This window comes from Sylvia atricapilla, chromosome 2 (assembly GCF_009819655.1).
Source record: "Sylvia atricapilla isolate bSylAtr1 chromosome 2, bSylAtr1.pri, whole genome shotgun sequence".
In the NCBI taxonomy this organism is placed as follows: Eukaryota; Metazoa; Chordata; class Aves; order Passeriformes; family Sylviidae; genus Sylvia; species Sylvia atricapilla.
Genome location: NC_089141.1, coordinates 25,216,625 through 25,327,477, shown reverse-complemented (window position 1 = coordinate 25,327,477; position 110,853 = coordinate 25,216,625). Strand labels below are relative to the sequence as shown.

The window sequence follows — 110,853 nt, the reverse complement described above, 5'->3', positions numbered from 1 at the left end:
CTCTATACACAGGCACATGAGCATGTGACACCTATATAAATGTAACTGACAACTATATACATGTACAGTAACCACGTCTGTGCATGTGCTGACTTTTAAATGAATGTGTATGAGTGCACACACTAAGACCAGAGATAGCGTGAACATTTTCAACCTGTTCATATGTGATCAGACTTGTGGAAGCTACTGCCGTTGCCACTGCCCCACCTAAATGCTCAGGTGCATACGCTCCTTTTATGTGTGTGATCACACCCTGGGTGTGCACTGTGGGAAGTGCTTTCCACAGGATGTTGATTGTGGTGAGACCCTAAAGCAGTCATTTGCCTGTTTTCCTTGACTCCAAGTCTTTTTTCCATTTGCACAAACCTGGAGATGGAAACTTCACTCTATCAATCACAAACCAGCTCAGAGGTACTTTTCTGAAAATACACAATATCTGCAGTTTATTTTTCAGTTTGGTATTGGGGGGGCAGGGGTTGTTCAAGCACAGACTTTTTCCTTAGACATGCATTCCATGGACAACTCAGGGCAGAGAGTCTCTAGTCCTTCACCAGCCGGTAGATGTGATGTTGGGCACCATGGTCACTAGTTGATACTTCAAAAACATATGCTATGCACAGCAAGGTCTCCTGTGTGTCCCTGTTTGTCACAACCTAGACAGAAAAGGAGAAGAAGCTGAAATGGCAACTGGTATTAATGGTAACTGCTCTGCTTACATATTCCAACACATTTAACATAAATCAGAAAGTCACTAATAGACAAAGACAGAGAAGTGCAGGATCGATACACAGCTTGGCCCACACACCAAAGCACTTTTGCAGCCTCAGAACCACAACGCAGTGAAGAGAAAGAGAGGTGAGCAGAGTCCACTATGTGGAAAAGTCCACTGTGACCAAGCAGTGATCACATCAGTGGAAGCAGATCCACAAGGTTCTCTACTTCCCTCCCCTGGCGTTGCAGATTTCAGCAGAGGGCAAGTGTTTCACAAAAGAAAGCTCTTTTTGCTCTGTTTGTTGGGTATAGAGAGGCCCCCTCCTATGGCACACCCACTCCTGTTCACACATATATTGATACATCACAACCACAGACAGTTGTTTTCCTTCATCTGTTCCTGCTTGTCAATGGTAGACATAGAACACGAGGATTATAGAGTATAACTCCTTTTACAGGAGACTTACAGATTTGACTTCATTACACCTCCCATTCCATACACTGTAGATGTTGGGAGAAGGATGGCTGCTACACTCATGCATTCTTACAGAAGCTCCTTTTTCCCATTTTTTTTCTGTGGCCCCTCAGGACCTTTAGCGTCTCTACAACGTGACTCTGTCAGCAGCATGGTGAAGGAGCAGTGTTGTCCTAGTTTCTGCAGCATGCACTACATGGCAGAGACAAGAGAAATATCGCTCTCAGAACTCCTAGCTCAGCTTCCCTCTCTGTCACTGCACAACTTTGCATATTGTCACCTGAGTTTGTGCCATAGCTAAAGTTCTCTCCTGCTGGAGGAGGCAGACTTTAATCAGCAGTAGTGCAAATTCAACTGCAGAAGAAAACCATTCCAGCTGGAGGCTTGAACTGTACCAAGGCCCAACTGTTCTTACGAAAACAGGAAGAAAATAGCTGGTTTCGAACTTGCTTATTAATTTTAGCAGTCTGGTTTTGGTCTATTCAGTTTTCTTTTCTTACTTCATGATTGGATTTGCAGTTTTAGTCCTTTCTTCTGCAAGATGTAGTGAGTTGCACACATCCAGGTGTGCTAAGGCACTGGGCCCTCTTTTGAAAAATGGGCTCTGAAATCTTGGGAGTTCTCTTGCACAGTGAAATGTGCAAAGCAAGATAAATGATGCTTGTGGGATTAGGGCTATCTAAGGTCATAGAAGGCTCTAGAAAAAAATATAATTAGACTTGCCTCAAAGGTTGTAGTGGGGACTGAGGACTATCAACATGCCTTACATTATGCATTTTTCAGCTCCCCGGTGGGGAGTGGGAAATTCTCAGGCTGCTGCTCAGGGAGCAGCACTTTCATCTTGCACAGGACTGCAAGGTAGTGTGTGCCAGCACCCACAGGGGACATGCCTTCAGTGCCAGAAGATAAGGGAAGGACACGAGATTTCTCAAAACATAAAGCCACTGAGAAAGTATAACTATGTGACAGCTTTTTTCTTAAAATTTGTAGGAAATGCTGTCCTGACTGAGGAATGACATGCAGAAGACAGCTACAATGTTCCCCAGTATGGATTACAGCACACAGGCTTTCCATATCTCTGTCTCTGCCCCTCTCACGCTTTTGCTCATCTAAAAGAACTCTCAGCATTTATACTCCTCATTTCTTCCAGATGTTTAAGATCTTAATGCAAACATGAAAGAGTAACATTCTTCATGTTCTGTGATGTATATTATTAACCTCGTGTTTTATAGCTGATGTGTCTGAGCCACAGAGCAGTGAAATGAGTTGCCTGCAGTTATGCAAGCTCTTCAGAGAATGGAATGAAAAATCACTTTGATTTCCAGTCTTTCATACAGCCACCAGCATCTCTTCTACTTACCCAGCCTCATGTTCTCTGGGCAAAGATCTGTGATGCCTCTTACAGAGGTGAACACAGAATTCAGTCCATTAGAAAAATCCACCTTTTAAGCTGTCTGCCTTCTTCCCAAATGTAGGCTGCAGCTGAGCCTGGAAAGGCTTCCAGATTAACAAAACACTAATGCAAATCTAATTGCTATAGCCTTGTAATCCTGACCTACCTAGAGGCTGCAGTGATTCAGAAGGTCACAGAACTTCCCCACAACATCCCCCTTCCTTTGTATGTCTCCATATTCTGTACAGGTCCTGGATGGTCCTGAGGAAACTATTTTCTTTCCCCCCTAAGTTGAAGAACTCTTCCCACAGAAAAATTTTCTAGCCACTCAACAGTGCCCTTTGTGGGATTTTTTACCTTGCAAAAAGGGCCAGGGCACAGAAAGGACCTCAATATTTGTGAAATAGTGGAATGAGCATTTCCTTCACTGACTTTTTCATCATTCCCCTTCCTTTGTCTCTCTGCCTCTTGAGCTCTCCCTTTATTTTTCTTTTTATCTCTCTCTTACCCAGGTCTCTTAAATTCTTTTGCTGTTCCTCTGCATGAGTAACTATCTCTAGAGCTCCATAAATGGTCTTGAAGTGCAATACACATGAAAGACATTAAGTTCAATTAGATGCTGAGCTATAAAAGGAAATCTGCTTTGACTCTCAACAGTGAACTCCTGCATGATGCTTACATGTTGCCAAGTTGCAACGAAAACAGCCAAAATTCCCACCTGTAAGATAGTGAAATTCTCCAGCACACTGTTCATCATGTACTTCTCGGGAAGGTGCTTGAGTTTATGGATGAAGTTGATCATGTATTCGCAGAGAGGGGAGCGGTGGATGCGGTAGGAATAGTGTCCGTTTTCATAGCGTGCATACTCTGTCTGCAAAAAAAACACAGAAGGGACACGTGGGCCTACAATGGCACACTGGTGACACTGGCACAAAAAGGGACTCAGAAAAGAAAAATTGCAGTGGCACTTCTAAATAATTTTATGAACAGTGACCACAGTACTCTGCACCAAGGTCAGTCCCCTTGAGTCTTCCAATTTCTTTGGCTTGATTTCTTGTTTTCTTTAGAACAGTGGGTTCCAGCTTCTGAGCAGCAAACCCTCAAGGCACTGTGAAAGGTAATTAAGAGGAACAGACCAATTGACACCTACACTACAGTCTGCATCTCTACTGGAAAAATACTAGGTGTGAATAAACTGAAGAAGTTAATAACTACTCTTTTATCAAAACCAGGAAGTAATGATAATAATACTACACTCAGGATGCCTTATAGCTAAAAAAGACTAAAGCCTTCTGGTACCTATGGGAGAGAACACAGAATTTCTGCCCCTCTATCCCACCTGCAAATACTTAACCTAACTTCAGGCATGCCTATCATGTGACTGGAGATGAGTTTTGGGGAAGGCTGTGCCTTGAACTGACTGTGGACCTGAGAACAGCTGGTGTTCTGCACATAGACACTTCTGCATCTCAAGGTTCCTTGAGAAACAGGGCAGCAGGAGGCATGTCAAAATGAGCTCTCTTAGCAGCTGGAAGTGGCATCAAAAATAATTTCTTCAGTGCCAGTTATAGGCATAACTCAGTTATTTGCTGTTCCCATGTTGCTCAAGCTGTAAGTGTATAGCTCTAGGTCTAATAAAACCATAAGACTATAGTCTGTAAATTATTACAGTCGTATTAATAGCTGTAGTCTGTAAATGATCTGTTTAAAAACACAGATGAGAGCATATGAGCAGATGAGTGCTGCTTATATGTTTTCCTGTTTCTAGACTACAAAACAGATCTGTGTTTCCTAGCTTTCCTTTGCTTCCCAAAAAAAACAGAGAATCACTAGAGCTAAGAGTTGTACATATTTACATCTCCTCAGAAACTGAGATTTAAGGGAAAAGTAGCAAATACTAGCAGATCTTCAGTGAAATCCTAAGACAAGGACATTTTGCAGGCTGAGTGATCTTATATCTATGGCTTCCATCTCCCTGACAAGAAGCATGAAATATATTTTGCCTTGAGATACAAAGGCAGGATACAAATATTTGAAGTGACAGAACAGCAGCCAGAGGGAACCTTGCACCCAGGTGTCTGCTCCTTACCTCTACTTTCTCTACCACCTGCTTTCCAAAGGAACACACTTTGGTGGAACAGGTAATGACCATGTTTTCTGGGCTCTCATACTGGCTGGAAACACCATAGAAAGATCTGGATTCATCTTCAATATTGGTATTCAAATCAGCCTGCCAAAAAATAGAACAAACAAACAAAAAAATCAGATAGTTATCAACAGATGGTTGTGGCATTTTCTCACCATTACCTTGCATAGCCAAGATAGTTAAGTATTGGGAGTGACTCCAGCTCCTTAAGCAGACCAATGTGCATTGAGCAAGCAGGAAAAATCTGAAGAGTATTGAATAAAATCCCACTTCCACTTCAGAAAATGGATTTGCATATACATTGGGGAAATCTGGTGGAATATTCTCCTAACATTAAAAATAGATGACATGGCATGGAGGTACTCACAAAACATGTGGAGAGCAGACTGCAGAGACAGAGCAATGCAACAGACAGGCTAGACTGGGCTGACTCATCAAGGAACAAATAATGGTAAGGCAACAGTAATAAAGTTTTTCCACCCTAGAAATGTAGGTAAGGGAAAAGAGACATAGCTGGAAAAAGGAATGTGTGAGTACACACACACATCAGGCTCAGGTATTACAAATGTAAATAGACAGGATGCAAACGTAAGGAATGTAAGTTACTGATGGATCCAGCCCAGTTACACCTGAATTTAAACCCATCTCCAGTAGCAGCCACAGTTTTCAAACGTGGGTGCCTAAGGATGGCCAACCAAAGCCTCCCGTTGGGATGCAACTCCTAAAATTCCTGGCTGTCTGAAGCTTCCACCAGGGGTCATTCCAACCACAGTCATGAAACAAGTGGCGGTTCCCTTAAGCTCCAGAAACATTTCGGGTGTGTGGGAATGCCCAGCTCAGCTTCCTCCCCTTCAAAACAGAAAGGGCAGAGCTTCTCTGTGCTCCACAAGCCCCAGGCGCTAATTTACGTCAGCATGAAAGCAAGAATTGGTTCTCCAGAGCATTTTATTCTTCCAGCTGAGTCAAGGGAATAGGAAAATAAAGAAAGTGTGTTCCTGCTACAGTGGATACAGATTGACTAGGACAGCATTAGATGCCAGTCTAGCAGGGTGTTCTTAACCCCTGTCAGTGAAGAGGTTTTTTTTTTGAGATCTAGAGCAGCGCTAAGGACAAGCAATGTGGTGGAACTGGACCACCACAATAATGAAAGCCCCTCTTTCTTTGCCATGCAAAATACTTGTCTGTTATCTGCCATGAGATAATAAATACTGCTAGGTTAGTTGTTGTCTTAAGAAGCAACTTCACAAAATGTTTAGGTCAGTCTAGCGAGTGACAGTCAAGTTTTCTCCTCTTCTGTAGGCACTTGAGCTTGCTGCTGCCTTTGTGGCACCACAAAAGATGAGTGGACAAACATTGCCTATTTTATAGCAGCACACTTGGGTTTGCTTGAGTCTCTTGAGAAACTGCACCTCAGAATTGTAGTTTTATGATGCCAGGCTGGTCCTGACCTGAAGAGAGAGCAGCCTCACTCTTCTAGAGCAGTTTTTGCTTCCCCATTCCTGCTGTGCTGACACATATTTCTGTAGCTGTATTACAAGGCTCACTGAGGAATTGCTCAGTTAGTTCTCAGTGGGATCAGTTCCCTGGCCTGATTCAGATACACTTGTGTGTGTTCAAACAAAGAATATGTGTTGGGAGGATGGGCAGCAACAGGGATAACAGAAGGCAGGGCAATTTATTCTAGTGAATTATTATGGCCATGCTGAAAGGTAACTAAGAGGAACAGATCATATTTGCTTGGTATTCAATAACTGTAGTTATGCAGCTACTTTCTTTGTACCACAACTGTACCTGTATTAGAGAATAGTTGTATTACTCCATTCTGGTTTAGGTTTTTATTAAGTTGCTGTAGTACTGTAACTTTAATACTGTAATACTTCCATGTCAATGCAACTAACTGTGTTGTTTATTTCACCCACACTCCAACTCTCTGAATAATGATTAATTTCTTCCCTTGTCCAGAGAGGAACTAGACTAGGAGTCCGTCACAATATTTTTCAGCTATTTCCCTTGGGAGCGATAAACACAATGTATGGACTCGATTCCGTTCTTCCAAAGAAATTGTCCCACTGAGTCAAAAAGAACAAAGGGTCAAGGCTACAGAGGCTTGGTCAGGCCACTGCTACATAAACACAGCAGAGGCTCTCATTGCAGAACCAGACAAACATTGTCAGGGTCTCACTAGTAAAGTTAAGGTTACATTCTCCAAAAGACTCACTGGTAAAATTAAAAAATAAATGCACTCAATACGAGGCAAAGCAGAAAGGTGCTAGTTCCACTTCATGAGAAAAGCTTCACTAGCCCTAAGAAGCCACTCTAGGTGCATCCACAGTTTGATAAGCCTCCCCTCAGAAGGCCAGACTGGAATTTCCCAGCCAATTAACATCTGATTAATCAACATTAACGGCAAACCTATGGTAATACTGTTTGAATTAAGGAGTCATCACCATTCACTGACATTATGTACAATCAGGTTCCTGGAAGCCCTGTTGCAGTGGAATCATGTTGGAATTCCCTCAAATTTACACAGCACTTTTTATTCTAAAGCTTGTCAGGTATTATGGGCTAGGATGATCAGACATGGAGTGATTAGTCCCCAGGAGCTGTGCACCCACCTCCTGTCACCTTTGCAGATCTCATAGACATACCTAGAGGGAATTTCAGCAACACCAGAGAATGACAGTAGCAGTTTGCTGAGGGCTTCATTCATGTTTGCAGGAGAATGGAGCTGGAGCACTCCAGACACTGTTGGCCTTACAGTTACAGCTTTTTCACTTATTTACAGCTGCTAGTTCTCACCTCCTCAAGGAAGGCACTGCCCCTGTACCAGAGATTATTTAGCACACGTGTATCCGCTCTTGAAGTATTTGCAACCTGGTTTATACATGTGAACTGAAAATAGCAATGGTGTACATGAATACAAGACCAAGGAACAACTCAGGAGTGGAACTCCAATCTCAGCTTTCCCTGTTGTCGAGATGATTACCTCCTGAAGGGAGACAAGGCAGAAAATTGAGGAAGAACACTGTAATCTGCCATAGCTAAATTAACTCCTAAATGTCAACTGGACACTGGAGTAATTCATGAAAGGATGTAATTAAACTTCTCAGGACTGCATGAGGACAAGACCATAATGACAAAAACTACTGCATTTAGCTTAACATCTAAAAACACTATGGCCTTCATGCCTAGATTCCTAAGAGCTCCTCACAACACCTAGACCATCTAAAAGAAAATCCTGTGTGAAAGCACATCCAGTGCTGGAGTGAGCACTCGAGGTGAGCAGAGACAGGTCTGATTTACTGTGTCCAGTACATTCCACCCTGAAAAGATGCAAGAGAATAATAGTGACTATGATTCAAAGGAAATTCATCTTCCCAGAACTCCATCAAGCAGGAGGGCTAATCTTCACTTTATAGTTTGGGAATGCATAGAATTTTTTAATATGTAACTGGATGTGACTAGAACCCAGGTGCCTCGACTCCTCTCTGGCAAATGCCCTAGTATGTCCAACAACAAATGAGATGAGTCTTAAATACATTCCTTACCCCTGCCTAGGTAGCCAAAGGAGACATAGGGAGGATTTAGGAAAGTCTCACTGAGGGGGCTGAGCTGCCTGGCCCCCCAGGCTCCTACTTAGCACTGCTAGAACAGGGTGGGACTGCGGGGGCAGCAGCAGCATTCAGGCTGTTGGGTGGTGTCCAGCATTCAAACAGCTGTTCTCACTCTCTTTCACAGGCAATGGTAGAAGAGCAAATAAACAAGGCATATTACAAGCTAAATCTGAGTAAGGAGCCACCAGCTGGACCATACTACTTTATCTGACAAAGTCAGGGTTCTTGCTTTCTGTCCAAGAAGCTCCAGATGCAAAAACCTGTGCACACTCTAGCATAGCAGAAATCTGATGTGTCTGGGATGTGTTCAACTTGCTGGGCAAGCTCAGCACAGATGACATACTTATCCATACCTTGCCTGATGACTTTCAAACATGCTAAAACTTCAATCACTGAGATACCTGTGATATAGCACGTCTCAGATATTCACACACTGCATGCAAAAGTGACTCTGCGTGCTTGGGGGAAGCATCTGGGATTTTCTCCTTTCCAGAGAAGTATGCAGAATATTTAATTTCCTACAAGACAAGATTTCTAGATGGAAGAGAAGGGACTTTTTCTGGGAAGAGCATAGTAGCCCATCACAAGATAATATGCTCCTCTCTCCCCTCCATCTCTGGAAAAGATTCTTTGAAAATTCCTCAGTAATCCAGTCTTTCAATTTGCCTTTTGCTACCAATAATCTCTACACTATTGAACACTGTAGGGGACAACGTACGTGGAAGAACTGCTATTGGCAGAGTCCCCTTACATAAGGCAGCAAGTAGAGGTGGTGCTGGTGAAGGCAGGTGAAATTCATGTGTGCAAAAATCATAAAATTCTCTGTTTCTAACTGCTCTCTTGTTTGCTGCCTCAGGAGTACCAAGAACAGAATGGACATGAAGACCAAATTGCCACTCCTCGCTCTCCAGGCAGTTTTATGATTGAAAGCATCCAGTGGGCAAGGCAGAGTGCTGAGGGCAATTTGCACTGCTGCTGTTTTGACTGGATTTGCTTGTGACAAGAGAGAAGCTAAGTGCAGGACAGAAGTTTTCAGCCCACTCCTTCAGCACTTTCCTACAAAACTATATTCCATTTAGCTGAAAGAAGACACTCAGTGATTTTACTGCCTGTCACCAAGAAGAAATTACTACACACATTCTTCACAGGGCTCCCAAGAAACTCCCCTGATTCATGTCTCTGCAGATGGCTGCTCTGTGCAAAGTACTCCCTGTCTTAAATTCCTGGTTTGTCATTTTCCTTCTGTCTTCCATGTAGAGTCTCACAACTTCTGAAAGCTCCAAGATGCAAGTGCACCATTCTACTAACGTGCAAAGCCCTGAGAACGCCTCTTCCCCAAACTATTAATAACGATCCATACAGGAGGAGTTCACAGGGAGAAGCAAGGAACAGGTGGCAGAGATAATATTAGCCTGGAAAAGAGCAGGGCTGCCACTGCCCATGTGTTGGGAGGCTGATGTCTCACATTCATTGTCGTGTGCTAGAATGCACTTGGAGCACAGAGAAATGTCACACAGATGTCACACACAACTTGCCAAGCCAAGTCCAAAATCAGTTCATTGTACCAAATTTCCAATGCCAAAATCAAGGAAGAATTGCAAACACTGCAACACTGCTTATGTTTCAAACTCATCAACTTTTAACTCTTAGCTATTCCATAGATCATTTAAAGCACCTTTGAACTAACGTGAACAAAGTTTTGTCAGTCACACTAGATCCTCAGTGCTACCACTGAGGTCAAGAAACCTCAACCCTGGTGTTTAGAATTAGGCCTCTGGTACACAACAGCTCATCTGGTATCATCAGTGTTTACTGTAGCAATGGCAGGTTCACGCCTCAGGTTCTTCAAGCCTAAAACTGCAGATACACAACCCCAGCTTACTCATTTCTTGCAGTTTTTTTAAGTCTTTGTCACCTGCAACCACAACTTCAGCTCGAAACCTCTGAAAAAATCAATCATATCTTCATGTCTCAAAACATTCCTTCAAGTATTTAATTCTACTCACCATGATGAGTAGAATGATGCTAAAAATGATGCTATAAATTCAATGGTGTAGTAATTGCTTTATACAATACATCTTTGAATATCAACAGTGTATTTGCATAGCTGTGCAGAGCTATGAGGCAGCAAAATGAAAAAGTACCCTAGCACATACTGCTACAGAAGTAAGAAAATGCAAAGGGATATAAAAATTTCTGCTGAAACCTAATTTTCTTCCTTTTCTGGTTTTTTTTCACTTATCTGTGAAAAGTGTTTGTTTGTTTATTTATTTGCTTCTTAGAAGTCTTAGAAGCTTCCACTTAACTAATGACTTGACTTGTCAACTTTGACTATTTCTAAGTGACAAGCTATAATGTTGCCACTAATAAAACATTGTGTTAACTCCAGATGGGATTCAACAATGCAAGGGTACCAAAAAGAGAATCAGATAGTCAAAGTACTAAACTAAGCCCAGAGATATTTCTGTCCTTGTAAGTATAGAGTTGCAGAGTCCCACAATATTATGCACACATTGGAGTAAAGATGTTTCAAATCCTATGTCACATCTCTTTAATCAAGCCAAATTCCAGTGAGCTGATATCCTCTGAACACCAGACACCTCACATGGGAACAGAAAGAACCCAACTTGATGACATGCCACCATCTAAATCTTTCAAAACCCTGATAGAGGTTGGGCTGACATGGTGCATAGGCTACCTTTGCACTTCTGATACTAAAAATCAAGTTGTCACAATCCCCAAACTGAACCGCAAAAGCAGAAGAGCACACTGTCAATTTCGATAAATAAAATCACAGCTGCACCAGATCACAATTTCATGATTTCTCTCTCTTCAAGTCAAGGAGTTCAAAATGCTTCATTCTCTCTATGTAACATCTCCCTCTAAGCTCTTCCTTTTGGTTCTTGAAACTTCCAAAGCACAAAAGGTAATCAACACCTTTCAAAAGGTGCCCTGTCAAAGGATAAGCTTCTTAGTAAGGTGCTGTTTTCTCTCCCAGCCAGAACAGAGCTGATCTTTCACCTTTTGTTTTGAGCACTCCAGGCAGGCTTTGTTGTACTTTGCCAGGAGCTAATCCCATGAAGGGCCCAGCTCAGTAGCAGAGAGACTCCAGGTAATAAAATTATGTGTCCCCAAAAATCATCAGCAAGCAACACTCTAAGCACAGGCACTTGAGAAGAAGACTCCCAGCCAGCATTCGCCAGCTTATTTCTGGAAAGGCTAGGCTTGGGACAGCTGGGAAGCTGCATCTCAGGGCACTTCACTCTTCCTTCTGAAAGTACCAGTCAGGAGGCTTTCTAGAGCTACTTTGTATGATGGGAATGAGATATAAAAGCTCATTTTTTATCATCTCACTCTGACCTGAGGTTGAATTACGTTGTAAACTCAAGGTGAAAGTTTCCAAATCCCATTAAACATTCCCTCAACCATCTACTGTACAACTGCCTAGAGCTACTGCTACTATTTTTGATTTCATAATTCTTATGATAATATCAATCACCAAAGCTATTTTGTTTGTACCTTGAAGCACAATGGCACAGTTTTTGCAAATTTCAGTTAAATCACAAAAATCCAAATTGAGTGAGCAAGCTTTAGCCAGGCTGATTTCTGCCAGTTTACCAGAAGTCCTTTCAGTAATATATTATAAGCATAATCCAATTTCATTATATGTTTCTCTTATCTTTTGCTCTGCCAGCACTAAGTATGCATCTGTAAATTATTAGTACTTGGATAGCACAAAATGCAGCTACAGAGACAGGAGAAGAGATGGAAAAAGTATTGCTCCTGACTGAGGAGTTACACAACACTGAGAGAAGTGAATTCATGAGAGTATGCAGAGAATAATTTCCTCTGAATTCTTTACTTATACATAGATAAGAAATTCTACAGGGTCCAAGTCACCATTAGCAAATCTGCAGAGAGTATTTAAGAACAACTCTACAGATGGACAATGTGAAAGATACATCTTGCTGCAGGCCAGAAAGTGTGCCTTGTGGGGTCAAGGAAAGATCTTGTGAGGTCAAGAAAGTGATAGTTGTGGCTGTATTAAGTTGCCTACTGGTCTGGTTTTGCACTGACTGAAGAAAGCTGTGGCAAAAATCAATTAGTGACTGGCTTTGAATGTTGACAGCCTGATTAACCAATTAAATATGGGATATACCTCTGGACTACACAGGTTCCATGGCAGACTAAAAGAGATTTCTCTCTCTAAATGAACAGATGGAAGGCTATTTTATAAGTGGTAAACTGACCTAGAGTTCCCAATTTTGTCTCTATATGTTGTCCGTGAGAAGGGGAAGGAAACCTGGGGGGAAGGGGAAGTATTTTGAAGGTTTTATTCTGATTCTTATTAACTTTTTCCCCTCTTATAGTATTGTTAATAAACCTGTCTTTATAGCCTTTTAAGATTTGAGCCTGTTTTGCTTCTCTCCCAATCCTATCTCACAGCAGGAAAAGAGTAAATAATTCTAGTAGGCACTCAAACCACTACACGAATTTTGGGAAACAGAAATTGACGAATGTGAAACCACCACACCTCCACAGGGAAAAGTTTGCCGGGAGGCAGCAGTTTTTAACAGCCAGTGAGGTCACAGATTTTAAAGTAAGAAACTTCATAGCAAAAGGGTACCCTACAAAGGGCCCTCCTCTTACCCAGAATTTAACAAGGAAGAAGGCATTAGCTGGCCCCCTTTCAAAGAGCTCCTTCAGGCCCCCTTTCTTCTCAGGGAACTTGTCATAGATCTGCCGGATATCCACTGCCTCGAGGTAGGGGTCATTGTAGCTGGGGCTTGACTGCCCAATGTGCACAAACAGGTGTTTGTTATACTGCAAAAAGAGGGAAAACATGGAATTAGAAAATTGTTCAGTACATACTGAACATCCATTGTCCTTCGCAGAAGACTACTGGAAGTCAATGAAGATTTGATAGCATTTTCTAAAAGAGCAGAAGAAATCAATAGAAATATCTCTGCTAATACCAGCTCCTGCTGTTCTCTCCTTCCTATCAATACATTCATGCTTCCTCCTTCTCTGAAACACTGTTGTTGGGTTCTTTTCTTCCTCTATTCACTCTTAAATCATTACCTCGGGCTGCTACCATATAGTATAAAATAACCTGAGACACAGTGTTACCTGTGACAGGTTACTCAAGTTACTCAGGAACATCGATGCTCCTGTCCTATGAAGAACCTGAAATCCCACAGCAGATAAATCCCAGGCAAAAAATACTGAACCCAGGCAAATCTTTTCTGAACTTTCCCATTTCAGCCCATCACCAGAGCATATCTCAAGATGCAGAACCAAAAAGTTTAGTGAGAGAGGCAAATCTTACTACTTCCTTTTCAGAGGTGGCACCATGGAAACACCTTGATGCGAATTCATCTCGGTTGCCACCAATTTTAAGTTCTCAGCACACCAGAGAAACACATGGCTTTATGTGATCTTAGCAAATTTTGATTTCAGGTTCTATATTGGAGTCCACCTTACAAGGCTGGACAGGACAACCAGAATAGCCTGGCAAGGGCTTATGACCTCAGTGCCCTGGGCTTTGGTGTATGAATGCCCATGACACTGGGCAGAGGAGCCAGAAGCACATTGCACAGATCTGGTTCTACCACTACTTATCCTCTAAGAGGAGGAGATCTGGTGTTTCCCAAAGATGCCTTTCTATTCTCTGAAGAGCAATGAAGTACTGAAGCAAGTATTTCCACACACATAGAGTAGTATAACACATCCATGATGAGCAAGAGCTGTCCGAAGACATAAAATTAATGAGGAGTGGAAGCAAGGTGTATTTCTTACTGTGTCTTGGTCTTGTTGTTGTTCCAAGAATGCAGAGAACTCTAACATCCAAAGTTTGGAGCTAGCCACCCTTCGTCCTTGCCAAGCTGGTGCTGACGGGGAAGGTGAGAGGCCAGTAGGAGACTCAAACCCTAAGCACACAGGATTTTTATAACAATAATTTAGAAAAAAATGGCAGTAGCTTTCCAGTAGAGCACCTACTGTGAAAGCTGACTCATAATTTTCTTATGGCTTCATTCATCATGCAAAAATATCATTTACAAGGTCCTCAGTCTACCTGTGCTCTAAGTGGCTTGTCAGTCACCCCCTGCTAAGACAGCACTGCCAGGGGTCATGATGTGAAAGACAAACTGCCTGGGTTTGACAACAGAGAAAACATGTTCAGCAATTTTAAGAGGACTTAGACGGAGCCCTAAAGGAGCAGTGAAATAAACTGTTCAGTATCAGAATGAGATATCACCATTAGTCTCTCAAAATGGGGAAGCTGAGAAGGGAAAGACATTTGTTATTCCACTTGATGAGAAATTAGGAATGCAATCCTGTTATGACAGAGAACAGTGTTCTAGGGCATGAAGCATGGTGGAAGACCAGCAGAGATATGTAAACTTTTATTTTCTGCTGACCCAGGAGGAAAAAAACCCCCAACACAACAAATATAAAACAGGAAGAAAATTTTTGTAAAATAAAACAAAATTTAAATGCTTCAACTCTCTCAGTGAAAGGATAAAACAGGTAATAAGAGGAAATCATATAAAAATTGGTTTTGGGTCATTGAAATGTTTCAATAGGTTTTGGTTTTTTTAATTAACTTCCAAGATTTTTAGAGTGTTGGCTGTTTTTGAAGTAGGAATACAATTTCAAAGGAAGGAACTACATTTCCTTACCTACCTGATATTGGAAGTGGAGGCTGTACAGCGTAAGGTTGTTGAGAAAAAGGTTTCACACTACACAAGGACACAAAGAGAGGTAGTTAATATAAAACAACCAAACAAAACAATATTCTTCACCAACTGTTTGCACAGATTAGATCAAGTATTTCTCCTCAGGGAGAAAGTGGCGTAAGTGTCTTTTGGAAATTATCTTTCTGTGTGGGCAAGAGAAGATCATGGGCAAAGACTCAGAAAGCAGTAAGGGGCCAGGACTGGATAAATTAACACCTGCAGGTGTTCAGCAGGTCCTCCCTCCAGACTTGTTTTTCTGAGATCCCTACCAGCCCATTTATTTATCCTTTCCTTTCTACCACAAGTAGTTTTATATCTGTACAAGTGGATATAGGTCTGGGCTGGATGCCTCTCAGACCTTTAAGCCCAAATTCAGAGACATTCAACACCCATAAGTAAACACAGCTTTCAGGAGAGCTCAGCTTTATTTTAACAGTACTGTAAGAAAAATTAAGGTCTTAGCATTTCACAGATCTTGTAATAGCTAATGGTGTTTCTCAGGCAGCAGAGAAAGCAGCAGAAGCACCTGCTTTGGATGCTCACATAAAGAAATACTTACTCCTGAGAAGATCCAGCTTGGCCTGGCAATGGTCCTTGCCAAAACTGCAAGAGAAAAACACATAGGCAGAAGTCACCACTCCTAATTAGGACAGAGATGAAAAGGAAGGCTTGCTCTCTTCTGAGGAAATAAACCGCAAGTTCACAGACCTTTAAAGATGTGAATGAGTTCTCTCTTCTTTCTACATTCCTGGTTTCTTTCTTGTGGAGGTGCTGACTGGTCCTTTTTTTTTTCATTCTACACACTTCTACTACTGACATGCAAGAAACTGACCCGAAAGTGATCTCTAATGTTAAATAATATGTATGCACCTTGTGCCTCTGTCTCCAAAGCTTTTATGATGCTCACTCTCTTGGAAGGACCATTTTCCCCAGGAAAGTTCCACAGGAGTTATTTTGGTGGAAATCAATGCTCAGCAAATGCTCACTAGACCCAATTCATAGGTACAGGGATGCTGACAGACCTTCTCTATCAAGGGCCATCTGATCAAAGTGCTGAGAATAAGCTTGGGAAATAAAAACTTGAGAAAGGGTCAGGATGGCCTAAATAGATTTATTCTAAAAAGATGCTGGATTTAAAAAGTGATACAGACACTTAAAAACATTTCAGACAGATGAAAATCCAAATGAACTGATTGTTCTCTCCCTTGTATCATTATAAAAATATATATACATAGTAGAACTCTATTGTTTTACATCAGTGTGAGCAAAGAATTGGATAAAACTGTTGAAGCCACATGATAGATTTATTTTACAAATACCAATGCCTTTTGGCCCATTCTGTCTCAGTTCTCAGGATTTTCCTGAGCAGGTCCCAACATCCTTTCAAATACTGGAGTGTCCACTCACCCCAGAAACAGCAGGGTAGGCTGGTCGTGGGAGACCAGGCAAGCCCATCTTACTATGGAAGGCAGTTGCAGAGATAATCTGGGCAGATGACATTGTAGCCATACTCTGCATGGCTTTATCTTTAGCTGCCTGATCCTATGAGCAAGAGCAGAAACAGAAAAAACAGGATTATTATAATGATTAACAAGTTGCCAGCTCTAATGCTCTGTAACCAGAATTCTCATCAGCTTCTCTGTCAGGAACAAGCATCTCTGAAATTCTGGGGAGCAAATTCACCAATAACTGTCCTAAGAACTGTTTAAAGCTGTAAGGCTGTCACTCATTACTGTAGCTTAAGATGTGAATAATCATGCTTTCTGAAATACTGGTTTAAAGACTGCTAAGCATTTATCTTTTCTATCTGAGGGCTTTCAACCACACAGCTGAAAAGTTTTGTTGTGGAAAATACAACACCCCTAGCTGATTCTTGTGTTTTAATAATTGCTAAGAGTATTCAATGTGAAAGATACTTGATTACGAAAAAAAATCCTCTGAGGAAAAGGTCACAAAACAAGATCATCATCACTGCAAAAACAACTACCTCCATTTGGGACTGCATTAGTCTCAGGTACAGTTTACCATTTTACCCTATCTTCAGGGAAACTTGAAACTTTCATGATCTCCAGGGCACATTTGCAGGGACATTGCTTTTTGTATTTTAACAGAACTGTAGATTTACACACGTTTACAGGCAACGACAGTGCCCACAATTAGTGGGTCTGAGGTATGTATAAAACAAACAGCATCCTTCATTTCTTCTTTCAAGGAATAAATAGGCAAACAGAAGCACTTCCCCACATTCTGCCTTTCCTCCTACATCCCCCAGAACTAATCTTCATCCTTCAAACATTCCACATTTATCTGTGTCATTATAATTTCCATGGAAATGTCACAGATTAATTCATAGCTTGAAGAAACTGCTGAAAGAAATACAACAGCCCTTGCTGTCTTCTTCAGGAATTCTCACTTCCCACTTGCATTCACTGAACTGCAGGAAGTTCTCACCCTTGAGTTTCTATTCTTTCTAAGCCCTCCAACTTATCTGAAGTTTTCTAAATTTCAAAGCCCAAATATCCTAATGGGTCTAACAATAAAAAGTGGAGGAGGCATCCTCAAAAACCTCAATAATGACTTTTAATGTTCAAGTGGAATGATCAGTAGGAATGGGCAAAACATACACCTCTTCTTTATCAGACCATCTGTGATTCTTGTTAGTACTATTCAAGTGAATGGAAGGGAAACATTTTAAATGCTGAGAAAGTTCCTAATATTCTCCAAAGCTATGGGAAATGTTTTCAGAATCCAGTTTAAATTTTGCCTTAGGGAGTAAGTGAAGGATTGCCTACATTGTTTTAAGGGAAATTATTATTTTCTGATTTTTTCTAATATATATAAGGATTATTTCCCATGTGCCATTGCAGAATTTTTTCCTTTCTTTATTTTCTCACTGGAAAAATTGTATTTGTGTACCTGAGTTTATACATGAGTTTATGGGGAAGATGCATTTACTTGTGGAGGACTTAAAAGAAAATGCAAAATAATTGGGGAAGGAAAGTATTTTACCTATTAACCTCTGCTGTGTTTTTGTTTCGTTTAAATACTTGATGGATCGCTGAGAAGACCATGTTTTTAGAAAAGACATCTCCTTTCTGTTTCAGCTAACATTTCTGTACTCATTTCAAGTGTTTTCCAGTTAAAAAAAAAAAAAAAAAAAAAGCAATAAAAACTTCTACCAAATATTTGTAATGTTTGTATTTTTTCTAATTATTCTTAAAACACATGATAACGATGATGGTGATTATGATAATACCACCACATCACAACTATTTCCTGCTTTTTTCCTTAGGGCAGATGGTATCTATTTGCCACCCAGGATATGGAAAAACTACTGACTTTTGGGAGCAGATTTTTGTTTAAGTTTTACCCTATTTCCAACCTGTCTGTCACAGACACAGTGGACACTTTATAAAGACACCCCACTTTGTGTGGAAACGGCAGCACTGCTGTGACTCCTCTGAAAAGTCACGTAGCTGCTCTCACTAGGTTATAAACACAAAAATGTGCACTTGCTATGGAAAATGAACAGTGATAGGAGAAGACACAGCTGTCAGCAGGACCTTGGAGGAAGGGCAGCAGCCTCTGTGATTTCATTTCCTTGCTCTGTGGACGTGGCCAGCGAAAGCAAAGAAGTAAATGAGTTGATTCAGTGCTCCCGACTTGCCACTGCAGGGGAAAGGAACAGCCCGGTCCTGGGGAAGGGTTCTCTGCAGGCAGCTGGGCAGAGCTCCCAGCATGGCCTGGTGTGTAAAAGGACAGCAGCCAATGGCTCCATGGAGCTCCCCGAGACACCTTCATTCCCTGAGAACAAAACCGGCCAGCTCCTGTGAGCTAAGTGGAAACAGACTCGGCTGACTGGCTTTCCAATCATGCCCAAGCCCAGAGCTGTGACACACGAGGAGCAGAATCGAGGTTACAGGTGTAAGCAGCAGTGAGGCTTTTAACACCCCGGGCAGTTGTTGTTTCCTGCTCGCTCTAACTTGCTTCTCCAGCAGGCCTCCACCTGAATTGACCACTTAACAGCACCACAGGTTTCAAGCTTAAGCAGCCCTACCTGGATGCACTGAATTAGATAGTTGTAATTTGTGCCTCCTTCTCGTTATCAGAGCAGCTGGAAACACAACAGGCTAATAAAAGACACAGCACAGCTTTCTAAAATGGGTCTGGGATGTGTGGGGGGGGGTGCTGTCATGGCTTAGAGGCAATCACTGCTTGCAACAGAGCTGCATGCACGTCAGCACTGGGCAACACTGAGTGCCAGCAGCTCACACACAGGACAGTCCAGTTGCCCTGATGCCCAGCGAGGAGCTGCCCAGGCAGCCAAGAGGAAGCACATGCTACCAGCCATCCCTCAGCAGTCAGGGACGGACTGGGCTGTCACAGTTATTGTCACCTGAAGCACGGAAGATCAGGGAAGCAAACTCTCCTCCTTACAGATTACTTATGGCCATACCAAACAGAAAGGTCACCATTCACCTTCCTTCTCAGGCTGTCTCAGTGAAACATAACAAGGCCCAGACCTCACATCCTGCTCAGCAAGCCCTTTCTGGATGGCTCACATTTTAACAGGGGACAGACACCCTCTTCTGCAATTGTCACATACAAACTTGACCTTCTCAACATTTCTGGCAATTCAGCCTGAGCACATAAACCATTTCCCCACATCAAATCTGAGTGGAAATAAATGTCAAGAGGTTCATTAGGGTGATCTCGGAGCTTTTCCTATGGAAAGGAAAACACAGCTTTTCTCAAGCAAGTATTCCAACCATTTTTCTCTTTCTCGTTAGCTCCAGCCTCTTCAAATCAGGTCTGAATTAATCAAGGAGCAAAGTCTATTTAGTTGGCACCATTTTACCTGAGAAGATGCCAGCTGGCTTTATTGCTTCCTCTCAGTGGACAACTTCACATCACCACCTCTAGTAGAGGTGGAGCTGGTGCTCTAATAAGGTCACCTTTTCCCAAGGCCACCACAAGTGCCTGCTTACAGGTCAGCATTTGTTACCATAAACCCTTCCTTCTCAGGTAAACACTCTCTGCACACTCCTAAGTCTAAGGGTCTTTCAGATTTGAATGACAAAGAGCATAAACCAGAGGTAGAAATAAGACACATGAAATTTGAAAAGTTATTGTTTCTTTATTCTTTAAATAGAATTGCTCCAGACGTCACAGAGCTTCAACAATAATGAATGTTTGCACAACATTTCCTGGGAAGAACCTTTTCCTCTCCAGCTTACTACAGTTCAGTGACTAATCTCAGGCTTTTTTAAGGCTATTCAAAGAGGGAATAGCTGACTTGGGGGGGGGGGGGGGGGGGGGGGGGGGGGGGGCTTGTGTGATAGGCTAAGGGATATCCATCATACCTTGAGCTTGGCTTGGATCTCTCTAGCTTTCCGCCTTGCCAGGACCTGGATGTGACTAGATACCTGCATTGAAAGACAAAATTCCTTGTTCATTCCAGAGGAATACTTGGTAGCCTCTTGTAGAAGTAAATATACTTTAGGTAGTCATTTAGGGGTAGGAAGGATTGAGGGTAACAATGAGCTGCCTTTTTGAACTTAACTCCAGTGCCATGAAATGGGGTGGAGGGCGAGCAAAGATGGGCCATCTAAGGCAGGTCTAGGCTGCTCAGTGCTTCACCCAGCACAGCCTGGATATTCATTCCCAAATTACAAAGATTCCTTTATCATCTAGGTATTTTCAAAATCATCATTGCTGTCTTGTCTGCTTGGGCTGAACAAGGAATCTTCATGCAGAGAACAACTGCTGGTCCCTGAAACACTCATAAGTAGGCCAAGCAAATAAAATTGTGCTATTTAACAGTAGAAAACTTTATGGGTCACAATATGATTGGCAGACATGAGCATTATAATCCTCCTGTAAAATGCCTGGGCTGACTCTTCCTGCCGTTTTTATTTAACCAGCTCAGCACAACAACCTCCTTCCTGCAAAGTCAGAAACTACCAACAAGTGAACAGCAAGAAATTTGTTCTCATTAGCCCTCATAATCTGTAGAGGTCCAAGGAAGCTAATCCTTACAGGGAAAACCATACACTTACCTGTTTCCTTGTGCGTGTTTTCCCTGTTCTCAGCTTAATATAGCGGGCAATCAACTCATTTCGGCCTGGAACAGAGAAATAAGGCAAATACAGGTTTAGAAAGCAATGACTCCAGTGAAAAAGATAGATAATTCCATTGTGTGTCTACAGAGATCAGCAGCAGGATGATTTTGCCACACTCTTTTCCTTTTTAGAAAGGAACTTATTAGTGCACATGGTAAAAGTCAGTTTTAGGAGCAGCCTCCCACGACGTCCCCATAGGCAAAGTGACAAAATTCGGGCTAGGTAATTGCATAAGGGGCTTGATGAAAATTGGCTGAAAGAATGGATGGGGTCCCAGCTGACAATGAGCTGACAGTGAAGCATTAATGCACCCTTATGGCAAATTCCAGTTGCCAAGAGGTCAAGGGAAGTGATCCTTCAGCTCCACTCAGCACAGCTGAGGCAACACGTGGAGTGCTGAGTCCAGTTCTGGCTCCTCGGCATGAGGAAGTTGTGAACATACTGAAGCAAATCCAGCAAGAAGCCAGCAAAAATTATTAAGAAGCTGGAGCATCGTCCTATGAAGAGAGGCTGAGACAACTGGGTCTGTTCAGGCTGGAAAGGACTCAGAGGCAGCTTTTAAACTAAACTAAACTTAACTAAACTAAACTAAAATAAAATAAAATAAATACCTGATGGGTATTTATAGCTAAAGGAAAAAAAGGAGCCACATCCTCTCAATAGTGCCCAGTGATAGAATAATAAGAAACATAAGAATAAGAAACAACTGAGATACATATGAAATTCTGTCTAAAACCAACTTTTTAGACAGAAAAAACCAAAACAAAAAGAAAATTAAAATCCCAACCTTTTTTATGCCAAGGGTGGTTAAACTTGCCCCAATAGGCTGTAGTCTCCATCCTCGGGGGACAGACACAACTTACTGGACACTGCTTGAGCAGCAGGGCCACACTAGGCATTCCGAAGGGATCCCTTCCAACCAAAAGGAACCTGTCATTCTGTGTAACTAAGTCCAAGAAAATAAACAACAGTGGGGAAGCACATGGAAACAGCCATACAGAATTTATCAGGGTGATATGATACAGTGAATTACAAGTGCTTTCAGGCTCCTGCAGGCAGACTATCCAGCTTTATTACACTGGCTCCCGTGTATCACACCTCAGCAGTCACACAGATTTTATTGTCTTTCTGGAGGTGGAGGAATTACGAGCAGACACAGAAAGGCAGCAGTTACGCATCTGAACTCTAGGCTGGTTCAAAGCTGAAAACACAACAGAAAAAGAGCAGGCTCTGCAAAACAATACATTTTTGTGGTGACCACAGTAGTATCAAGATAGTACTGCAATAAAAAGCTGGGAGTAGGAGCAGCAAGGCTGTGAGACATCTTGATAGGGCTGCAAGTGTTTGCAGAATGAAGCAGAAATGAACTGGGAAACAAAGCCACAGCTCTTGTGAAGTTTGTTTATAACAAAATTATAAAACCCCAATGTTGTCTGTGGAAAGTTTGTGGGCAATGAACTTGTATATTAGGATATCACAGACACCAAAAGGAAAGCAGTGAAATCAGTATTAAACTATCAGTATTAACTATTCCAGTAGTTAAATATTCCATTATAAAGCTGTAACTTGTTTTAATTTAAACTCTTATTTCACTCAACCCTGAAATAAAGTGTATGCAAGTAAAGACTCTGCTGAAATTGACCACTCAAGCCTTTAGGGAAGGACTGCCAAAGCCCTTAATTCCATCTGTTTCTGAAACAGAACGATGCAAATGTCCATGACTGCAGTTAGGCCGTGTTCATGAAACACAACCAATGCACACACAGGGATGGGAATGAATTTTCCATATACAGATCTTAATCTTTTCCTAATGGTGTCATTGTAGCAGCTCCCCTTATTCCCCTAGGAGAAGAAACTGGTCTGTAGCTGAGAAATCAGCTCCATCTCCTGTAAACACAAATCAGGAACTGTGTCTGAGCCAGAAACACAATGCCCTGCCATGTAAGCGCTGACCTCTTCAGTTCCCAGTCTCTGCTTTAGCACAGTGATGTGCCCAGGAGAGTTTGGTGGGAGCAGATGCTGTTCTGCCACCTTCCACCTGGCTGTTCTTCCAACCCGTGTAAACCATTTTCACAAAGCTGAGACCAATTACTAGCGACACACATCCACACCACCTTCCTCTAGTGCCAACAATAACATTTATGGCTTCTCAAAGCTCCCATCTGTTTAGACATGGATCCAAGCTGAAAGGTAAGAAACAACTGAAGTGATTCTTCTCAGACAGATGCCAACATATCAGAAATTTCAGGACTGTTTGACACACATCTGAAATGGGAAATGTGCTGAACAAAACAAGACACTCAAACCCTATTATCTATGAAGAAAGAAGGAGGAATATTTTTGTTTCAACAAGAGGATCCTTTGAGAGGCAAGGGGAATGAGTTAATAGAAAAGAGAAGAAAAACTGGCCTTGAGAAGAAGTGGATGTGAAGAATTTCAGGCAAAATTTTAAAGGGCACATATCAGTTTATACTGAAATTTGAATACATGAGAACTCTCCAGACACTGGCTCAGTTATGGTCATCCTTGCAAAACTAATTTCAGTGGATTCTCAACCAGATACAATAAATTTTATGGAGTAAATTTATATGTATAGTGTGGCAAATTAGGTAAAGAAACTACAGAGGCTGAATAGTCTGACAGAACACTATTCTGCTTTAGCAGCAAGGGGTTGCAGGTGTAATCAGTATGAGAGGATGCCATGAACAGCTCTGTGCCAGTCACAGTCAATTCCAGCCACCACCAAACTGGATGAAAATAACCATCAATCCATCAAATCCTCAACCAGTCAGAGGAGCACAAGCTGTCTTTGCTCAAATGTGTTTTGGAAAGGGCAAGATCCAGTAGGGACAGGAGACCCATGAGGAGACACAAAAGGAAACACAAAAAGGAGACATAAGAATGCACAGGAGAAATACAAGATATGTAAAAAGATTAATATTGAGAAAAGGAGATGTGGTAGGAGACATTCCTGCAGATGTGGCTGGAAAAGTAATCTTGGAAAAAGTTGCTCTGTGACAGAAGAACACTTTGAGGCAAATGCAGCACCCATGCCAGAGCAGAGAAAACCCTGAAAGGTCTGCAGCCCATTGAAAACCCATGCAGAGATGAGAAGCAGCTAGAAACAAGGAGCACCAGAGGGGAAACACAACAAAACAAAACAACAACAAAAAAAACCCCAGGAACTGGCAGAAAGAGACCTTTACACAGTGATGCCAACCTCCTGCATCACCCAGCACCTCATCAAAGGAATTAAGAGGGACTGAGTGTTAGAGAGAACAAAACAAGGGAAACAAAGTAGGAAGCAGGGAGGAGAGACAATAAACTGTAGTCAGGCCTGGGAAACTGGGAGGTATTTCTAAAAGTGTGCATTTAACTATCTTTGTTAACAGCAGCAGCAAAAATTGCAAAGTTCTCTCAGGCCATGTACTTCACAGAAAAATGATTAGTGGGAGGGGAAATTGTTGTACAAATTGCAAATATTAGATGTCACTACAGAAATTCCCTAGAAAGAAACTCTACATAGAGAGTATTTAGTTGCGGATCATCAAAATTTTCAGTTTTAGAATTCACTTCCCACTCGCTTATATCTCTGATACAGTCTTCCTATGCTAGAAGTGTGTCCTCACAGTCAGGTTAAAACAGAAAAATGGCAGGTTATATTAGGCTAATAAAGATACCGGTAGCACACACACACACACAAAAAAAAAAAAAAACAAAACACCAATAAACAAACAGATCACTCTACAAAGACATTCAACACAGGCATTACTAAATATAGAACTATGTAAATTGCCAAGCCCAGTAAACTGCAGCAAGGCATTATTTAATTACCATGAATCAAAACTGCAAGAGAAGCAAGTCCTAAATATCATTTGTGTTTCTTATCAGTAGCCAGATGTAAGCAGGTATTATGTGGCTGGAAGTCTGAGAGCTCACAGGCTCTGGAAGGCACCTTCTTTGTTTCACAACCCTGGCTGCAGGGTCAGCAAAGACCAGCACTCCTCACTTGGCTGGAACAGGCAGAGCTGTCATAACCATCAGATGGTTCATTTTTTAGAGCCATGCAAAGTGTCCCTCAGTAGCCTGATCATATGTTGTGTTCTTAGAATAACTCCCGCTGAGGTCTGCCGTGGTCACCAGAACCTGCCAACAGTTGTGACTCCGCTGTCGAAACCGCGCGTTGGGTTTCACGGCACTCCGGCCAACATTCCAGCCGTGGCACAGCACCTTTATCCTCCACACAGCCTTCCCCTCGGGAACATGGCACCAAGAAAGGTAGTAGAGAGATACTCCCTTATGTTCTTTACCTCTCATTCTTAACAGATGAATTTCCAAGGGCAGCAGTTTGGCTCCCATTCTGTCTTACACTAAACTGCAAAATGTTGCCTTCAGTAGTTATGCAGGAAGGAATTGCTAAGAGAAGTGAGTAAGGAGGCTTTTGGATTCTCCGTTCTACAGTTGCACACATTTGAACATAACTGCAGAGAAGAGTCTTCCTGTAAGGAAGAGAGATAATTGAAGGGAATTCCCACCACCACAGAAAGCATTTTCCAGTCCTGCCTCAAACCTTCATGCTGACTATCTGTTGGCAAAGTCATATTCATTTTTCTGCCTCTTGTAAGCAGTATCCCTTCCTCACAAACCTGTTGCCAAAGAAAGTGAGATCAAAGAATTCAGTGATTTCTGCAAAATCCTTTCAGTGGGAAATGTCATAGAAGTACCTGTTTCTTGGCAGATTCTGTATATTTCTGCACCTAAGGCAAACATTTACAACTTATAAGTAGTTCTATAAGAGAAGCAACTATCCAGCTGTATTCAGTGCAAGGATATCAAAGCAAGGTCAAGAAAGCCATCTCAACCCTCAATCTCAATCTCTTTGGGTCCCTTAATGATATCTCCTGGGACATGACTATCTCCTTGAACTTATTGAATTAACTGTTGGTTACAATCAGCATAAACAGAATGAACTGTGTGCCTCAAATAAATCTAGGCAAAAGAGGGAAGCTAAGGACACCTCATCTGTCCACCAAATGTCAATGTTTCTCTGTGCATACAAAGCAAAACTAACTGCCAATCAAGTCTTACCAGAAAGACACATTTTAGACAAAAGCAGTGTGTGGTTGCATGTCCATATGGGACCAACTACCACTGGGGTCTGCCCCATCCACAGCTCCCTGCACAGCCTTATTTCTCATCTCTCATTCCACTGCTTCCTCCTTCCAACTATGCTAAATGCCTTCCTGGACATCAGCTGTTCCAGAAACAGGGCCTACATGTGTCAGAAAACATATTTTTGTCTTTTTGATGGTTATCAAGATGCACAGACATCCAACCTTTACTAATATAATCTAGTTTTAATGCTACCTTTATCAAGACTTTCTTTTCATCATAAACCATGTTTTCTCACCAAAGCCTTGGTGAGAAGATTTTGTTTGTTTCCTCTACTCAGGAGGCAATAATGGAACTTAATACACCACTATGACCATCATGCTGTGATCATTTCCCATGACCATGGAAAACCATATTGCATTTTATGGCACTGACCCATCCTATGAAGACATCTTTGATCCCACCAGAGCAGAACTTCAATAGTCAGGTTCGAGTTTTCATAGCAGACTTACACCAATGAATTTTATATTTAGCTGGGAGAAGAAAATTTCCTCACTCTGATCACTTATTCCCTGCTTGAATTTTCTCAGGATTAACCTTCCACATGAAGATTCTCTGAGCCCATGCAGTCCCTACATTAAGGGGATTTTGAAATAAAGGATCAAAGAAGGATAAGCCAGTACTTCTGAAAAATATCAAACCAGTCAAAGACTGAAAACACAACATCGAAGGGATTAACACCATCACAGTCAGCTCTTCCCCAAAATACCTATTTTCGTCATTTGACCGTGCAATTCTGAGCTCCTCCCTCTTCTGAAATTACAAATTCAAAGCTTTATTTGCTGGACAGAATGCACCAGTCAAGCCCCTCACACGGCAGTCAGGTGATTCATCTGTCTGAGGTCCTAAAACTCAGTTGTCTCATTTACTAACTGGTCTAAACACTGAAACCCTCTCTTGTGTAAAAGGTCTTTTGCTGGAAAGACTCCTTCCCTTTGCCACTGCACAGCCTAAATTCACAGCCAGAAACACTAACAGTGCTACCACCATTTAGAAATTGCTGTTTCTTGATGGTCAGTTTAAGATGCCTCACACAAGGCTGGGAGATAATAACTACAGACCCTGCAGTTTTGGGAAAGCCTCTTATTGGTTCCGAACAAGTACTGGAGATGAATGAAAAGTCAGTCACCATGGGTGTAGTTAGAACAATCTGAAGAGGCTTCCCTCCCCTTAGCTGGCCATTCCTCCTCCTGGAACATTCCATCAACTCCCATGTGCAGGTGTACCAACTAAACTGATGGGAAAAGGGGAAGGGGACAGGGGAGGAAAGGCTGACGTGCACCACTCTAATTACCAATAATTAAAGAATCAAACTCCCCGTCCCCATTTGGATTTTGTTGTTGGGTTTGTTTTGTTTTCCCCCCATCAGCCTATTTTTAATTGGTTGGTGAACTAGTTCGTTCTGTGGTCAAATTAACCACGGCGGTGGCACAGCAAAGAGAACAGAGGAGGAATTGGTGCACAACTTCTTAAACCAGTTTTGCCACCAATGAAACTGTAGCCTGGAACTGTACTCCACCTAACCCTCACACACAAACAGGCTGGTAAAAAAATGGGCATGGCGCTTCCTGTGCTTGCATCATTTGTTTAAAGGCTAAACAGTGTTAAACTGCCTTCTAATTACTGCCCCCAGGGCATGTGGAGTTATTCCTGGTAAAGATGAGCGTTTTCTAAGGTACAACAATGTATGCAAGCAGAAGTCCCTCCCCATCAGCCTAATGGAAAGCTCCAGGCTATGCAGCTCTTCACCACACCTGTCTTTAGTAAAAGTGCTTTTCACTGCATAAATTGAATGTCCTCATCAGCTGTGTTTTGCCACAGTATTGCCTCAGGTCACAGAAATGTAAGTTAATCCATCCAATAAGTACTCTTCCATAGGCTCGTTAGGGGCTGCAAAAGGAGCAGCGCTGGGACTTGCTCTGGTACTTCCCAAGGTTAAGACTGATAAGAATCCGACAGAAAATGTTTAGATTCAGTTTGGCTGGGAAATCCCACAATCACACCAAAGCAGCTGCATATAGTAACATGAGTCCTTCATATTCCAGGGAGTGTATCAGATAACACCTGAAAGAGCCAATAACAATCCTACATGGAAAGGCATGTCAAACTAACAGCTTTCAGTCTCTTGGGACACCTGAGAACGACCTTACTGAGGCACAAAGACACTTTACTCACCAAGTCCTGGGTTCAGAGAAACTTGACTATTGAGGCTACCACTAAAACGAATGTTTAACAGCATCTTCCAGTGACCATCAGTCCAGGTTCTACACTACCGACCTGGACATCTGCTAAATCCTTCCTCAGATCAATAAATATCTGCTCATTTCAGTATATTCTAATACCTGTGGGGCATCTGAAAGCAATTCTCAGTTATGTTGTCTTAAGAAATAGCAAAAACTTTAGCCTTTCTACAGATTTTGTGGTCAGCTGCTCCTGCCAGCACCAACAGTATGGAGTTTCTGGCAGATTTCTGCCCAAGTGCTGATCTTGTGCATGTGCCCAGTGACAGACTGACCAAGCACTCAAAGCTTCAGCTAGCACAGAAATTAGAACTGAAAGGGGTCTGTGAGATCTGTGCAGCCACTTGCTGCATGGACAACCCAGCCCCAGCCAAATGACTGAGAATTACACAGTAGCCTCCTCAAGGAGAGCAAAAGAACCCAGAGACTGTTCTTGCATTATAGGGATAAATGAATACTGATTTTTAAAGTGGAATGGCTGCCACCACTCAGCTTCAGTTCATGGCATGATGATTTACAGCGCAGTCATTGCTTGTAATCACTTTAAGCCATTAAGTTATAGATTCAGCTAAAAGAAAAAAAGCCTGGACACACTTGAAAAACATGGTTGCCTTTCCCCTTCCCTCCCTCTCACCAAACTGTTCCCAGGGGTCAGTTCAACTCTAACGTGGCAGAAATCTGTCCAGCTCATTTTGCCAGCATAGTTTGCTATCAGTTTAGCAATCTAACAAGGAGTCTGCTAGAAACTGAAGTTTGCCCAAAGAACAGGAGCACAAAACTGGAAGCAAAGCAGGGAAGGAAGGAAAGAGGAGTGGCAACTCCCTTTTTTCTTCTGCTGAGAACTGCAAGGTCATCTCACCATTTCTGAAGGGAATTACTCTTGGTCTCAACACAACAGTTCCACCCCATCCCAACATTATCAAGAATAGTCATTAAAGATGTCATACTCTGTAACAGGTGAAAAGAGAGTGTGAACAGAAAAACGTAGCAGAAATACGGATTAAATAATTGCATAGCCACCCAGGGTCTGGTCTGAATTCTAGGTGAACTCTGCCAAGATCATGAAAATTCCTTACAGTGGTTTGTGATATTCCCTTTTCCTTCCCACCATGCTGTCTTTCTTCTAATACCAGCACAATTCTGTTGCAGATCCTTCAAGTACCTGTTTCCTGACTGAGTTTACAGTGTAAGTCTGATAGATAACTGGGCAGGAGACCAAGGCAGGAGAGTGGGAACATGAGGATGACAAAACTATTTAAGGTGCAGAGATACCTAAAAATGCACATGGATCCAGAAGAAAATTTGCACGTATCTAGGTGCTTCAGCTACCTTCTACTATATGAAAGTTTCTATATCCAGATTTATCAAATCACTTTCCCACAACTTTAGCCATAAGGGATCAAAAAATTAACATCTCAAGTACAGCTGGCTTTGCCTCTGGGCCCAGGAGCAGAAGAGATGATTTTTGAAGGTCTTTCCCAGCACCATTTTCTATGATTCAACAACCAAAGACGATGATGCCCGTGTTTATATGCAGGAATGCTCCTAATCCCCTGTCAGGGTTGAAAGGAACACTGAACTGAATGCCACACGTGCTCCTATGTTTCCCTGCAACACTGCCATGCTTAGAAACAGGCTTGTGTCTGCAGCACTTGCAGTCAACAGCCTGGGCACTGCTATTGGGTTACCTCACCAAGGATTGGTTACACTCCTTGCACTCCTGCCCACAGATCCGACCAAAGCTCCTGGAAAGGCATTTGCAACTACTGTACAAACCAAACCCAAGGGGAAAGAAGAGTGATTCTGAAGGCATTTTACATGGAAACAGTGCAATTTCCTGTTCAAGAAGCCAGAGACAGACCATGAACTCTGGCTGGTTTTGCGCATGGAGTGAGACAGAATGTGAAGGAGTACCCAGAGGATGGGTCACAAGTTCAAGGTGACAGCAATGAGCAACAGCTGCTGGCTATGCACCCTTCAGCAGCAGGTGTGCCCAGGCCCCAGAGGTTTCAGTCAGCTCTGCCAGTGACCAACAGATTTACAAGACCATCTGTCTGGGCACAAACTGCACACAGCCTTCCCAGTTTTGCTGCCCAGACCTTCACCACACACAGACAATACAGGGTTTGTTATGGATTAGCTAATGAGCAACTGTTTAAACCAATAGACAGGCCTAGCTCTCCCCTGTGCTCATTAGCTGGATCCTACATGAATGAGAATACTGCTTGTTCTTTTTGCTGTAATACTGGCTTTTCCTGAACGAGCAGCTACCCTTCACCTCGGGCACTAGAAAATGGAAAGGTTATGTTGTTTCACACTGGTTTTGCTCAAGAAAGAGACTTTAAAAGAAAGTTCACGTGATAGGTTTTTCTTACCAGCGCTGAAGAAATAAGGAAATTCCATTTTTCCTTGGCCAGGTCTCTACACAATCTGCAGATTGACTCAGCTCCCTCTTATGTATATGCACACCCTTTCTTGAGAAATGTTGTCATCCTTCTCTACTCAATGTTTGGCTAACTGACAGAAGACAAACTCTGAGAAAGCACTCCTGGAATTTACCTAGAAATCTGCTCTTTTTGTTTCAGACCCAAGGAAGGGCTCCTGCGTCAATCCATTAAATAAACATGCTCATGTCACAAAACCACAAGTAGAATGAATCACAATACTAACAATCTACAAAAAATTGCAGACATTTACGGTGTAAAGCCACCTAACTCACTGTTCTCTTGTTTCCTGTGTAAAACCATAGCACTTCCTATCTGGAATCCTCCCCTCATTCATGTAAAACACAGGTACACATGCGCACTAGCACGCACACCATTCTTTGGGACTAGTTTACAAATACAATCCTTATAGTTTTGTCTGGTACAATTTTTTTAAAAGTCCCCAACAACAGCACGTCCATTGAAGCTCTTCAGAAGAGAGAGATTCCTCAGCACTGAGCACCATGTTGTCCTGAAGCTTTTGCTGATGTCCATCCTATATTCTCTCTTTCTCCCCCATTAATCCTAGTCATGCTCACATGTTCCACATAAAATCCCTCTCCCTCCTAAATGTTAACACCCTTCAAATATTTTTAGCCTGTTATTATGTGTCCCCCCACCCTCCACCTTTCAGTCATCACTTAGCCAAGCTATGTATATTTAGCTACTTTAATCTTTCCTCCTAAATCAGTCCCTTCAACTCCCAGAGCTCAATGTTAAGTCTGGTATGCTTGCTCTTCTCAGAACTCACTCCATGTTTTTGAGATCTTTCTGGTAATGTGTTTGCAGAAACCTGTCCAGAAGATAGCTTTACATGCACTTGTTTCAAAGAGAGAAGTGCCAAGCCACTGGGCATTACTAATTTTCATTTTCCATATCTGCTTTTTGTTCCCAGATTTTGAATTCAATCTGAATTTTTAAGTATTAATGAACATTTGGTAAGAGCAAATCAGCAACTGATAGTATTGAGTCCAACTGTGAAAGAAGGAAGTGGGGTTTTAAAACGTAAAAGAATACTAAGGCTTTTTAAAACTAAACTTTTCAGAAAACCACTGGAAATGTGTAAAGTTATCCAAAAGAGGTGCAGAAGCAAAACAATAACATGCAACAAGGGAAAAAGCTGAAAAATTAAATACAAATAGTCTCTCAGTAAAAAGGTGGGTGAATGGCTACACCTACAAAACATAAAGCTTGGCCTACTCAATCAGAAGTCAATTAAACTGGATGTGTTATCTACAATTTAAAAAAAAAAAAAAGAAAAATCAAACCAAGTGCCTTTCTGACAATATACCACCACAAATCAACTATATCTTGGAGAATTACTAAAAATTTGAAACTTAAAAATGAAAAAGTCAGAGGAAGAGCCATAAGGACAATGCAATGTTGCCAGTGAGGGAAGTGACTTAAACATGAGGAAAACTCTGTGGCTGCAGACATATACAATGGGAAAAACATAGTTCTACACAGCTCACTTGGTTTTAAGCCTGACAGCTATGTATGGAGTTTCAAAGCTGCTAAAAATCAAAAGGAACAGGAAAAATATGTGTCCTTTATTGAACCAACAGAATGAAGTCCCTACAAAAGGACTCACAATAATTTTGATAACATTTAGTACACAATAAGAGAGCTACTATATTTATGTTCAGTACTAAGCATGTTAAGGAAAGATGCCACAGCCAGTACTATTAACTTCAAGAAGATTCCTGGTTGGGTTGGCATTTCAAAAGTGGCAAATTTCTCAATATTCAGGAAATGCTTGGAATTCATGCAAATATTTCTTTTTTATGCTAGCATAGAGAAAACACCAGTCAAACTGACATACAGCTTAACACAAAGAACCATAAACTTGGCTTACACAACGGAGATGGAAAGAAAAGCATGACAAACTCCAGCAGAAGTTTAACCCATTGCTAATGTCTCCATAAGTCTGGCTTTGTCTAGTCAACAACAAAGAACCAGAGCCACACAAAAGCAAAGCTGAAAGATGACTGAGTGAAACAAAACCTCATTATTGAGCAACTCCAAGAACTTTACACCTACCACCAGAGGGGAGGGCAAAGTCTGCATCTGGACCAATTGTCCACAAATCCAAGTTTTGTCTATCCTCTAGTGTTTAAAATACAAGATTCCTTATTTTTTCCAAAATCATGGGATAAAGGTCTGTTCTAGAGTTCACGAGGTCATAAAAATGGAATGGACAGAACTTCAAATTGTCTGTCTGGGGGATATCACAGCTGAAATAGAAATTTTGCAATTACCTGGAACATTCAGTTCAGTGTCAACTGAGCACATTCTCAGCATGTTTCAATAGCTTTGACTGAAACATCATTTGGTAAGATGCTAAATTACAATATACAGGAAAGCTGTCAATTTGAAGACTGTCACCTTGAAGGTTTCCATATTTTAAATAACAGCCATGCTCCTCCCTCCCCTCAAGAAGAAGTGTTTATGAACTGGGATAGGCAGTGTATGCTTTGTGCTTCTTTGGATTTATGCGATTGCTTTTCAGTTCTACTTTTAGTGACTCCTTGAAGTTGGGGAAAACATGAAATGATAACTCATCCCTTTGAGATAAAGGCATTATCCTGTAAAATTACCTATTCATTTCAGAATAGGGGTGGGAGGCACCACCTGTGACCTGGTTGGTAGCTTTTAGCATCAGACTGACCTTTCATCCCATCTTAAGTCATGTCATAAGAGCAAGACTCTGTGGTCCACTGCCTGCCCCAAGTTTTAACTAGTAACATGGCTGACTGTTCTTATTCTCTCACTCAGTCTCTAAGCTTTGGACATCTCTAAGTATTTCCTATCAGCAATTCACAAACAGATGGCACCAGCCTGGGAGATGGATGACTGCCCCCAGCTGTCTGCCCCTCCCTGTCCAGCACAAAAATGGCTGAGCTGTTTGAAAAGCAGCTGCTAAACTACTGACTCCTCCAGAACAGCCATCTAACAAACTGCCACCAATTCTAGCTCCCCTTGCAAAAAGGTGCTCCAAAGTCAGGTGTTCCTGCAGTAGAAGGGAACACTTCTCAGCTAAGATAGTAATTTGTTTTTTCCAAGATCTTATTGTCTCTATTGTAATGTCAAAAAAAGTATCATTTGCAAGCTACTATTTCTTATTTCTCAGCTCTCAGTAATGTTGAGAGATCTGGTCTATTTAGCAGCTCCATGCAAAACTCACTAATGTACTAAGCTTTTTCCCCTGTCCCTTCTCTACATCAGTATCGAAGATGCCAGGAGATACCCAACACCTGATTCTGTGACAGTTCATGCTACAAATATGATTGCTCCCATGGAAAAACATCGTTGGAAAACATAAATAACAGATTTCTAACACTGTGCCCCCACTGTGTTGTAGCAGGCAACACTCATAAAATTATTCTGCAAGACCTTAGTGGTACCAGAAGGCACCAGAGCAGAAAGTGCCCCAGATTCAATGCTCCTAATGTCAACACAATGATTAGGAGAAAGGACAGCATTCCATATCACATGAGACAGCTGCTTGTGCCTTAAGCAGGTGGTGAGCAAAGCCTGCTGGAAAGGCCAGTGGGGCCCTGCACCCACAGCAGGCTGTGGCATGAGCTTAGTCAGGGTGCTGCCTCCATGCAGAAATGGAACATGGCTAGTATGGAAAAAGATAATGAAAGGAAAGGCAGCAAAGGAATCGAGACACAGATTATCAGTGTAGAGAGAAGAGCTTGGCTGACTTTGGTGTGAAGATGGAATCGTGTTCACTCAGCAATCAGCAGTGTTGTCTAAAGAGCTGTAAACTAAGTTTGAAGAGGCGCAGAAACATGAGCACCAGGTCTGTGTAGAGGCTGAAATGCACTTTTCTGTACAATTTTAAATGCATTCAAGTAAAATAGCACAAATTCTTCATATTGCCTCAGTACACTTCAGCTAAAAGCTGCCGGCCTTGAACTGACAACAGGTTGCCTCACAAAAGGTGAGAAGCATATAAATTGCACACAGAAGAGATTCTGAGACCTGGAACATCTTGCCCATAACAGTGGTACCATACAAGTCTCTCCTCAGTGAGAAACACTGAAAGGGTCCCAGGGGAACCTTTTTTGTCAGCGGAAAGGGGCACATACAGCTCTCTGTAACATCTCACCCCTTGGTTCAGAGAGCTCTGTGCAAGTTGGTCACAAGTCAATAACCATCCCTTCAGAGGCAGGGCCAGCTCCACATCGAGCCTGCCCTGCTCCACAAGCTGGCTTGTGAGTACTGAAGATGAAATCAGGGACTATATTTATTCTCCCTGCCCGGTCATATCTTTCTATAGATCCCAGACAGGGCCCCACTTCCTTGGCCTGGATCCTGGAGACGAGTAAGCAAAGGAGGGCATAAATCAGTGCCTGGGTTCTGTCAGGAGCACACTGAACCAACCATCCACACTAGGAACAGGTGCACTGAAGGCAAGCAGGGACACTGTCCCATTTGGAGTAGTGGGGGAGGGCTTGCAGAAAAGCTCTCCCATTTCTTCTCCCTGAGCCTACTCTCACCCTGCAAAAGGGTTATTTACCTCCTGCAGTTCACCGGCCCACTCAGCCAGGTGTGCTCCACTTAACACCAATCCACCCGAAGTCAGGGCCAGCTAAGTCTCATTGGTTTCCGTAGTCTTTGTACTTCACTTTTGCTCCTACTTCTTTTCCTGTTTTTTACTCTCTGCTCTGTCACATTTACTCCAAAGCTGGAATAGTTCAGGGATCATGCAAAATGTTCAGCAAATTAATACAGTCTTAAAACACAACTGTAATTTTTCACCAGTAATTTTAAAAGTCACTCATCATGAAAAGCAGTGCAGACATAGAGCAGCAAGGAGCATGTCACTAGTTTATGCTTAATACCCAGGGCGTGGATTCTCAAGTAATATTTTAATCTGAGCAACATTTTAAGCAAGATTCGGTCCCTAAAGAAGCAGCCTTACTTTAACCTCAGTCATGGCTGCTCATTCCCAATCTCACCATCCTTTCTCTAAATACCTGCACAAGCAGCTGGGCAGTATCTAAATTAAAGTTCACTTTTTTTTCCCTTTCTGCCGGTGTTAGTTTTCAGCTGGATCCGTTCTGCCGCTGGTTCCATAGCACAACCACAAAAACGTCTGCACCAGCACAGAGCAGGAATTGATGTCTGCCTGAGAACACTGGCCCTAGATTAGCCTCAGGGTGATCAGCCTTACCCAACCTGTATTGCTCTTCCCAGGTACAATGATGTGTGTACCCAGTAAAACCATCCACTGTAGATAAGGACGTGTAAACGAGACCCCACCCACGCTCCCACAGTCAGAGCAATCCATTCCCTTGCTCAGGGAACAATGGCCTAATGGGTGGACAGAAACCTGCAGAATGACTTGTGAAGTGCTCCGTAGACAGCTCCAGGGCATGCACAGAGCATCCTATGATGGGGCCTGGGAAGACACTGATTTCAATGTATGGGTGGGAGAATAAAGCAAGCACTGACTGGGTAGAAAGGGGGCTGTCTTCCATAAGATCCTCGCTAGTTTTGAGAAACTGTCCACCTTGGGACTTAAAACCATTTACCGGGTATTCAGCCTTTGCTTTGCATTTTAGTCACAGAAGTATCAGGTAGCTTCTTGCAATACTCAGCTAGAGAATCCAGGCCAGATCAGGTTTTTGCTAACAAAATCAAAAGAAATTTTGACTGTGGAAAAGGTCAAAAAACCCATTTCAAAAGCACGTCTGCCACGTATAAACTTGATTTGCTGCGGCTGCAAGGCAGAGCCTCTCTGTATTTGGGGCTGAATATCTAGTCAGCTAGATCAGAAGAACCCACAGGTGAAAGACACTTGTGCCAGGGCTATGAGAAGGCAAACTACAATGAAAAGGAGTACACAGAAATTTCTGCCCTTAAGATCTGCAAAGTGTAGCTAGTTAACAAAGTGTACGTGTTTGCACAGCAGCAGAGCCATTAAGGGGCTCAGGAGCTGAACTTCTGTCCTGTAGCACCATTACCTGCTCTTATCTCCAACAAGAGCAGTGAAGACAGCAGCAAGAGATACCATAAAAGTAGGCTTTGTCACACCATGAAGCCATTAGATCATACAGATTTAGATATAAAGATTAGTTCGGTAGCATGCTCAGCCCTGAGATCTACCTCACACATAGTCCCCTGCAAAAGATACCTGCAACTCTTTCTGCTTTGTGAATGCCAAAACCTTCACAGCGATTTTCCTACGTACAACAGCTTGAGGCAACCAGCCTGAGAGAGAAGGGAATTGAATTCCCTCAGAGCACCTTTTGGGGCCCAGGGCAGGCTGCTGTTGTGTCACCTCTCGGTCCTTACCATACATCTTGCCCTCATCTGACAGGATGATCTTGCGGCGGCCGCATGGCGGGTAGATGGCTAGCGCTTCCTGGAAGCTCTGCTCGATGTCCGGGCTCCACACGCCCTCGGCGTCATTGTCGATGGGTTTGTCCAAGGCCTCGCTGCCCCCCGAGTCGTTGCTCCCCTCAGGGGAGGTGGGAGAACTCCACTCGTTGGAGGTAATGGTGCCAGCTAGAAACTCCAAGGTGCCACGCGGAGGAGCAGACTCAGAACCTGCAATGGCAAAGCACATCCCGCCGGGACAGTTAGGATCCCTTCTCGCTGGGGAAAAAGCAGATACTAAAGCAAAAAAAAGCTTTAAAAAATCTCAGTTAGGAGGGGGTTTATTTTAAGTCTATCTTAAATGATAACTCGACCACATGTTGGGTTTTTATTTATGTTGAGATGAAAACACATTTTACAAATCCTTCTGATAAACAGCCTGCTCCAATCTCTCCTCGGTTCATTAACTCTGTCACTTCCCAGTTCTCCTCAGAGGATTCTTCTCGTGTTTTCATCTCCTTTATTTCTTTCCCCCTGCCCTGCCATTATCCGTGTAACTGTTATTTAACTTTCTAAAGCACACATAGAGGGATTCAGTCTGTGTGAAGGACTATGCAAAATAAAGCAGTGATGAATTATCCAGTCATCGCTGAGCACTGGGGTTGAAATTTTCTTAGATCCTGTTTCACTGGATCAGAGTTAGTAGTCGGTGTCACTTCTAACACTGACATTTCTTCTCAAGGATCAGCTGTGCTTTTAAAAAGCCATTCCTGGACCCAGACAGTGTAATGCAATGTCTCCCAAATCCCAGCACCGTATCCTGGCAGGAGCAGAAGGCACCATGAGTACAGGGATGACAGCACCAGGTTGCAGGTCAAGAACCAAGGTGCTTAACCTGTTGTTACTGCTCATCTTCAGAACGACTTCGGGCAAATTCCTTCAGTTTCCTCTGCCTCACTGCCCCCTCATCACTTGCTAGTCTCAGGCTATTAGATTTGCCACTGGGCAGGAGCAGAAATTGGTTTCTCATTGAACCTAAGCAGGCAGCTGCCAGCTCTCGAAAACTACAATAAATTACAGTCTCCTTTATAAATGCCTACAGGAGATGCTGAAGCCTTTGAGTGGAGCTGCTGAAATACTCATTGAGAAATTGACTTCAGACCACACAGACACTTCCAGTCAACCAGGCAGGAGACAAATGGCATCTAAAGACACAGATCATTCTTTTGCCTTAATCCCAAAGCTGTTTGTTTATCATTTTAATAGCTTTGTTATCTGGGCTGCAAAGAATGTTCACAAGCCAGCATTTGAGAATCCAGCTAGAGTTCAAAGCTTCCCTCTCTATCACCACAATGAGCTGGGTAGCAAGAAAATCAGAATAAGGACCTTTTTCCAAGGGCAAGAGAATCATCAAATCTGCACTGAACATGAGTAAGGAGAGGGGTCTGACATGACAACTCTCTAGCTCAGAAACATCAAAGTGAAAATGTAAAGGGGAACAGAGGAAAAATTCAGGTGTGTGAAATTAGGAAGAAATTTGTCAAAAACTAGTTATATAAAAAAAAAATACGTGCAGTTATGCCATGCCCTAGTTGATATTAGAGGGAAAGCAGTCCATTCATTCAGCCTCAGAATTCCAAAAATTCAGGGCTCATACCTCCAGAAACTTTTCTGACAAATTTTTTTTGAGTCTTTCTTTAGTTTCTTATCTCTTTGGATTTTGTGTTTTTAAAATCTTCTCCAAGACCATAATGACCAGGGCTTTTTTAAATAAAAGCTGAAATCCCTTAGGAATTTTAACATTTCCAAACCCAAAATTGTAAAGATACAACAGCACTGACTCTCAGAAGATTTGCTGCTCCTTAATGATTTTAGGCAGCAGCAGATACATATTTTACATCTCCAAAGCCCATCAAAAGCTAAGGAAACAAACAAGTAAGACAATACCATGCCTTTGACTTATTTCAATATAGACTATATAAATTATAGACAAATAATTAGACACAGTGTACCACGCACCATTTTAACAAATGGTTCACAAAGACGTTTAGAATATCCAGTACATGACTAATTTCCTGTGAGAGTATCTGAAACACACAAATCACTGGAATGACCTACCACTGCCTATCCATCCACTTCAGCATCCACATGAGATTATTTCAACCCTCTTGATCCATGGTGTACTGTATCAGAGCTTTAATGAACATGGAAAGAAATAATAAAATGGGAGGTGAGAGGGGCAGAAAGGGGAACTCACACTTGGCTTTTATCCACTGGGACAGGCATCCCCACGCACCCTGTGAATGGCACCAAGGCTGGTAATGTGACTTTAACAGACCCTAAAATGAAGGGCAACAGTTGCTTCCCTCGCCAAAATCCCCCTTTCACTGACAGATGCTAACAAAAAATTACATGGGTATTTAAGATTGTCCTGCTGGGGAATCAGTGTAGAGGTGTAAGCTTTCCTCAGGGAGACACTGACAAGGAAAGAGAAGTTACCTGTTCCAAATCTTCCTTTCACATTTCCCCAAGCACCCCTAGTCCCTGGAGGCTCTGCAGAGCCTCCACAGTTAACACACACTAAAACATCCACAAACACAAGGCCCAGGCTGGTTTTAACTTGTGATGACAGGCTGAAAAACGGAGGGTTCAGAACAAAACCCAAGGTGTGACAGCAAGTGCATCCATCATACCGCCTGCACTGGGAGCTGCAAATCTCACACGAGCCAGCAGGCTTCACACCAAGTGAAAACATCTCCAACTGCTCAACTACAGGACTCCCAAAGCCTCAGCCACTGGAAGCTACAGCTCTGCTGTCAAGCCAAATACCCCTAGCAATGCACACAGGCAAAGTCATCTCCGAGGGAATGAAGGACCATCATGACCATAAAAAGCATCTACTTTGAATCCAGTTACTTCCATCTCCTTAGTGTCCGTGCTGACATAGGGGAATACCTAGCAGATGATTTCATCGTGGCACACTGTTAAATTGAAACTAAATAAATATATCTGAAGCATAACTCTCCTGCCCCCACCACACTCACACCCTGGGAGCTGTAGCCTGATCATTTCATATTTTACAAGGCTCAGCACCTGCACTAAGTGCTTTTGGTGACACAGGAAAATCTGGGTCCGTTCTAATCCAAGCTCCAGAAAAACTGGAGGAGAAAACATGTCCTATTCAGTGCAGTGTCAACTCTGCTGACTCTGTCCTCCAAACCTTAAAGAAAAGTTGCATCGACTCAAGTGTCATTTGTACACTAAGAGAAGTCCACAAAGCAAGAGACAGAATATGTGAACTTTCTCTCACATTGGTGCAAATCAAGGGAGATGTGGAACATAATAGCAGTGACAGAAGAAATTATATAATCTTGAAGTGACCAGACATGTTTTTTTAATGCTTCTTACTTTTTGTGCCTTGCCCAGCAATGTTAGCTTTATCTCAAGCTACAGCTAGGTCAGCAATTGTGGTCAATCCCAACTTTTCTACACCTTGGGTCCTGATTTTGCTTTCCCTTCTTGGTACTAAAGCTATTCCTGACGGATGACAAAAAATGGGGAACCATACAGACTATAAATTCAAGGATGTTTGGCAACATCCAGCTAAAACCTCTAATTACTCAGATTACAGAGCACACTAGCAAAAATTTTCCTTCTATATGATAACTTCTGAAGAAATTCCATAGAAATCGCCAAGGAAATCCTTTTAATTCTATGCCTCTATATCACTAAAATGCCAAAGGCTGAAAAGGCCAGCAAAGTTTTCTTAAATAATGTTGCTTAACTAGTAAGCTCCATGGCAGCCCCAGGCAATACTCTGTGCCAGAAGCAAGAGACAGTAATTCAGGGAGCCCTGCTTGAGTGCTATCTGATCTCCTGGTCTCTGCTTTGGCTGAACACTTTCAAGCCTCCTGTTTCCTGCACTGTTGATCTGACCTCAGTGGTGGCCACGATGACCACTCATTAAACTAAGCAAAGCTAACTAAAGAGAAGCTGAGGGCTAAACCCAGCGGTAAATCACTTTATTAGGATGGCAAATGGAAAAACTGGCAGTAGAATCACTTCCCATTGAATAAGCAATCAGGTGAAAAACAGAGGATTTTTCAGAAGCAAGAGAATGTTGAATGTCTTATTTATAAGAGAAGTTTCAACAATATTCATTAGTAACTTCTTTAACAAAATACAAATGTCTGACTTAGCATCTACTGTCCATTTGCTTCTGTTTCCATTCCATAGTAACTACATGCATACAGCCTGGTAATAACTTCAACGATGATTTGTATTACTGAATGTTCTGATATTATACTAAATACTTTAGTACTCATTAAAATTTTCTTTTAAGTTCTGCCTGTGGAAGAGTTTGTAATCACAAAGCTTTCTTCTGATGTGGAGCGAATTTGATTCCAAAAGCACTAAACAGACATCCCAGCCACGCTCAGACAATTCCCTTCCCATCTGAATTCCCTCACCAGGCACAGTTCTTGGGAACACAGTAGTCAGAGGATGTTGTCCCATATTCATAACAACAAGTTTTGCCAGAGGTCACAGGGCTTGGTGTTCGTTCTCTTGGGATTCCCTCAGCCTGAACTTCTGCCCCACTCCTTGGTTTTTGTACTTCTTTGATTGTACCTTACAGTTTACTTTATTCTGATCTCTTATTCTACTGAGAGATGATTAACTCTCTTTCTTTGTAGGGTGCAGTCATGGGTTCTCTCCCAGGTTTAAAGACACAAGGCCCCTCAGAGCACATCCACCTCCTCACCACAGTATCTCTTATCTCCCTTCCTAATGTTTCCCTCTGTACAAATACTGCTTCTTACTCACTCTTGTTCCCTGTTTTTCTTTCTGCCATGGTCATTTCTTAATAAGTCACTCACAAAGCAAAACCGTGGAGAAAACACCAAAATCTTTCAGCTCGAGCAGCTTTGGCTTAAGTGTTGCAATTCTGATAATTTCAACACTAACTCTCTTTCCTTTCTCCCATGGTATCTCATTGAGATTCAGAGATCCTGCAGGGCTAGACAGCTGCCAAGAGCCCTTCAGCAAGATCTCATTGACAGGGAGCACATCTTTAAACAGACTCCACAGTCTGACACATCTGCTTTCCAATATTAATCCCTCAGTCATTACTGTTGGTAACAGCCCTCTCTTAAGTGTTTGTGGCAGCTGCTCGACACAAAATCATACTTTCCTGAGGATCTGAAAAATTGCAGCCAGCTGCCTCCAGTTGTTTTCTTGGAGCTGCTGTGTCCAAGAGACCTCCCCCACCGCACGGCCATCCCGTTTCCGTGGTGGAATGGAGCAGGGGTCCCCATCCATTCCCCGCTGCCAGGCAGGAGCCCCAGCCGGCACAGCCCTGTGCTGACAGGCGCTCCCGCTGCGGAGCCGGCTGCGCCCGGAGACAGCCGCGGTGTGTTACCCAGAACATCCCTTCACCCTCGGCCTCATTCCCTGCAACTGCACGCTGTGGTGGCAGGGATTGCTTCACCTTACAGGTGCTCGCTCCTTGGTGTCATTGAAATGCAAACAAACCCAAACAATTCCGGTATTCACTACCTTGGTAACGTGAGCAAAGCACTGCTGCTGTAGAGGATTCGAACCACAACATTTTCATATCGGATCGGCAGTCAGAGAATTTAAAATTTAAAAAAAGATCAGCTCAGCCTTAACAGATGATATCCTGCTGCTCAAGTTATAGAGTTTATTATATAGAGAGAACAATAAGAAAACCGAGAAACAGGAGCAACCAGCCACTTACTCCCATCTAGAACACCTAGCAAATGAATTTACACAACGCAGTGATACAAGGAAATCTGGGTTTAGGGAAGCAACAGTCAGGAATACTAAGAAACCTACTGCTCAAGGTACAAGATGGAAAACAGCATTCAAACTTACCAGAGGAAGAAGACTGGGAAATTCTATGGGACACTACAAGAAAGTAATTAGTTCCTCTGAAAGAGAAAAATGAGTGCAATCAGTAGATGAGTAGCTCCCAAATGGTGCAACTCAAAGACTGCAGGAAAAACATACTGCAAAGGGAGGGAAAAGGTTAGGAAAAATTATCAATTTATTCATTGATAAATAAGATTTCTTAAAGCTCGCAGACAAAGAGGACAAAAATCATGGACATGTTTACAGACTCTCTACAGAAAAAAATAAAGATGCACCTGGAGCAAGACCAGCTGGCGCTGAAGGTAACAGCACTTTTGCAGCACTAGAGAGCAACCAGCTCCGCAGGGTCCTCAGGAGCTGCACTCCCATTATTAAAGCAACCTGCAGACAGTGGAGATGGGTGGGTTAAGTTCACGGGCTGGAGAGGGGCTTTGCTCAAACACCCCAGAGCAGCTTAGCCAGGGGCTGAGCCTGGCTGTCATCTCACTTTTTGCCCCGGGCCTCCTGCAATCCTGAGTAATGCTGGCTATTCCCTGTGAATAGCCCAATCCAGCCAGGACAGCAGAGTCCTACGGCTGCATAATCCCATGAATAAAACCAGTTAAGGTAAGTGTTACTGGCTGCAGAGGACGTAAAAGCTCTTAACTAGCAGCAGTGCCCGGCAAGGGGGAAAGAACTGAGATTTGCCTCTCTGTGTTGGGTAACACACTCATTATATCCACAGGCTGCACGGTGAGATTTTTGTCTCTGGCTCCGCACTGAATGAGACTGGTTTACAAAGGAACGAACACCACTAGCCTCAGATCATATCCAACAGGAGGCTGGGCTCCAGCTGAATGCTTGTCACACAGCCTAACACAAAATGAAGCTTGGTTTGTTTGCTACACCGAAACTGCCTGCAGCAGCTGCTGTTCAAAACGCACCTGACTTCCCGAGCAAAGCAAAACAACTCTTAAATGATTGCAGTAGCCAGCTCTGGCTGAAACAGAGAGAGGATGTAGCGTCCAGCAGAGTGATATAAATCAAAGCAAGGAGAGAGGAGAACTTCTATCAGTGCAGCCCTGGATAATGCAGTCCAACAGGATGTGATGAGATAAGGCTGTGTGTGGCCTTGCACACCATCCAATCAGTTGCATTTGAGATAAAGGAAACAGAGCACAGAGCCTCGCTGCCCTAAGGAGGGGAGAGGAAAAATCCCCACAAGCCAACAACAAACCCCAAAGGCCAGCTCTGATCCCGCATGTTTAGGGCTGGGTGGCCAGCTTGGGGATCGATCCTGAGCAATGGGCAGCTCCTGCCCAGCTCCCACGTACAGGGCACATCACAAGGCCACCAGCCTGGGACTGACAAAGTGACCACTGATGTATGTCTCAGCTGGGAGAGAAAAACGAGCCAGCAAGGGCAGCAGAGATTGACACTGCCAGGTTGTGCTGGGACTGAGCCACGCACTGGGCTGGCCCCAGCTCTCAAAGGAACAGTGGAATTCCTGGGGAGTCACTGTTATCTCCCATGTGGGAACTGTTCCCAGAGCTCCCATTCTCCCTGACTTTCCAAGACATGTGGCATGTGTTTCACAGCTTCCCAAACAGATGAAGGTTGTGGCAGGGTGAAAATGGTTAGTCACCCCCGTGCTAGCTAGCAGCAGCAGTCATTCTCCCTGGAGCTGGTTAGAAAGCAAGGAACCAGGAGGGAGTCAAATAATCACATCCCTTTTCTATCACTGAAGCACTGTCAGCTAACACAGGAAAATTGTAACTGTTCCTTTATGTACAGACCAGTGTAGATATTGACTGACTAAAATGACTTGAGAATTACCAAACAAGGGCAGAGACAGAAATATATCAAGCTGAGCATTTCCCAAAGAGTATTATTCACTTAATTATTAAAGGATAAGGAACCTTCAATAGAAACCTAACAAAACCTTGCTCCTAAACACGCCAAAACTCAGTAATCCTGAAAATCTCACCAATGGGCTCAAAAGCCCCCATTTTACCTATGGAAAAAAAATAGAGCATGAAGATGTAAGTAAACCATCCAATGGAAAAATCAGAATTGGGTTAAAATCTAGACAAGAACTTCAAGGCAAAAAAAGGTTAACTTTAAAAGTGATTCGCAATTGCAAGTGGTAACTTCAGAGGGGCTCATGTTTAACACTGTCTGGAAACAGCATCTTTTAAGGGTTTGCTAACAAGTAACATGAAGCTGAGACTCATAATGCCCACTTTATGATATCAAAATCAAATCCTTATTTACTAATCCTACCTCCTGCTCATGAGATCTTTCAGTCTCCTGTCTAGGACTCAAAGATAGGTGTTCCAGCAAAGCCTCACAACCATGACATACTTCCCGTGACACTAATGGCAGAACTGAACACGAGCTCAGACAAGAGACAGATGTTTGCAAATTTCATCCGATGCAGTGAAAATGTTTAGCTCCAAAACTATAGTCAGTCCCCAAGAAAAGAAATGGCTGAACCTGGGTTGATAGACTTAAAGAGAATAGACAAGACAGTGATCACACAAGCCATGAATGCAGTCAAATTTCCCCTTCTGTGGTGCTTGCAGGTGGTCTGTGTTGTGGGCATGACCTGTCTGGTCAGGACTAAGCCCTCTATTAAAGGCTCAAGACAAATGCAAATCACTCACAGGCAGAACAGGTATATAAAATGGGACCAGTGCTCAGTGCTCTTTTGACTTTTTCTCCTTCAGTCAAGCAATTACACATGTGCTTTGATTTTAGCAGTAGTCAGGCATGAGCTTAAAGGGGTTTGATGCCTGTCATAAGGCAATGCCCTGGTAAAGAACAGCCACGATGAAAAACCTGCATCACATGAATGAACCCTCCCGTGGCTACCAACCCAGCTGCACTCTCCTGGGGTATTCAGACACCACCCCAGCTCAGTTTTGGATTACACACTCCATCTGGATCATGCCGCAGATCAACATTCACTGCTTACACATTCAGTTCTTAAAGCTGACACTGGGGAAAGTCAACCTTTCTGTAAAACAGTGTGAAATTTCCTAGCAAACACACACCAGGCATTTTTGCCAGATTCCAGTGCACCTACCAGTTTGATACATGAGACAGCAAAACTACACTCAACTCCAGTGTAATTTTGAGTTCAGAACTCTTTCCTCTCTCTGAATGTGGCATTAGCATGCCATCATCTCCAACCTGCTGAACACAGAGCGATTTCACAGAAAGCAAATGAAAATCATGAGAATCTGTAATTACAGCCCCAACCCTCAAACAGGAATCAGTAAAAAAAGTGAAAAACTGAAAAACAAACTTGTCCCCAGATATTACAGGAAAGCATGAACCTTCTGATTTATCTTTTTGCCCTTCCAGACCCTTCTTGCCAGGAAGGTCAGCAGGTTATATACCTTCTGCTGGATTAATCTACAGGAGAACAAGGGCAGCTAGCCAAGCAAAACCAGATTCTTAAAGGGATACAGCCCATCACAGACTCCGCTAGTTTTTAAATCATTTTCTTACAAATAAAACCTTTGACAAACAGCAGTGAAAGAAGATGCTGCTACTCTGTTTTTGGTTCTCACATTTTCTTCTGATCACATAGATCCTTCACAAACCAGGTGGGGGCAGAAAAATAAATAGAATTTTATTTTTATAAAGATAATTCAAAAAGCAGTGAGTGTGCTTGGATATAATCTTCTTAGACCAACCTCTCTTTTACACCTTTTTTTTTTTTTCCCCTAAGCTGACAAGATTTTCAAACCAAAAGATCTGCCTAAGTCCTGCTAGTCTGGTACAAATGAGCTTTATTTCAATGAGCTACAGAGATGTATGATCAGGCAAAATGAACTTAGGGCACATTAGTAGATCCTCCCTTTCCATTTCATTATACACCTGCTCCCAGTTTTCTTGACATTTCCTCTTTAGCTCAAGCACTCCAGGTTACAAGAGATTACACTTTGCCTGGACATCTGTCACTAATGGGTTACCATACTGTTGGAAGGGAGGCACTTTGAGGACTATGCTGATTTATTTTCTCTTTGGCAATAGCAAAGCAGATGTTTCAAAGGCTTGCACCCAGGCTCGAAAATCCACTGGCACTAATGTCTCAGAAATACAGGAGTGTAAAACACCTACCCTTTGGCAACCACATTCTAACAAAGGTAAGAACAAGGTAATTATAAACCTACAAGAGAACAGAAAAACAGAGCCAGTGACTCAGCCAGTAGCACCAGGAACTGGAAAACCTGCCCCTCCCTAGCAGGAAAACGTCTAATTCATACGGTGTTAAAAACAAAGGGGAGTGACTGCATCATCTCTAGAAAAAGGAGGACTCAAGCAGCAGGAACAATAAAACCAAAAAACTGTCAAACCCTCCCCTCATTCCCAAAAAAACCCAGAAACTCAAAACACCATCTCCTACCCCTAAAAAGCTCTCTAATAATCTAGTCTCAGATCTTGTAATGAACTCCATGCATCCCAACTCACAGCTTTTTTACAAGGCTCTACAAAGGAACACGCCGGGCATTTATTTAGCATAGCTGTTGGCTGAAGCTGGAGAGAGAGGAGCATCCCTTACTGTAAACCCTAATAAACTTTATTGCTCCTCAAAGGAAGATAGAAATGCTGTGAAGGTAGAGAATGAAAAGAACACAGTGCACAGTGAAGAAAGTTTAGATTTAAATAGCATTTGTTACTCTCTACGGAAACCACAGCTAAAAATTACTTCAGATTGGCTTTGGAGAGCACTGATGGTATTAGAAATTTAACTAATGGCTTCAAAACTATGCATAATGATATGTATTATATACAAGCAGAACCAAGAGATACTGGATGCCTCTATTGGGTTGGGATCTTTGCTGGTCCAGTTGTTTTTGACGTCTTAATTAAAGATCTCAGCCTGACTCAAGGTAAGGTTAATGAAACTTGCAGGTGATACAGAACGAAATTTACAAACACCAGTTGGTAGAAACAGCTCAAAGAGTGTTAGTGTAAAAAAGAAAATGGAAGAAGCAAGGGAGACAAATAGGATTGTGTGAAAAAGTAAGGCAAAGAAAACCCAGATAGAAAATCAAGGACAAAGCCGTGCCAGAAGCAGGAGCTAAAGGCAGGCAAGAGTGAGAATGCTCAGCAAATGAGAGAGTTGTCAGCCAAGCAAATGCTTCTGCTGCAAAATGACCAATGTGACTTTAATGTGCCTGGGCTCAGGTATCACTTCAGGCAATGAAGAGAGATGAATCACTCCAACTCGTGGAATATTGGATCCCATTCTGACAAGGAAGCACAGATAAACTGAAGAAAGTGAAAAGTATAAAAAACCTCTCATAATTAGATCTAGAAATTTGAAAATTATTATTATTATTATAATATCCTCATTAGTAGCTTGTAAAAACTTAGAAGATGCAAATGCAGAGAGAAATAATAACCAATAATTTCAGAGAAATACACACCAAGGCAAAAACGGCTGCAGCAGAGTAAGAAAACTTTTCTGATGCACATTGGGTGATGAAAAACTTGTCCAAGAAAATTTTTACATAGCACGGGGGAGTGGGAGGGAGAGAAGAACCAAACCAAACCCCAAATCTAACAAATGACCAAAAGACAAACATGAGCTATAGGGAGAGTATAATAGATCTTTTAAAAAGGTTATACAAAATTTTCAGATTCTTAAGATACAGTCGTTGTCAAATAAAACAGAAAATTGCTTTGCTCTAACTGGAGCTACAGTAGACATGGTCCAAGGAACTACTTAAGGTGAGGAAAAATGGCAATGTTGTTTAGAAAATGTCCCAATTCTTCTCCCACCCTTCACCTCCTAGTCATTGCACCCCTGCCTCCGGACACACCAGCACATGATTAACTTATGTTAATCACACCACATATGATTAACTTGACTGGAGAAGAAACAGACGTGGCTGAAAACGAACTAGCTAAAAGTGAGTGTTACTTTTCCTCTGGATCAGCCCCGGGGCAGTGAACAGCAGTGCCAGTGTCGCTGCCAGTGACAAAGCGCAGAGATGTGACAAGTAAGGAAATGGGCACTTTGAGGCCCTGGGGACAGGTCCACAGAAGTGCCAGCCTCAACTCTTGGTGGACCCACCCCTTGGTTTACACTGGGATGGAACCAAGAGCTGAAAGATACAGAAAAGGACACATAATACCAAGGAAGGAAAGCTGTGAATTGCAAAGAGATGAAAGCTGCATCTCTTGGAAACTTCTCAGCAGCCCTCTTAAAACTCTACTTACTCTACTTGAATTCTGTGAAACTAATACCTGAGTAAGAAAACCAACAGCAACTGTGATTTTATGTAAGCCACAGAGAAGAGAAGGGTGCCATGGACCCCTTTTGCTCTTTAAAGCTTAGCAGTAGTATTTTCATACCATTTCCCCACACATGTTCTTTAATACAGCAACATTGAAATGCTTATCACAACAACAATCTAAAATACTTCAAAACCATCGGTAGAATAAATTTAAAAATCCAAAAGAAGTGGCAGGATCCAAGACAGTGGAGAAATTCCTGGTAACCATTCTCATGCACATTTATTTGTTTCCAGGATCACCTCTAACAGGACACAAACAATGAGCTGATAGCCCAGTTTAGAGAGTGATAAGACTGTTGCATGCTCAAGTCTGAGGGAGCCATTCACCCTGGGATTAGGAAAAACCTGAAAAAGGTGACTGCATCCACTGCAAAAAAACCTGTAAAGGTGCCTGGCTGTCCTTCAGTCTGGGCAACCCAAGCTCCAGGGAAAGCCGCAGAGTTCCTCAGCAAGCAGCAGCCCTATTAAAGAAGTGGCTCTGTATTCACAACAGAACGATCCCAGGCTATTCTGTCATGAGAACAAGCCAGCGAAACCAAAAGGTTTAATTGCACAGGTGACTGTAAAGCAGCACCAGCCCAGCCCCAGCACTTGCTGCATACCCACTCTGCTTTCCCCCTTGTTCTGCTCCTCTCGCCCCTCCCCGTTACCCTCTGCCCTGTCCTGCTGCCCACTTCCTCCTGTGGGAGAACAATAAAACCTCTCACATCCACCCAGACAGATGGACAGACAGGTGAACGAGTGCTCTGCTCACTCTGCACACAGACACCGCAGCCAGCTCCTGGGACTGCCGACCTGGCCCCAGTAACAGTCATTTTCAGTTATAAAGAGAAAAATAAAACCAATCCCTAAGTCTCCTTTCCTCCTACTCACCCCTCCGCACTTGAAAAGCATTTTGCGTTGTTTATTTGTAGAGTCGCAGAACCTAACTCTTAAGGTTAGGAAATAACATGCGTGTAACTCCAGGTTAAACAAAAACAAAGTTGGTAATTAATTGAGGTTAGTTCTGAGGTTTTGTTTCTGTTAGCGTTTTTGGTTTTTTTTTTTTTTTTTTTTACCATATGAGATCGTTCATTATAAAATACTTATAAAAAGTCCTTAAAACATGTAGAGTTACACTTCTTCCCTCTTTTACAAAACTAGCCCCATCTTTAGCATCCCATGCAAGAAATTGTTTAAAAGTAATTATCTGCATAAGATAAAAGATTATTCCGGAAAGCTTTCTGTTTGGTTTTTGTGTGTATGCTTGGTTTGTTTGGGGTTTCTTTAATCCTTTCCTGTGGCATGCCACCAAAACTCAACTCTAACTTCAGAATAACTGAACTGGGAAAACATTCCCTCATCTTTTGATAAATGCCCTGCAACAACCTAGGGAACTTTCTCACAGACAGGCTTCCTTATGATTTTTTTGTTGTTGTTGTTCTGTTTTTCCCCCCAAAATCATCTTCCATAATTAACATCAAAATTTACTACATTAAGTACTGCTCCTCCTTTCCACCCTTCCCAAGCGCATCCCTACGAGCCGTACAGAAACCTCGTTTTTAATTTTTTTTTTCGCCCCATTAACGCTGCGGTTTTCAGCCACCGAGTTCCCGAAGTGGCAGCGCCGGCAGCCCCTTCCCGGCGGGGGAAGCCGCCGGAGGCTCCATTGAGGATGTTCCCATCGCTTCCTTTGTACGCCTGTGCCTCGCCTGTCGCACACGAGCGGCTCCGCACCCTCCTCCCAGCCCGTCTCCCGCAGGCACCCGCGCCAGAGCCATCGTGGGACGGCGCGTCCTGACCTGAGCGAGGCGAGAGCGGCTGCTGTTCCGCAGGGGCAGCGGGGACCGGCTTCAAATCCTCCTTCAGCTCCAGGACTTTCTGCCAAGAGAGCGCCGAGCGCTGTTAGTGCGCGCCTGCCCCTCGCTGCCGCCCGCTCCCCACCCCCGAGCCCGCAGGGGTGGGAGCGGGGGCTGGGACAGGGGCGGCGGGCGGGTCAGCCTCCCGCTCGGCATCGTCGCCGCCGCCAAGTCGCAAAGAAAAAAGTTGGCGAGGAGCGGCTCCGGGGTGGGCCCGCGGGGCTCCCCCTCGGCGGTCCGGCGGCGGCGGGGAGAGACGAACAATGCCGGGCCGGGCGGGTGGCCGGGAGGGGATGGAATGGGACGGGATGGGATGGCAGCGGGGGGGCGGCCGGGCCGGCGGGAGCGGAGGCACAAAGCGCACACTCACCTGAGGAGCGCGGCCGGCGGCACGGCGAGCCCGGGCGGCGGCGGGGCGGGGGGGGGGGCGGCCGGCAAGGAGTTTGGGAGGAAAAGGGAGGGTTTTTATTTCCTCTGGAGTTTGAAAGGAGGAAGTGAGGAATGCGAGGAATGAGAGTTGGTATGAAATGAAGGCGGCAGAGGGAGGGAGGGACTGCCGGCTAAGGCAGGGGCTGGGACGGGGCTGGGAGGGGACCGGCGGGGGGCGGGGGGCAGAAGGGCCGAGGCGGAGTTGGGAACAAAACCCGGCGGGGCCGGGCGCTCCCCGGCCGGGGGCCGTGTGTGACCGGGGCGGAGGGAACGCGGGCAATGGCCGGAAGAGGGGCCCGCGGGGGCGGGGGAAGGAAACTCCGGGCGGACGGCCGGGAGCGGGGGAAGGGGGCGGCTCGGCAGCGCTTGGGAGCGGGCGGGACACCGCCTCCAGGAATCGAGAGCAGGCACGGCGCCCGGCGCGGGAGAACTCGGAGTGCGCGGCCCGGACGGGCCGGCTGCGGATGCCCGGTGCTGTCCCTGGGGCGATGGCCAAGCGGCCGTGAGGGGCTCCGGGCCCGGGGACACCCTGCGCCGCCCGGGCACGGACGCCGCGGCTCCCGGGCTCCCCCCTGCGCGCAGGGCGCGGCCCGGCGGCTGGAGCCCCTCGGAGAGCGGCCGTGATTTCCACCCAGCGCCGCGGGGCCGCTGCGAAACGAGAGCCCGACAGGGCAGCAGAGGACTCGCCCGCCCAGCCGCAAAGCGGGGTGGCCGCTTCGGCTTTTGGCTTTGCTCAGTCTCACGTCGGAGCCGCTCCTGTCCTACCTGTTGATGCAGGAATGCCAGGGTGCTGCGCTAGAAAATGCCGATACGAGACCGAGAATCGCACTAGGGTTGGAAAGCCACATCCCCAAAACAAAAGCAGTAGGAAAGTAGCGAGTTAAGTAAATGTAACTACATCGTAGCAGCAGCTCGGGAAATGCAGCTACATCAGCAAACCAAACTTTTCCGCGGCTCCAGAAGGTGATTTTGTCACAGACGGCTGGTGTGCACGTAACTACCTGTGAAGAGTTACAACATGGTTGGCTTTCTTTAAAACTTCACTGTGTTGAAGAAACTGAGGGGTTTTTGTAAGAACCTAAAGCTAAAAAAGTTCCTAACTTTTTCAAATTGCAGAGATCTGGGAACAGGTCCTAAATGTGTCCCAAGGCCTCAGAAACCAGATGGCAAAACCTATCAATTTCATAAAAATAGGGTTTTCTGATACAACTCTAGGAATGAAGGGCATGTACAATATAAAGACGATGTCACAAAATTCAGTGAAACGATTTGGGAGGGGATTGTTGTTTTATATAAAGCCCTGTCATGCCTTAATTTATTCACTGTTTCTATTAAGCTATATGTATTTTTTTTTAAAACCCTGTGTAAATGAAAGGTAAATCACTTGTCATCACATATATTCAGTGGGAATTCTAGGCCAGGTCTCATTAATTGTGACTAACATGTTTTGCTCCCATTTCCTTGCCAAATCAACACAGCTCAAAGAGAAGGAATTGAAACCTATTCCTTCCTGTGAATCATCACACGAATTGTTTGCAGGACTTCAGTCCGTTGCAGATGGAAACTCACTCAAGAGAATACAGGTTTTTTAGTGGCGGGGTGTTAGGGAATTTTTACTGGAGCTAATGCAGAACCAAACAATTCTGCTTAGAACAGAAAGCTGAGAGGGTTGAGGAAACTTATCCGACTGATTCCCCAACCCTATTTGTACTCTATCAGAATTATTTTCTTATGCAGTTTTTAAAATAAAGCCATTTCCCCCCCAGTAAATTAGTATTACTTTCCCTATAATAAATAAAGGGCTCAATTCAATTAAGCTTAAAAACATCCTGTTTTCACCAAAATTTTCAGCTGCTTTGTTGCAAGACAGTGCAATGGGTTGCCTTGTGTGGAGAATTTTAATTGAATCAAATTAAATGATAAAAAATTCCAGCCTCTGGAATATATTCACCTATTTATATATTCTCTAAATTGAATGTTAAATTACCAGAGCAGGTTATGGTTACCATAGATCTTACCTTAAAGCATGTTGGTGAAATTAGTTTGCTTCAGGATTTTTTCTCCCATTCTGGAACAAGAGAAATGACCTCCAGTTTCCAGTGAGGCAAAAATAATTCAATATAGAACACCTCAAAAGATTCAATGAGAAAGCAGAAACTGTAGAGTGTACAGTTCAAAAGATACAAGAGTTACCACTGGTATGGAATCTCTGCCTTCTTCCTTGGCAGGGCTTTCAATCATTAACACCCCACAGTGGGAGCCGGCTGCTTTCCCTGTTAGTGAGGGAGCTCTTACACATCAGAGTTGATTTTCTACTCTTTTTCAAAATTGTACACTGGTCCAAATCTCTTGGCCCTAGGATTACTAAAGGGACTTCCTTAGTTCTGAACTAGTTCTAAACTGCAGTTAGGTACAACAGTTTGATCCTGTGGCAAAGATGAAATTCCTGACTCTGCGAAAGAAGGAATCTATCCATAGCTCAGTTTCACAGGACTACACACAAACCCTTAACGCAGCTTGTAAATCACAGGGAAGGGTTTGCTTGTCTTCTGTACCAGGAACAGGAAACCTAATTCAATGTCAACTGTGAGATTTACAGAGCTGTTAACCCCAGCACGTAAAGGAGCACACTAAGGGAAGGATAATAATTATCCTAACAGCAACAAAACCTTATTCCTACTGCTACCAAATTCAGCAGCAAAACTTCAGTGAGTGAGACTCAGCCCCAAAAGAGCAAGCAATCGTTCACTGTCTTTTATGTTTGTAAGGCCAAGAGCCTATAGCAGCCCAGGAGCCATTTCCATCTGCTAGGCCTGCCTTTAGGATTCCAATTCAACCATTTAATATGATTCTTTTCAAGATCTCTCTGGGATTTCAAGCATGTTACATTTGCATGTATGCAACTAATATTACTGTGTTAAGAACAAATGCCCAGGCATGTTTTCCCACTTAATTTTCTCTCCCCTCTATGACTGTTTTGGCTCAGATGGAAATAGTGGGGAAAACAGAGGTGCTTGAAGAATAGGATTTGCATGTTGAGAGCTGTGCCAGTTTCTGATTATCAGATCCATCTCCTCTTACTGAGGTTCATACATCCCTCAGTGGACATAGGAAAATACAACCTCTTCGACTTGATGTTCTTCCTAGCCTTGTATGACTTCAGCACCTGATTCATAAAAAACATCTTCATGTACTTCCACAGTTGAATGGGCTTAGATGGAAGGCAGGAAAATGCAGTAAGAACCATCTCAAATGCCCTAGCTGGATGCTGGGAAAAACATGGGGCAAAGAAATAGAATTAGCTTAAACAATCAAATAGAAACCAAGAACTGTAGGGTAAGACCTGATAATGGTGGGAGGGTGGTAAAAGTGTTACAGAGACTACCCTTACATTTATTCCCAGATTTCTAAATGTATGAGAAAAATACTCAACAGCACAAAGAAAGAACTGAGAATTACAAAGGAGAAGAGGAAGTAAGATATTCAAGCAGATAGAAAAAAACTGAGGTAATAGATCATTGAGAAAATAAAGTACACCCACAAATGACAGCAAAAAAAAATCCAAATTAAAAACTCTTCAATATATAAATTAGTTTATTTTCATTTAGATATAAAAGTTCTAAGTACAATTAATGTAAAACAGTAACTGATAAAGACCACTGAATCAGTTAATCTGTCTGCGTAATTTGACTGAGAAGCTGTGACAGGATCATTTGATGTCAACAAATAGCTTGAAGAGTCACTGCTGACAAGGCTAATTAAGTAAAAGGATGCTTTCTGGGCACACAGAAAATCATCTCGAATCAGAAATTAGCGTCCTACCTTCAGGTCACCCCAAAATAACATAAGTCAATTTCTTTCACACAGTTCTAGTCACAAAAATAATCAGACAGGTACACAAACTGACTTCCTTTCCTGGATGGGCAGAGTGAATGCTGAACCACCAGCCAAGACTTCAGAAGAGCACAGATGAAAAACACTGCCAGATCTCATCCTCAGCCTGATGAGCAGGAAGGCACAAAACAGATCCATCAGCATTCAAGTTCTCTTCACAGACTGCTTTTCTGATAAGATCATCTCAAGAAAATATCTCAGCAGCTACTAAAAAATGCATATCTGAAAGATACTAAAGCTGGATTTCTCAGTCTCAATTCATATCTTACAGTTAAATACAGTGCTTACTTTGTGATTACCATCATTATTCTTTCTGGCAATATCAGAAAACGTCTTCACAAAGTTTTGTTTATTTGAAAGCACAAGTGATATCTACTGCTGCAAAGACTCCAGAGACCAAAAGCAATGAATCTGCTCTTTGCAGCTTGAAACAGAGTTAATCTGCTGACAAGGACAATATCCAAAGCTGGAGAACACCTAAGTCTTGTCCCAGTAGAGGGACAGATTTCTCCAAACCATCATGAATATGTGTGATAGGCAAGTGCAGGCAAGACAATATTTGTTCTCTGCTTCAGTACACAGAAGATGTGTGCACTGAGGCCTCCAGGCCACACCGTGCTGCAATCCACTCTGGTGAGTTAAGGCCACATGAATCAAGTGTTCCATGCTGTGACAGTCTCCATACTGTACATCCAGTATTAAAAATGGAACATTGGAAGGAGACATTGCAAAGCCTTGTAGTACAATTACATGAAACTTACTGATCCCTTTGAAAATACCTGTAATCTCTTTTTGAGGTAACTCATTATAGTCAGGTTAAGATTATTTATACAAAATCTACTTTAATATGTCATGCCTTGAGATAATCTCACGTTAAAAAAATAAAATTGGTCACAAACTTATACCTAAAAACATAGCAAATTTCATGAACAATGGCAAACTTAAAGAATATTTCTCATCAGTTTACAGTCTAGATTCAACCAATCAGAACAGAAGTGGTACTGCATATTGTTACAATACTATCTTCTGCCAAATTCTATCATCTATTCAGTCTCATTTTTCACATGGTTAGAAGTAACAGAAGTAGCAATGAATATAATATCACTCACTGAAAAGGGAGTATTTGAGATTTGACTGTTTTTCATTTGGTAAAACAACTGTCAAGGGATAGAGATAAATTAGAATACTGAAAGGGAAATGGAGTATCAGTCTTAGCAGACAATCATTCCACAGAGTAAAAGTGTTGTATTACAGCCAATGTCTTATTCCAGCTGTTTCTTTTTTTTCTAAATTCATCTGATCAGGAACTCTGGAGTAGAATTATCTCCCAGGCCTTGTGGAAGCTTCAAGGTAAATGAACATTTAGCCATTATTTTTCTAACCCTAGCTGCAAGGAGTTCCAATAAGTAGGTTTAGCCCACTCTCATGCAGCATTTGTAAACAAGGATTCTAAAAGCAGAATCAACAACAATGACATCACCTAGATTTCCTGTCCTTCCACAATCCATACAGAGGCTGCTCCAAAGGTGGTCTGCTGTCAAATGCCACAAGGCTCTGAAGGCTGGAATTGGTTTTCTAATAAGCCTGCAATAATCTGTCCTCCATTTCCCTTCCAATATGCTCTTCATTGCTACACCTGGAACTCCTACAAGATGCAGGGGTGGGAGTGAGTTCCATGTTTCATGTCTGTTGTCCCTCATTCACAGACCAATTTACTATCAAAGCTGGAGAGTCCAATAGCAAAGGCCTGAAGAGCACAGAGAGGGTAATTATAGTCCAGAGTGAACACATCTTCTGCTACACGACCAAACTGCATCACGATGTAGTCAGCTGGGGAGAAAAGACATTCAGAGATGAACAATTTCACAGTGAAGAAAAAGAAAAAAAAAAATGAACAAACAACAACAAAGCCAAACAAAACCTAACCACAAACCTCACCCCAACATCTGCCAGTCCCAAATACATGTGGTTGGTGTATCCATCCTTTCTCACCAGTGGCCTTGAAATCTGTCCTCTAGAGTGACTGTGCTATTCTAGAGATTCTTTTTCTTCTCAGAACCAAAGCTCAAACCATTCTTTTGCTAGCCTGAAGATGCTGTATTAATCTTTTGCTTTCACTAAAGGAAAGTTTCATTTGCCCCCTCTTTTGCTGCAGTTACAGGCGGCAGAGTCTGCGTCCACCCTAGAAAAGACGCCTTATATAATTTCCCTGTCAGCTCAGAAGTCCACAGTAATCCTGAGCTGGCTTCCTTTTACCCAGTTTCCCTCCTCTAGGAAGGGTGTCCTATTCCTCCCAAGCCTCATGAAATAAATTAGGTTCTCCCTGTTTAAGTAAGTCCCACACACTCTCAACTCTTACGGTCATTGTCATGGACAATCTGGAAGTTCTTCACTGAGGCCTGAGTGACCCTCCCATGGAAGTTCAAAACATAGGATTGAGTATCATCATTCCAGACTGGAGCCTTGTTGTGCAGCTCAATGAGGTTCTCTAAATTTTTGTTTTGCCATTTTGACAGCAGACCTTCATGCTCCTGTTCAGAAGGAAGAAATATGTTTATCAGATTTGGAATGGCTCTGCCTCTGAGTACCACCCCTCATGTGTGTGGCACTCTGTCACTTCATCCCCTTTTGAATGAAACACAATGACATCACTTTAACTCAGTCCTACTGAATGCTTTCTGCAAATACCAGGAAAATACTTCCCTAGATTCCCAGTCCAAGCATTCCTTTTCACTCGATAAAGTAAAAAGTGTGACAGGGAAGGAAGTGTGCATACAGGAAAGGGAGCAATTCAGAGTCCACAGATAATTGCCAACCTACTGCCATGAATCCCATCTGAGTCTCATAATCTTTCTCTGATCCTGTTGCATCCAGTTTCCATTTCTAACATTTTAAACTTTGAAATAAAAGAAAAGAATCTACAATTAACTGCACAGTGTCAGGCCCTGAGGTGCTTCACTAGAAAGTCCAAAGGCTGCAGTAGAATGTAAGGTTAAATGTCATCCTATTGAGTCTAATGAGTGATGCACAGTACAAAAACCAGAGAGAAGGAAAACAAAAAAGATACAAAGATGAAGTAAAACAGCACATTAAATTTGACAAACAATGAATTACAAGGAGATTCAGGCTGTAGTGAAACATGATGTATGATTTAATTTTAAAAGTTCTGCAACAAATAAAATCCAAACTATATATGCTAAAACCCTGAAGGAAAAGAGTCCAAGCTTAAGGTACTAACAGGAGAAAATGCTTAGAAAACAACCTGTTGTGGAGGTCTGATTGATATGGCTACAGTGTGTGCTTCAGTATTGTACAAAGATACCACAGCCGATTTTCGAGGATAACCTAAATAAAACTTCCTGTTCAGTTTAGTTACTTTTAATTTTAACTTTATTTCTTTTTTTAAGATGCAAAACAAACCCCTGAGAACTGGCACCAACTAAGTGCACTTAGATTTAGGGGAGAAAAATAAAGGCAGGGCCATGGAACCATTACTGTACTAATGGAAGAGATGGCAACACCAATTGAAAGACAACGAATAAATGACCACTTCCAGACACAATTTTTCTGACCATTCACAAGGATTAAATCTCTTTTCTGGGCTCTTAATTTCCATTCTTGAAGTTTTTTCTTCGACCTCAGGAAACACATTCTTGTCTTACTTGTATCTACTCACAACATGGCTGCAAATACCATTTTCTAGCTTAAAACATTGACCACACATTTCAGTTGGTACCTCTTCTTTCTGCCTTTTGGTCTTCTGTCACCAAACATAAAACCCACATGAAGGGAACTGAATTTTCATCACACACTTTAACATACCTTCAGATAATGTTCTGTAAGCTTTTAGCTATAACACCTCTCATAACTATGAGAAATCCTCACTAAATAGTCACAACAAAACTCCATCCTTCTCCTCATCCCTCCTTCTCCTTCAAGAATCCTCCTTTTCTGCTCCTCCAAAAAGGCTAACAGCATTCTGATCAAAAATGTATTTATCCTCTTGCTATTGCACCAGCAGTACCTTTTCCGTCTATTGCCTATCTGTTGCAATCCACATCCTGGCTAAGAATAGGAGCTTCTGGAAGAAGGAAGTGTCCTGTGTTCATCCAACCCTCAGCACAACAAGGTCTCACTGTGAGGGCAGCTTGTAGGTGCAACAGCAACAAGGTAGAGATAAGGAAATCATATTTAGGCTGACCAAAGGACCCATAAGGATACAAATGCTATTCAGAAAGCTACAGATTAGGTAGAAGGCAAGAACAAATTAGCCAACACGTTTAGGCAACATTGTATTTACTCTCCAGGAGACTCCCTAAAGCCCTGGCTCCTAAAAACCCTGACTGTGTGTCGCAGCCAGGCCTCTACAGGGAAGTTTTAACCTCTTCCTTCAATCTGAAACATGAGCAAACTTCATAACTCACATTTCGTGGACGGATTGGAATTCGCTTATGATTCATGTTCATTCCTGGAATGATCACAGACATTTTTCTGGGACCCTTAAATCCTAAGATATTAGTTTCCTGAAAGACAAGAAAAGCCATTATTTTCAGTAAATTACATACTTCACCTCAGAGAAGGAAAGACAGCAAAACTGAACTTGGATCACCATTTGTACTAGTTTTTAGAATTTTGCTGGCTACAACTGTAGCAACAGTTATCTAACTGGAACTCTGTTCAATTCTGAGGATTGATTTCTCTCCCTTTCTCGTTTAGGGAACAGTGTTAGGAGATATGCATGCTATTTACTAGTTTTGAATGCATTTCTTAGCCTACTGAAACATTTACAACAAAATTAGACAATTGCACAAAAGTGCAACTTCCAGGCATAAGTTTTTTGCACCTGAGGCAGTAATATGCTGAAATCTTGCTAGTGAACAAGCCTTAAGTATGATAAAAGGCAAAATATTTTTGACCTGACTCTGTGTCGTCTGTATATCATCAGTTAGTCTAAAATGTTTCTGAACACTGAATGACATTTTTCTTCAGGTGCTGTTATTTGTGTATAAGAACACATCTACAATCTTCTCTCAAATTATACCGCTTTATAAATGTTTAAGAACAGACCCAGGAAGGGAAGTATTCAGCAACTATCCAAGCTTCAATCTTAAACAGATTTTTCCAGAGTACTGAAGGAGACTGCTCCAAGTGGATTCAGTACAAAAAGCAAAGGAAAAAAGTCCTGGTATTCTCAAACCATTCATTTAACAGTATCAGCCAAAATCCAAGGGCCCATTTAAAGTATTCTGTAACAATGTCAGTGATAACCTTTAAAATTCTCAAAGACCAATTAAAAGCCAGAATCTTTTAGAAGTACTGAATTGATTGACAAAAGTGATACAGCTTCTCATAACACATTAATGCATTTTGCAGACACAAAGGTCTCTGGAGCTGCAACCTCTATTACTTCACTTCAAAAAATCCAGGGGCATGGATAAGAATGAGGGTACTGATTTTATTAATATTTAAACTTTATTAACTCCTTGTAGATAAAAGTTCAGAATTCTGAAAAGCCGACTTTATATTAACTGCCTGTGCTCATTCTAACACCTTCTGTGGCCAGCTAGGTAGGAAACTGAAGAATACTATATACAAAGATAATATCTAGTGATACTAGTAAACACGCTAGTACTGAAATTATCACATCAATTTTTTCCCCAAGTGCCATTAAGATCAAGAGCAAAAGCAAAATATCAAGCTGCTGCTCCAGTAAGCTAATGTGTCTTTAAGCTTCTCTGAGAAAAGTAAAAACATTTGTGAGAGAAATAAAAATCCTTCCACTTGATGGTGATTGTTTTGTAGAGAACCTCGGAATTTCCTCAAACCATAGGACTGGAATACAAAACAATGTAACATGAGAACTCTCATGTAATTCCATAGTGTCCACAAGTGCCTCCTTACTCTAAATCCTATACTGAGGTGATCCACAAGAGCAGAAGAACATCTCTAAAACAGAGCTAGTGAATCACAACTTACTTTGGAACCACATCCTTACCACCAACAAGCTGGTACTGAAATAATACCAACTCCCTCCTATCCCTCGAAATGCCTTTGGTTCTGCAAAAACTAATTCTGCTTCACAGGGTACTCCCCGTGTTCCTTCTCAGGGTCTACCAGATCCCAGCTGGGCCAGAGGCACTTTATGCTGTGGCTGGCTCCATGTGAAGCATGTGCTTCTTATCTGGCCACACACTGAACAGGCCAGATAAGAAGGTGCTAAGGATTTCTGTTTGGGTGTTTCTCACACTCCTGATATTGATTTTTTTTTTTTTTTTTATTAAACTTGTAAGAATTTATCTATGAGGCCTCTGCCTCTTGTTGTATCTGGTTGAAATTGGTCACTTGGTGCCAAAGTTAAGTGGAGGAGGCTGGCAGCAGCACGATTTTGCAAGCTGTGTTTCCTCGGTAACCAGGCACAAAGGAAGGGGCAAAAAGGGAGAGGCAATACTTACATAACAAATAGCTGCAAGCTCCTGTCTTGTATGAGCCTTTTCCACTAGACTTTGTGCCTTGACTGGGTTGACACCATGGTCATAGACTGTAAATTTGGTTCCCATGAGGTTTGACCTAATGTCAGATTATGGAAAAACACAGAAAGAGAGACATCAGTAGAAAGTTTTGTCATCTTCTGAAAGCATTTGCACAGCACAGCAAAAACATACATCTCCTGCCATCTGAATCTTCCAGCTGCCAGCTCAGTGAGGAGCTTCCATGACATGCCAATGTAAGCCTGTAACCTATCCTGGAAAAGCATCTAGACAGTTTCTTCTCTGAGTAGCTACAGTGAATGGTAATACTGAAGAAGGCTGCCAACCCAACTGAATACAGATTACATTGAGCAGAGCAATGCAAGTTCATTCCCTTTGAATTTATACCAGATTGCCAGTCATAACCACAACTCAATCAAAATTAAAATCCTATCTCAACTGTCTATAGTTTTCATCTGTGGTTCTCACCTGAGTTTTCCAATGAAACTTTCCCCTTTCCGAGATAAATCAGTTGGGTCAACTGATATGAGGTAATTGGATGTTTTGCTCTTCTTTCTTTTTCTCCCTGCAAGAAGGAATGTCTGGAAAAACAAAACTTTGATCAAGATGGCGCTTTGTAAGAATGCAGAGGCATTGTTATCCAAACTGTTCTCTCTCCATCTCCCATATGCATTCCTTTTTTTATTCTGTGCTAATATTACTGGCTCCACAATTTTGTTCTCTTCTGAAGTGCCCAGCCTGAAATCCCATCCCTCCATCAGCTCACTTGGCAGTCTACATTTAATGCAACTGTCCTTTCTAGTCTTCCCTCCTTCTCTTCTGGAGCAACTCAGTCCTCTTGCTATTTTTTAACATTTAACATTTTTATACTTTTTCAATTTCATCTTTCACTGTATTATGGCTCTTAAACCACAATACAATGCTAATTGCATGCTAATTCCTTCCTTAGTACCTTGGCCAATTATAAACTGTCCTCATCTGCACAATGGCTGTCCTCAGCTACTGGTTTCTTACCAAAAGCTCTCCCTTGCACCAAAAATATTCTGTGGTAGGAGTGCAATAGCCAAGATAATGTGTGCTGTTTCCAATACCTTTTTGTTGTCATCCCTTTCCAGATGCATGTAGTAAGTAGGGAAGAGCCCCCGGTCCATTCCCTTTTTATCTCTAGTGATTCGACACTTGACACTGATTCCACGGGGTGCAGGGCGCAACGCAAAATCCTCCAAGTTCTCTACTTCTCCCAGCTGTGCATCTGCCTGAGGGGATGGACTACAGGAAGCACCTGTTTCCTATGGGAAGAAGCATCATATTAGCAAATCAATATCAGATCAGAGACTCTGGTATTCCACAAGAAAATTGTGGTTTGTTGAAACGTAAGATACCATGTCTCCAGAAGATACTGGGGAAAGGAGGATTAAACAAGATAGCACCTGTGTTTCCTCAGAAGAAAGCAGCTGAAGGTTTTACTCTGACAAAAGACTAGGTCTCCAAGGGGAAAAGATAAGTATGCATTAAACAGACATGAGTGATTTGCTAGAAAGGGGGAAATAGGATGAGAAGCTGAAAATATTCTAAGCGAGAACCTCTTTGCTTTTAGAACTTCAAACACTGTGGAAAATAAAACAGTATGATAAAGCAGGACTGATGGACGCTGCAGTAAGACAGGCTGGGATTTTGTGACTGAAATGAGTGCTGAGATTATGTTGGTGCAGAACAGTAGCAGAAATAGAGTAAGCTGCTGGTGGAACCATAACCAACTAAATGTTGGAAGAGCCTTAGAACAATCTGTGTAATCAAACGAATTGGAATTTTAATGGAAATCTGGTACAGGTAATTAAAATAATTTTTTCTTAGAGGTAGCTGAATCCTGTGAATTGCAGCACCCAAGAGATTCTTCTTTGACTGGGTTTCAAGATGAAGTTGCAGTTTTATCCCCATTCCCAGCTATAGCCAGTAGGAAACCTGAGTGAATAGCACAGACACATACATAGATCTGAAATTCACTAGAGAGTCTCACCCCTTCCCCTGCTCCAGCACCCACCACCCTGTATCTCCAGCACTTTGCACCCACAGCCCAGTCTCCCAACAAGCTGACACCCAGACATCTTGCACTACTCCCCTACTAGTGCAGGGCAACATACACACAGTACCTCACAAATACACTCAAGGTGGGGCTCCCACAGCATGGATTTTGAACAGTGTCCAGCATCCATGCTCAAACTCCATGGTCTTTATCTGGTCTGAGTCAGCTCAGACCCTGTGTCTTCCTGATGCTGGTCTCTTCCAACTCACTGGCTAGTCCAGCACACAGTTTGTCAGCATTTGTATATAGGCATATCACACACACACAAACATATCCACACGAAAACAGAAGTGAAGTTTCAAAGAGAGTGGGACATGCTGAAGTAATCAAGGCACAAGGCTTGGGCAGACAATCATACTGTTTTGCAGTTGTTTACACATATCTGATGCCTTTTATTCCCTTTAATCCCTGTCTTCCCATGCTTTCTACTCCCTGATCCACCTTAATGCCCTTCTTTTCCCTCTTAAGTTCCTTCCCCCAAACATCCCATATGATGTTTGTCCAATCCCAATATTCTCCATTCTATTCCAAATTCTGTTAGGGAAGAAGAAATCCCTCCTATGTTTGCATGGCATTTCAGAGCTTCTCTGAGTCATTTTGGTGAATTTTGTAGAGACAATGGCCCAGTCTGTTTCCATTAAGCGTAATAGTGCTGAGTCACTGTGTTCCCTTATTCACTGATAAGGCTCCCTGGGATCCTCCACCCACAATTGTTCCTTTGATCATTGCTAAGCCTTTATGTCTAACTCAGTGTCCCTTCAGTCAGATAACCTGACAATCTTGACCTTCCTCTGCTTTCAGGGAATGATGTTGCTGGCTACTGTACTTGCAGCTACTATATTTTAACCCAGTGCTCCAGGGGTTAGCACTAAAAATCAGGCATGTGTCCAGTGTTTATCAGAAATGGATTTCAAGACACTTACTGCAAAGGACTTCTCGCTGGATGCAGAACTAGGCCTCTCAGATTCAGGGTATGGGGAATGAGATACTGGTCTCTTACCAGCTTCTTCCTCTTCTGTATCCTCCTCATCAAAATTCAAACTGCCTGAAATTCCTGTCAGAATACAGGATTAAGCATGTAATCTCTGAAAGAAGGTGTTACAAATTCATGCCGTCATTAATTCATATATGACTCTTGAATACCTATTCACAGTCTTAATTTCTGTTTTTTCAACTGCTGATTCTTAATTTCTGTTTCAACTGCTGATTTTCTTCATGTGCTCTATCTCTTCCTCAGCCTTGTAATTCAAATTCCTACTTGTATTTTGCAGCAGTCACTGTGTAGATGATTAAGCAGCTGTCAGGCCTTTATTAATATGGATTTACTTGATATTCCATGACATAACATATTGCTTAGTTTATGTTTTCATTGAATTAATTTTGCATATTTTCATGCAAAAAAGTCCTCCATGTCTTAAGAACAACAACAATAAAAGGAAATACAGATCAATATGCTGACATTATCCCATAAATTTGACTCTGTAAAGTTAACATCCTTTACCATTCTCCCTCAGTCTTACACACACTGAAATAGAGTATGTCAATTTTTCAGTAAGAGCCCCTCCTGTTCCTAGATCAGTACCAAAAACTCAGGTCCAGGAATACTAATAGTGACTTGATTTCTAAAACTGAAGCACAGACTGAGAAGGTTCACGACTTACTTAATCTTAACCTAAGCACAGTCATGTAGAGATGACTGTGGGTATATAACTAAAAAAACTTTGCATATACATATTTATAAAGAGTTTCTGTACACTATCTGGTGTGTCCTTCCACTTGGAACTGCATCATGAATTGGTCATTAGGAAGACCTTTTTCAGTGTGAAAAAAACACAGGGTGACTGGGAGTTGGAAAGAGCTGCCCAGGGAGGTGGTGGAGTCACTGTCCCTGGAGGTGTTTAAGGAAAGGCTGGATGTGGCACTTACTGCCATTGTCTAGATGACAAGGTGGTATTAGGTCATAGGTTAAACTCAAAGGTCTTTTCCAACCAAATTGAACCAACAGACAGTGAACACAGCCTGCTTAATTGAATTATTTTCTGAGAACAAATATTATAACAATGCTCTGACATGGCATTGCAGAAAAGAGGCACTGCTGGAAGTCTCAGATAAAACAGAAAAATCCAGTCTTAACAACCTGTCAATAAACTTCCCAAAGGACGTTTGGGAAGAGGAAAGGCGTTGACCCCGGTACTCCAGCCAATTTCAAAATTCACTGTTTATATTCTACCTCCACTAATTTCCCCTGAAGTTACTGGATATTCTCTCCTCTTTCCTTTTCTAATTCTTGTGAAATGTTGCTATCATTTGCAGGTAAGCAGCTGTGCCATCTGACAACTGGATGAGAATACCTCTGAATGATAGTACCTCAACACATGCAGTATACTGGAAACATTCTGGGAGACAAGATCTGCAAAATAAAAACAAGCTGTATACTAAATTAAACACTAGCCACTATTTTGCTGCAAAGTGCTTAGGCTGGATGCAACAAAAAAAGGTTTCCTGTAGTACTGGCAGCAGCTTAAGATACTTGGCAGACAGAGCTTGACACTCCACTAAGAAATTACTCAATGGGATAGAACTACTGAATATATAACCCAAAAAACGCTGACTGTAACAGCCTCTGACTCAGGAAAAAACACCTTTCCTGTTGGTCTCCTAAGGAGTTAAATCATGGCATTTACTGAAGTATCCTGCTGTTGTGAAAATACTCAAGCATCTTATCAAGACATAACATATCTGGAATAAAAACACCCTAGACTTTAGCAAAATGTGGTATAGCATTTTGTCAGCAATTTCCTTGGAAAGACCAGAAATTATACAGCATATTGAGAAATCCTTAAAATATAACTGGTATGGGTTCAAATAATATCAGGAAAAGGAACTGCATAACTGCACTTCCATATGCTGTAGAATCTAGAAGCTCTTTTAAAAGTGGTATCCTAAGACATTTGTTTCATGATTCCTCATTTTAAATGCCACTGAAATAAAGTTGTAAAAGTAGAAGAGCCCCAAAAAAGACATTTACCCATTATTAACTCTTACCTCGTTTCTGTAATATTTCTTGCAGATCTGGCTTGCTTGCTGTGTCTGTTACAGCCTCTCCATCATTTTCCTTATCTCCGTTGTCTTCTGTTTTGTAGACCCAACAGACAGAGTTTGGAGGTTGGTCCCCAAATCCTGCACTTCTGATTTCAAGAAAGCAGCTGGTCCATCAATGCCTGCAGGCCAAAATGAAACAGAATTCCAAAGTCTAATTTTTTATGGCCAAAGATGCATCCCAGAATGGTGGCTCTTTTCATCTTCCTTTTCTCTAGGGTCTCTTTAAAGTACTGAAATATACTTGTTCAATTTTTTTCAGAAAGCTTGGCAGGAGTCTCGCCTGACTCTGGTACAGACTGCCTATTACTTTAAACCTATCAGTTATCAGTTTCTACCTATTTAAATATAGTTTACAATTTTACAAGGGTTTAAGCAGTTAAAACAAGTTGTATTTATCATGCACATTGATAAGTTTCACTTTATTTACAGACACCTCCCTATTTTCTTTTCCTTCATGTTGTTTGTTTGCTCCTGTGCCAGTGAGTACTCTACAGTGAACATCACAAATCAATTTGATAAAAATATCTACAGACACGACAGAAAAAAGCCCTCTATCTTTTGTTAGAATGAAACTTCCATGTTTAAACCATACAACACAGCTGTGCACCACACTTCCCAATCGGTGGAGCATCTTGATATCAGGGTCTGGCACAACACCTAATATGTAGCACACAATATGTAAGTGCAGTTCCAGCTTTGGATTTCTTGTTTTCCCACTGTTTTCCTTCTTAAAGCTTTACTGTATTATCTAGGCATTGTATTTCTGACATGTTTACTGCTGTTATCACTTCTTAACGGGACTTATTTGGACTGAGAAAGCCTCAGAACTATGAAAGGTAGTGAATGAGCAGTTAAGTTCTAATTTGAGTCTTACTGAAGACTCCTACCTTAAGAGCTATATCTACCTTATCTCTCATTCTCTTCTTAACTTGAAAGTGTCTTTTAACAGAAGATTTCTTCCACCTGTTTTTAAACACATAAATGCTACCATAAACAACATCACTTTCCTTCCTCTCCTAAGATCCTGAAAGGCACCTGGAGAACAAGAAAAATCTCAAGAGATAGTTCCAACTGTGATCTTTTAAACACTCCTTGTCAGAGTTTTAAAATTCCTACTGTGCATATTGATTTGCTATCAATACAATGGTTGTATTATCACATCCTGCAATAGCACACATCTCAAGGCCTTAGAATGTTTCCCATTACTTTCTTGATAGGCTGATGGATCCTGGCTCCCATAAACAACTTCCTGACACTTCCACTAGAATGGATTTAATTACTGCTCTTTTTCTCTCTTTATGACATGGGAGTCTTCAGGCTCTCACTACTGCATTTCTTTTCACTCCTAAAATAATGATCACTATTTACTGCAAAAATTTGAGGGCCAACAAGTATTGCCTTTGGCCCTGAAAACACTTTGTGCCTGTTACTTTGTGGACCACTATAACCTGTCATGTTTTCTGTTGTCTCAATGAAGCCCACAGAAAAAAACAGATGAGGTAAAAACCATCAGGAGCCTAACACAGTGTTTGTAACACTTTTTGTTTGCTTTCTCCACTTCAGTCATATGCGATCTTGAGGTGGAGTATGCCATGACACCATAAGAAAACACCATACAAGCAGTTGCTACTGAATTATTTTTTATCTTACAGCTTTAGAAGATTTTTTTTACTTTGGATTTGGCATGTCCTCACCTTTAAAAGCTGCCAGCCCCATTTCTACAGTTCTTTTAGCCTAACCCAAGGGAGAGATTACTCAAGGGCACATGAAGATTTACAGCCATCACAAAAATCAAGGGGAGTTTTTTTTGTTTACTTTCACAGTTTTGTATTGCTCAACCATACTGTACTACAATTCAACCTTTTGTATATAAAAAAGTATGTAATCAATCTTATCACTTGACCCCTACCACAGCAATGTAAGCACCCATTTGTGACATAATGCAGGCCCTGGATTTTGGGGAACCCTGTTGCAATTGTGTTGATTATTTACCATGTAAAACAACATCACTGTGGACAGGGGTAGGTGTTTCCACTAAAGGAGTCTGCTCCGCAGACCCTTTGGGCTTTGACCTGCGCAGTCTTGGCCTCGGGATTTGGCTGCACCATCAACGGATCGAGACGGTTTCTTCCTCTGCTTCTTCTCGAGAAGGGCTCTCTGTGGAATAAAGAAAAACAGGAAACAGAGATGAGTAACCACATCTAGAGAGGCAGAATCCAAGCCTCAGCCACTGGCAATGGACATGTCCCTGATTAGAATCTCAATAAACTTGAAACATTCTTGCAAGTTCTTACAAAATCCTACACACAGATATCACTGTGGTTTAGAGTGGGATCGCGACTTTGATTCTCCATGAGAGGTTGACATGGACACCTGCTTATTTTCTGACCTGTCTTGGGACTACCAGTTAAATCCTTTTACCCAGTCTCAACTGCAGCAATCCTTAATACAAATAGACTAATTTAGCAGTCATCCATAATCCAGTATGAAACAGGGCTTGCAAAGGAAAAGGTTTTAATCTCAAAAATTATCACTTATAGGGAGAACTTAAAGCAAATAGTTCCCAGAAACCAATACCGAGAGATAAGACTTAAAGTGGAGAGACAAATAAATAAATAACAGTAATTAAAATAGGAATGATCCACTAAAAGGAAATTTGATCTACCTTGCAAAATTTTCATATAATTCAGGACTGAAAGGAAAGACTGGTATGTCCAAATACAAATTTAAAACATTATTTCGCCAAGATACACTTGATACTTAAGATTTCCTACACAACAAGAAACAACTTCTAGACTTAAGTCAAGACAAAAGGGACATGGTGCGATTTTAAAGAGAGACATGATTAGTCCTTAAAAACAAAGCATCCAGCAAACAGCACTTCAAGACTGAGACCAATAACCTAATAATTGACCTATGCTCGGCTGTAAATATTCTTAAACAAAAAGGTGATGCATGAAGAAGGAAAAATTATATTCTAATATTCTGCACCATTATGCAAACAATGGCAAGCTCCTTACAGTAGATGCAGTTATCCACAGATGTCTCTTAGGTACCTGAACATCCCTGAAAATTGTTTTTGATGAACAGATACCATTTCTCCATCAATTATTTTCAGTCATCAATGCACCAGCAGACAAACAATTCATCAGTACCAACAATTCAACCCACTTGAGACACAGACATTTTTGGAGTCCTTTCCTCTCCCATTATTCTTTTTCTCCTGTTGGTTTTTTCTCTCCTATTAGTCTTTTTATCTCAAGTAAGATTAGTTTCTCAGGCAACCTCCTCCCTGAGGAATTCCAACACAACTCGGCCCTTGATCCTTTATTCTGTCTGTTTTTTTCACTTATTCTAAAAGAACAAACAAAACCTTTAAAACCAAAAAGCCAACCATCCAAAACCTAAACAAAACCAAACATACAAACCTCAAATACAACAAACAAACCCACCTTGAAAAAACTACTTTTTTAAAATTTAAACTCAAAATCACCCTTTGAAGACTGACTGCAATACAGGTAGTGTTTGCTACCCACAGAATTGTTTTGCAAGGATTATCCTGCAGAGCAAAAATTACACAGAATTCCAGAGATTATCACACCCATCTAGATAAGAAAAGAAACATAAGCAGTAAAGTCAAATTCTTAGAAATGGCTAATTACAGATGTTTTTTCTAAGAAGGTAGTCAGACCTTTCAGAAGAATTTACATCTCTGTTGTTTGTTTCTTTTTTAAATTAAAGCTGAGGAAAAGTTTAAAATGTCATGATAGTTTATAATTTTCCAAAGGAGGAAAGGAAAAACAAAAATACAACCTTATACTCAGAATAAAGATTTGAGAAAATTGGTGTCAAGGCTTCTCTAACTGACAAATAAACAGGCAAGAAAAATTCCAAAAACCCAAAAAAGCAGCAAAACAGACACAACTAAGGCAGTAAGAAAATAAGAAATATACAGCTACTGTTAAAATGTCAAATTGAATTTGGGATCAACAGAGGACATAGTAATTTCAAGAGTTATCTAGTGGATTATTCTATTAGATAAACTTCTTTAAACATTTCACTGCTCACCAGTCTAAATTAAATTTTTATTCTTATACACTGTGTTACATCCAAGGGTTTCTAGGACTCACAAATCCAATAGGATCAGCTTACATAAAAACACTGCCAGTTTGAATGACTTATTATAAAACTACCAGTTTACTGCTGGTAGAAGTGACTGATCTTCTTTCTTGTAAGAAAACACAGGATAATGAAAGTGACAAAACTTGATAGCAACTTAATTTTTTTAAAGGCTTCTCTTACTATTTTGCGTGCTGAGATGGAAAAAAAAATGTGGAAGCCCACTGTTAGGACAGCAAACAGTAGTTCATTTTCTCTCCATACGGTGGCAGAGCAGCCTGCCTTCAGTACCATGTATTCCCAGCTGTATTCTACTAAGGAAGTAGGAAAAGGAAATGAGTATTTGTTTCATTTTGTCTACTAATTAGCCTTTTCCTCCAGCTCTGTGTTACATAAAAAATTCATATAATATTACTACATAAAACGTAGATGGTTCATGAACAGGACACCAGAACACACACCATTAAATAATAACAGATACAATTATCATGATTTGTTTGGGATTTTGTGCACCTCCATGCATTAAAACTTGCAGAAACACCTTAGAAAACCATAAAATCAGAAGATAGGATGACTAGAGGATCACAACCACCAACTGCTGTTCAAACGAGCTTTCATGAAGTCACATAAGAATATCTAGTGTGCTATTAAGACAAGAAGTTTAGTATTCTCAATTTCCAGCCGTGATGGCAGGAAGCAGATACACAGCAAAGTTCCAACCACTCCAGCCTTGAAGGTGCAATCCTGGGCTACTCAGTCCTAACCCTAGCAGACCATGCAGGATGGATCCTAGCCAGGGAACATCCTCTCCTCTTCCAGCTGCCCCTTAGCCCCTGCTGGGGCACCGGTGACAATGGCACTGATGTGGAGTAGTGCAGCACACCAGGTGCATTCAGAAACACACCAGGCTTCGTGCTCCCCCTGCACGGGGAGATGGCAGCATTGCACTTGGGGCTGCAGATGCCTCAGAAAAATCTTCTACTAATGAGGAAATAAGTACTGCCTGAGCAACCACACACCCTTGCCTAAAGGAGAAGGCAGTAGTCCAGGAGGAAAAAGCATCCTGGCAGGCAGGCCGAGCTGGCCCACAGAGGGAACTTGATGTCATGCACTATTATAAATAATATTTTACTGCAATTACAGGGTTTCCAAACCCATCACAAAGATGGATAGACAGCAAGTCTCTGCTATGGCTTATTCCAGATTCTCTGTATGACCAGAAATTCTGTATATGATCCTGCTGGGATTAAAACATTCTGCATTTTAAATTCCAAATCCTGCAACTGTTTATGATAAATTAATCACACAAGGCATCAGCTACACCAGCAGTGACCATCATATTTAGTAGTGAATCTCCTATTGACATTTTTTCCTTCAGAAAGCATAGTACTAGTCATGTAAAAGTAGACCTTAAAACTAATATTCAACCTAATTCTAGAATCCTAAGTTAGAGACTGTTAGCACTTCTCATAAATCTCATTTGCAAAGGGCAGGGTGTTAAAATACCTATAGTAAAATTTTCTAGCTGTTTCTTTTGCGGATGATTGCAACCTCAACCAAATCCAAGAAAGATGGAAACAAATTTGCGAAAGGGAACAAATATTTAAACTGACCTCTTCAGGATGCAATTGACAGCTGCTCTGAGGGAATTCCACCGAGCCCAGCAGTTTTATTTGGGAGAAATAGCCATGCATCCCCACAGCAAGGCCTGACACTAAGCAAACACTGATCACAATACTCAGCACTAGCGACCGTGATTATTACCAGCTCATGACCCAAGACCAGTTCTAAAACAGACCCTGAGGTTCATCACTAGGCAGTCAGACTACCCTTAGCTTTGGAACTTCTTACCAAATGGCATTTGACACCAAATGCTGTTTTATAGATTATTTGAATTAAATCTATTTTAAATAAATTGTTTATTTGGTTTTAAACAAGTGTCCATTTGATAGTCTACAGATAAAGGATTATTGTAGCTTCCACAAATATGGCTAACATATATTTTACCTCTTGACTCTAGAGTGTTTAGATATAGACTTAGATAAGTTAATAATAAATTCAGTGCCTGAAGTCAAAGCCTAGCAAACTCAGACTATAAATAATGACCAGGTTCTGGTAAGAGGATTATTACCTACTGCAACAGTTCCTGAAGACTGTAGTGTCTGGACTTAATAATCCTCAGCTGAGAAAGCACCTTCCTAAAACCATACTTTAATTGAACAAGCAGAGTGTTAATGCAAGACAGTGATCTGTGGTCCATGTGAAATGCTCAGTCAGGGAATCATAAGAGTCTCACATCTTCTAATTATTTATAAGCATTTGAAATTTCACAGAGAAAGAATATTAAGGATGGATACTTCACTGCTTTGAAGAATATGGTTGTGTAAGTGTCCAGCAAACAGCACTTCAAAAACTGAGACCATAACCTAATAATTGACCCATGCTTGGCTGTAAATATCTCACTGTAGGAACAAAAAATGTCAGGAGAGGCTGGAAATCCTTCTCAACAGGAGTGTTAAAGAGATTGTTCTATAGGAGGGTGAAACTGTTCCTTTATGCCTAAAATGGATAATTCCCTGCAGTCTTCCCATCTTTCAATTTTTTCCTGCTCTCTAGCAATTCAATCCCAATGAAATAAGAGAACATATGAAAAAGAAATTTATCAAACACATCAAGCCTACAAGCCATGGCAAGGTTGACTGAACTAATAAAACCATGAAAATCTTCAAAGTTCATTAGACCAGCCATCTTTAGCACTTCACCCATTTCTCAAGTCTCTAGAGGGCTGATTTCCTATGCTTATTTTTACCAGCTTCAGCACTGTAATTTACCTGATTCTGTAGTTTCAGCTGTCGTAGTTTCATGCTTTCATCCTCAAAGATGCTGCAAAAGCAAAATAAACAAATGGTTAATTCTCACTATTAAACAGTTTGCATTACAAGAGCATAGGCTATTCTCAGACAACTTCATCATCAACACTTAAAATGACTGTTAGACATTACTTCCATCTCACATGAAGACCAAGACACAAGGTATTAAAAATGAAACATCATCTTCTGTCATAAATAAGATGGAATTCTGGTTTAGTCCCCTTACTAAACCATTCTGAAAAGATTTTGAAAGCACCAAAGGCTTCATTACTGGTAGATGGATTACAAACCTTTGTTGAGGGGGGGCTAGGAGACAGTTTACACCTGAAGGTTTAACACAGTTCAGATTGATTCAGTAAAGTCCCTGCTCCTTCATAGGATACCTGATTCCACATTAAGTCAGTTTTGTGTTGGAATCAAGCCTACATAATTTTCTCCTCCTGCAAGACATTCCAGAACTACTGGTAATACCTGAGAGAATCTGTGTTTGCAACATCTGACATCAATTCCTAAAGGTAAAAAAAGAATGATTTCCCTATATCAGTATTTTATAGATAATTTCCTAAGAACTCTGATTTTTTGTTCCAAGTTGTGTTCCATGTAGACTTCCCATTTGCTTTCATATGATAATGAATTATTACATAAAATGCAATTTAGAGCAGTCATCCTCACAAAGGGGAAATGTTACTTGACTATTAAGAACATATTCTACCAACCATAGTTGTGTTCTGTCCTTCAACACAGCTTTGACAAAGACCTCTCCAGAGGTAAGAAAGCAACAGGAAAAGATACTTAATGTGGGAAAGAGACCAACATTATATATTTATTAATAGCATCAGAAAAGCAAGGCAAGGCACAATTTCAATTTAAACAGGAAATTCTCTGTCTGGTCTAGGTATCCATAAATGTCCAGTGATGTGAAGTCATAAGCTGGCAGCCAGTGCTGATATAACCCTAACAAGGAAAACCAGAGATGGAGAGAGAAGGAGAGAGCAGAGCTGGGGTTTCTGCAAAACACGTGCCATGGAAATTGGATTACAGCTCTCAGAGCTAAGGAGAGAAGAAAAGTCTGAGTTCCCTCAACCCCTAGCAAACCCATGTTTGACTCAACTTCAGGCAAGCAGACAACAAATCCTTAAAGACAAATTACCCCGGTAAACGCAGATCCTGCCCCGGAAGGCTGAAACCTGCACAAAAGAATTCTGTATCCACATCATATATAACACTTGTATACTCTAGAACTGATACTAATTGTCCAACTAGTGGTATTTTAACAAGTTACAACTGCCATTTCTTTATACTCCACAGTTTCCTTACTTTTATTCTTATTTTTTTCTAATGCATTTGAAGTATCACACAAGAGGTCAAGAACTTGAAAATATCTTGTTTCTAAAAAGTGATGTTACCCCTCACATGCACCTGTAATACATAGTGTCTTGGATTCTACGGGAATGGAGGGCCTGGAAAAATTAGTGTCTTTCTTGATAGGAAAGGAGAGCTTTTGTGTAGCCCCAAGGCACAGTTAGAGTAATACAGTCATCTTCACTTGAAAACAGCCACAGCTTAAGAAAGAAACAAGCAGAAGAACATCTACTAAGTGCAGCACAATATGTAACAGTCGTCACACAAAACTTCAGTACAAAGGTGACATGCTTATTATTTAGAGCATAGATAATGGAAAAGGCCACCTTCAGCAAAGTCTGAAAACAACTGAAAGTTCCACTTAAAATATTCATGACAAAAAATACCCAGCCCCCCCTCAAAAAACAAACAAACAAAATGAAACAAAAAAAACCCCGAACACCACAGAGGGGGAAAAAACCCTAAAAGGGTGAGGGAATAGTCCTTATCTTCTCATACACCTACTGACTTAAGAAATTGATGACAGTTGTTAACTGAGTCAAGAGTTCGCTATAAAGCAATCTAGGTACCTGCAATCAACAGCAGACTTACAGACGTGTTCTGATGGACACAAAGGTGTCCTGTGTAGATACAAGCTGCTATCTGTGCTTTTGTTGCTTTTCCTAGCAGAAAACATACCCCCAAAACAATTTGAGTCTCTTCTTTAGAAAATCAGAAGAAATAAACACTACGACTTTAGGGAATAAGTTTACAAGGTTTCCTTTCTACCTGGAAGATGACAAAGTGCTGAAATAGTAGGACTTGCACATTTGCCTTGTTGAAATCTCCAGTGAAAATTATTTACTTTGTATGTTAAATTATTTTCTACCCAGATTAAAATAGTTACATTATGTAACAGGAGCATACACAGACTACACAGTGCCTCAACTCTGGCCACTTAACTTATGCTTGAACATAAAGATTCTAACAGGTCACAGAGCGTGTTAAAGCAAAAAAGATAACAAAGTGTTCTCTCTTACCGTTTACCTTTAAACACAGACCAAATTGCTGAGTAGCAGGCAAAACAAAATGAAAGCAACCTTCAATGCTTTTCATTTCAAAGTGCAAGGATTCACACAAGCAGTAAAATAAAAAACCTAGACTCATGAGCAATGTAGGATTAGAAAATTAGCTTAAAAACACTCCTTCACAATATTTTTATTATTACTCCTGCAACCTTTCTTCCAGGGCTCGTCATTATGAAAGCATAACATAATAATCAGTCAAAAAAGAGATTCCCACACTTCAAAATTTTTCTACCCCCCACAGCAGAGTTGGTGTTATTACAAACTTTAACGGGAAAACACTGCCAGAGTCACTCCCACAGCTCACCACTAAGGAATGTAAGTGGTGTGCACATCCAGCTGCAGGCTTCAAACAGGAATCCTCCTTCAGCTGCACTGACAACACCAGATCCATGTTCTTTGGCTGTGCCCACACCAAAGCACTGCACCCTTTGCTTTCTGTTTGAAGGGTTTATTGCGCAATAAGAAATAAATATCCATCAGGAAGAGGAAAATAAGCGGAATTTTCATAGCTACAACACCACAGTTAAGAACAGGGGGAAAAAACCCCAAATGCCAAACCAGTTGCCCATTTACCCTTAAGAAATAAAAACTGGAAAATTTCCAGCAGTCTGTATCAATGTCCTCTCCCCAATCACAGCAGCTAACATGAGATCCTGCCCACAGACATCACTGCTACATTTACCAGAATCCACCTGCATGACAGGTAACAGACACATGCCACAGAGAAAGGGAAGATCACCCAGAACATACAAGGAAAGACTAATGATAGTGCAGGATACAGAAAAAAAAGGAGAGTGAGTAAGCAATCTAAATAATATCCAATAAAACACAGAAGAAGATGGCATAATGCAGAGGGATTCACAGATTAACATGGAGCAAAAAAATTTTAACTGGTAGCATCTCAAATTCCTACTGAAATCAGAATCAGCCTGGTTTTCATTTTATAATTGAAATTAAAATGTTGCAATAGAAATATGCAACAAATTTGTTATAAATGTATTTGGTCTTTCCTAACCATTTTCAGAACAGCAAACAACCACACTGAAGACATAACTCATAGATTATTTAACAGATATTCATATATGCAACTGAAGCTTCCTTTTTGTGTGGTTTATTTTCCTTTCTATAAAAAAGGCACACTATATCTATTGACAGTTCTTTCAGAATGGACATATTTTTCAACAACTCTGAAATTGGCATTACAAACTGTGGATAGGCAGAGGTAACACTTGTTTTCATTGCAGCTTGTCTGTGTTCCTGAATATGCTGTACTTGGAAAAAAAACAAACAACCAACCAAAATACTTTTATTGTAGGCACTTGGCAATAATCACCATCGAATCAGCCAAACACAAATTCACAGTATAATCCAACTCCAAGAACAATGAAAAGCCCTGATATTAAAGCAGAATGTAAAAAATAAAAGCAATCCACCAGCCCAAAAATGTTCTTCCATTCTGTCCAAGGTCCACACAAGGGAAAGGACTGAAGAACCAAAGAGAGTTCAGCAGAAAGCTGAACAAATTGACCAAGTACTGGAAAGTGCACCTCTTACCATGATTGCAATGCATCCTACAGTTTATTCAAGAGAAAATCAGTTCCATGGATTTGAGGGTACAGATGACATTGATGAGAGAGAAGACAAAAAAATCCAGACACAAATACTGAAGCTAAATAAATTCAGATTGCAAATAATTTTTTATTTAACACTGTGACTGATGAAACATTAAGATAATTCATGGAGAGCTGTGGATTTTTAAGAGAAAACAACAGGTTTTAATCAAGCTTGAATATCATTATGTTATAAGTTGCTGTTGTAGACCAAGGCTATGGTTTGCCTCCTATTTCAGGTGTGGTTATCCCAGATGGGAGAGCTAAGCATTCTTCTTTCAAGTTATTTCAGTTAAAACCCCTTTGTATGCTGTTGAAGCTAAAAAGGAGGCAAAAACAAAACAAAAAAGGTTGTCTTCATCATGGATCATGGACTAGTTTTGGAAGGAATTGACTGGCTGTAGTTGAGGAGAGGCAATAAGCAGAGAAAGAAAGAAAGGCAACAGGAAAGAGCAGCCTGTAGAGATAAAATGTTCTACATGACTCATTGCTGGAAAGACAGATCTGAAATAAGTTAAACAAAGGAAAATACCACGATAGGTTTCCCTGCATTCAGCAAAATGTACATTCTTCATATTCCACTAAAGAAATACTATACTCAGTTTCTCCTCCTAAACAAACAATGCAGCAAAGCCTTGCAGATTTAAAGGTTTCCCAGTTAGTTAAACCCGCCCTGCAATTCAAGTAGTTAAAGGTTTGGTAAAGAAAAAGTAAGTTTGGCTACCTCTTTTAAGAAGAAGGTCAGATTAGCTGACAGAAGCAGACCCCACTCCAAACTTAAATGAAAATCTGACCCAAGAGAAGGAAAGACAACTTGTTTTGCCTTTGAACTGTTCCTTATAGCACATATAAGTACTGTATATGCACTCAATTCTTGGTGAGAAAAAACTATGGAATTATTACCTATATGTGCATAGCTCTAGGAAAAATATGAAAGTTTCAGATTGTCCATAGTTTGGCCAGAGAGATTCAGAAAAAGTGTTTCAGCAGAAACTTACAGATCATTTTAAAGTGAACTGGATCTTGAGTTTATTGTGCCTTTTTACAAAACAAGCTTGATATTTTTGTATCAGTCTGACACAGAAATCGGTTTCAGAAACACAATATTTAGATACTAGTGGGAACATGAACCTATATACTAATAATCAAGATCCTTAAATTTTCAGTTGTTTCCATTGCTCTACTTCTTTTAAAGGAGCCCCAAGGCACAGCAACACAATTTCGGTCCACAAATCTTCCTACTTTCCCAATATCTTATGTTCCATTTCTCACTCTACAGGACTGCTTCCATCAGGAGTCTTACAAAGCTCATATAACCCCTTTTCCTTTACAGGACAATTTATTAATGTGGTAGCAGCAGTTATGTCTCTGAGCATACTCCCAGAACTTAAAAATCAGGGGATGAGAAGAATGTGGCTTGTGGCCCACATCTTCATCCACTAGATTCTATTTTTAGCTGTAGAAGTGCAAGTAAAAGCAACTTCAGTAAGAAATGTGGAGTCAGGTGGTGTGAAAATGTTTTCACTCTTAACCCTCCAAGAAACTTTGCTGGGGACTATTCTCTTCTGAACTATAGCTATGAAAGAAAACAGAAGCTGTAGAAAAAAACATTAGTTGAAGAAGGATTCTTATATTTCAAAATATAGATTCCAAACAAAATCGCAATACTGTCTCTGGAAACTTAAGGAATAAAATTTATCAGTAATGCACCTTCCAATCCACAAAAGGGTGGAGTCCTGACACAGCCGTAATTGGACATTTTTTTGGAAAATGCATTGCATAGCATCCATAAGAGTGAAGGTTACCAAATTTTTCTGCCTTTCCCAAGGCAGATGACTGGGGGAGTTTTGGCAAAGACAGGATATTCTTTTCTTCATAATTAATTAGCAGTAACTCTGCTTATTAATTACCCATAAAATGCCACATCTATTTTCAAGTGACATGGCTGAAGTTGCATCAACATTTCATTAAATTCTTTTTAAGCAGGTGATGCCCTTATTGAAGTAAGTTTTAGTGCATCTGCCTTTTGTACAGAAATCAGTGAAATCAGTTTGACCTTTGATCCCTCTGCAGCCCAAAACCACTTATGCCAATAGAATACTGTTTTGAGAAAGGGTTCACAAAATTTGTTTGGAAAGTTTTTCACCTACTGAACATATTATGAGAACAATGACATGGAAAGAGTGAACACCTAGTTTTGGAAGCAATTCTGAATGAGTGAATAAAAGACTATCTTGGATGTGCTTTAGTATAGAAATGATGTCCCACACAATAGAGATTGAATAAGATTTATCTCAGAATATTTGAAAGTAAGTATAAAGTGAACCAATAAGAAGAATAAACTCAACTGCCAGACCAGTGTGGATTGAGGGAGCAACTAGAGACAAGCACTGAGATCTGCATATCCTACTTAATTTCAAAGTATACCTGAATCCACTACACATTCCTGACTTGAATATTCCATATTCCAATAACTTGTACCAACTACCTGAACAATTTAGAACTTAAAGATCAATTTACAACTTAAAAAAAATCCTAAAGAACCAAAATGGCAAGATAATCCTTTAAAACTTCTGCTTCTACCTACCTGCAGGCTTAAAATGAATTTTTAATGACAAATTATAAGCTTTTTATTTTGAAAGGCCCACAGATCAGAAGCATGTCAAAAATACCAAAATTAAAACACCCACTATCTGCCCTTCCCTGCCACCCAATCCCCTAAAAAAAAAAACCCCAAAAAACCAAAACCTGAAAAGAATGGTGAACTGAAGAATATAAGTATATTCTTTGTGTGTATCTATGTGGATATGGGTATGTTTCACCTATATTGTGGCAAAACAGCTGCCCCAACAACTCATCGCAACAGGAATACTGTGCTGAAGAAAGGAATTCAAGCAAAAACTAATCCAGAGAGCATGTGGTACAAACATTATTTGCTATAAAACATTAACAGGTTAATAATTATTTTTGTTGGCTAAACCCACAAAAGGAGTGAATTTAATGCAAGCCTATCCTTGCAGCACTACACTTTCCATACTTGCATCGATTTTGGGGTGTTCACATGCCAAACATAACTAAGGTAAATAATGGTGCAGTTTAGTATTGACTGTCCACAGCCAAGTCAATGGAGAGGAAAAAAGGATTTATTGATATAGGACACACAAGCTTCCATTTTCTTTACAGTACTTGTTCCAGTGATTTTGTAAGATAAAATGGAACTGTGTGGGCAAAGGAAAATGACCATTCAAAGATCACACTTTCCTAAAGTTTCAAAATGGTATCTGTGAAAGCACAAAACCCCAGTACAAAATTATCATCTCAGAAGTGCAGTGGGACATTCTCTGCACTATTACACACCAATTCAAATACACCTCCAATAAGGAAGAAATAATATTCAGGTGGATTAAAAGAGGAACCTGCTAGTAAAGTAACAGAATATTGAGAAATGTAAGGGCCATAGGAAAAAAAGCTGAGTTATGGTTAAACAAAGAATAAAGCATGTGCTGTTTGTTGAGATTCATTTTTCAAAAACTGATTCACATTGTTTTGGTGGACAAGAAGTTTATCAGGAGCCAGCAATTCACTCTCTCAAGGCAAAGGTGGCCAACAGCATCCTGGGCTGCATTAGGGAAAGCACTGCCAGCATGTGGAGGGAGTGACACCACCCCTCTGCTGGTGAAGGCTCACACAAGTGCTGCATCCAGTTCTGGGCTTCTGGAGCAAGAAAGAGATGGACATCCTGGAGCAAAACCAGCAAAGGGCCACAAAAGTGCTTAAGGGACCAGAGTATCTTTTGCATGAGGTGAGGCTGAGAGAACTGGGCCTCGAGAAGTTAAGACTCAGGGGGTAACTTATCCATGTGTTGCTTATCCACAGCTGATGGAAGGATGTAAAGCAAATAAAGCCAGCAGTGCCTACTGACAGGACAAGAGGTGATGGACACAAACTAAAGCACATGAAATTCTGCCAACATCAAGAAAAAAAAAATCCAGAGAAAGTGTGAAATACTGGAACAGATTGCTCAGGTAGAGGCTCCATCTTTGGAGATATTCAAAACCCAACTGGACACCATTCTGTGCAATCTGCTCCAGCCAACTCTGCTTAAGCAGCAGGGTTGCTCCAGATCATCTCAAGAAGTCCCTTCCAGCATCTGTGATTCTGCCTGGTTGAGTTCTAGAGATCAGAAGTTTAGATCCCAGGTGTGAGAGCACAAACTAGATGACAATAAAAATTACAGGCCATTGCAAGAAAATGCAACAGGAATAAAAGCATCATGAAAGGGTTACATATTGAGCTCAGAGCTACTCTGACTACTGTATTGCTTGGTGTTTTACACACCATTCAAAAGGTGACTTATCAAGTACAAAAGATTAGCACCTCTTACTCAGAAAAAGAGAACAGAGCAAGGAAAATTAATCAGCACTCTCTGGACAGAAGCTAGTATGACTTCTACTTGGACTACAGAGAAGAGTGCACTCAAAAACCTGTATCATTCCCTACTATATTACACTGGGAGAACAGAAAGGAGATTTCTGTTTTCCTTAGCCAGAAGTCTCAAATAAATTCATTTCTGCAAACCTAAAGCAAAAAGAGTATTCTTCCTCTGGAAGGAAGGCCAAGAGAAGCCAGAAATCCACACAAGCCATTAACCATCAAAGCCATCATCAATGCTGGGAGGGTGGCACAGAGGAACACAGTCTAAGAATAGGCACATAAACTTATAACTTAAGCGTGCAGCCAAACAGGGGGTTTCAACTGGGTTTTTATTACAATTATTTTTTAAAAAAAGACATACAAAGAACCTCCTGTCAGGCATATTCCTTCAAGAGTTCACAGCTGGTGACTCCATGACTCAGGACTTTCCAGCTCCTAACCACCATGACAACTGCAGAGCACTATGCTTCAGGTTTATTCAGTTGAACCTAATGAAACTTAGGTTTCTGCCCAGGAAAAGAAAGAGAAATTTATTCCACAAGCAGAATTCCACTTTTCTATTTAACTACATGCTTCAAATCCCCATGGTCATTTCACTTTCAGAAACACCTCTGCCCAAGGAAAGAGGAAAGCAAAATCCCCAGGGGGTTGAAATTCTGTCTCCTGTGATCTTCTGTTTGTGAATTATTAAACCTTGCCTGTCACTTTTGTTGATGTTGTACCTCATTACAACAGGAAGCCAGTGAAATGTAGAGCAGCCATTATTCTCTCCTAGCCACAAAGGCAGCAGTTAAATAGCACGTGCTATGCTTAACCCACACCAGGTAACAAAACTCAAAATTCCCTGAAAACAAGTGCATTACCCTTGACAAGATGAATTGCACTTATCTAGTAGTATTTCAAACTAAAAATAGGAAAAAGAGCATGAAATTTTCTGAACTGACACTCTAGAACCAATTGTCAACCTTTATTCCCAGTCCAGATTTTTTTTTTTATTTTAGAAAAATTGAAAGGGAAAACCATTAAAGAGACAGAAACAGCAAAATGTCATTTCCATCTCAAACTGGGTGACTTGGCAAGATGTCACTGCTAGATTTTAATTCTTGTTCTTTTTTTGCCTCAGATATCACATAAGAATGCAAAGTCAGAAAGGAATGTAGAAGCACCCAGACTCATAAAGCAAGAACACAGGCAGTTAAGAGTTCAAACATCCCACAGAGTGTGTTTTAAAGAGCACTAAGAGTTGGCGTAAATGTTCTTGCAGCAGTCTAAGGCAACATCTCCAGGCATATCAGCAAATCCACTTAGAAGAGAATTTATCCCATGACCCAATTACAACACAGTTTTATTTTGGAGATCACTCAGCTGTGCCTCAGCAACAAAGCAAGAGTCTGGAGCTATCCCAGTGCAAGCCTGGCTGCAGAAAGTTTTCACACATACAAAGCCATAATTATGTTAGGTCAGTGCATTTGTCCCTCCTACAAATGCCACATCAACAGTGGTTAAGAAAAAGAAAGGGTCACCAGTAACCTAAATTCTAGGTGATAAGAGATGGGAAAAGAGTTAACTAGAAACTAAAGAGATAATTCAAACAAGGTTCAACTTTAGGATACCTCTTTGCAATTACCAAGTGAATCTCAAATTTTATTTGGAAATTGTAGTCACACATTATTGCCTTTTCTCTCCTGGCACTGCTTTCTACATCACAAGAAGTGAGATGATTCCTTCATTCACATTAACAGCAGCAGCATCAAATTGCAAAAGCTTTTCCATTGAATCTGTACTCCAAGGAGTACATGTCAACCACACTTATAAAATATTTACAGGTTTATCTCACTTTGGACAGATTTCTTCATTATAATATTTAGAGCTGAAAGGGGTGACGCAAACAGGATATTAAGCCAATTCTTGTTAATCTGAGAATAAGATTTGCAGAATTTTAAGTCCTAGAATTTAACAAACATTGCTTGGTAATTTCAAGAAGGTCACCCACCGGTGGCTAAATAAAAATACCCAAGGACCATGAGAGATGCTGAGAGGCTTTTAAAAGGAATTTTCAACTTCTCTGTCTTCTCTGGCTTACAGGTACAGCTAAAATAATTAGCAAGGTATTTTGTATTTTTTCTCCTCAAAATCATAATCATGGTGCATTTACAAAATACTCAAGCCTAGCAGGCATGGAGATTCCTGACAACCTCAACCACATTCAGCTTTTTAAAATGTGGAAAGGGCTTTTGACTGGACAACAGCATTACTTTTGAAGTTTTCAACTTCTCTTAATCTGTGGGCTCTAAATGTTTTGAAAATCGAGCTTGTTTGCAACAGACTATTTTCCTTTATTAACTTTGGGAGACACTGAGGAAGTATCCCAGAGTTCCTGAGTTCACAATCTGAAAGCCACTAACAGATTAATGTCTGGACCCCAAGGAAGCATCCAAATGAGGGCAGGACCACTGTAGCTAACACCCAGTTTTTTAATCTCTGCAGACTCAGTCAAAATTTTTGCCTCTTGAAAATTATGCTCCTCTTACATGACACCTGCAAGTCAGAAGCTGAAGCATATTTGGAATGCAGTGTGTGGGAAGCTTTAAGTGTTCCTGTAAGCTGGGTGATTGGTGCGCAAAAAGGCAAAGTCCATTGGTCTCTGAGATTCTAAAACACATACTACCATAAGAAACACATTTCCTTCACAACATTTTAAAAGCTCACAATGATTTAGAATTACTTTTATACCTGAATGTCTCTACAGTAATAACTTCATGGTAAGTCTCCAAACGGACTTTCCCAAATAAGAGAGAAGGACTAGCACTTATCAGAACCCTGAAATGGCAATATCAAGCTTATCATTTTCTAAAGCATTAAGACAGTTATGTCATGTCTACCTGAAAGCCAAACTTTAAAATGAAGTTGAGCAATTTCAGTTGCAGACAGCTCCAGTAGAAGAAAGTTAACACAACACAGCGTTTGCAAGTAACAGCCTGTGGATGGCCTAAATCCAAGATCTCTCCTGACTATCCATCATCATGTATATCACAGCACACTTACAAAACAGTATGCATTAAGTTTTGACTGCTAATATTCGACTATTTCTGTCCATCAGAAATAAAATACTTTCAGTACCTTTATATGTATTTTTCACATGGCTCAAAAGTAAAGGCACTCCACCCCTGGGGGGAAAAATGGCAAAAAAAAACCTGCTGCCAACAAGTTCTCAGGTACAGCTTTGTTGAGCTTTACTCCTAGTGTCTTCACTGCCATGAAGTGCCAGTTTCTACGTATCACATCTAACTTTTCTGTAAAATTCACTGTTTAGGTAACTGGCAACTATTCTACCAGTCATCAGTTCTACTAACCAGATTAGTGACTTCTGGATAATTTACTATTTTTGTCCCAGAAAAAGAAGAATCTTCCTAAGAACACAGACATTTGTCTTCATCGAATTCATTACAATGCTGATGAACACTCCAACTTCAGAGTCAGACTCCTAAAAATAACAAGCCTTCTAGATCTATTTAAAAACTATATACCTTTCTTTAGGTTCTCGTATTCCAGTTTTCTTACCTTAACCATGGGGACTAAGAAAGCTAAAAAATTGGACATTTCTTTAATAAACTGGGATGGGAGGGAAGCAGCTATCCCATGAACTGCCATTATCATTAATCTGTTTCTGTGGGGCGCCCATAAAGTTACCCAAGACAAGTTTCTTCGCAGAAAGAAATTATGCCAGTAGAACTGCTACCAGAAAAGCAGCATTATTTCCTGTAGCATCAACTCTGTCAGACTTAAAGGTCTACTGTGCAGGGAAATTTACACATATCTGGGCATCATTTCCTTAAAAATTGTTTCCAGAACTGCTAGACAACCCGAGGCCTTTCAAGTCGGCATAAAGAAGTAATCTAATATCCCACAGCATATTTGGTGGACCGAGAAACTACAATTAACTCTATTGTTGCTTTTCATCTTCCTTAAATTACAAAATGTAACAATGTATATAATTTAAAAACTGTTTCTCTTCCACACTGTGTTCATTATCATTTAACTATCCAAAGTTTAGGTTTCTCGCTTTACTTCTTCCTATACAGAGGCACAAAGAGTTTTCTGAGTTTTTTGCAATCACACCAATTCTGCCAAAACCCGTTTTCTCTGCTTGCCAGTATACTCACATCTAATTTCAAATAATTTCGGTTTTGAGCTACTTAAGTGCCACAAGCATAAAGCCTTTCCAAATCCGCTTCTCCATAGTTCATAGCTGTTTTTCCTATTACATCAGTTGAGTTCATTTCAGTTGTTCCTCCCTTTTTTCCTTGCAAAGGCACCGCGAGTGATACCAAATACCCACAGAGCTTCATTAGGAGGAGCGGAGGGGCTGAATAACACCGCGAAGCCGCTTCACAGCAGCGCCTAGAAACCAAGAGCGGACCCAGACACAACAAAACCGGTTTAATCTACAAGTATTCAGACGATGCACACCAACGTTGAATAATGAAGCGCATAAAACACACCCGCCCATAAAACAGCGGCACGGCTGCCGCCCGCCTGCGGGACGCGGGCGTTACCGGGGCAGCGCCGACCGCGTGGCCGCTGCCGTGCGGCTCCGCCCGCCCGGGCCCCGCTGCGGCCGCTCATCCCGGCACCGGGAGCTGCTGCCACGCCAGGCGGCCCCCGCCCAGGCCAGTTTGGTCCCGGGGCCGCGGCCGCCAGCCCCGCTCACCTGCGGGCGGCGGGACCGCCCGGCTCCCCCGCTCCGTCCATCGCGGCCCCGCCGTTGCTATGGGCCCCCGCTCGCCGCTGCCCTTAGCAACGGCGCGCGGCACTGAGGCGCGCCGCCATTGGCCGGGGCCGCGAGCACGCCGCCCGCCGATTGGCCCGGGCGCCGCGCAGGCGCAGAGGAACACAACGGCCGCCCCCGTGCCGCCCCGCCGCCTCCGCCGGGAGCTGCGTGGGGCAGCGGGTCCGTCCCACACACAGCGGCCCGAGAGAGCCCCCTGTCGCCATGACCCTCCCCGCGCCCGCCCCGGCGTTTCTCGGAGGCTCTGGCAGGCGCAGTAGAGGGCTTGGCTGAAATCACGTCCCCTCTTCAGCCCCCGAAGCGCCGTGGCCCGTTTGGGCGTGTCCTTGCACGCCGCAGAGTTGCTCCTCCCGCCAGGTCAGGTGTGGGTCTGGCTCCGCGAGAGTTCCATGTTTGCCTTCACCAGGATGTCCGCGGCGCTCAGCTTCCCTTGCTCCCGCAGGTACTTCATTATGTGAGGCCGCCGTCTCCAGGTGACTTTCACTCCATACTCGTGCTCGGGAGTGTCTGTAACCAGTACTGCCGCCGCCTCCCCTCTCCCACAGGGATCAATGCCAAATGCCAGCTCTTTTTCTGGACGCCAGGCATGACTAGTTTGTGATAGAGTGTTGCTGTATCTCCCATTCCTTGGGGAAGGAACCTGTGCAGCCTCTGCATCTGGTGGTGGATTAAGGACTTCTTGCTCCACAGGCTCTCCACAGTTCTCTGGATTCTTCACCTGGATGTTGGCATTTACTGCTGTCCCTTTCTTAGGCTGGTTGTGGGAGCATTGAGCATTCTTTCTCAAGCCTTTTGGATCGTCCAATGGAGGGATTGCACGTCCTTCTGGAGTCTCAAAAGTTAAAGGAGGAAATCTGCAGGCTACAGCTCCTCGCCAAGGTCCTCCTGCTGCATGAAATGAACTGTGGTTGGCATCCTGATTATAGGGCTTGTGAGGACCACGATGCTTCTTCTGGCATGCTTTCAACACCACTGACTTAGTTGTGTCAAATTGTGGGCACACCTCAAGGGAAAGACATAATAATAGGATTATTATTAAGAACCCAACCCTTTTCTCCAGACAAATAATGCCTACATGATTCTACTTCCCCACATTTATTTTTTTCAGTGTGTTCATTGAGTAACCTATTCTGCAGCAAAGCAAATGAGTCACTGACAAAGCTGCTGTGCATGAGGTACCTCTGAACTTCAACATCATGTCCTGCCACTCTTCTCTAGAAAGTCACTGGGGGGCAAGTGAGCTGTTCTCTGACAAATCACAAAGAACTCAAGAAATGAGTTTTAAAGGAAGTCTAAGTGGTGTCTACTCCTGTAACCCCTGCAGATTTAAGAAAGTTCAGAATGGACCCTTTTTCTTTCTGTGTCTTAGCATAACTCAAATACATTCAAAGAACTAAATCCTCAGCCTAGCCAAAAAAAGTAGAGGCTGAAATTGGAGAGCAATACAAAATGATTAAAGAATGCCCACTTAGCTCATCCCCTTACATTATGTTAATATGGTATTCAAAATCTTCCCCCAAAACATCTCTGTTTCAAAACATAGTTAATTTCTGTATTATGGAGGAACAGAACACCCAAAATCCACTTCTACAATCAGCTTTCTATAGAAGAGATGGTCCAAGCTCAACAATCTGTATTTCTTTGAATTATTCTGGATTTGCACTCAAACCCTGGAAATCTTTTTATTACAGCGTTCTTTGTCTTCCTGGTTACCAAGAAAAGAGTCAGACTCTGTTTCAGATTGCAGTTTGCTTTTCCCAAGAGCACACCAAACTGAGTTCTCTACTAACAGATCTCCTTCAGCATTCCTAAGTTGCTATGTAGTTTCCCAAAACACTAAGTGCAGTTCAACAAAGGATGGTGATTGTCTGATGTACAGCTGAACTATTTGAATACAAAGCCTTTGTGCAGGAGAAGAGATGTGATTCTGCAGTAATTGTACGTTGCACATACTTAACAAAGTCCTTGATTTTAAGGATATGGCTTCCTACTCTCAGAGAATATCTAGAGTAGGTTTTACCTATGCAGGAAGCTAACAAAGGAAAAGGTAGATAGTGCCAATAAGAGAGGAGCAGAAAATCAGTTTCCATTGAAACAAGTTGACAGACACTCTCCAGAGAATGCCTCCAGAAGTTACAAACCTACCACAATTGCCAAAATGAAAAATACCTAGCAGCTTCAGTTTCAAACAAGTTTTAGAAGCACCGTATTTTTGCAATCAAAGAGCTACTGGTATGGATGCTTCCACCTCTTCCAAACAAAATGAATGCTTATTCACAGCAGTTATTTTATGTTGCAGCAGCCCTCTTGTTAGAGGGTAGAAATGAGCCAAGACAGACTTCTTGTTCATCACAGCATGAAAAGGGTCCTGGTTTATTCCTCTTTACAGCTCAGCCATCCTGACTCCAGCTGTTCACTGACTCTGGCTGCAGCAAGCTCCTGCTGTAGGTTTCCCTGGCAGCTTCTGACTGCTGGTTATTTCCTGCTAAACCATGACTACATGGATTGGTTTGCAGACTTGGAATACAGGCTTTTACCTGGCTAGACTGTGACTGCAGACCCAAAATGACCTCAGAGCAGGGATTCTCTCTCCCCAGACTCCGGCTTCCATGATTCTCTCCTTTATGCTCATCAAGGTTCTTCCTCCATAATGAGGACCCTCCCCTTACCAGCTCAACCCCTCTTTTATCTCATTCATCCTTATTGGATATAGCTGTTCCTCATCAAGGTTGTATTGGTTAATTAACCAGCTGTTACTTATCAGGGGTGAGGTCACCTGGATACCCCTCTCCTACAATTTTACTTAGTGGTTCAGAAACCATAGAGCTAACTGCCTCAAGCAGATTAAAAAAAAAAAAATAAAGAGGAAAAAATTGAAGATGTTCTACTTCAAGGTGAAGGCATCACAAAAATACCTGCAGTTCAACAGGAACAAAGGAATGTTTCATGCAGGTTTGAAACCACACTTCCTGAGCTTGCTTTGTGATGAGTGGAGTCAAGCAGCAATAATGTTTAAACAGAGCTCCCCTAGGTGATGACTGCTGTTGTGTAGGAACAGTCTGTCTTTGCTGCAACTGTTTGCTTAAAAAAAAAATAAATCTTTACATTACACAATGTAAGGAATATTTTAGGACAGTGCAAACAGTCCCAAGAAAAGGAGCCCATCAGAAGATTGGTATGGAGAGAAAACATTGAAAACACAGAAATGGAAAAGAGGGCAGGTTGGAACAAATTATTCTGAAGTGAAAGCCTATGTTTTCTAAATTTAGCAGTGTCAGATTTAAACAATGCAGCCAGTACTTTAACATGTAACATTCAATTTTTAGCAGTTATTTCAAACACCAAGCCGATAAGAAAAATCTCCTGTAATGTTTATTACATACAGGGTTTTTGGTTGCCAAAGAAATCAGTGTTTTCCTGATGGGAATTATTTTTCTAGAAGACAAATATTCGTTAATCAGTACAGACTGCACACAGTTTATGTCTTCAAATAACCAAGACCTTAGTGCTTATTCTTAGAATGTGAAGCAACTCAAGCACTGATCTATGCTTTAGACTGATAGAGGGAATTCAGGTCTGGGCTACTAATTTTCCATATCTGGAACAGATAACTTTCTGTTAAGATATACAGGAGAAACTTGAAAACTATTGTTGTGGGACAACAGAGGAAAGAGAATTTATACCAACCCAGGCAGCAGAGGTGTTCTGGTCCACAGGTTTTGTAGGCACACGTCTGGGATTCTCAGCCAAACACAGTGGAGTTTCATAACAATGGACGGGTCCTGCCCATGGCCTCTCAAGGAAAATCAGCTCTGCCTTCCTGGCATTGTGGGTGTGCTTCTTCTTTGGAGGCATCAAAAGGTGTGGCAAATCTACTAAGAAACCTCATGATGCTTGTTGGAGCCAATTGAAGAAGGAGGGAAGCACCCCAAGGAGATGCTAAAGGGCTCTCGAATCTGTGGAAGGCAAATAAAGGGTTTGAAGACAGACTTGTTTGGAAATCTCAGATGTAGTTTTTAACAAAGGTGAAACACTTATGCAACAGCCCAGTGTGCACATCTCGAGGCAGACTTTTTCCCAACAGCAGTTCTTGAACCTTTTGTCAATTTTCAGGCAGATTTAGAAATGCACTGCAAGAATGAGAGCAGCTCACCTTCTGATCCAGCTATATCTAATCAGCTATCAAAGGAAAAAAAATTTTAAAACTTATTTCCTTTTTTTTAATTCAATCTGATTTGTAATGCCAAGAAGATATTATAGGGCCAAGATAATCAGAATTCTTTTCCTTTGTTATTACTGACTACGTGTACCTTTTATTTTCAAGAGATTTTAAGTTTTTTACAGAACACAGTTGACATCTCCATCATGTATTCTACAGATCTTGCATAATTTGTTTGTTTTGCCTATGAATAAGCTTGAACTGAAGTAACACTGTGTTTAAATTTCCGTTGGAAAACAGATCAGAGGATCAATTTGGTTGGAAAAGACCTCTGAGAGCATCAAATCCAACCTATGGGCAAACACCGCCATGGCAGCTAGACAATGGCACTAAGTGCTGCATCCAGTTTTTCCTTAAACACCTTCAAGGACAGTGAGTGACTCCACCTCCCTGGGGAGCCCATGACAATGTCTCCTTTCCTGTGAAGAAATTCTTCTACTGGCCAACCTAAACCTCCCCTGGTGCAGCTTAAGACAATATCCCCTTGTTCCATCACTAGATGTCTGACAGAAAAGGCCAGCCCCCGCCTGGCTATACCCTCCTTCCAAGCAGCTGTAGAGAGCAATAAGGTCTCCCTGAGCCTCCTTTTCTCCAGGCTGAACACGGCCAGCTCCCTCAGCCACTCCTCATAGGACTTGTGCTCCAGACCATCTCCGTTGTCCTCCTCCAGACATGCTCCAGCACCTCAATGTCCTTCGTAAAGTGAGGGGCCAGAAGTGGGCATAGCATTCGAGTGCCTCCGCAGTGCCGCGTACAGAGGAACGATCCCTGCCCTGCTCCTGCTGGCCACACCATTGCGGATACAGGCCAGGTGCCATTGGCCACTTGGGCACAGCTGGCTCGTGTTCACCCAACCTGACTCATCACAGACACAGAAATTCGGTAACCCGTCATGAGAAATGGATGAGACTGCAACAGCCTGACTGCTTACCTAAGTCGCAGCGTGCTCAGGGAGTCCTGCGGGCCCCATAGCCCGGGGCAGCCGTGACACACACGTTAAACGGTAAAACTCCGTAGCTCTTCACCAGGAGTCAGCGCAATGCCGGCGGCCCGGGCGCACGGCAGGACTCCCAGCCGCGGGCAGCACGGCTGAAGGAAGGTGCCGGCGCTGCCCCGGGCGGGGCGGGAGCGGCCGCGCCGGGACAGGGACAGGGGCGGGCGGGATAATGCGATCGCGGAGCGGCCCGGCCTCTGTCCCGCCCGCACATCCGTATCCCCCGCGGGCGCCGCCGATTGGCCCGGCCCGCCACGGCCCCGCCCCCTGCGCGCCGATTGGCCCGCCCCGCCACGGCCCCGCCCCCGCCGCCGCTCACTGGCGCAGGCCGGCACGTGGACCGGGCCAGCGCTGCGCCGGGCGCCAAATTCAAACCGGGGCCGCTCCGGGAGCGCCGGGGCCGCCGCCGCCCCGCATCGGCCCTGCCCGGCCGGGCAGCTGGTGAGTGGCGACCTGTGCCCGCCGGGCCCTCCGGCGCCCCTGGCAAACGTCGGCACCCTTCGGAGGGCTGCGCTAAGGCCACCGGGCGGCTGGGAGAGGGCAGCGCCTAGGCCAGGCCCGGGGTGGAGCGCCCCGCGGGAGCAGGTGAACTCGCTGGCGAGGGCGGCCGCGCAGGGGCTGGAGCGGGTGACGAAGGAGCTGGGAGCGCTTTGGCGCTGCCCTCCTTGCCCCCCCTGGGCCGCGCGTACCCAGCGGGGCCCCGGGGCCGTACCGGGGGTAGCAGTTCGAGGCCTCCTTGGGAAGTGACGCAGCCTACGGGAGGCTGGCTCGGGGTTCTTCCTTTGGCACTGTGTTACCGGGATCTCTCCTTGAGGGGGGTGGAGCAGATCGAAAGGGCCATGCTTGTGCCGGGTGGCAGAACACGCGTGCGATGATCGCAGGGCTCTCTGCTCCCTGTACACAGGGCATCAGCTCAGCTTGTTGTCTGCTGGACTCTGCTTTTTATCAATGTAGGAGATTCTTACCGAGAATTTTCTCGTTTACTTGCTGACCCCGTCAAATCTAGTAATGCCAAAGCCTCTTCTTTTTTTGGCATTTGTTTCAATTCTGCTTGCCATCTCTAATGATAAACAATAAGTGAAATTTGGGTATTGTTCCGCTATAGTTTGCGGAAAGGCACAGGCTCCACCGAATTCCTGATGGCATTATTAACAGTATTCTCACAGCATCTTACCCTGGTAGCAGTATCTCTGAATTTATTTTCTCTGCTTCCAGCTTTATAGCCTAAACCACATGTTGTCCAAAAGTTTGACATCTAAATTTTATGCTGCCCGATGATGAATTTACCTGGCTCTTGACAAATCTACAAAAGGAATTAGTAGCGCATTTAATTGGTGTCTATCTTAAATACCTTACTTCTGCTGCATTTAGTGTATTCCTTTGTAGTGTTCAGGATAATCTCTGCTTCCCCGATCTTAAACCACCTGTAAATTTGCTTTTCACGCGGTTGTGTAATCTGCTGCTTAGAGCAATCAGCTATGAGAATCAGCACTGCTATTTCTGTATTCTGCCTTCCCTCCCCTCCAGCTTGCTGGCTGAGGCTGGTCAAGTCATATTATAGCTAAGTCTTTCTGTAAAGCACATACACAATTTCCTCATTATTATGTACTTAATGATGCAAGTCGTCTACTCTGCAAAACACTCTCCCATTCTGCTTACACAAGGTGTGGGTTACGGAGGTGCAGTGTGATTTTTCAGTAGCTTTGTCAGCCTTATTAAATACTTTCAATGTTATTTTCCTTTTGTGTTTCTAGCTTTGTAGCAACTGCTGAGAATGTGTGCTCTGTGGGAGGTCTTGAGACGATTTGCTGCACCCTTTATGCTGTACCTTTTGTTTTGCAGGATTTGTTCCTCTCCCTTTCAATGGAGAGTGACAGTACAGATCAATAATGCGGACCAGCCCTTGCAGGCCCTTAATTCTCAAGAGACGAAAACTGACCCTCCCACAGAATGACGAACCCAGTACTTCAGCAAGAGATGAGAGCAGAGGTCAGGATGAAAAGGCTCCTAAGCAGGAGCAGAGGCAGGAAGACCAGCACAACAGACAGCCCCAAGACAAAAGGGACTGTGGCCTGCAGAAATTCCCAGCGGGAATAAAGATAATTGACCATCCTACAATGCCAAACACACAGGTGGTGGCCATCCCTACAAATGCCGATATCCAGAGCATCATAGAGGCATTGACAGCAAAAGGAAAAGAGTGTGGCAACAATGGACCCAACAAGTTCATTCTCATTAGCAGTGGGGGCACATCCCGTTCAGCAGGCCCAGCACCATCACAGCATCTCCCATCAGAGAAGAAAGCCAGTGCAGCCACCAAGGCTGCAGAGAGTCAAGAAAGAGAGAAGAATGTTGCCCAGACACCTGGTCTTGCAGAAAGTACAAGGCTCTGGCATTCAGGAGCTGATCCTGTGGTTGGACAGGAACAGGAGACCAACAGTATGTACCCTTTACCTGGTTTTTTGTTGGGGTTTTTATGTCCTGACAAAGAGGTGTGAAATGGGCCAAGGACTGCAGCACTTGTATCTTGGTATGCAGTAATTATTGATATTTTGTTAATTACAAAATACCTATGGATTTGATTCTAATAATCTGCATGGCTTTGCATATGTAGTGAAATCTGAAGAATTATAGTGGACATATATTTTTGGTGGAAGACACCTGAGCTTCTGACTTAGGTTTTCTGCTAAGTCTTTCTATTTCTTGAAATACTAGATCAACATTGTCCTGTTTTGGCTGATAGCAATAGTCTGGTTTGAGTGATTGTTTTTAAGGCTGCAGCTTTTTTCATACACATGAATTCAGGAAAGGTGAATTCCTTCCATGATATTAGTGTTACAATAACATCTTTGAGAAGTGTGACTGGTGCCTTCCTTTTGACAGCTGAGATGAAGGAGTAGCAGGATTATTTGTTGGAAAGCAGAGTTAAGATGAGGGGAAGGCTGTGTCTGTAATCCACCTGGGCTTCAGTAAAGCCTTTGACACCGCGTCCCACAGCGCACTCCTGGAAAAGCTGGCAGTCCATGGCTTGGCCAGGTTCACTCTTCACTGGATTAAAACTGCCTGGATGGCCGGGCCCAGAGAGTGGTGCTGATGGTGCTGCATCCAGCTGGTGCTGCATCCAGCTGGTGGGGTTCTCCAGGGCTCAGGATTGGGGTCAGTCCTGTTTACTCTCTATATCAATTATCTAGATGAGGGCATTGAGGGTATTCTCAGTAAGGTCACAGATGACACCAAGCTGGACGAGAGTGTGGATGTGCTGGAGGGCTCTGAGAGGGATCTGGACCAGCTGGATCCATGGGTCAAGGCCAATTGCCTGAAATTCAATAAGACCAGCTATCAGGTCCTGCAGTTGCATTGCAACAACCCCAGGCAGTGCTACAAGCTGGAGGAAGAGTGTCCGGAAAAGTCCCCAACAGGAAAGAACCTGGGGGTACTGGTCAACAGCAGATGAACATGAGCCAGCGTGCACCTGAGTGGCCAAGAAGGCCAATGGCATCCTGGGCTGGATCAGCAATAGTGTGACTGGCAGGAGGAGGGCAGGGATTGTCCCCCTGTGCTCAGCACTGCTGAGGCCACACCTTGAGTTCTGTTTTCAGTTTTAGGCCACTCATGACAGGAAAGGTGTCATTGAGGTGCTGGAGCATGTCTGGGGAAGGACAACAGAGCTGGTGAAGGGTCTGGAGCATAAGTCTGATGAGGAAGAGCTGAGGGAGCTGTGAATGTTCAGCTTGGAGCAAAGGAGGCTCAGGGAGCCTCTAAACTCTCTACAACTGCCTGAAAGAAGGCTGTAGAGCAGTCGGCATTGCCTTCTTCTCCTAGGCAACAAATGACAGGACAAAAGGGCACAGCCTCAAGCTGTGCCAAAGAAAGTTCAGATTGGACATCAGGAAGACTTTCTTCCCTAAAAGGGTTGTCAAGCATTGGAACAGACTGCCCAAGGAGGTTTGGAGTCACCATCCCTAAGATGGTTGTTCAAGAAACAACTGGATGCTGCACTCAGTGCCATAGTGTCATTGATAAGGTGGTGTTAGGTCACAGGTTGGACTTCAAGGTCCTGCAGGACTTTTTTAACCTAAATGGTTCTGTGATTATTACGTGGGCTTGTTATCCCAACAGGCAGTGGCGAGACATTGAGCTCTGTGTTGGACAACAGCCTCACCAACATCCAGTGGCTGGGGAAGATGAGATCTGATGGGCTAAATCCCTCTTCTGTGAAAGAAGACACAGAGAAAGAGAATCAGATGCCTCTGCGGCAAAGAGTCAAGGTAAGTAGGAGAATACAAGAGTGTGTGCTAAAATTTTTGATAAGGAAGTAATCTGTGTGGATCAGAAAACTTGCAAGAATTAGGCATCACTATCTCTAAATAACATGAGTTTAACCTTTACTGATATGAATAGCAGAACCCAGAGGATCCAGGGATGTCTATGAGCCTTCTTGTCAGCTTCATGAACGTTCATGTATCACCCCTTCTGTCTTTCAGACTGAAGAGGAGGCTGCTGCTGCTGCAATTCCTACTGCTGCTGTGTCCTCCTCATGGCAGGATTCAGTGTCAGAACGACCTCCTTACTCCTACATGGCCATGATCCAGTTTGCCATCAACAGCACGGAGAAGAAGCGCATGACCCTGAAGGACATCTATACGTGGATTGAGGATCATTTCCCTTATTTTAAACATGTAGCTAAGCCAGGTTGGAAGGTAACAAGCAGGCCCTCAGGTTGCTGTGGGTGATGTTACATGCCTTCTGGAACAAAATGAAAAGTTGTTCCCCAGCCTGCAAAGCAAGATGGAAGCTCATTTAAACATTCCATCCCAAACACACGGTCATTCCAGATGTTCACTGTACCACTTCTTGTACCTCTTGCCTCATCCTACTTAAACAAGATGATGGGATGTTTGATCGCTGGAGTGAGAATAGGGATCTCAAGAGTACATAGAATAAGAAACTGATGACAGGGTTGGCTGGGTACGCTGTGAATATGAAAGGAATGTAATCCCTCTGTTAGGGCAGCCATGTTTGAAGTAGGCCTTGCTGTGCTGGTAACAAAACTACTGCTTTTCAACCTCCCCGTTGCTCCTTTCTCTCCAGAACTCCATTCGGCACAACCTGTCCCTTCACGATATGTTTGTCCGTGAGACGCCTGCCAATGGTAAAATCTCCTTCTGGACTATTCACCCTGATGCAAACCGTCGCCTAACATTGGACCAGGTATATAAGGTGAGTTGCCTTGTGCAAAGAAAATACAGGCTATGCAGTTCTTAAATGCCACACCAGCCTGATGCACCTTATTATAACAGTAAGGTCAAGCTGCTTTGACATCTGACACTTTGTAGAAGCTGGATTCAGTCACTTCACTTGTCAAATAGACAAGCTCTGAATTTGAAAGAAAAGGTGCTGTGGCTTTGCTTTTGATCTGGAGCTTCTGTGGGATATATTTATTCTTCACATACCATGCCAAATATAATAGTCAGGTTGTTCAACTTCTTTCTATGGGCCTGATTCAAATTCCTAATGAGAAGCTGTCCACTGCAGCAAACCAGGTGTTCCTACACTGTTTGATAAGTCAGTCATAGAATGGAATTGTCCTAGCCCAGCTAGATATTTTAGGAAGATTTTGTCAGGGAAATAGAGCTTGGGAATCTGGTATAGGTGTGTTTAGACTTTTGTGTTTTCAGCAGTGGGTGGGTAGAATTAACTTTTGTTTGCTCAGATTGTACAAGTTTAAAATGTCCCATTTGTGTCCCTATTGGTTGATAACTTCATCCTAATTTTTTTCCTGCTCAATGTCTTCTGCTACCAGCCGCTGGACTTGGGGTCACCAACATCGCCTGAGTACTCTGAATCAGTAAGAATTGCCACCTGGCTCGGGGCTTGGTCTTCCATTCTCTTCTTACCAGTCACTGAAGGAAAGGACAACAGGCTTGGGGAGGGGGCCTGGGTCACTGCTGCATCTACTCATACAGCTCCATGCACACCCTTTGTGGGGAGCGGGGTCTAGCCAAAGGTTGATTGCCTTCAGATGGCACAGTCTCTCTAGCTGGTAAAGCTGCGTATCTTTGAGCAGCTTGGAAGCCTACTGCTGAAGTAGGCTGCAATGGACACCAATAGGTTTCAAAGAACAAGCCCAAACAGATTTCTGGTAAAATAATCTCCATGACAACAGTTCCAATATGTTCTGGGGCTCAGATCCAGAGAGAATGGGATCTCTCTCTGCTCCTTTTTCATTTTGGAACTCACTGTATTGTGACTCTTGGAAGGATGAACCTGTTTGCTGTTGCTCTTGCATTCAGCAGTTTTAAGCGATGGATTTGCAAGCATCCAGTCAAACACTTTTTTGTCACAGCTACAGCCTTGGCCTCCTTTTCATCTGCTCAGAATTCTGATCCCATTGTGGCCTCTGCTATTCCATTTAACATCTATCTGGTCTATGGTTTGTATAAACATCCAGTATACAATAAAGCCGTCCTATTCATTGTTCCTCAGGCACTGAGCGTGCCAAAACCAGCTCACTTCTGCAGTAGAGCCTGCAGCTGGAGCTGCTCTCATGTCATCTCTTTTCCTACACAGCTTTTGGTGGGCAGCTGGCTTTGGGATGACATGGCTGCAAGCCAGCAAGGGGCACAGACTGGCCTGAGTGCTGGGTGCTGACAGCTGCTCTCTCTGCATTAGTGCAGCACAGACCTCTGGTGTCACAGTTCTCAATGAGGCAGCCGAATAAATGTGGACTCTTTTCTTTTAATATCTCTTTTCTCCTTCTCCTCTTACCTATTTCACAATGACTGCAGCAACAAAAGAGTCGTCTTCCAGCTCCTCTGAAGAACATGGGAAGCAAAACTGAACCTCAGAATTCACGTAAGTGTCCACATCAGCCTAGGCCAAAGGGAATCAATCCAGTAAATCTGGGGCACTCTCACAGATTTCTTTAGGAACACAAGCAGAATGTGTATTGCCAGCTTTTATGCTCCTTACTGTCAGGTTTGAAGTGGAAAGCAGTGTTGTTGTGTCTGAGAGGATAATGATAGTGAGATGGTGGGCACTGGGCACTCAAATGGAGTGAGAGCCCCAGCTTGAGGGGTAGGATCTGTATCAAAGGTTATTTTCTTCTTCATGAGACTTTTGGCTTGGTATTTAATTCTTAAAATTAGCAGAGAAGGCAAGTGAGCTGATAAAATGTTTCTTTTGGGATGTCTAAAAGGACTTTCTGTAAAGTGCATGGATTTCAAGAGGTAGCAGTAGAGAGCAGGCAAAAGTGAGTCCCTTCTTTTCCCTTCCAGGTCGAAAGATGAAGCCTTTGCTTCCTCGTGTCAACTCCTACCTGGTTCCAATCCAGTTTCCTTTGAGTCAGCCTCTTGTCTTGCAGCCTTCCATGAAGGTTCCTCTGTCCGTGGCACAGGGAGCATCCCTTAACAGCTCAGAGAATTTGCAGAGCAATAAGCGTGTGTGCATTGCTCCAAAGGTTGGTTCCTTGTTTTCTGAGGCGTTTTCAGGGGGTTAGTGTGGTTCTCTTTTTTCCTCTTGGTTTTTTTTTTGTTTTTGTTTTTTTGTTTTTTTTTTTAAAGAGGTTCGAGGAGGGGACTAGGGAGGTTGTCAGGATTTTTTAAGGAGGAGTGTGTTTGTTAGGATCTTTTGTGTACTTTTTTTCCTATATCTCTTGTCTTCAATGAACCTTTTCTTCATATGGTTCCTTTGTGCATCTTTACTAGGTGCTCTAAAACTCCAAGCTCCTATCTAGGAGTTAGCCAGTGATAATCCTTGCTATCCTTTACTGTCTCTAGGCTGACTGTCTCCTAGTTTATTTGCTCTAAGGATGTTTCTATAATTCACTAGAGGAAGGGGCTCTATGGCTTGGTCAACACAATTTTTCTTTACTGCTGGGATGTGAAGAAAGAAGAATGTGAGGAATGGCTTTGTTCTGATCCTAAAACATTCATATTTTTGATAGCTCTATGGACAAGTAACAATAAGGAGCTTCTGAAAGAGAATATATTTCAGGTAGTCTCTTCCCAGAGGATTTCCATGTCTGCTGTTTGCTAATTCTGTGAAGATCACAGTTTTCTGGGCTCAAGAAAAACCAGATATTAAACAGATCCTTTTCTTGGCATCTCACTGACTGCTCTTGTATGCTTAGACATTGTAAAGCTTTAGCTTCTTCCATCCTGTCTAACCATAATCCTATTTTCCTTTGTATGCCTGCTGCTTTATGTTCTCTCCAGCTATGATTTATCTTTCTCCTGTGCTCTTTTTCATTTGATAACCTCATTCTTTTCCTCTTCCTTTTCTGTGGTTTCTGGGAAAGCTGTCCTCATTCATTTTGTTATTCCCATTTAGATAATGTAAGAAAAAAAATCAAAAAGGTTATATTTTTTCCAGAAATATTCAGCTCTCCTTCTGCCTGTACGCCCAGAAGCTCCTCAGAGGAGGAATGCTCTGAAGGGTATGACTTTCAGTCACTTAGCTAGAATCCTTCCCATGTGATCCTTAGGTTTTTTTCTATCAACTTCACAGAGATCAATCTAGGGCTCTTATAGTTACTGCTTCCTGAATAGCTTCCTCTCACCCTTTCTGCTGACCTTAAATGCCAGTCTTTCTTTTCTTTCCACTGTTATTTGGGTTTTTGAGTAGCTTAGATCCTTGCTTACTCACTGCATGCCACCTGTTTCATTGTAGATGTCACTGTCTGCAGAGGAGTCACCCTCTTTACCCACAGCTGCTGTCAAGGAGGAGGGTCAATGTGATGAAGATTTATTTTCCCTAACCCATCCTGTACAGGAGAACAGCTCCCAGCCTGGTGAGGAATTGTCTCCTTTCCCTGAGGGTGCCTGTAAAAAGGAGGAAGAAGGCTCTCAACTGGATCCCTGGCTGTCCCCGTTTGCCTCAACCGTAACGGTCAAGGAAGAGCCAAGTTTGTTCCTCCCAGACTCATCCACAGAGGGGAGGAAGCACTTCACCACACTGAAGTCCCCACCTAAGGCAGTTTCTGACTCTTTGGTTATAAAGAGGAGGGAAAGGCGGGAAGTGGGCAGATCCAGAAGGAAACAGCGCCTAGCACTGCCTTGTTCAGAAGAGCCTGTCCTTGTTTTGCCAGAAAGCAGCAGCTTTGACCCTTTCCGGTCAGGGGCAGAGCATCCCTTTCCCCAGGAAAACCAGCCCCTTGAGAACATATCACAGCTCAACTGCTCACAGGGAGAAGAAGGGGCCTTTAAAACACCAGTCAAGGACATCTTCAGCAAACTGCCCATTTCTTCCACTCCCAGCAAAGTCTCAACCACTACCACCCCTTCACTAGAGGTCCTTGACCCCTTAGCCAAGGGAAGCCATGAGCTAGACTTCAGTCCAGTGAAAACCCTTCAGTTGCCATTCACACCCCTCCGGGACAACCAGGACTTGCTGGGTTTTAACAGCACACCCCTTAAAAACCCCCTCTTTGATTCTCCTCGGGAGCTGCTCAATACAGAGTCCAGTGACATGGTCCATGTACCTCTCACAAGTTCTCCAGCATTTCTTCGTGACACTTCCAAGCAGTCTTCTGTTGAACTGTCAGCCTCTGGCTTTACTGAAAACCGGTCATTCATGGAGGGCCTTATCCTGGACACTGCAAACGACTGCATGAGTCTCAGCAAAATCCTTCTAGATATCAGCTTTCCTGGTCTTGAGGATGAAAATTTAGGAACAGACATTAGTTGGTCTCAGCTCATACCAGATCTGAAATGATCTGGCCTGAGGACTGAATTGGACTTGTTCTGATGTTACAGAAAGCACTCCACTCTTCTGAGATTCATTCAAGTAATCTAATGCTTTTCACTAATTCCCACATCCATGGGAATAGAGGCTGTTATTATCTCCTGCTAAGCTGGGAGACTGCGCCATCAGCTGCTATGGGTTTCCTTTATTAGATGCTGTAGACTTTGAGTGGAACAAGATGATAGAACCTCTCTAGCCTTGTGCTAGAGATAGCCTCTCTCCAGGGATTCTTATCATGACAACATCTAGGTAGGCCCTGAGTGGCATTTGCTACTCAAGATATCAGAAGAAACAAACACTCTTCACTATCATAGGAAAGAGCCTAGGAACCTCCTCCTAGCTCTGTCCTTATCCCCCTTTACTTTGTTCCCCTATTACTTAGTATCTTCTGTCTAGTTTTAATGGCTGTAAATACTGTACATTCCTTAAATTAGCCCTTAATTATAATAATAAATTTATTATTGTAGGGTTATGGAAATATTTGGCCTGGTAAAGGTTTGACCTAGAATGTGTTGTCCATATGTTCACATATCTTGTATTCCTCTATCCTAGTTAAAAGCCCAATTCCCCCCCCCCCCCCCCCGCCCCCCCAAAAAAAAAAACCACATGGTCTAGGTTGTTCTAAAGATCTGAGCAATTGTCTACATGTGACCCAAGTCACATGAACTGAAACTGAAACAGGTTATCTGGATTGCAGCATAAAATCATGGCTTGGCTTCCTTTTCCCAGGCTGGAATAGAGAAGATCTTGGATCAAGCCATATAGCTCTTCTGATTCCAGAGGTCTATTATGACCTAGAGGACATGTTGCAGTAAGATAGACCTCAACTGAATGGTTAAAGCTGCCCTCATTACAGTCAGCAGTTGAAAATGTAAAAAAGAACCTATAAAGGGACTTCTGATATTTCCACTGAAAACTGACCTCTGGAAACACAAGGTATGTATCTCTTGGTGCAATAGAACAACTCCCAATTCTCTAGAATTTATGTCATAGAAGATATTGCCATGGCAAAGATCCAATCCTTCTGCTTGCAGACAAGTGGTGACTCCTGTATCCAAATACTCAATAAAGCTTCTGTGGGAACACAGCTGAGTGTTATCTGTACCACCCCCAGCAGCCTGCCAGGGTTGGCCCATAGAGTGAGCAGCCCCTTCTTATCTCCTGTGTGCTTTGTGATCCCTGAGTGACCATTAGGACATTCTCAGGCCTTGCTGGCCAAACCACATTAGATTTAATTACTCAACCCACTGCTTCATATAACACTTTTTCCTGCTGCTTATGGGTAAATCCTGACTAAACAAGTAAGAAGCATACAAACATTACACCACCACCACACTAATTTCTGTATCTTCTAAGTGCAAAACAACTGTTGCTTGAAACTTTCTACTTTCCCCTATAAACATAAAACCAGTTGTAGATGTGTGTGGTTTTCAGAACTACAGTTCTGTGTATTTGTTAGAGATTATTTGCCCTCATAAAGTGTTTCCAAACTTTGGCTTAATGGTTATTATTTCAGTTTTTCTGGCGTTACAAGGCTGCAGCAGGGGCCTAGTTTTGCACACTTTCTACTAGTACTTCTAACACTCAACCTCCATTTCATCTCACTTGCTCCTAAGAGGATGTGTGCACACAGCTGCCACCTGGGAGCCAGCTAACTAAGATCAGGCCTCCAGCAAATACTGAAATTTTCTTGTCCTTGGTGTCAATTCCAGGCAGGTGCTCCCCTGCTGTCCCTGTCAGTTCAGGTGCTCTCACAGCCACCTCACATTTTTATTTTGAACATAGTAGTGCCATAATTTTGTTTCCCCTCTTGTTACGTATTCCAGTGAGAGCAGTGCTCAAGGGCAATTATATCAAAGAAGGTGGGGGGGAACAACAGAAAAAATTCCATTAAGCAATTCTACCTCTTGCTCCCAGAAGAGATGTCCCAATGTTTTGGCCAAACTAGTTCAAAGCACCAGGTGGTGATTCTTAACCACAAAATATGACTCTTTCTCTCCATTTACATTTGCCTGATATTCCCTCTGCAGGCTCAGTATTTGGGTTATAGTGTAGAGGCATGATCTTGTCAGGCACTGGATCCCCCTGTCCACCCTCCTGCAGTAAGAGCTGAGCCATACTTCATGTCTTTTCCTGAGCCTTAGAGCTCAGCTCTTTGCACAGCACTCCCAGGGCTCCTCTGAGTAATGTGCAGGAGCATCCCAGGACTGTCCTTGAGTTCTGATAATAGACAAAGCTGTTTAACACCTTCTAGCCTGTAAAAGCAAACACTACTTAACATAAAAAATGTAAGAGATCTGGGACACACAAATCTACAGGGAGCCAGCAAGTGCTGTGGATGCTCTGCTCCATACCTGGAGTGTGACAGACACAAAGGAGAAGGTAATTCCCTTTCACTGGTTGAATGGGGTTCCTTCCACTATGTTTTGTCATCTGTAAAGGACTGGATGCCCCCTGAGATTAGGTAAGCAAGGACAATTGCCACATTTTCACTTTTGCAACTTGGCTGGTATAAGAAAAACTTGATCACTTTCCCCTATGGAAGAACAGAGACCCTGTTTTACATTGCAGAAATCTTTTTATGAGGATGTCAGACCTTCATTTCTCCCAGAGAGCAGTCTAGCTCTTAACAAAGGTGATTTTTTTTTTTTTTAAGTAAAATACCTGACTTTCTCTTTAAAACACGCTATAGGCTCAGAGAGAAAAACGACAGGCTTGAAAAATGTAGGCTGGTTCCTGAACAGAAATAGTTTCCCTTCCCACTTCCCTTTTTTCCAGAGTAGGTGAGCTACAACTGGATAAAAAGATATTCAGAGCATAACAAAGTATTAGCTGCCTAGGATGAAGAAGAAAATGTCCTGCTCCACTACTCATCTCAGACTGGCTTCTTTGCTTTGAAACAGAGTAATGTCAAAACCATGAATCTGAGCTGCTGGTGCAGGTCAAATGATACATTTGTCCTTGTGTTTCAGTTACATTTCTTGGAAAAATAAACATAATAAATACCAGTTACAGTTTATAGGCAATACAGGCAAAAGATTATACAAAGCTGATTCTCTTCCACATCTCAAAATTTGTGGGAAGCCATAGAGCACACTGATGAACTGTTTGCATACAAATATATAATCAGAATTATTTATCTTCTGTTCCAGCAGTGCTCTTGTTAGAGGGTAGAAATGAGCTGAGACACTTATCACAGCATGAAAAGGGTCCTGGTTTATTCCTCTTTACAGCTCAGCCGTCCTGACTCCGGCTATTCACTGACTCTGGCTGCAGCAAGCTCCTGCTGTAGGTTTCCCTGGCAGCTTCTGACTGCTGGTTATTTCCTGCTAAGCCATGACTGCATGTATTGGTTTGCAGACTTGGAATACAGGCTTTTACCTGGCTAGACTGTGACTGCAGACCCAGAATGTCCTCACAGCAAGGCTTCTCTCCCCAGGATCCTTCTTCATGCTTCTCTCATTCCCTCTTCTTCAAGGCTCTTTTTCCTTCATGATCCTCCCCTCACCAGCTAACTCACTCCCTTTTATCACACTTGCCTTTATTGGCTATATCTGTGACTCATCAGGGGCAAGGCTGTATGGGGTAATCAACACAGCTATTACCTGTCAGGGGTGAGGTCATTTGTATTCCCTTCTACAATCTTCTACATCTGCTTTTTTGTTTTGTTTGGGTTTTTTTCACCAAATTTAAAACCAGAAATAGCTAATGATGTTAATGACTTAAGAAAGTCAAGGAAAACAGCTGGCACAAATTATTATTGAGCTACAGTCAGGCGTGGATTTATGCTCCAATGCTTCCTGTTGGTCTCTATTACCTTCTCATGGATGTACAGGACGTTGCTGCCAATAGGGCCTCCGTTTATTTAGCTGTGTGATTTGTAGAAGGTTGATTTTCTGTACTCATTTGTGGTCACAAACAAGAGACTGCCTCATTAGAATCCTGATTGTGTAAAGGATGGACCAATTTTCCAATAGGACAAAAAAACCTCGTCATCTTCACTGGACTTCGGAAGAACTTCTTAATATTGTTGATGTTTTCTACAGAATAATGTTTTTCACTACCAGTACAGTATCTTGTCTTGGTGCACTATATTCTTTCACATTTTATGTGTTTTTCTATAAATTTTAATAAAGACAATGTTTTCGATCATATCATTATGCAACAAACAGGTCAGACCATTCCATCTCAACTTTATACTTTTCTCATGAAGTAACATGTTTAAATTATTTATGTGTTTTGGTATATTTTTGTTCTGAATTCTGAGATTGTATGTTTGTGTATGCACAAAACTATTTTGGATTTAAGCATTTCAGCTTAAATTTCTGTTGTGGATAATGCATGTATATTGCAAAGCCCTGAAACACTTGATTTAGGTGTATTTATTTATATGAGTGGTGGTCTAATCTGTCCTGAGTTATCGATATATACATGTATTTTCCACTTTAAGCTTCACTTTAGGGAACCTTCTGTTGAAGCAGTTTTGACTGCTCTCATGGTAGCCCTAAAGTTTTGGACAATTTGATATATTTAGCATCCAATCCAATTCCTCCATGAGAGAAAGAAAAGTAAGGAATGCAGCAGAACTGACATCATAAAGCATCCCTTGGAACTTGTGGGATCACTGACAATGCCTTCAGCATCAATGTGGTTTTCCAAGTATTTGCAAGTAATGATGTCAATGACACAGAATGGTCTGATCTGAGGAGCTCCACGCTGTAGCTAATTAGTTCCAGACAGTCTGCACTCTGCTATGCATACCCATGGGACTGGCATGCTACAGTGATAAGAGCTGTTTTGCTGTTTCCCATGGCTGACTCTCGGGTTTTATTTATTTGCTGTTTTTATTCAAATCTTGGAGTCAGGAGACCATGAGATAATCTCAGTTGTCATTTAAATCATGCCAAGGCCTTGCCATCAAGAACGTAACAAACAACTGGTGCACATACAAATGCAGCCTAAAGGCTAGGAAACCAAAGGAGTCCAGTATTTAAAATCAAAAATAAAATTACATTGTTACAGCAGCATTGTTTTCCATCAAATCCCTGGGGTGATAACACATCCCTCTGCCACTGTATGTGCATCGTGTACACAAAGCTGTTTCTGCACTACAAGTACTACTGTGCTGGTGATTCCATCATAAAACCCTGAATTGTCTGAGCAGAAAATAGCCATGCTGAAAATCAGCCTCAGGTAGAGTTATTCTGCTGGGGAGAGGAGGGGCAGGGAACACAGGGAATGCAGTTCAAGCAGCCCAATTGCTTCTATAAATGAGACCTCAAAAATATTTTGCTCAGATTAAAAAACCCTTTGTAGCAAACCTTTTCAAGAAAAGACCTAGTGTCTCCCTGCTTTGTATGGATTTTTGTCAGGGTGTCCTTGGCTTTGACGTTTCCCTTTTTATGAGCTGAGTGAAAATTTTCCAGGTTTTGGCTGTTACAAACATTCTTTTAAAAATCTATTTCACATCCTTAGCAGAGTCAGCTGGCAACTAAAATCTGAGAAGCGATTTATTCAGTACAGAGTGTGCCCCAGCACAGACTTGCTGGAGTGTGTGGAGAGTTCTTCCTGACCTTGTTCTTTATGATTTCCAGTAGCTGAACATGGCAACATGAGCTCTCTTGTGTCCAAGGGACTTTTGCTGGCTGTAGTGAGTGGGTGATACAAGGGAAGATCTTGGTAAGAGGAAGATGTCTCAAAGAGTCAAATGGAGATAGGGTTAAGAAGACAAAGAATCATCTCGGTTGTAAAATACCTTAGGATCATCAAGCCCAACCATTAACCTGATACAGCCAAGCACACAACAAATCCATGTTCCTGAGTGTCACAATCTACACATTTCAAAAGCCTCCAGGGATGGTGACTCAACCACTTGCCCAGAAAGCCTTTTTCCAATGCTTGATAAACCTGTCAATAAGCAAATTTTTCCTAATATTCATTTCAAACCTCTGCTGGCACAACTTGAGGTTGTTTGAGAGCAAGAAGAGTCAAAGGTTGGATGAGGACCACAGATTCAAGAGTCCTCAGGTTTAAGACTGAGGCATAATGATTAGGTACCACACAAAAGCATTAGAGATGTGAAATACTTATTTTTGGTCTTGGGTTTGCCTCTCCTACAAGGGTTGGGCCAAGTGCCTTGCACGTAGCAGCAAGGAGAAAATACACTGTGAAAAAGGTGCCAATTCACGAAGCAGGACTGAGGTGTTGTTCCTGAAAAGCGAATCACAACAGGAGCATGACTTGAAAGATTCACTCTGTGAACTCCAATGCTTGAATTACTGCATTTTGAAATAAAAGTCTGCCTGAACAAGAGAACAGGAGGTGGGCTGCAACACCCTTTACAGTGCCTGACTCCCCCACTGGTTAAATTAATTTCAGCAAGTTATACTGCTGACGATGAACAACTTGACTGATCTCAACTGCTTTAAGGTGCAAAAGAAGCCATTTACAAACAAATAAACCAGGAAATATCAGAATACACCTGGCAACTGCTGATAGGGAAGTTTTCCACAGCATCTGATGGGAGACTCTGAAAGTAAAACCTGTCCCCAAAGGAAATTACACTGGAGGCATAAACAGCCATCAGAGACATTCTTACCTTCCAAGGACTATATCTGGGCTTCATTTTGAGCAAGATGAGATCTGCTCCGATTCTACTGTTAGCTGGGCACAGCCAAAAGGTGTATAAGTGATTGTCTTTTTTCTTTCCTCTTGTTCTTTTAAATGGGGAAAAAAAAAAAAGTTGTTATAGAAGCCCATAAACAGCCATTCAAAGTACCTTGCCAAGACTCTGTAGGTGGTTTTAGTAATAAACCCACACATATGCATACCAAATTAGGCTTTACCAGGCAACTCTAACTCTGGCTTTTATTGTTCAAGTATTCAGCTTCAGGGACATTCTCTGGAAGGAGCCTTAATGGTGTAAAGGCTTCATTATTATTTTTATGGCATTATGTAGAGACTTAGAAAAAAGTGCCTGTGTTAGTGTCAAGTGCATTCTTAGCCTCAAGCTAAGTGGATAATGGAAATATTGTTCTCCCTATGGGTGGGAAGTGGAGGGACAGTGAAATGAAACAACTACACAGAGACACACAGAAGAGAGACATCTTTGTGACTACACATTTTCAAGTACTGTGCTATCAGCCTTAAATGCATAACTATCCTTCATCTCAGGCTCTTGCACACTTCTGTGAGTAAGCATATTCCTACCAGGAATTATTCTCTACTTTAAACCTCATGCTGAGCACAGAGAAGCTCTAGCAGGAGTAAGACAATTGCCATTGCTATGTGCATCAGTGGAAATGCACATCAGTGAAGATTCTTTCCCCTCCTGAAAACAAAGCCAAAGTCTTCTAGAGTGATTTGTGTAGCTGTGTAATGGAAGGGGAAATTTTGTATTGCCTGCTGCATGATCAGCAATTGTTCTGTGACAACAATAACTCAATACAGAGAGGACACAAATAATTTTATTTATAATGATATTATGTTCATAATTATATTTATAATGATCAAGAAATATTTATACAGCAGAGGAGTTTCATGCTGGGCAACCCTGTTCCAAGTTTGCCATAGTGCAACCATAAATCTATCCCATAGGGCAGATCCATACAGAGACTTGACCCTAAATTACCTAACGAAGCAAACTATTCCACTTTCTGACTGACCTTGCTGGCAGGACACACTTTGCTGTCCAGCAGCCGAGCTAAACATTATGTACATCTGAGATGACATTTATCCCAAGGAAACTTGCCAGACATACTCACAGATACAAATACTGCAACCTTTTACTTACTATCTCAAGAATACAAAGGTATTTTATTATACAAACAGACCAACTGGAGGGAATTCAAAGCAGTGGAACCTTTTCTTTTTCAAAGAATCTTTTCCAGAGATGGAAGAGAGAGAGAAGCATGCATGGTTTGCCTGAGTAAGGTTTGTCCTCTCATTCCTCCTCTGCACCATCTGTGCATGCACAGACTGCTCAGGCTGTGAGAATGGAGGAGGATGAGCAGAAAGTTGCCTCATTGTTATCCTGCAGTATCCACCACAAGGAATCTCCTGGCTTTGACATAGTTGCTACACCCAGGGTCACTTTTACACCCACTTGAAGCTTACACTACTACTAAGAGGGTGCACTGGAAAGTGGTGTACCATAAAAACAACCTCTGTGCTGGTTACATTATGTCGGGGCTAT

At 42.3% G+C, this 110,853-nt stretch overlaps 4 protein-coding genes across 4 annotated transcripts; 1 reads left to right on the top strand and 3 right to left on the bottom strand.

Annotated features, from left to right (window-relative positions):
* Positions 1 to 426: 426 nt before the first annotated feature.
* TEAD4 (TEA domain transcription factor 4) lies at positions 427 to 55,074 on the bottom strand. The gene is made up of 15 exons (XM_066338444.1): positions 54,978 to 55,074; positions 52,650 to 52,712; positions 51,541 to 52,532; positions 51,399 to 51,498; positions 37,406 to 37,660; positions 21,139 to 21,203; positions 20,443 to 20,505; positions 16,487 to 16,621; positions 15,639 to 15,682; positions 15,027 to 15,082; positions 14,139 to 14,269; positions 12,990 to 13,163; positions 4,669 to 4,809; positions 3,298 to 3,450; positions 427 to 653 (listed from the first exon to the last, which is right to left on the bottom strand). The coding sequence occupies exons 1-15, from the start codon at positions 55,072 to 55,074 to the stop codon at positions 540 to 542; spliced, it is 2,583 nt and encodes an 860-aa protein (XP_066194541.1). The 3' UTR covers positions 427 to 539.
* A 398-nt stretch (positions 55,075 to 55,472) lies between these two features.
* On the bottom strand, positions 55,473 to 87,798 carry TULP3 (TUB like protein 3). Its single transcript, XM_066341047.1, is given in 14 exon segments — positions 55,473 to 57,608; positions 58,138 to 58,309; positions 60,203 to 60,301; positions 62,231 to 62,345; positions 62,735 to 62,847; positions 63,358 to 63,555; positions 65,273 to 65,403; positions 67,395 to 67,490; positions 67,493 to 67,570; positions 69,444 to 69,531; positions 69,533 to 69,574; positions 69,576 to 69,608; positions 74,402 to 74,453; positions 87,625 to 87,798. Coding segments are annotated over 14 exon segments (1,392 nt in total). The 5' UTR covers positions 87,666 to 87,798; the 3' UTR covers positions 55,473 to 57,474.
* A 102-nt stretch (positions 87,799 to 87,900) lies between these two features.
* Positions 87,901 to 93,074, bottom strand: RHNO1 (RAD9-HUS1-RAD1 interacting nuclear orphan 1). The gene is made up of 3 exons (XM_066341046.1): positions 92,853 to 93,074; positions 91,390 to 91,658; positions 87,901 to 88,705 (listed from the first exon to the last, which is right to left on the bottom strand). Exons 2-3 carry the CDS (start codon positions 91,555 to 91,557, stop codon positions 88,061 to 88,063), a joined length of 813 nt encoding a protein of 270 aa, XP_066197143.1. The 5' UTR covers positions 91,558 to 91,658; positions 92,853 to 93,074; the 3' UTR covers positions 87,901 to 88,060.
* Positions 93,075 to 94,768: 1,694 nt separating this feature from the next.
* Positions 94,769 to 103,223, top strand: FOXM1 (forkhead box M1). The gene is made up of 8 exons (XM_066341045.1): positions 94,769 to 95,354; positions 97,035 to 97,183; positions 97,400 to 97,615; positions 98,007 to 98,135; positions 98,719 to 98,763; positions 99,704 to 99,770; positions 100,193 to 100,374; positions 101,586 to 103,223. Exons 1-8 carry the CDS (start codon positions 94,805 to 94,807, stop codon positions 102,627 to 102,629), a joined length of 2,382 nt encoding a protein of 793 aa, XP_066197142.1. The 5' UTR covers positions 94,769 to 94,804; the 3' UTR covers positions 102,630 to 103,223.
* Positions 103,224 to 110,853: the final 7,630 nt, after the last annotated feature.

Bases quoted from the DNA above. Each gene is read 5' to 3' on its own strand.
- TEAD4 (XM_066338444.1), bottom strand. From the start codon at position 55,074: ATGAAGATGTTTTTTATGAATCAGGTGCTGAAGTCATACAAGGCTAGG. The intron at 51,499-51,540 runs GTGGGGAGCGGG...GCGCACTAACAG, and splicing joins CCACCCCTGCGGGCTCGGGG to CGCTCGGCGCTCTCTTGGCA. The intron at 3,451-4,668 runs GTAAGGAGCAGA...TTTTTTTTGCAG, and splicing joins AGGTGGTAGAGAAAGTAGAG to ACAGAGTATGCACGCTATGA.
- RHNO1 (XM_066341046.1), bottom strand. From the start codon at position 91,557: ATGCCTCCAAAGAAGAAGCACACCCACAATGCCAGGAAGGCAGAGCTG. The intron at 88,706-91,389 runs GTTGGTATAAAT...CTTTCCCTTGAG, and splicing joins AGAACACCTCTGCTGCCTGG to GTGTGCCCACAATTTGACAC.
- FOXM1 (XM_066341045.1), top strand. From the start codon at position 94,805: ATGCGGACCAGCCCTTGCAGGCCCTTAATTCTCAAGAGACGAAAACTG. The intron at 97,616-98,006 runs GTAACAAGCAGG...CTTTCTCTCCAG, and splicing joins TAGCTAAGCCAGGTTGGAAG to AACTCCATTCGGCACAACCT. The intron at 99,771-100,192 runs GTAAGTGTCCAC...TTTCCCTTCCAG, and splicing joins AACTGAACCTCAGAATTCAC to GTCGAAAGATGAAGCCTTTG.